The sequence below is a fragment of the Oryza glaberrima genome, chromosome 5 (genome assembly GCF_000147395.1).
Source record: "Oryza glaberrima chromosome 5, OglaRS2, whole genome shotgun sequence".
NCBI classification, from domain to species: Eukaryota; Viridiplantae; Streptophyta; class Magnoliopsida; order Poales; family Poaceae; genus Oryza; species Oryza glaberrima.
In genome coordinates this window covers 19,281,980-19,421,933 of record NC_068330.1, presented here as the reverse complement: position 1 = coordinate 19,421,933, position 139,954 = coordinate 19,281,980, and the positions used below count along the sequence as shown (strand labels likewise).

General features: G+C 45.2%; 12 protein-coding genes, 1 long non-coding RNA gene and 2 other non-coding genes across 22 annotated transcripts; 7 read left to right on the top strand and 8 right to left on the bottom strand.

Annotated features, from left to right (window-relative positions):
* Positions 1-2,587: 2,587 nt before the first annotated feature.
* LOC127774340 (uncharacterized) lies at positions 2,588-5,850 on the bottom strand. The gene is made up of 7 exons (XM_052300566.1): positions 5,558-5,850; positions 5,002-5,069; positions 4,687-4,800; positions 4,410-4,572; positions 4,187-4,333; positions 4,060-4,109; positions 2,588-3,768 (listed from the first exon to the last, which is right to left on the bottom strand). Exons 1-6 carry the CDS (start codon positions 5,630-5,632, stop codon positions 4,083-4,085), a joined length of 594 nt encoding a protein of 197 aa, XP_052156526.1. The 5' UTR covers positions 5,633-5,850; the 3' UTR covers positions 2,588-3,768; positions 4,060-4,082.
* Positions 5,851-8,609: 2,759 nt separating this feature from the next.
* LOC127772556 (universal stress protein PHOS32) lies at positions 8,610-11,317 on the bottom strand. 2 transcript variants are annotated; one of them, XM_052298492.1, is made up of 4 exons: positions 10,721-11,263; positions 10,514-10,623; positions 10,302-10,420; positions 8,610-8,887 (listed from the first exon to the last, which is right to left on the bottom strand). In XM_052298492.1, the coding sequence occupies exons 1-4, from the start codon at positions 10,911-10,913 to the stop codon at positions 8,812-8,814; spliced, it is 498 nt and encodes a 165-aa protein (XP_052154452.1). In that variant the 5' UTR covers positions 10,914-11,263; the 3' UTR covers positions 8,610-8,811. The 2 variants fall into 2 exon arrangements, with proteins under 2 accessions (XP_052154452.1, XP_052154451.1); XM_052298491.1 differs by lacking the exon at positions 8,610-8,887 and having other exon boundaries at positions 8,894-10,420; positions 10,721-11,317.
* A 2,598-nt stretch (positions 11,318-13,915) lies between these two features.
* On the top strand, positions 13,916-14,967 carry LOC127774241 (uncharacterized). Its single transcript, XM_052300494.1, has 2 exons — positions 13,916-14,266; positions 14,467-14,967. Exons 1-2 carry the CDS (start codon positions 13,916-13,918, stop codon positions 14,920-14,922), a joined length of 807 nt encoding a protein of 268 aa, XP_052156454.1. The 3' UTR covers positions 14,923-14,967.
* Positions 14,968-20,421: 5,454 nt separating this feature from the next.
* On the top strand, positions 20,422-24,321 carry LOC127775111 (guanylyl cyclase 1). Of its 3 annotated transcripts, none has more exons than XM_052301419.1 (9): positions 20,422-20,996; positions 21,222-21,349; positions 21,914-21,989; positions 22,068-22,142; positions 22,235-22,323; positions 22,860-22,921; positions 23,034-23,106; positions 23,492-23,567; positions 23,811-24,321. In XM_052301419.1, exons 1-9 carry the CDS (start codon positions 20,862-20,864, stop codon positions 23,871-23,873), a joined length of 777 nt encoding a protein of 258 aa, XP_052157379.1. In that variant the 5' UTR covers positions 20,422-20,861; the 3' UTR covers positions 23,874-24,321. The 3 variants fall into 3 exon arrangements, with proteins under 3 accessions (XP_052157379.1, XP_052157377.1, XP_052157376.1); XM_052301417.1 differs by having other exon boundaries at positions 20,423-20,996; positions 21,878-21,989; positions 23,492-23,583; XM_052301416.1 differs by having other exon boundaries at positions 20,430-20,996; positions 21,878-21,989.
* A 21,223-nt stretch (positions 24,322-45,544) lies between these two features.
* Positions 45,545-48,191, top strand: LOC127774467 (uncharacterized). Its single transcript, XM_052300724.1, has 5 exons — positions 45,545-46,090; positions 46,166-46,531; positions 46,616-46,940; positions 47,042-47,149; positions 47,239-48,191. The coding sequence occupies exons 1-5, from the start codon at positions 45,890-45,892 to the stop codon at positions 47,343-47,345; spliced, it is 1,107 nt and encodes a 368-aa protein (XP_052156684.1). The 5' UTR covers positions 45,545-45,889; the 3' UTR covers positions 47,346-48,191.
* A 20,499-nt stretch (positions 48,192-68,690) lies between these two features.
* Positions 68,691-73,618, top strand: LOC127774956 (phosphatidylinositol:ceramide inositolphosphotransferase-like). Its single transcript, XM_052301251.1, has 12 exons — positions 68,691-68,952; positions 69,065-69,154; positions 70,477-70,563; positions 70,639-70,707; positions 70,975-71,055; positions 71,134-71,205; positions 71,328-71,388; positions 71,463-71,565; positions 71,685-71,780; positions 71,860-71,906; positions 71,997-72,142; positions 73,149-73,618. Exons 1-12 carry the CDS (start codon positions 68,920-68,922, stop codon positions 73,239-73,241), a joined length of 978 nt encoding a protein of 325 aa, XP_052157211.1. The 5' UTR covers positions 68,691-68,919; the 3' UTR covers positions 73,242-73,618.
* A 2,307-nt stretch (positions 73,619-75,925) lies between these two features.
* On the bottom strand, positions 75,926-79,650 carry LOC127775131 (uncharacterized). Its single transcript, XM_052301444.1, has 3 exons — positions 79,126-79,650; positions 78,520-79,039; positions 75,926-76,644 (listed from the first exon to the last, which is right to left on the bottom strand). The coding sequence occupies exons 2-3, from the start codon at positions 79,032-79,034 to the stop codon at positions 76,422-76,424; spliced, it is 738 nt and encodes a 245-aa protein (XP_052157404.1). The 5' UTR covers positions 79,035-79,039; positions 79,126-79,650; the 3' UTR covers positions 75,926-76,421.
* A 9,677-nt stretch (positions 79,651-89,327) lies between these two features.
* On the bottom strand, positions 89,328-89,423 carry LOC127775228 (small nucleolar RNA snoR26). Its single transcript, XR_008017905.1, has one exon. It is a non-coding gene; the product is annotated as a small nucleolar RNA snoR26 (small nucleolar RNA).
* A 92-nt stretch (positions 89,424-89,515) lies between these two features.
* Positions 89,516-89,611, bottom strand: LOC127775227 (small nucleolar RNA snoR26). Its single transcript, XR_008017904.1, has one exon. It is a non-coding gene; the product is annotated as a small nucleolar RNA snoR26 (small nucleolar RNA).
* Positions 89,612-92,867: 3,256 nt separating this feature from the next.
* LOC127774813 (uncharacterized) lies at positions 92,868-95,204 on the top strand. Of its 3 annotated transcripts, none has more exons than XR_008017817.1 (3): positions 92,868-93,203; positions 94,741-94,951; positions 95,084-95,204. It is a non-coding gene; the product is annotated as an uncharacterized LOC127774813 (long non-coding RNA). The 3 variants fall into 3 exon arrangements; XR_008017816.1 differs by lacking the exon at positions 92,868-93,203 and having other exon boundaries at positions 94,612-94,753; positions 94,826-94,951; XR_008017818.1 differs by lacking the exon at positions 92,868-93,203 and having other exon boundaries at positions 94,616-94,748; positions 94,826-94,951.
* On the bottom strand, positions 93,260-98,148 carry LOC127774812 (O-fucosyltransferase 19-like). Of its 2 annotated transcripts, XM_052301106.1 has the most exons (9): positions 97,622-98,148; positions 96,893-97,541; positions 95,645-95,717; positions 95,487-95,557; positions 95,323-95,411; positions 95,108-95,240; positions 94,785-95,014; positions 94,203-94,679; positions 93,260-94,129 (listed from the first exon to the last, which is right to left on the bottom strand). In XM_052301106.1, the coding sequence occupies exons 2-9, from the start codon at positions 97,475-97,477 to the stop codon at positions 93,925-93,927; spliced, it is 1,863 nt and encodes a 620-aa protein (XP_052157066.1). In that variant the 5' UTR covers positions 97,478-97,541; positions 97,622-98,148; the 3' UTR covers positions 93,260-93,924. The 2 variants fall into 2 exon arrangements, with proteins under 2 accessions (XP_052157066.1, XP_052157065.1); XM_052301105.1 differs by having other exon boundaries at positions 96,893-98,148.
* A 14,391-nt stretch (positions 98,149-112,539) lies between these two features.
* Positions 112,540-114,691, top strand: LOC127773601 (uncharacterized). Of its 2 annotated transcripts, none has more exons than XM_052299728.1 (4): positions 112,540-112,902; positions 113,014-113,109; positions 114,104-114,257; positions 114,332-114,691. In XM_052299728.1, the coding sequence occupies exons 1-3, from the start codon at positions 112,678-112,680 to the stop codon at positions 114,251-114,253; spliced, it is 471 nt and encodes a 156-aa protein (XP_052155688.1). In that variant the 5' UTR covers positions 112,540-112,677; the 3' UTR covers positions 114,254-114,257; positions 114,332-114,691. The 2 variants fall into 2 exon arrangements, with proteins under 2 accessions (XP_052155688.1, XP_052155686.1); XM_052299726.1 differs by having other exon boundaries at positions 112,543-112,902; positions 114,104-114,241.
* A 488-nt stretch (positions 114,692-115,179) lies between these two features.
* LOC127773600 (probable anion transporter 2, chloroplastic) lies at positions 115,180-118,648 on the bottom strand. Its single transcript, XM_052299725.1, has 8 exons — positions 118,149-118,648; positions 116,919-117,145; positions 116,436-116,784; positions 116,305-116,349; positions 116,078-116,224; positions 115,825-115,962; positions 115,654-115,687; positions 115,180-115,555 (listed from the first exon to the last, which is right to left on the bottom strand). The coding sequence occupies exons 1-8, from the start codon at positions 118,641-118,643 to the stop codon at positions 115,383-115,385; spliced, it is 1,608 nt and encodes a 535-aa protein (XP_052155685.1). The 5' UTR covers positions 118,644-118,648; the 3' UTR covers positions 115,180-115,382.
* A 1,647-nt stretch (positions 118,649-120,295) lies between these two features.
* Positions 120,296-124,611, top strand: LOC127774240 (pathogenesis-related protein 1A1-like). The gene is made up of 3 exons (XM_052300493.1): positions 120,296-120,315; positions 121,540-121,731; positions 124,428-124,611. Exons 1-3 carry the CDS (start codon positions 120,296-120,298, stop codon positions 124,609-124,611), a joined length of 396 nt encoding a protein of 131 aa, XP_052156453.1.
* Positions 124,612-132,293: 7,682 nt separating this feature from the next.
* LOC127772641 (protein OCTOPUS-like) lies at positions 132,294-135,455 on the bottom strand. Its single transcript, XM_052298594.1, has one exon. The coding sequence runs from the start codon at positions 134,825-134,827 to the stop codon at positions 132,845-132,847; it is 1,983 nt and encodes a 660-aa protein (XP_052154554.1). The 5' UTR covers positions 134,828-135,455; the 3' UTR covers positions 132,294-132,844.
* Between the last annotated feature and the right edge of the window lie 4,499 nt (positions 135,456-139,954).

The following is a 139,954-nucleotide window of genomic DNA, read 5'->3' as shown; positions in this document are numbered from 1 at the left end:
CCTTTACCGGTCTTGAATGGGCTATGGGTCACTTCGAAAACTCCGTACATCTCACGGATGGGATGGATGGTCATCACTCATCAGGGTCAAAGCCTCTTTGCTTAATTAAACAAGACAATCAAGGAGTAGCTTTGGTTCAGTAAACGGGAGATGGTCCAAGCCTGCCTACTAACTCGGCAGCTAGATCCAAATGTATAGTTAAGTGAATAGGAGTTCCTGTCCTGTCAACTCGAAAGAGAGTTTTTTTTTTTTCGAGCAAGAAGAGTACTACTGTAGTGCACAATAACAAGTGCTGTCGCATGAGTGCTCACTACTCCTAGTAATAACGGTGCTCACCACCGCTCCTTTGTACCCTGTATTTTTGAACAGAATGTACTTCAAACAACAGTAAGTACTCCGTGGCAGTGACATGAAGCTCTCTGACACGCCGTGGTCCGGCGAAATGCCGTCCGTTTCCGCGGCGCTGGCGCATCGGTCATTAACGGCGCCTTCGAGGAATTACCAGCCGTAGTTAAAATTTAAATATTAACTTTAGAGTTGATTTTGATTTTTTTTTATCTTTTAGTTTACTGTCTCCTTCCAAAATCTGATAACTAAAATTTGAATTTCTAATATTACTTTACTGTCTCTTTTGATGTTTTTCTGGTTGTTTGCTTTACTGCCATTTTGAACTCTAGTAAATTTTGTTGTTATTAATTTTTATAGGATGACAAACTAAATATGTTGTTTCCATCTCTACCTGACCAAAATTTGGAAGTTCCGAAAATTCTCTTATAAAAACATCACCAAAATTTTAAAAAGGTTTAAAAACTAAACATATTTAACACCACTAAAATACAGTAACATCAAAATATGTACCAAAAATTAATATTGGTAAATATTGGTAAGTTGATTTTAGTAATACAGTGAATAAACTCTTAATTGTGGTTTATTTTTCAACATTGATTTTTAAGTTATATGCAAAAGTCAAAAGTTTTACCTATAAATTACTTTTTCATTGTTCATAAATATTAAGGTCTATAATAAATTGTAAGTTAAACGAAGAGACCGGTAACTAATTAGTGAAAAGATGGCTCTTGTCACCTAGGCATTTAACCTTTTTTTTTTGTCACTTTTAAGATATGACAATTAAGAACTTACCACTCATAATATATGACATATGAGTTCTTATGTGTCTATAATATTTGAATCCACCGGCAAATAGTTAAATATCTCCCGGTCACCAGGTCCTTCGGTTCACATGGCCGTGGCGTTGCACATGGGGCACTGCCGCCTGGGTGAAGTGGGTGACTGGGTGAGTACCACGGTGCAAATGCGGTAGTCCCTGCTTGCTTGCTCGAGGACGGTACGTACGTGCAAATGTGCAATACGAGGATTTGAGATGTCAGTAGATCTTCTGGGGTTAAAATTAAATGGAAGTCCGGAGTTATTTATTGTAGTGAAATGGTATACGTGAAGAAATTCTGCGAGAATATTCTACAGAACAGTATAGTGAAGTTCACTATGATTTCTTACATTGGATCTCATGTGATGTTAGTTGGGAGTAAATATTTCATAAGTACGTGCCATTGTATGTATGTGCCAGTAGTTTTAAAGAAACTAACTATATTTTTTACGCCATATTTTTCATAAAAACCACTTAAATATTTTAACATTGTAAATTACATATACTTGCACTATAATTTTTACATATCTTTGATTTTTCAAAAGAAGATAAAAGGGTAAAGTGCAAACTGACACACGAGTAGAAGCTTAGTAATATTTGTCTATAGAGCAGAGTAGATGGATACAACACAAGGAGATAGACTTGCCAAAAGATCCATTTGGTGGAAGACATCAATAAGCAATAGGATGACAAATCAACTGAGATCGATTAGAAAAACCGTGGACATCTTTTAGCAAATTCGTACACCGAAGGGCCAGAACAGGATTAATACGCGTAGCTACTCACCATAATTGGTTGTCTCACAAGGTCTCGATCTGTTGTCAAACAGGGTACTATAGCAGTTGAATTCGACATGATCCCACAATCACTATTCATCATCAATAGTGATTTAAAAAATAAAATCATAGCAGTTGAAAATTTCTTGATTTGGGTTTTTTGGGGAATTTTTCACAGGATCGGTTGCTATCCGTCGAAGCAATGGCTTGTCCCCAAAATATAAAGTTTTGAACTCAAGTAGTAGTAGTTGCCAAGATGCAATATGATTAATGTGATCTTTGGAAATAAGAGCTGATGATTACTGATTAGTTCTAGAAGTAAGATAACCAGGCTCTTTTTTTTTTCTGAGCGTGATATTTTTTAACGTACTGGTTTTCTAATGATTCAGGAGTCCGTGGACCTAACAAGGGTAGGAAAAGACATTCTTCACTTGGAAGTCTCGGATGCAGATTATATATAGGTTTAGCACCTAGGCTTTGTCATTGTTTGGCTAGTTTAGCACTACCGCAGTAGTGTCAAAACTATGTAGACATCATGTCATGTCTTTTGGTAGCCGGCGATCAACCTTAGGTTCGTCTACAACTGGGACAACAGATACATAAGTATCATGGCCCACAAGACCACAAGTTAGTTGTGCCCAAGAATACCAAAACAACAGAGAGAAAAGAACACGGAGTAAAGTTGATTGCTTGTTTGAGCGTATATGTAGGATTTTGGCGTTGGGGTACAGGGTACTTGGTTGGTGGATTTTCAAGGCTGAAATGAAGTAGTGATAATGTTCATGGACCACACAACTAGGGATTAGCTTCTCAAGTCACCAGCATTAATTTGTTAGTCGCCATAAAACCACTCGACAAAGTAACTGTACAAAGCATCATCCATGCGAAGATTAGATAAAGAGATAACAGTGAAACACGTTTGGGCATTTTCATTTTTAAGAAGAATTGGGTACCGGTTAGATTTGGAATGATTTATGGTCCTGTGAGGTAGTTAGCATTAACCATGCCCTCATGAATATAATGATTTCGAATCATAGAATGACACAACTAACATGAATATGTAATATGTTCAACAGGAGCTAGACAGCTAGCGGCTAGCGCTGCATTATAAACAAGTGAACCTTCAAGGTGTCATGCAGATATTATAGACGTAAAAGACTGCAACTTTTAGAGCTCAGTTAGTCTGATGAAAGTAATGCCAGTGTGCAAGTTAAGTTAGCAAGAAGAAGAGCATCTCAAGAAACTTGTAGTGAGTAAAAGAAGATACCAAACTTAACTAGGTGATGTATGGTGTACTACGCCTTTGCATGAAAGCAGGAACCGTGTTCACCATTCTTGCTTGGAATCAGCTTGGTTATGTTTTCTGACTAATTCCATATCCGAGATCCAGTACTGTAGTTTTAGCAAAACGAACACAGCAGTCAATCAAACTGCATTTATCAGAACGCATGAGGCTTCTCCAGGTCTTCATCACCAGTAAACACTAAAACAGAGCTTGTTACCTTCCTACTCCAGTAAATTTAGGAAGATTTTTGTACAGTGTACGAAGTTTCGATTTTATCACCAAATAATACAACATGCAAAGAATGGTCACAGTGTAGAACAAACTTAAATTCATTCATCTAAAGCTAGACATCACTGAAATGGATAAGTTAGGAGCACCCCGGTACACAATCCCCTCATATATGTTGCATCGTACCTTCACAGCTGAGACAGCATATGTTCTTTGATTTTCACATAGGCTCTGTCAGAATTTCAGTAGTGTTTAATCCATTGGATAGCAATGACGAATAAATGCTGTAGTAGAGTCATATCCTCAGTTACAATCTGCAGGCCAGAGATGTATGGTTTGAGAAATCAGATCAAAAACACAAACAGTGTTTCAGAATAGGTGTCTATTAGAACTGGTAAATTCAATATATGCATGTTGTGGTGATAGTTGAATTTTCTTTCTTAAAAAAATGTGATATTTAACTATTTATATGTGTAAAATGAAAAATATTCATCAGTAACCAATTGACCATCAAAGCCTTTTCTGATATAGGACATGCTAGCTCTGGTCATCTGTCAACTGTCATCATGAAACGTGTACATATATTGTAAGGTAGTGAGTAATACCTATTGTACACCATATGTGATCTCTACTCCAGAAACTCTTCCATAAGACCCTATTGTAAGTTTGATAGAACATTATTAGCAGATGGAATAAACACACTGAGAATATCACAAAAGTAAGATAGCAAACCTGTGATATAAATTGTTCAGTATCAGTGCGCCTTAGGAAATGAAGTGAGTTCTTTGTCAATGATATGGAATGTTCACCAAGAGATACTTCACCAATGTCCTCAAGCACCCGAACCTGGATGTAGGGATCCTTGGGAGGCACCATGTCCTATAGAAGTGGTACAGAAAATCTGCTAACTGTATTTCATCCAAAAGAAAGTAAATAAAACAGAAAAATGCTGTACCACTGTTAAATCTATATCCATCTCTGACATATATGATTTAATGGCTGCTGAGTGGTTCTTGAAGTACTCTTTCTCAGAAAAATGGAGCTTTTCTTGTATTTCATGAGGAAGCACTGGGCCGATTTTCCATCTAAAGCTCTGAATAACCTCTGCTCGGTTATACCTGATTGAACTCAGTGCTTTCAGTTCCATACTCAAAATTAGTGCGTGCATGTAAAATCAGCATAAAACATAGAAAGTAAAAAGTTTGTTCAGCTGTGAGATTTCAGTCTTGTACATGTAAGCCATGAGACATCTTTTGTTACGAAGCAGCGAAAGATGATGGACGGCTGCCCCATAGTGGTCGTCATTTCTGGTTGTTTCAATGTCTAAGTTCTGCTCCACCATTTTCCTGTCATAAACACAATGCAAATCAGGCAATCAAAATTAAGTAAACTGTAATGGTGAAGAAGTCAGGTAAGAGTTTTATTAGTTTGATATAGTTCTGTGCTGTTTTTCCTGTGAAATACATCCTAGAAATTGATTAATTGATCATAACTCTTATTGCAGAACTAGATGAAGATGATCAATTTTCTGATAGGAAGCAATTTACCTTATCAATGACTGAAACTGTGTATTGTGTTCATTGCACTCTCTAATAACCTGATCAAACACATCGCTCTGCACATCCATAAGAAAAAGAAGTTAGGGACCAAGCATAATAACTAACCGAACTAATTAAACTATGCTGCCACAGTCACATCACAGGAACGGTAATCTTAACTTACATTAACCCCCACCAGGCCACCAGCCCCAGACTTTATGTGCTTTCATGTGATTGCAATTTGCAAGCTCAGTATATTTCAGAACTAGATTTCATCATCAAGATAGACAAATGAAAGCTCACAAATTACATACAATTTTGCAAACCAGACCGAAAAGCCAAATCGTTTAAATTTAAACTGTCGCCTGATAGTTATACACCATGCAGATAACATTCCCCCCGTAGGATTGAAAATGCACATTTATGAACTCAATTTCAACTATGCAGCTAGACCAACCATAATTCCGCCCTAAAAATAGCCACAAACGAAACCTAATCACCGGCCACTCAGATCCCCAGAGCTAAGAAACGCGAGCGCTTAGGGGGGGGGGGGGTAGAAACTTACGTTGAACGGCACGAGCTGTCCGGCCTCGCAGGAGTCGACCTCCTTCAGCAGCTGCGACGCGCGCCGCCCGTACATCCTCCTCCAGCCTCCGACGCGCTCGAGGTGTTCGACGGAACTAAAGCGCAGGGCCGGATCTGCCACGGCGGGGAGAAGCACGAGAAGCGGGCGGCGGGCACGCGCGGCTAGCGGTGGACGGGGGGCGCCGCCGTGCTAGGGGGCGGTGCGGGGCGGAGTGGAAGGGGAATTTTTGGTGCGGCCGCGCGGGAAAAATTTTCGAGGAAATTTGGGAGGCGGGAGTGTACGGCTGAAGGGAGGGGAGGTGGAAGGTGGCGGGTTGGTAACGGGGCCCCGCCCGACACCCGGTCGGGCGTGACTGGCTCCGACGGGAAAAGTAGATAGGAGAAAAGATGAGAATGAGGATGACATGTAGGTCCCATATAGGCTCCCTCATTTCTAATACTCCCTCCGTTCTAAAATATAAGCATTTTTAGTTATAAATTTGAACAACTATGTAGCTAAAAGTTGTTTTATTTTGGGACGGATTTAGTAACAACCTAGGATGGGGTAAGACTATGTCCAGATTCGTTGTCCTGACCTCATCCCATCCTAGGTTGCTATATTCTGGGACGGAGGGAGTACTAGGCGTTTTGTTTTTTATTTTTTTTATCGAATTATCACGTTAGTGCCACATTAATGTCAACATGGGACGAATACCTAGTTAAAAGAGCCACATAGACCAATGAAAACCGGGGATTTTTCTCCCGAGGGATTTTTTTCACTGATTTTATAAGTTGACGGATGCATTATATCCAATTTTATGGTTCAAATAACAGTTTTGTAATTCGGTGAAAGATTTCCGTGTACTTTTTCCTAGCTACGACTAGCTGGGAGCGGTGGAGGACATAGTGCCGATGCTCGTGAAAGGGCCTGTTTAGTTCACGAAAAGAAAATTTTTGAATGTCACATCAGATGTTTAACCGAATGTTGGAAGGGGTTTTTAGACACGAAAAAAAACTAATTTCATAACTCGCCTAGAAAGCGCGAGACGAATCTCTTGAGCATAATTAATTCGTCATTAGCATATGTGAATTACTGTAGCACTTATGGCTAATCATGGACTAATTAGACTCAAAAGGTTTTTCTCGCGATTTCCCACCTAACTATATAATTAGTTTTTATAATCTATATATTTAATGTTCCATGCATGTATCAAAGATTCGATGTGAAGTTTTCGGAAAAAAAAAATTGGGGAACCATGCTCGATGGGCCAAAGTTGGTCGATGGGCCAGTGAGGTGGAGCCATGCTCGGGATGGGTTGGGTTAATTGGTAGGACCGTAGGAGGCGTTATATCTAGTAGGCCTTTTGGGCTGGTATGTCTAGTGATATTTTTTTTTGGAAAAAGTACACCGAAGGTCCCTCAACTTATCATCGAGTTACAAAATCGATCTTAAACCGCAAAACCGGATACAACGCATCCCCTAACTTATAAAACCAGTGCAAATAATATTTCTTAGTGGTTTCGACTCTGATTTTATCCTATGAGGCGGCTGAATTAGCGTGGGACCCACGTGGGCCCCACATGCTAGGGTGGCCACGTCATCATCCGCCCTCTTTCCTCTTTCTTCCTCCTACGCAGAGTATCAGAAGCGCGCGGCGGAGACGGCGAGGAGGTCGACGAGCGACGACCGGAAGTCGAAAACCCACGCCTGCGCGACGACGGCCTCCACGAACGACGCGTCCCTGGCGCGGAGAGGAGCACGAATGGGAGTGCGAGGTCAAGTATCACGACGAGCACCGATTTTTGATTTGGCTTGGATTGCTGGGTCGCGTTGAGGCCGACGGTTGAGAGGGACGACCGCCGCGGCCATCCGCGCGACGACAACCATCGGCGGCGCTGCCCGTCACATCGGCCCTCCTCTTCGCTGCGCTCCTCCCCCACCGCCGGCCACGCCGGCCCTCCTCCCCGCCGCATCGAAGACGCCGCCGCCCAGGGGAAAAAAATGAGAGAGGAAGGAGAGAAGAGGGGAAAGAGAGATAGAGAGGTGACGTGGACACCCTGACACATGGGTCCCACGCTGACTCAGCCACCACGTCAGATAAAATCGGGGTGAAAACCACCTAAGGACCTTAAGTGAACGGTTTTGTTGTCTCATGTCTTTCTATCATTATCAGAAATTTTGAACACCCCCCCCCCCCCCACACACACACACACATGCAAGACTAGTTTAAATTAGGTCATAACAGTATAAATGGTTGATTTCACTGACGTGACATCCTAGCTAGCAAGGAGTAAAAAAGTGGGACCCACACGCTTTCTTTTTATTTTAGTTTTGCTGACTAGGGTGGCACGCTGACAAAACTAACTATTGATACTATCATGAGATCTAATTTAACCCAGGTTTGTAAGTTGAGGGGTTAGAGTTTTCCGTTATTACGTTCGGGGATATGAGTTAAACTCGGCTAAAAGATGAGGGATGTATAGTGGACTTATTCATTTCCCCAATTCTTCTTTTCCAGGCCCAACGGATTGATTTGCCATAAGCAATGAATTATCCTTCCTTTTTTTTTTTTGCTAAATAGCTGGATGGTTTTGTACGGTGTGCCGCTAAATGGAACGGACCAATACTCCAATACTACGGCAAGTTCAGTAAATTTTCCCATAAAAAAAACCTCTCAATTTTGTTTCAGCACTCTCTCTGTGCACTTGTTGATCTTTTCTGTTTTTGTTCTGGAAAGTAGTTGGTTCTTTGTTGCAAACTTGCAGCCGTTGTGGTATGTGGGCTTTGCTCAGATTGATGTCATTTTAAATATTTCATTTTTTTTTAGAGTTATCAAATATGTGCACCCATTTAATTTTTTAAGTCAAACTTTAACAAACAGATAAGAAATCCTATCAAAATTTTAGCAATATTGCTAAATTGCCAAAAATTAGGCATTGCCAAAATTTGGTAAAGTTTATCTTGGCTACAATTTGAACATCCCTTGTTTATTTTTCTTTTACTTGTACAGAATTTGGACTTCACAGAGTTAGGTCCAACAAAACTAGGCATATGAAAGTAAAACCTCAAATTCGGTCTAGATATATAAAGTGATTCACATGGTTGAGCACACAAGCATGGACTGTTTGCAAAGTGAACTGTCTAGAAGAACCTGGGAAGGCTGCAACATTACAAACACAAAAGAAGTTCCATACACGCTTTATTCAGATCCAGTAGCAACAGTAATAGTATATCCACTCAAGTCGAATCATCGATCACTTCCCCTTGACGACTGTTACAGGGCATGATGCGTTTGACAGCACGTAGTTTGTCACACTCCCCAGAAGAATCCTGTAAAATGTTGGCAGACAGGAAAGTTGCAGATGAAATCATAACGAGCTAAAAAGTCGATGAGACTATTATATGGTGTGCTGGATTCAATTCAGAAGCTAGAGAATCACTAAGAGTTGGTTTGGTTTGTGGTCTAAATAGGCCTTACTAAATTTTATCAGTATCAAAATTTGGCAAGTTTTGGCATGACTAATTTGAGTAAGACAAAATTGTTTTTGGATTGAAGCCAAAATAGCCTAAGTTCACTATTGAAATGGTCTATTTTCTTAGGCATGACAAAATTTGGCTTCAAACCAAATAGACACTAAACACTATTGAAATTGCCAAATATTGATAAGACTAATTTAGGCATCGAACCAAATCAGCCCTAAACAAATACTGCCATATGCGCAAAGCCTATACTCCCAAACGTTCATTAGACATCGCATCTTCAAACTTCCCAATTTTCTGTTCTGAATCAAGATGACAATAGTAAGTTTCAAGCTAACAATGCATATCATCCACTCAATATGTTATAGACTAAATAGTTATAGTCTTTGGACGTGGACACTAACCTAAGAGGCTAAAACCAAGATAATCACGTTCCTGTATATAAACTTCTGTATTTGGATATTGAAATAGCACAAGCATTCTAGTTGTTGAACTAACTCTATATATATACATCATTCTTATGCTCAAACTGTACATGGGAAACATTTGAATATGAAAAGGAGTTTCACATGAGAACATAAACAACGCGCCGACCAAGAATCAGGATATACATGTCTCAAGGATGAACATGCGACTTTAGAGCAAGTTTAATAGTATAGCCAACTACTAGCTCCAATTCATCTATAGCCAATCTAATAGCTTATTTATACAATAGTTACATACTACACTATTAATATTTGGTCCCGCCTATCATACACACACTGCGTCTTGGAGTTCGTGCTATAGTTAGCTACAAATCTGTAGCCCACTACCCTTCTCTCTCCTCATTTATCTTCTTAAATTATGTTTACAGCTAGCTTATAACCTGCTATTCTACCTGCTCTTACAATTTATTAATCGTGAAGGCAACAAGTTGATGCCTTGGCGGTCCCACAGAAAAAACAAGTGCAACTGAAATGCTCGATAATCCAATCTCATTGGCTGTAATGATTCAAGTTGCAAGGCCAAGTCAGATACGCATTTGGCCCCCAAATTTCCAGTGCAATGCAATTATGTGTTGAGATTAAAAACTACCGTACCACGGAACTGGACACAGTATGTAGTTTAATTATCGATTTAAGCAGTGCATCGTTCTCGACAGAGCTTGTCTATCTGAACAGGAATATTAGCAACTGGCCCAAAGGCAAGTTCTACGGTCAATGCCTGCAATTTTGATTCTTGATTGATGAGGCAACAACATTGCAAACAGAAGTAGGAGTTATACCTCTGGATCGAGCCGAGGCCGCGGCTGCCCATGACGAGCGTGTCGATCTTCTGCTCCTCGACGGCGTCGCAGAGCTTCTCCCTGGCGTCGCCCCAGTACAGCTTCGCCACTACGGTAAGCTGATCAGAACAGCAACAAAACAGCGGTCATTTTCGTCTCCGATCCAGCCCAAAAACCGTGACGCTACTAGTACTACACGAGAGCGCACGTACCTCCAACTGGCGCGCCGCCGTGTCGAGCATGTCGAGCGCCTCGGCGTCGCAGTGCACGCCGTACTGCTGCATCGCCGTCGGATCCCGGAACTCGGAGAGAGGGATCAGCGCTGGAGGAATGGAATCAACTACATTAGTTTGAGCCGAGATCGATCGAGCAAAAGCAAGAAGCAGAAAGGGGGAGGAGATTTGGTTCGCGGATCTTACGGGATCCGGACTTGCCCCACAGGGCGTGCTTGGCCTCCTCCCCGCCGTGATGCAGGACGTGGAGGACGACGAGGTGGTCGCCCCGGCGGAGCAGGTTGGCGATGGCCCAGTCCAGCGCCCTCTTGCTGCTCGCCGAGTAGTCCATCGCCACCCCGATCCTTCGCTCGTCATCGGCCCTGCCGCCACCGGCCATCTCCGTCGTCTCGCGATCCCAAAGATCAAAAGTTCCAAATCCTCTCCTCTCCTCACCTCTCTCGCTAAGCCTCTCCTCTCTCCTCGCTTGCTCCCTTGCTCGTGTGACGCGCGCGGCGAATGTGGCGAGATGGAGACATTGGAGTAGACGATCAGCGTGGTATAAAAAGGGAAAGGGCGGGGCGCGGGGCACGAGACGCGGGGTGGCGTCACGACTCACGACTCATCAGGGAGGCGTGTCGCGCCCAAGCCGCTGCGCCTGCGCGCCGTGGGGGAGCAGCGTGCACAGCAGCGCGCGGCGAATCTTCGCACGCTGTGCGTGACGCCGCCGCACGGTGCGGCGCGGCGGATCGGTGGGTGGGGTTGGGTTTGTGGATGGGCGCGTTGGTTTGGACTTTGGATTTGCACCGCGGGAGTCGCAGCCGGTCGCGGTAGAGTCGCCACGACGACGACGTCGATATCCACGAGGTTTCCGCGTGAGGCGTGGGAAAAGGTTAGCTGTTTCGGGTTCGCGTGCGGGAGAACGTTCTCTTGCCCTGGCGGGTCTCCCGGATTTCTCTCGGTTTCCTTTCTGGTCATGTGATGTTGGCTCGATGGACATTGCTTGCTTGCTTTAGAGCAGAACGAGATAAGCGCACCTTCTCAGTGTGCTTATTCAATAGGCTGAGGTTGCTTACACTCAAACCACGTACGTTACTGTAGTGCTGGAACAGATGGACGAGTGCCATCTTTTCGTTTACTCGTAGCACCGAGTGCCATCGCTACTCCAGTCGCTACGCACCACGCAACAAGCACTGGACAAGTCGGCATTGTCAAAAGCTTTGCGATAACCTTTTTTTTTTTCTCAGCCACGTGCCTGCACGGGTAGGGTGTGTCAGCCGCAGCCTGCAGCGTTTCAGACAACTACAGGACCTGATCACCTGATCCATGGAGTGTAAAGCATGTGTCGAGGGCTTTCAACATCTCTGAAAGGCCAGGCCCATGCACTGCACACTGCTCTCCCATCGATTTGGCTGCTAAGTACGGAATAAGTTCAATTGAGGTCCCTTAACTTATCAACGAATCCGATTTTCGTCATTCAACTGGAAAACCAGATATAACGGGTCCCTCAACTATTAAAACCGGTGCAAAGCTCTTAACAACCAAATTTGGTAATTCAAGTATCGGAGGTTAAGGTAAAACTGAAGCGGAATCCAAGATGGAGATCGTTTCGGAAACAGAGCAAGAATCGGCTAAAGTCCGAATCGGCCGCGATCAGGATCGGCAAAGTGCGAGTCGGACAAGGTTAGCCGATTAAGCCGATTCCGACAATATGACTCGTTACACGACATCGGGTTAGGTTAAAGTGCTTCATATAGATTGCCATGCACAGATTGAGTTCTGAAAAGACAATTGTATCTATTAATTAAGATATTTTATGTAATTTCCTTAGAGATAAGTTTGAGTAAAAGTCTGCCGCAAAAACTTATGGTATCTTAGAGTTTGTTAGAGATAAGAGTCGTGTTCGACATTGACATATTTTGTAATCTCGGGTATAAATAGGCCCCGAGCCCCATGTAATCAATTTAACACACGTTCAATACAATCTTGGCGCATCGCCACCCTTTACTTTCGTTTTGTTTCGACGAGTTCTTTCTTTCGGGTTGAGCTGCATCGGTTTCGATCTTCAACTAGAGGTAAAACTTATTATGGCGGCTTGCGTTCTCGGGATTAGTGCTTTCATCTTTATGATACTCTAATCTTGTTTATGTAATTCGTCGAGTTATCATATATCCTATATAATCTCTGGCAATATTGTTATTTAACCCTTAGTCGGCTAACATTTATCGCTAGAAGGCAGCCGATCAGGTTAAATACCAACGTTGACTTAGATTATATAGGGTATCCACCACTCTATAAAACATCCAACGGCTTGATTGTCAAGATATTGTTCTTTTTTTCATACTTAATGCTGCATCAGTTGAGTTTGATCTATTAAGTCGTGCTTAGAATCTTAATCTCTAGCCTGCTTTTGGTTGCCGATTAGGGTAGTGTTGGGGTTTCAGCCGATCTTACCTGATTTAGCTTTAAATCTTACGTGCTTAATTGATATGCTAGATCTGCCCTTTATGTTAAGATCTTACTACAACAAAGTATATTAGGCTTCTGTTTGATATATATTTTACTTGCTTTAATATCTTAATATAGAGTAGTATCGGAGTATTAGCCGATACATGCTAGATTTATCTGATCGGCTATGCTATAAATGTTTATAATCTTTTTGTTAATATATATTTTGATCTAAGTGATTTATACGGTCTCGGCATGGCGACCGATCTATCCCAATCACTTGATTTAAGTATATATCGACAGAAGTATTATATACCATTGATATCTATAGCCGATCGAATAGATTTAATTCTTTTATGCTTATTTATGACTCCCGATCGATTCATATATGACATCGGCTCAAAGATAAATGAAACGTCATCGGCAGCTAATCGATCGGCTATCGTTTGTGGATTTAACTACTACTTTTCTGTTTTTATTTCTTGTTGATGGCATGATCAAATCAACTGGCACGCTCACGAACCTAAAGGCAAGATTTTTGGACCTGCACTGGAGTTAAGCAGATCTCTCAGGCCTCGTGTTTTTCGCATTAGCAAAAGCAGGTCCCTTAACGGTTTTGATGGTGATTTTGTCTGATGTGGCGCCTATGTGGCCGGTTTGACTTGGTCCTCGTCCTACGTGGTGGTAATGTGGCACTGGAAGAAAAATATAAAAATAAAAAATAAAAACAAAATGTGGGGCCCACATGTCAGTTAGACAAAAGGAAAAAATAGTGGGACCCACCATTCTCCCTATCCACGGACGACGGGAGAGGAGCGACCGGCGTGTCTCTCTCCCTCCCGGCCATCCTTCCTCGCCGGCGAGCGCGCACGGAGAGGGAAAAAGGCGGCGGATCCGTTGGTCGCCACCCTCCGTTGGTGTTCGGATTGGATCCGTGCGCCGTCTGAGTGCTTCATGGCTCCGGCTGCGGTGGCTGCGGCGGAGGCGGGGTCGAAGGTGGCAGGAGGGGGGGATGTTGTGGCGGCGTGGGAGCGTGACGCGGAGAAGCTGGAGTTCATCGAGGAGATGACGAGGGGGTTCTACGCGGTCCAGGAGCGGGTGCTGGCGGCGATCCTGGCGCGGAACAACGGCACCGAGTACCTCCGCCGCCACAGCATGGAAGGACGCACCGACCGGGAGGCGTTCAAAGGATGCACAGCATGGAAGGACGCACCGACGAGGACCTCCGCCCGGAGATCGAGCGCACCGCCAACGGCGACCGCTCGAACATCATCTCCTCCCACCCATCACCGAGTTCCTCACCAGGTGTGTAGTACTAGCTAACCCAAACAAAATTCCTTTTTCAATTAATCCTGCCTTTCATTTGCCGGCTCGGCTCCGCCATCTACTCCAACTAATTGTTTGATTAGTTTTGGTTGCTTGGTTGATCATTCTTGCTAACTAATTGGCGTGCGTGTGCATCCTTTGATTTATTTCCTTTTTCTTTCTTGTTTTGCTCCTTGCAGATCATGTTCTGCTGCTTTGAGAATCGCAAGTTGGGGGCGGAGGAAGAGGCGCGCAGCGGGCGGTGGACAGCGACCGTCTCTGCCCTCCTCGCCGGCTGCAACCTTTTTCTCTCTCCGTGTGCGCTCGTCGGCGAGGAAGGATCGCCGGGAGGGAGAGAGAGAAGAACGCGCCGATCGCTCCTCTCCCGTATAGATGGCCAAAAGGCCCAAGGCCCGACGGTCCGGACCATGTCACGATATTTTGGCCCGGCCCAAGCACGGCACGGCCCGACGGAGGTCGGGCCCGTGCCGGCCCGGCCCAACCACCAGGTTATGCCTGGGCCCTCCACCGGCACGTTGGGCCGGGCCAGCACGACCGGACCGGCACGGCACGATGGGCCAGCAGCCAGGCCCGATACACACAAAAAAAATAGGGGAGTAAAATACACATATTATATGCCATGGACGAAAGAATAGGGATGTAAAATATACTTATTTTATCTATACATATATCAGCCCAAAGAGGAGGGACGGAAAATAGACTTATTTTAGCTATACATATGTCAGCCCAAAGAGGAGAGGCGGAAAATAGACTTATTTTGATATACATATGTAACAGCCCAAAGAGGAGGGACGAAAAATAGACTTATTTAAAAAAAGACCCGATGGGGGCACCCGTGCCTTCGGGCCGGCACAGCACGGCCCGACAGCTAGTGGGCCGTGCCTGGGCGGGAGGTGCAGCCCATGGGTCGATACGGCCCGGCACGAAGTGCCGATACGGCCCGGCACGAAGTGCCGATCGGGCCATGCCAGCCCGATGGTTGGTGGGCCGTGCCTGGGCCAGGCCATGCCAGTCGGGCCTTTTGGCCATCTATACTCTCCCGTCGTCTGTGGATAGAGAGGATGGTGGGTCCCACTGTTTTTTCCTTTTGTCTGATTAACATGTGGGTCCCACATTTTTGTTTTTATTTTTTATTTTTATATTTTGCTTGCAGTGCCTCATCACCGCCACGTAGGACGAGGACCAAGTTAAACCGGCCATGTAGGCACCACATCAGCCAAAACCACCATCAAAACCGTTGAGGGATATACTTTGCACTGGTTTTGATAGTTGAGGGATTCGTTATATCTGTTTTTTCAGTTGAAGAATGAAAATCGGATTCGTTGACAAGTTAAGGGACCCTAAATGAACTTATTCCACTAAGTACAGAATCTAGTACGGCCCAACATGTTTGGGCCAGAATACCTAACTGCCTGGTGCCCACTTCAAGTCCATTGCTAACATCAAGAACATGCTAATTTTCCTTTTTTTTTTTCTTTGAACACAAGAAAAATGTATCTGCTCCTACCCAAAAAGCAAAGTATCTGCTGTGAAAATATCAAGAGCAAAATATCTGCCGGGTCGCTTTCAACTCTTCCACCCAGATCGAGCTCTTTGGACTGGGCCATGTTTGGGCCACTTTAGCCTGTCACATGGTGTGGTGGACGCACCTAAAGTGGGTCACACCGAACGCTGAAATGTGGCATCACGACAAAAATAAGAACTCCGGCCTTATCCATCACAGCTTCTACGTACGTCTCGAGTCGGACGTTTAGACCAACATGCACCACCAAACGACAACGGCAGAATGCAAAAGAGGATGCGTGTCTATGCATCGCTGTTAGAGTAAGAATAATAATAAAATCAAGTGGTATTATTATCTGAAACCTAAGTAACACCTAAAGATACGATGATACATGATACATTTATGATACCTTCATGATACTTAAAAGATAATCGTGATATGTCGATCCGGTATTCGGAAGATGTTCAAAGGGATATGGTGTGCATGTCTACGCTCGTAAGGATGAGTATACGTGTGTTCTGAGCACATATACTGTGTTCCTAAAAAAATAATGTCAGAAAGTATCATCAAATCATAATACATGAAGGAGTTGCGGTATCCGAAGATATCAACCTGATACCTTCATTAGGTATATATTACTCCATATCCCCTTTCTTATTTCACTTAACCTAGATAGTCAGATTGCAGCTTAGTAAAAGACATGGTGTGCCAGGATGATTCAATATAGATGGTGCGGCGCAAGAGAGGGATCACAGTTCAAGAAGGGTGCATGCCTTATGTGGGAGGTTAGTGTGCAGGAGGGGGTTTTTTTTTTTCCGGGAGGGGGAGTTGAATAGAAGGAATACATGTTATGTAGACAATGGGGACATAATCCTGACGTTGGCTCTCCCAACATGTCACTATGTTAATACCTAACTCATCTCATTCTCGTAAAGTTTGTTAAAAACAACCATGTGCATGTGGTTATAGATGTGGATACAACTTTTCTTCGCTCGTCCCCTCTCTCCTCTAACTCAACACTTAAGGTGGCAACCATTATAACCCATTTATATCACCTTATCATACACGCTCTTATGTGATTCTATTATCAGAAACTATATGTAACGTAGCAGTGAAGTGGGATACACATAGAAGAGCAAGGTCGCGTTGTGGTATTTATACATATAAGATGGTCCATCGATGCATCATATATGATACTACTTGTTCACGAGAATAAATTAACACAAGACTTTATCCTATTGGACCCGTCGTCTTGACATGTCAAGGTAACATTAGATGTATCTATACCTAATTAAAAATGCGCAAGGTAGCACTAGATGTTCAATCTTCATTTTTTTTTGCCTCCCACCGCCACTGGCCCAAACCCTAGTACCGCTGCCACATCGATATGTTTACCCATGTGTTTTCTCCTCCAATTAATAGCAAAAATCAATTATCACTCTTCCCTCATCATTTTCATCATGATTTACCTTTCATTTCAGTTTTAATTCGCTGGATTTAATCTCAGTCGCTGATGATGGCCAGCCGGCGAGCTTCCTTGGCTGTTTTTATCCGAGTTTTGCATATTCGCTCGGATTTTAGGAAAAACATAAAGAGGAGATCAAGTAGATCAAAAGCCTTCAATCAATTTTAGGAGATCGAGAAAGATTCGGCCAAATTTGATTGGGAGGGTCGCTTCAGCATGCGGTCACGAGACTATCTTCCGGAGGTTGAAGACGATAGTCTACTATACAAGTTGGGCATGTGGCTCAACTTGTGAGCTGGGCTGAAGAGATAGGCCGAGCAGGGGGAGATAGCGTCTGGGCTGAGGTTGAAAATGAAGAAAAAAAGGCTTTCAACTGAAAACCAAGGAATATTTTTCATTAATCTTTTCAAATTATAACGTATAGCTATTCGAATGTTTTAATTTACTGTTCAGCTCCTAATAGCTATTGCATCACTGGAAAAATATTTTTACCCGTTACAACACGCGGACATTTTTTTCTAGTTATTACACAAATCTACACGCCATATACATAGATGGTGGCTATTTTTTCCCTATTTTTTAATCTGACTTATAAACGGTTATACGTGTCATGAGCAACCAAAATAATACGTGTTCCATTCTAACACCACCAAGATTCAGTAAGGCTTGAGACCAAGCATGTCTCAACCATACCAATACTTTTCTTTTTAGAAAAAATACTAAATTTTGATAAAAACCAACAAACCAGATAAGGTTTAAATAAATGCCGGTGCATAGTAACGCCACCTTGTACAATACCTAAAGAAAAGGATACTCGTCCTAATGCCCTATCCAATTCGACAAACACACGATCCACATCTGAAGAGGTTGGGGGAGATTATGCACATCTGAAGAGGTTTTGGGGGATTAAGATTCTAAGAATCTATTGGTTGGTATTTAGTTTTTGAGATATGACTTTCCTAGCTTATTGCTTCGGGACTATCTACAAATTTATCCACAAATTTTCTCCTAAAAAATTGTAAATGTAAATATAATACAATAGTAGTGTAATTACATTGTAACTGGTACGTAACTTTCATGTAATTATGAAACCATTAAATTTGCTTTAAGATTCATTTAAGCGAGGAAGAAAACAACACAACGCACACAGAAGTGAGAGGATTTGATGTTGTAACCTCCGCTTCACGAAAAAAACATGTTATCACAAATTTTTTTAAGGTTACATACAAGTTAAGTTATATTTTAGTTACATGCAAATTACGAAGTAATTATACTATATTTACATCTGTCGATTTTTTTAGAAAATTTGTTGATAAATAGATAGCAAAATTTTATTGCTTATACAACTACATATTCAACCTGGGCCCCTTTGAATCAAAGGATTTATGAGGAATTTCATAGGATTAAAATCCTATAGGAAAATTTTCTATTTGGCCATTTGATTCAAAGGATTGAAGTTTTTCAATCCTATGATTCCTATGGAATGACACATTGCATGCGGATTTTGGAGGAAACTTAGAAAGACCTCCAACCTCTTGGAAAATTTCCTTTGAGTCTATCTCTCTCATCCACGTTTTTTCCTGCGGTCCAATCAAACGATCATTCCTGTACTTTTCCTGTGTATTGCAATCCTCTATTTTACACTTCAATTCCTATCGGAATCCTGTGTTTTCCTATTCCTTTATTTTTTCAACCCTGCGATTCAAAGGGCCCCTTAGAGTGCCAACCTAAATTTGAACTGTTTCGAGGAGTTGGAAATTATGTATGAAGATGCAGCTACTAGGCCCCCTTTGAATCAAAGGAAAAATCATAGGAATTTTAGAGGATTTTATTCTATGGGAAATAATCCTATAATCCTTTGAAACAAAGGATTGTTTCTTATGAGTTCATTTGAAATTCCTATGGAATGTATTTTACTGGTAAACCTAGCTTTTCCAGATTCTCAGAAGCCAGAAACTGGTAAACCCAACTTTTCCAGATTCTCAGAAGTTGGCTACCAACCAGCTGCTTCTTAGAATATTAAGCTCCCCAAACAGGATTCATGCAATTTTCCTGTGTGCTAATCAAACGATAGTTTGGAAACTTTCCTGTGTTTCAAAATCCCATAGTTCGGCCCCCTTTGAAATAAAGGAAACATCATAGGAATTCTAGAGGATTTTATCCTATGAAAAATAATCCTCTAGAGCCCTTTGAAACAAAAGATTGTTTCCTACCAATTCATTTGAAATTCCTATGGAATGGACCTTGCTTGAGCAATTTTGGAGGAAAATAAGCATGAGGTCTCTCACCTCATGTTTTCCTCTTCATGTGTCTCAAAATTTATGTGTTTTTTTTTTGCTAATCAAACGACAGTTTGGGGATTTTCCTGTATTTCAAAATCCTATAGGATTCTAATAAGTATGACATTCTGGGCATGTTCATATTATAGCTAAAATAAACCTTATCAAGTTTTGGCAATGCCAAAATTTTGGTAAGATGATACTATTGTCAAAATTTTGGCATGATTTCTTATGTATTGACTAAATTTGGCAACAGAATAACGTAGACATTTTTTAGCAACTTTACCAAAAAAAATAGTATGATTGAAAATGACACCAAAGTGAATAGGCCCTCTATTCCTATGTTTTTCTTTTTCCTGTGTTTTCTCAATCCTATGTTTCAAAGGGGCTCGTGTGGCATTCTATTCCTACGTTTTTCTCATTTATCTGTTTTCTCAATCCCGTGTTTTAAAAAGGATCTTAAGTATGCATTCTATATCATATGTTTTTTTCATTTCTCTGTTTTTTAATCCTGCGATTTAAATGTGGCCTAAAACTTGTGAAAACAGACTCTCGGTGTCGGTAGATAGCGAGTAGTTATGTCCTGCGTCATCCTTATCATCGAAAGAAAAAAGAGAACAGCACAACAAAAGGCAAGAATTATAGGACAAATCTCCTCCTGTTCCCTAACCAAATCGGTACCAGGTCCTGACCCCCCTGACCAATCCCGGCCCCTACGCGAGCCTCTCGGGTTATACTAGATCGACATCAATCCCCACCCCGCCCGGTGGCCGATGGATAGAGCAAAACCCCCCACCCCCCCCCCCCCCCCCCCCCCCCCCCCCCCCCCCCCCCCCCCCGCGGGCGTCTTCTCCGTCCCTCACTGCCAATCCCTATCCTCTCTTTTCCCCGACGCAAACACACGCTGGCTGCGCTGCTGCTCCTCCTCCCACCGGCAAAGGCCATACAGCCCAACGACACCTAAAAATTACGGCGGCTTCTGGAAGGCGAGGCGACGAGGGCCCCCCTTTTTTTTTTAAAGGCGCCGCGCTCCGGCGCTCCACATCCCTCCACCGATTCTTCTGGTGACGCGGACCCCCGTTTTTTTAATAATCCCACCACGCACCGGAGCGAGAAGAAGAAGAACCCAATCATTTCCCTCCCTCCCTCCCACCGTCGTCTCGTCGCGAACCCGCGAGAATCCCAACCTCCTCCTCCGCTTTCCCTCCTTTCTCCTTCCCACCCGCGCTACCGAGCAGAGCACTGCTTGGCTCGGCTGGCTCTTGCGGTTCGAGGTCGATCGCCTGGCGCCGCGCGCGGCGGGCGAGGGGGTCGGTTGATGGTGCCATGTGGCCCCTGGGGTTCTTCTCCGAGAGGCTGTTCAAGGTCGCGGGGGAAGGGGACGGCGGCGAGGGGGCGGACGACTCGCCGCCGGCCCCTGACGGCCGTGTCCCTCTAGCCCGCCGCTCGTACTACGTCGATGTCAGTTCCTCCCTCCTTCCCTCTCTCTCTCTCTCTCTCTCGCGCGCGCTCGCGCGCTCGCTCTATGGTTGCGGTCAATTATTGTCTCTCGGGGTGGTGTCGGTTGCTGATCCTGTGTTTCCGCCGCGGTGTCGTGTGGCTGTGTAATAATCGTCGTGTTTACTGCTGCTGTTAAATCTGACGAATTTTTTTGGGTTCGTGGCGCTGGTGATGGATGCTTGCTAGGTTCCGCATGTCCAGCAGGCCTTCACGTGGGACTGCGGCCTCGCTTGCGTGCTCATGGTGCTCAGGACACTCGGGATGGATTGCTGCGACGGCATTGCCGATCTCGAGAAGCTCTGCCGCACCACGAGGTTCCTCTCTTGGACTAGATTATTACTTCAAATTTGAGTTTACAACTAAACACGGGGGGCGCAATTCTCCTTAGTTAATGAAAAAAATTGATACCCCGAATCATTTGTTTATTCATGGATAATTATTCTTCTTTTCTTTATGAGATTGCGTGGATAACGAACAGTGATTACTCTGTCAGTTCATGAATGCTTGTTACTACTTTGACCACTTGATTGTTCCCACATTTTGCACTGCATAATCACTTTTATCCGGTGTAGTTAAAATGCTCTTTGCAAATAATTCCATCTTAGGTGAAAATTAATTTGGAAGAGAATAAAAAATTGTGCATTTCAATTGTAATATGACAATTATTTATGAGGACATAAAGTAGCTTAGACGTGAGAAATATTCGTGGATATATTATATTGCAATACAATCATTCCCTAGATGAGCTGGACATAATATTTAATTCTCTTTAATTTTGGCCTATTAAAAATTTTAATAGCACGTCTGGTGTATTAACAATCTGACATTTCTGGGTTGTGCAGCATATGGACAGTTGACTTGGCATATCTGTTAAACAGGTTTTCAGTTTGTTTTTCCTTCTTCACTGTGACTCTAGGAGCAAATCCGCAATATTCTGCTGAAACCTTTTATAGGGTATGAATTGTAATTTAATGTTACCGATTCCTCTGAAGTTCACTGTAGTAACAGTTTCAAAAATAACAATGTCGATAGGAGCAATTGCAAGAAGACATTGATCGAGTGGATGAGCTCTTTGGCAGAGCCCTTGAAGCTGGAATTAGTATTCAAGTAAGATCACAGCGCACATCATAAAAATTGTCTATTTGATGTACTTCTCACTTTCAATTTTTTTTAATTTTTCAATTTGTGGTTATTCTCAGTGCAGATCCATCAGTGCGTATGATATAGCTTTTCTACTGTTATCTGGGCACTGCATTGCTATCGCACTAGTGGACAAAACAAAATTGAAGTAAGGGATTTTTTTGGTCATAGCAAGTGAGATGAAGTATACTTTGTTCTGTACTTCTGTCAATACTTTTACTCCTTTAAGACAGTCTTACATTTGTCTTTGGCATTCAGACAACGCCTCATAAGCAAGTTGTCCAATGGTAAATGCAATGGGTGGACAATGTTACTTGCTGTACTTGTCTCATTTTAATATCTCAAATTCTTTTGATTTAACGATCATAAGGTGATTATTAGCTTAATATTTTGCAACCGTGCCAACATTATGTAGTAACAAACTGATAATGTTGATGAAGCAGTTGAGTAATATACAGTTGGCACTACCCTTTCTGTTCCCAAAGTTACTTGGTAATTGAGAGAATATCTCGGAGAAGATTACAGTTCTGAACAAAATGGTTCATGGATGTATCCATGGATTTTTATATGCATAATTTTTCTACAAACAATAACCATTGTTCCTTGATTTCATTTTTGAAGTGGCTGCATATCATTTGAAATGGGCAATAATAGTGTGTCAGTAACTTGATTTTTGGAATGCAGTTCCTCATGGAGCAATGATCTACAAGATATGCAACAGTTCAGTGAGGATTCAGATTACATGGGTGAGTGGCCAAGCTCGTTGATGGATTGGTTTTCCATGAATCCATTTGCTGTCTGCAAAAGTGCCCATAAAAAAGGATTCATTCTGATGGTTAATACTGTCTTCCATTGCAGGGCATTATGTTGTAATATGTGGGTATGATGCTGATGCTTGTGAATTTGAGATAAGGGACCCTGCCAGTTCGAGGTACCTTTTGTTAATGACATCTTTTAATAGCGGACACTTGAGTTTTCAGATGGATAAACTGTGCTTCTTTAATAGCGTCATGCTGATATGGGCATAACACTCACTAGAAGCAAGGATCATTTAGTTTCTTGTAACGACCAGTAACTGAGAACATTCACCTTCTGCTTTGAACATATTTATATGCTACATGTCAGGGTCCATTTATAGCTATATATGATTATCAAGTAATGGCGCCATATTTGACTGAGAAACCTATTGCTGTACGGTTTTCTGCTTAAATTCCTTCGCTAGAAGAAAAAAGTTTTCCGCTTAACTTTATGTGCATGACAGCATGCCCCTATTGACAAGATTTAACTTAGTTACAGTTGTTTGTTGATTCTTTCAGACAGCGTGAAAGGGTGTCAATGAAGAGCTTAGATCAGGCCCGCAAGTCCTTTGGAACTGATGAGGATATTATTTTGGTAGGAATAATACTAGGTGCCTGTTTCAATCTGCTATTGTTCATATTTAAATCTTGCATATACTTGTCACTCTTGAGTTTACATTAACTTCTAGTCTTACCATTGAGCATATTGCACGTTTCGCTATTTATGGATGCAGTTCACATAACATGTTAATGCAATCCCAGCCCACTTACTGAGTACTCGTTTGAGCATAGTTCACAAGCCAATAATTTAAGCATTGATTTGCATGGTGTTTTGCAGGTTTCTTTAACTGGAAAAATTGGAATGAAGCTCTCACGTAAACTCCTGGTGGGCTCCTTGTGAAAACCTCAACTCCCTGGTTCCATGTGTATATACGTTGTACATGCCACTGTAGTTATGATTGTCATCTGTTAAGTCATGTATGTAGTTCAAGATCATTCTTACAGCTATAGGAACTGTGAGCTAGTGAAGTACCCAGTTAGGTTTGTTAGCTCATGGCTCATCACACTGAAGCTGCAAAGGACGCAGCAGGCAGCAGCAACAATGCTGCGCAGGAACTACTCTTGTAAGCAAGAGCAGCTTCTGTAGCGAGCAAAGGTCATACCGTTATAGCCGGACAGAGATGTATCATATGTACATATATCCTTGCATCTGTGGCCATGTGTATCCTACTCCCTGAATCCTCTTCTGTAAATTCCAAACCATCTCGCGTGCTCGCCTGCCTTTCTCTGAATGATTCTTAATGCAATGTAAGAAGGGATGTTGCCCGCGTATGGGTGTGTTTAGTTCATGCCAAAATTGAAAGTTTGGTTGAAATTGGAACGATGTGACGGAAAAGTTGAAAGTTTGGGTGTGTAGAAAAGTTTTGATGTGATAGAAAAGTTGGAAGTTTGAAGAAAATTTTTGGAACTAAACTTGGCCTATATCTATTGAACTTGCATTAGAGAAACATGCACCAAGGCCGTGTTTAGTTTCCCCTATTCCTAATTTTCCATCACATCATATCACATCAAAAACTTTCCTACATATAAACTTCCAACTTTTTTTTTTCAAACTCCCAACTTTCTTCAAACTTACTATCTTTTTTCAGGAACTAAACACACCCCAAAACAGAAGAAAGGAGGACAAAACCCTCCAAAATTCATTCTGAACTACTGCGCGTGGAACCATATAGTCTGAACTCTGAAGGAAGTACACGCGAATCGGCACTCCGCACCTGTGTCCAAAAATTTAGACTTGTCGGTCATAGCTTTAGCTTGGAGAATCTGAACGCTGAAGCTAGTAGTACATGCTTTAAGTTGTGTCCAAAGTTCAGACTTGTCGGTCATCCACTGCCCTTATCCCTTCTCTATTAATAGATATCTGAACCACAAACTTCACAATGCGCAAGCAGTTGAGATCATATACGCCTTTGCTGAATAAACTCCATTATTATTCCAGATGTTTCCCACCCGTTCCTCGTATCGAATATCCAAATTCTCGCTAGTGATTTAACTTGCAAGTAATGATCTTTAACCAGCCATGACCCCTACAAAGATACTGGCAGATGGAACCAAGGATTGGTTTGGTTTGTGGCCTAAATAGGCCTTATCAAATTTTGACAATGCCAAATTTTGGCAAGTTTTGGCATGACTAATTTTGATAAGGCAAAGTTGTGTTTGGATTGAAGCCAAAATAGCCTAAGTTCACTATTGAAATGGCCTATTTTATTAGGTATGCCAAAATTTAGCTTCAAACCAAATAAACACTAAACACTATTGAAATTACCAAATATTGGTAAGCCTAATTTAGTCCTCAAACCAAACCAGCCCCAAATATCTTAAACTCTGAAGCCGCGCAACCGTGTTCACGATTTTTGACTTGTCGGCCATCGCCCGGGCAGTTTTGCTTTTAACCTGCAAATCTTCAGAACACTGAAGCAGTCCGAAAGATTCATATACCTGAACCACGAGCTTTATAGACCGCGCAGTTGGGACCTGGGAGTGTCAAGAAATATACTACGAATATTTCCGGCCGCCGTCGCTGCTGCCACCACCGTGTCGGCGGGGATCTGAATCTCCCGACGATTTGAGCTCGCGCTTGGCAGCAGCGTTAGGTCGCAGCGAGCGAGCTCTCACCAGCCACACCTGCCTGCCTGCCTGCCTACCTGCACGACTGGAACAGCTGATCCGGGAACAGCCGTCTCGCTGTCAGTGAACATTCGCACCCGCAGCCACGACACCTTTCCCCAACACGTAAACACGCCGCGAAAGCTTCACTACATACTAGTACACGTCCATGGCTGCGTAGCAATTATACCTGACAGTGATGCCCCCCTATGCATTCTTCAATCTTGATTTCTTGTACAGGCAAAGTTCAGATGATAGTGGCGTCGAGCACGCTGCAGCAACGGTTTCCCCTCTCTAGCAGCGGATGGACAAAGCCAAAGCCGATGGGAAAAATCAACGAACACGTTTCGGTTTTCCTGCCACCCCAGCTGATCCGGCAAGACGAGGTGCTTTATCGAATGATGAAACAGGTTTCGTTTCGTGGTCGAGCTGAGCAGTTCCCGTCTCGGATTCACTCACCTAACATGCAACCGCGGAGCAAACAACAGACGCAACGGGCCAAATTATTTATCGCTGCGGTGTGACGCGGGTGGAAAACGACGTCTCTGAGTTCATGCGACGGCGACCGATCGGGGCTCGTCGTTTTTCACCTTTTTTTGGGTTCGTTCGTGAGTGATAGCGCCGTCAGAACGAACGTGACAGCCGCGCAAGACTTGGAGTTGGATCGCACTTTGGGAAAATAGAGGTGACGGAAAAGCATTGCCGTCTTAACCGTCTCTCCTCCTTGATTAATCCTTCGTGGTTGCCGAACGTAATCCGGAAGTAACTGGCACGAATTTGTTCCTTTTCTAATCCGGCTTTCCGAAAGGGTCGCATCACATATTCACGTTCACATCAGAGCACTTGTTGCTACCGTGACCGTACTACTGTACTAGTAGCAACAGCCCAAGAAAGGGACCGACTTTGCGAACGAGGGTGTGCAGCCAGAGGCAATCACGAGTACGATCGACAGGTCAGGTAGGCTATTTCGGCTAGTGCCCACCCATGGTCCGAGTCACACAGCGTGATCCCAGCCTTACCTTGAGCTTGTGGTTACAATCGTTTCGAGCCCCCGGAAAAACCAACGCCGGAAAGGCAAAAACACCCCTCGGCTTCGTTCGCTCTCGTCCTCTAATGCAAAAGGAGATCGATAATGGAACGCATAGTGGGCTAGTAGCAGCAGTAATACCAAGCGAATCCCCTATTATCTCTCGTTGCGATCGATAGTTCGGTGCGCGTCCGGTCGATCGAACTTTCACCCGCCGACGCGACGCGACACGCACGCACGCACGCACGCACGGCGCCGTCCAGTTTGTGGTTGTGGTGTTGCGCCGCCCCCTCGCTGTCGCCATCCGTCGCGTGGTCGGTCGGGGGCCGGCTCGGCAGCAATATTTCACCGTGAATAAGCTAGCAATTGCACCATTCCGCCTCGTGCTGCGCAAGCGTGCGATGTTTTCGTCGAGCTCAAGGCTTTGAGAGGTTCGGAAACGAGAAACGGAGCGACTTTTTTTTCATAGCACATAAGAGTGCGATGTTGTGTATATGGATTGAACAGAAAAAAAAAAAGACTACAGCTCTAAAATGCTATAAGCAGGAAAAGAAAAGATAACCACACCACGTGTCTTAACCAGAAACTCGCTAAAAAAACAGAAACATGACATCCTGAAGAAAAAAAATCATCTAAACGACGCCTTCATTCGAGTGTGCCACCGCCGCCTGTCATAGGGTGCGGGACTTGGTTTTCACCTAGAGGAATCCATCAGGGGATAAGAGAGATCACTCAACAACACCCCAAGGAGAAAAATGGCGCAGACATGCGTCGCCATTGCTGGCCCAAAGAGACAAAGATGCTAGGCTTTTACTCATAATCTTCTTGTACTCTTGTGTCGAGGTCTCCTGCTGGACATAGAGATCACCACCAACCACACCCCTTTGATGCACAATCACCGCACCGGTGTCTCGTCGCCGGACGGCCATTAAGTAGGAGCTCGACATCCAATGCGCTCCAAATTAATCCATGCATATGGTTAGGTTGAAGAGGGAGAGGGTGAGAGAGAAGAATGCATCCCCTCTCCCCCACACTAGCATGCCAACGTAGTCATCTTGTGGAGGTAAGGTGCCATCAAAATAGGACAGGCGTTTGGATCAGGACCCCGTCATCGCTGCCTTGGCTAGACTACCATGTCGCCATAGGCTGCCCATCCGCATCGCCGCCACCTTGTCCTATTGTCTCCTGCTGCCGCTGAAACTTCAGCCAAAGCGCCAGCACCGCGCCAGCTGCGCTGTAGCCTATTGCTGCAGAGGAAGAAAGTTGCCATCACATGGCCTCTCTCCCCTTCTGCATAGACCACGGCACCGCCGCCATCGCCCGTTTGTCAAGAGCCACCTCACTAGGGGACGCCAAATGTAGGCGGTCACTGTATCCTCCCTGGCCGCATGCCATCGCCAGTCGTCACGCCGCCTTGACGCCGACCACCCCACCGCAGCTTCGGTCGGGAGCACGCTGGATCTAGACGCCATCCCCGCAACCGCCAGGCACCCACAGTGCAAATTTGGAAGGATCCGATCTTGGCAGCTATGGCTAGCCATGGTCTCCTTCGCCGCCTGTCGTCCAGCCGCTCCTATTGCCTCGCAACCTCCTATCATGGTTGGCGCAGCGCCTCCCAACTTCTCCTTGCTTGATCCGAATTTGAAACATCTTCATCTCGACACATAGGTACTCTAACCACGACGCCACTGGTGGAAGAAGCCCCGTCACTGCCGTCCTTGTAGGCAGCCGCTTGCCACGGGCTGGTCGGGTGGCAGCGAGGCGAAGGGGAGGAGGTGGAGGACGGCGGCGGCCAGGCCCCGCGTCGCCCCTGAGGCTGGAGTGACGCGGGGACATATGCTGTGCGGAGTGAATTTTTAGTCGAACCGGTGGCAGTAAATTGTAGCCACACACGCTCAATTGCTCATTCACTGCCCGACACTGGGTCGGTGGTGCAATTGTGCAAGCCAGTCGATGACAAGAGAAACAGAAGTAGTACTAGCTTCTCCGCGGACTGACGGCGAGTAGTTCCATCTCCTGTTCAAGCCGAGTACGAAGTAGAAACGAGCGAAACCGATCGCACAAAAGGGGTCGCACAAAAGTGGTCGAACAAAAGGGGGCCTTTGCACGGAGGAAAATCTGTGGAGGGAGACTGATCACCTTTACGACCCTCAAGAGATATGGCGCTGTGCGCGACTGGCCGACGGCGTGCCGTCCCTTCCGACCCATTACTCACTTGTCACTAGAGGGTCGCGCGTGCATATGCACGCAGGCGCAGGCGCGTGACAGTAACAGGCGTGCACGGGCGACGGGGTGACGTAGAGTTCATCCATCCGCAGTGGTTCCGACCCACCTTGAATGCAAGATCTTGTCCGTCCCGGCATGGCCATATCTCCGCGTATCTTTGCTTTAGATCCGCAGTAGCTAGCACAGTAACTGATGAAAAAAAAAAACCCTACTACTACTAGTGCTAGACCATGCAAATACATTCGGCGCACAAATATATACGGATTGGCTGCGGTTGGTGATTTTCTCGGCTGTGCACATTTGCCAGTAGCATGTTCCTACAGTAACACATATGTATGGATCATTCTTGGACCTGCGGTACACAAAAGGTTTATTGGGAACCATTTCAGAAAAAAAACTTATAAAATGTGTGTTATAAAAGTTAGTTAATATAGTGGAACGACGACTAGCCTTCCCGATTGTTTATGTCATTGATCACTCAAATACATGCCACATGACAACGTATGAGCACACGATCTTTGTTAATGAAATCCTAACCTAATTTTCGGGGCTTTGATTATGGACGCTCCTCCCCAATCAACATATATACAACCTAATTGCTATGAGTCAATGATCTTGTTGCCATTATCTTCCTGCGTATCTACGCTATATTGCAATCACCATAGTTACAATGTGTGGTGTGTCCCCTCTGTATTTAAAGGGTTACCAGGTGTTGCTATAAAATTTTTCTAACATACGAAGGCATGAGAGATCTATTTAACTCTAGTGCATATCCTTAATTTTGACGAGGTTCAGGCATGTTAATTAATTGGATCTTACAACTAACAAGATAAATTGGAAGAATTGAACTAATGAACCAATCGACCAATACTGATATAGTGTGGTAAATGTAGATCCGATGGTTTTAGCAGTCATCGGTTGAAGGCCTGGTGCAGGTACATTAAAATATATATCGACAAATTAACCGATACATCTGACAATTGATGTTTAGAATAATGATATCTCATTGGCTACAACTCCGATGAATGTTGTATAAAAACCTACCGACTTAGTAGAAATAAACTTATTAGCAGCAATCCAATCGATCAAATCAAACCGAGATAGTATAAGATCGAAAATAATAAGAAAAATCTATTTAACCAATAGATCTATACAAATATGATGGATATACTAGATCGAACTAGTCAAAGCCATATATTAAGATAAATCGACAACCATAAAAACTAGTTAGAATATCAAGCGGAACTCGAGAAAGTCTTAACTGTGCTTTGCTGGGTTTACAGGACTTACCACTTCGCCAAAAATTGAACTTAACCGATGCAACCCCGCTTAAGGGCAAGAACATGTCGAAACTACAAGGGTGATGATGCGCCAAAATATTATTGTATTGATATAAGGAGATGATTACAAAGATATCGGGTGTACATATTTATACCTTTAAATTTGTGCAAGTTCAAATCGAATACGAGATAAAAATTCATAACAAGAAAATAAAAATGACTAATCCTGCCTATTTAAAAGATATACTAAGAAAATATAAAAATGTCTTGTCGTGGTATTCATGATTCATCCTTGAACTTGGCCTTATCTAGATAAACTTTCATCTACTAATCGATTTCTTTCCTTAACCAAATCCACCAAAGAGACATACCAAATTTTGGTGTTAACACCGGGTTACAGTGGCCGAATCTAACTCTACCCCCTTCCACCTATTATACGACTATGGTTCACCAAATCATTTTGGGCGTGGTACCGCCACCCTGTGGTAAGTCGGTTATCGCGATAACCGCGTGGTTACCGTGGAAACCGTGCGGTTACTGCGAGGTTTATCGTGGTTTTAAAAACTAAGAAGGTTATGGCAAATGATAACCACATGATTTTGTAATTTACAACTCCAAATCTAACTATAATCAAGTAGAACTAGTATATTCGATACTTATTCTAACAATATGGAAATGCATAAAAAGAGTTGTGTGGCCGAAGAGTACCGGCAAAGAAGCAATAGTAGATATGTCAATATAATGGTCCCGTTCTCTCTTTTCCCGCAGGAAACTCTTCCATTAGGAGACGATGACGGTTGTAGGTGGTTCTTCACATGGAACTAAAATGGAGGGGGAAAGTGCCCATTGGCCATCGGGTCTAGCGGAGGCGGGTATGAGGGCAAGTACAAAGATAGAGACCGATATGGTCTCTACGTTAATTAGAGGCTATCACGTTACAATAGTTAAGACAATACGGTCTCTAATCATTAATGTACCAAAATACTTTCTTACTAGTCATCTTTCCTTTATTAGACTCAATGCAATAAAAAATTTCCTAATAAATGCTAAGAGTCGACTCTATGCTGTTATCATGAGTAGCAACCATCTTTCTCTTTTCTTCTTTCTCTCTCTTCCACATCACTAAATATGCTTGCATGACAATAAAGAGAGACCGCTAATAAAGACCATTGTACATGCCCTGATCCTCTGTCCATGTTCCTCGCAAAGATCCAGTTAACGGGCATAAGAGTATAAATCCAATGCAAATTAATGCGGAGGCTTAGCACTTTCACTTATTTATATACAGTATATATTTATTCTGGTGATGGATTCTTTGGTGCTACCATGCATGTATAACTTGCTTGGTGTTATTCTTATTTTTCTCCCACAATGGTTTTAATTTACATTTGTTACTACGTGCATTGCACGTGCACGGTTACTCGTTCATGTCTAAAGGTCGAATTATCCTATGACTAGTGAATGAGTGGCACTGTATTAATGTCACATATGAAATTTAACTATTACTAGAGAAATTTGCAATATAATACTCGCGCAATCTACACATGACTGTAGATTTTGTGATCTACTAACATGAGTGCTTAGCCTAAACATGATCATCATAATGCGGAATTTTTAAAGTTACTGACCGTTGTTTGAAGCCAATGATGTGGTTCTCCTTGTTCCCTCTGCAATGTCGTCAACCTGAGTGGAAGTAGAGGACGTCCTCGAACTGCTCCGGTGAGCGTCGGCGTAGGGGAAGTAGTCGTAGCAGTGAGGACGCCGATTTGATCCCGAAGGGGTTGCCAATGATCACTTGCAGGGTAGCGGTGGCTTTCCGGTCGCCACCTACACTCCTGGAACAGTCGGGTTTTGGTTTTCTCAGGGAGAAGATGATCGTGGAGAGATTGTCATCTTTCCACGACACCGGTCTCCGCTATTAATATGGCGCTGAGGGAGATGGGGGGCAATTGAAAACATGGAAATGTTTGGTGCTACCGACCGATGCGCATAGTCATGTAATTATGGAAATAATCACAAATTAAATCGTGTTAATCCTGTAGACAACGGGTGAAAAATTGCTGTGCGGGAATTCTCTAGATTTCCATGCCGAGAAATAAAATTTCCCAACAATGCCACCACGCCAGTTTCAGAGTTTCTCTAATTTCTCCATGGGTGCTCATGTTTTAGGTCAAGTTGATGGCTTGATGCTTATGTTCAGCTTGTTTAATTACACTTTAACAGATTTTGGTTCCCATTCCTCGTAAGTTGGCACCGTACATTGCACATGGTCGGGAAGCGCGAAGACATCCGTACTAGTAACTGCACACGTCTCCGAAGATGAACAATTAAATGTAGTGACCCATTCATCTCCAATCACCTCCATCCTAAAAACTCTTCGCTTCTACTCAACAATTAAAATCTAGCTGACCAGAGCATCTGCTCGTGCTTTTAGCACGTAAGACTTGTAATATCGGCATGCATCATGCATGTACCTACAATTATATATGTGATGATTTAATCAAGCACACTGGATTGCCGTTCCTGTAGCCCGATCACTTCAGTTGAGAGTAATCGAGGAACAATCCATGCCTCCATCATCTGCCCAATGGAATACGCAAAACACAATCATACGCATGCAGTAATTGCTAGCAATCGTCGTTACGTTATTAGCAAACAACGCTCGTACACGCACCTGGGGGCAAACTATGTAGCACGCATGGTCTATTGGCCTCTCTATACCTGCCACGTCCGTGTGGTCGCTTGCGAGCACGAGAGTTCGGCGTACGACGCCGACGGCGCGCGTCGATCATGCTTGCAAATTGAGGCCTTTGACACTCGAGAATTTCGCGGCCTCGCGAGGTTGTACAAGCTTCAAGGGACAATTCATGTGGTTGACGTCGTTGGTGGGCTCGTGGCTAGTGCCTACGGATTATTATTCGGACGGCCGGTGGTGGCGTTTGATTGGTAGTTTGACATGCCGCGAGAAAACCACAGTGCCTTTCGTAGGAGTGGTTGACTAGCAGAAGGCCTGAAGCGAACTAGCTAGGTACAGTGTACACAAAAGTGTACGAAGGATAATATTTTCTGTAGAATACTAGAGAAAATATCTTTTCTCGCCATAAAAACTGATTTTTTTTCATACGGTTGGACTACCCGTCTGTCCGGAGATATATGTAAAAATCAAATATTTTTACATGCCAGCAGCACAACTGTATAAAAAAGAAAAATCAATTTTTGTGGTTGGTTAGTTAAGCCCCACACATGCGAAAAGAAAAATCCCCAAAACCAAAACCTAACATCGTTGCCGCCGTAGTCCACCATCGTTGAAAGGCTTCCGCCGCTGGACCTACCGTCCTTCAGGTCACCATTCATCGTTGTCATCGTTGTGAAAACCCCTCCTCGCCGTCATCATTGTGGACACCCCACCCCTCCCATTGTCGTCATCATCGTTGTCGCCCCTCCACCACCACCGAATCCGCCAGTCGGGATGCCTCCACTTCCGTCATCATCGGATCTGTGAACGAGGGGAAGAGGCAAGGGGGGTTGACTTCTTTCGATGGCCGGCGCGCCAGATCCAGTGGCTCCATCGTTGCTCCTTTCCCACCACGTTGCTGCCAACACCAAATCCGCGCATCGAGGCACCTCCATCATCCTTGCCGCTGAATTCGCGCATGAGGGGGAGAGGCGCGGCCAACCGCTCCTGAGGCCGGCGCGCTAGATATGTCACATCTAACGCCGTCGCCACCTCTCCTTGTCATCGTCGTAGGAGGAAGGGGGAGAAAGGAATCCGAGGAGGAAGAGAGAGAGGAAGCCTATGAGGCTAAGCCGTTGTCACCGTCGATGCGTGCCTCCTCCGCTCGCCTCCTCGCCTGCCGCTATCGGAGTCGCAGTTCGCTGCCGCCTCCTGCCGTCGGCCTCGGGTGTGGAGGGGATAGGAGAGGGGCGCCGGGGGAGGAGAGGAGAGGGGAAATTAGATATTTTAGGATGATAGCAGGCAATGGTGGGTTGGTGGCAGGCGGGTCTTTTAGCAGGCCTGCCTGCGAAAATAGGTTTCTTTTTGCATGTGGTCTGTTAACAGGCTCACCTAACAAAAATGATTTTTGCATGCGGGTCTTGAATTGTCCTCGAGGGAGTGATTTCTGTATAGGGAGGCAATTATAGTTCGCCTGCAACCTAGAGGAGTGTTGTTCGAAAAATCGATTTTTGAGTAGTGTTAAAGGCTTCGAGAGTTACATTTTCAGGCAAAATAGAAAGAACCTTGCCCCTTCCTTATGTTTTTTCGTTTTTCCTGTTTGAGCTTGCTATCATGTAGGTGTCACTCATATTCTTTTGGTAAAATAAGGAGAACCTTCCCTTATCTTTTCCCATTTGAGCGATCTTATCCCTTCAATTCAACTGCGTTCTAAGTGTACATCGGCTGAAGTATTCGATGGCCCATAGAAGAAGACAAGAATTAGCGCATGCTTAATCTAGTACTAATTATCACAAGCTTGAAAAACATATTTATTTGACTTTTTAAAGAAATTTCTATATAGAAAACTTTTGCACGAAATGTGTCGTTTAGCATATCGGTTAGTGTGCTTATGGAAAACGACGAAATAGCCCAACCTAATTGCTAAAATGAACACAACCTACTTTTTATTCAACTTTTCAAACAAACTTTGATATATGTATTTTAAAAGAAAAACATGCCATTTAGCGGTTTGAAAAACGTGCTAATAGTAAAAGGGGAAAAAGCTTTTCTATGTAAGTTTGTAGGTTGGCACACTTTTGGTGAGAGAGGTTGTGGAGAGTGGATGCCACGTTCAACAGGTGAAAGGTTTTTGAATTTTAATTGAAATATTGATTTTTTTTAGTTGAACAGTTGAATATTTTCATATAAAACCCTGGTGAATTCCCACTTTGCTTCGACTAACCAATTAGGAGTAATTTCTACCAATTGATAACTTGTTAAATTGATTATACTACAAGTTTCTCTTCAAGGAAAAGTACACGAGACCTCCAATTTTTCACAAAGACGTCACTTACAAATTCCTCATGTTACCAAATATTTACATACTGTTTAGCACAATTCTAGATACCACATCCACGGTAAATTTAAAGTTTATATGCAAAACTGTAGCGGTTTAAAAAAATTAAATATCATCTAAAATAGGAACAAAATTATTTATTTGCATAGATTTGTGGAGGTGAAAATACCCAACTCTAAAAAAAAAAATCTTACATCACTAGCTAAACCAAAGTCCAAAGAGGGCCTTATAGTAGTTAATCTTCTTCTCTAGGATCCATTTTTCTACACTCTGCAGTTATTTACATGCTATCTTTTCTCTATATATGCAGTAGTTGACCTTTTATTTTTTATGTACACTTCATTCCATTGTATTGCAAGTCTATTTATTGGTCCTGTTTTCATTCACAACAGTGATGAAATTAGCTTTGGGGTTGGTCGGCCTACCTCCAATCATCATCTCTGGGATTTATACTACTATCTTCATCTTATGATATAAAAGATTCTGATGACCCTGTGATTATATTGACAAAATTCCTTATGTCTAATGTTGACAACGACAAACAAATACTCCATCTGTTTCAGGTTATAAGATGTTTTGACTTTGGTCAAAATCAAACTGCTTAAAGTTTAACTAAGTTTATAGACAAATATAGTAATATTTACATTACCAAATTAGTTTTATTAAATTAATAACTAAATATATTTTTATAATAAATTTATCTTGGGTCGAAAATATCGGTAGCGCTATTCCGAGCGCTAGAGCGCGGAATATTATTCCGAGCACCGCACATCGCGCCTAGAGTCCGCAAAAACTGGTGTTCGGTTGCCCACGTTCGATCTGTCTAGATTAGTTCTATTTGAATTCGGGGTAAATCAATTACAGATTCGTAAAATCGGTGGTCGGTTGAAAATAATCATTGTAATTGGTTTATCTCTGTTTCCAATCGAGGTAGTTACGATATGGTGTGCAACAAACTGAGACCAAATCTTGTAGTAATCAAATTACTGTCAATGTAAATGAAAATTGATGGTGCATGTGCCTGTAGTAATTGGATTAACGACAACCATGCTCGGTAAAATCTTGTAGTAATCGAGTTATTGTCGACCTAAATGAAAATAGATGGTGCATGTGCTTGTAGTAGTTGGATTATGAACAACATTGGTTGATCAAATCTTGTAGTATTCATATTACTATCGATGTAAATGAAAATTGATGGTGCATTAACTTGTAGTAATTGCATTATTGCCAGCCTTGGTTGATGATTTCTTATAGTGAGTACATCAAGCAAGAAAAAAGGGAAAAAAATAAATAAGGAGGGAATTACTGGGGTCTAATTAGTTTACCCCAAATAATACGTGATTTTTTTTTACTTATACATTGAATCACTCCATCCTAAATCACGGGACAAAAAATAAAGATTTTACATGCACATCATGGTAAAAGCACAAGAATAAAAATTTTACACACAAATACAACAATACACGCCATTGCCAGTTCCTCGTGACGGCTAAATGAAGTTTCTGTCCTGCTAGAGAGAGCAAGAAGACAAAGTGGTGGAGATGCAGGCTGGAGCCAATGCAGCACCAAGTCTGGCCGCTGCGACCTCAGTAGGAGCCGGATCCGGCGACGGAGCCAAAGATAGAGGTCGCCATCGCTGTTTTCACCGCCTCACTGTCATAAACTGGGCAACAACAGAGCTGATAAAACAAATCACAGTTTCTTGCCGATGTTACCAAATCGATTGACCATCACAAACAGGATCTCCGCCATGCAAGGGATAATAGAGAAGCACGCCAAGATGAGCGCTCAACCCAATCGAAGTTAGACTGCATAGAATCAAGAAAGATTAAGAATTTAATTAATCATAGATTGTATACAATTCTTGCAAGAAATCAAGAATCTCATTAGGAATTGCTGAGAGAACTAACCGTCCCCATGACGTCCACCTCGTTTGCCATGGGCCAGACGTCTCTTCAACATCGATCTGAAGCAGATGCTGCGGCGGCGAGTCCTGAAGCAATGCCTTCGCCTCAAGCGCCGCCGGCCACCGCTCGCCGGTCACCGCCATCAACCACCACGGTGTTGTCATCCTCCTCCATGGTGCGTCGCCGATCTGTGGGCTGGGATGGTGGATCGATTCAGATCCCAAAAAAAGGAAAAAATAAAGTAGGGGGCGAGAGTGGTTGGTTGGGTACGGGAAAAATAGAATATATACTTTGAAGTAGAGAAGTTGTTTTTATCGGAGTAAATCAAAAATGGTGGGAGCACGATGCGGGACGTGGGGTGGGATCGAAAGGGAAGTTGTTTTTATTATCGAAGTAAATCGTTTACTCCGATAACGGTAGGAGTGGGATGACAGGACGTGCGGTGGGATCGTAACCAGTAAGTTGTTTTTATCGAAGTAAATCGTTTACTCCGATAACGGTGGGAGCGGGATGATGGAACGTGGGGTGAGGTGGGCCTGGCTGATACACGTGCGCTTGGAATATGGGAGCGCGCAACGCTCCCAATAGTAGTTCTACGAAAATATTACTATTTTTTAAATAAACTTTATCAAACTTAAAGCAGTTTAACTTTAACAAAGCCAAAACATCTTGTAACATGAAATGGATGTAGTATTGTTTATACATGGGGATTGATGGCATCGCAGATCCGCACTGATTCGTAATGTTCATGAGAGTCTTCCGTACGAAATTAGGAGTTGTAGGTCAACAAATAGTTGGAGTAGATAAGAGCAGTACTCGTATTTTAGAAGGTGATATACGGCCCTTTGTTGGAAACAAGGATGATGCACATTTCAACCTGTTCTTACATTCAACTTCAATTTAGTCGCAAGTAGCGTGAGCTAGCTACCGTATGGCAGAACTATCGCTATAGTACAATACTACCTCAATACGAACACTCAGCGTATTTACAAGTCTACGACATTTGGAACAGCAAATTGCATATTGGCCAAATCTACTGCAAATAACTGCATTACGCAGCCCTTGTTTGTTGGTGAAAAGTATCATACACATCACCTTGGGTGTTATACCCATTTGATCAATACTGGGTTCATGTCTTTTTCTCAAAAAAGTTGTATTCCCTTTGTTTCTATTTAGTACTCGTCACCCTTGAACGTACAAGTTGAAAGTTCTCACCTCTCACAATTAATTATCTGGGCTATCCATTCGGAGTGGGACGGAGCTGGAACGAAATGGAGGGTGGTGCCACTTACTTAATTCACTCTATTGTAGATCAAATTTAAGCTGATGCGGGTGCCTAAATTGGTATTAAGGGGGTGCATATATGGTAAAAATAGACGAGGTATAGCTAAAAAATTTTCTTGACCGGTTCCTGGGCACCCTCTAATATACTCTATCTCCGCCCCTGATTCGGACTGGTGAACCATGAACCATAACAATAACGTAAGGGTATGTTTTTCTTTAGCTAAAACCAAATTATGGAATGAGAGAATAAAAAAACCGTAGTAAGTTTTTTTTTCAAAAACATTAAGATGTATCTACAGTATAATTGATTTATAATTATATTATAGCTGCATTGTAACTATATTGTAATTGTATTATAACTACTGACTACAATATAATTTATTAAAACTTGCATTCAACAATGCTTTGATTAGGTAGCACTAGGATCTTACGCCTGATGCGTGTGAAAAAAATTCTTTCTAGCAATGTTTTCTCTTCATGCACAAATCTTAAGGTGATCTGATGGTCACAGATCTGGAAGTTTTGGAGGCAAAAAACTTGCGAAAATTTTATAGGAAATCCGTTATGGAATATTGAGCTTATTTTTACATTTCAGCTTGTAAAAATATTAGTCCAAAAACTTACTTCGTCAGTATTGCTTATATATTTTTTCCAAAGCTATTGGGTAACTCTACATAAAACTAGGAACAAAACCCGCGCATCTATGCGAGCAATTTATTATTGTTTGTAAAAAGAAAACTAGTCATATCTCACCATATTTACTATAAGAACAATAGATTATCTTATAATCATACAAGAAAAAAAATTATATCATAAAATATACCATAGCTTTTGACACAAACAAAAATCACTTTTTTCTGGTTATATGTGAACTCGCCTATCACACCATCCTTCGCAAACATACGAGTTAATATGGGTTTTGATTTTCTTTTGTTTTATTGTAAATTTGATCCACCTATGTATGTATATGATGGAAAAAATATATATTTGTCGATGAGTGATGCTCGTAGACCGGATGAGTAGAGTATTGGGGTACGTTGGAACGAGGGTCTACGTAGTATGACATCAAGCAGACAAAAGACAAGGATTATACTGGTTCAGGCCCCTTATCAGGTAATAGCCCTAGTCCAGTTTATATGGGATTGATGATGATGAGAACAGATTACAAAGAGAGTACTCGAAACAGACGATACCGACGAGATCATAGTCGATGGACTCGACGAGATCTCCCGGCGACTTGGCTCCACGTACTCCGGCTTCGTAAACTTTGGTGGGTGTGTCGGAGAGGAATTCGATTCCTGGAACCCCTCCTAGGGGGTCCCTTTTATACCATGGATCTTCTTGACCCTCAAGAAAGGTTTGAGGGGATAGGACCTGGTACGGTATAACAGAAATTCTATCTCTTGCGAGTAGGACTTCGGAAATCACTTAACTCGTAGAGATATTTCGTTCCATCCGAAACGGTTTCCACGTGATATTTATGGGTACAATCCGTATATGTTAAGATATACCTTATCGAGATATTCCATAAGTTGTAGGATAGGAGGTATATCTTATCCGCAAACCTGACAATATTGTTAAAATTATTTATGCTAATTATAAACACTATTTAGATGATTATGACACAATTAAAAGATATAATGTGGTTTATGTGATATTTTTTTATTGTACACATGTATGTTTTTTTGGCAAATAGTAGTGTTCCGTACGTACATAATTTTACCTCTTCCTGGGACATACTTTTCTCTCATAGGGTAGGTGTGCATATGTGTACTTATATGACGAGTGTGCACGCGTTTATATGAGCACTTGTGATTGCCTTTTATATCACTAGTAAAAAAATACTTTCAACAGAATTGGCGGGATGGTTTGAAGCATTGTTGATGTGGCTTCTTTGACAACATCATCAGGAATAGTTGCTATATATGCACAATTCGAGAAAAAAAGCGTAGAGCTTTCAAAGAAAGAGAGAGAACTATTCGATGGGATTGATCGCGTACACACACTTCTTCTTCTTCTTCTTCTTCTTCTTCTTTTCTTTTTGACATATCTTTGTGTACTTACATACAAACGGAGGGATTAGCCGGTTTTTAACAATGAATGATTACTTGATAGATATAATCTAATAATTAAAATAATAGATCATCAGTTTAAGTGTAAATCAATGGTTAGGTGTTTTCTTTTTTTTTTCTTATAATTTTTCTTAGATTTTCTCTAATATATTACAACGTCATATGCCATCTTAGAAGAGTTTATAAGAGTGTAGGAACGATATTACTAATAGCCGCAATGGATAACGATAACTTGAATAGATCATCTAATGGTTGAAAATAATGTATCCACTGATTTAAGTGTAAATTAATGGCTATATATTTTTATTTTTTTTCTTATAAGTTTCGTTAGATTTTTCCTAATTTATTAGAACATCACGCGGTATCTTAAGAGCGTTTATAGGATGTTTAATAGACTTTTTAGTATATATAGTAGATAATATTAGTATACTCTTTTCAAACTTGCCAAAAGTCAAACAAAAACACGACAATACGCGCCATGTCCACGTTAGCCCGTGCCCCTGCAACCGGGAGCGGCGAGCAGGCGCCTCTATTTGCGCGGGAAAGCTCCGGCCTGTCCACAAATGGCGGGAAAGCCAGCTACAGAGGCGCCAAACTGGGTTTGACCGGGAACAGCTGGCCCTGCGACCGCAGCAAACGCGAGCCGCAGTGACACGAGTTGCAGACGCCACCCAGGCAGGCGCAGGCCCTGGCCATAAGAGCAGGTACGATAGCAGGCTATAAGCCAGCTATAAACATATTTTAAAGAGATAAAAAAAGAGAGAGAAGAGCAGCGGACTATAGATCTGTAGACAGCTGCAGCACGGACTTTAAGACGTAATGTGTGTATGACAGGTGGGACCAGGTATTAATAGTATAGTAAATAACTATTGTATAAATTAACTATTATATTGGCTATAGATGATTTAGAGCAATTAGTGGGTTGCACTATTGACCTTGCTCTAAATACAACTAATCGATCTTTCACTGACTGCTGCCTCGGTCAATTCGGTCACAAGCTCCAAGCCAAGAAATGCTCTCGGTTATCTTGAAAACCGTACGGTCTCCGTCTCCTCTGATCGTCCTATCACCAAACTTCGCCAGCTTTGGAGCTCTGTTTTCTTCGGTAAAACCCCTCTTAACAACGTCCATTTGGTACGACCACCGGCAGTCCGGCACTAATTATCCGTCTAATAAAAACACACTACTAGCAGGAGTACTGTACTTCATTACACTGTAGCTACGTGAAAATTATATCGATCCATGGACGCTAGCGGGCGCCGCTGCAGCTGCATTTTCTGACCTGTTCGCACGGCACGCGCATGCAGATGCAGTGTAGACGCAACAGCTACTACTACTCACGAGCCAGGCAGCCAGGCAGTAGCAGCAGCAGCAGAGGCAGAGTGCGTTTCTTTCACCGAAGCGGTGCGCTGTTGCGACGGGCGTGTCGCTGCGGCGGCGCAGGCGAGTGGCGAAAGGTTGGCCGGAGCGACTCCCAGAAAGGGGAGGAGCTACGGCTGCGCTGCGCTGCCGTGCCGCGTGCTGTGGGAGCGTGCAGGCCGGTCTGGAGACAAACGCCAAAACAAGAAGAGGAAAAAAAAACACTCTACTACTCGAGCTACTGATGTTCAAAATGCTCGTCAAACCGTCGAGTCTTTGTTTGCGCGTTCTTTATCGTTGTTTTTTCGCCTGTCTCCTGGTTGGTGTTCTTGCATGTCTTGGCAATGTAGAGACAGGGTTAGAGAGTACTCCCTCCGTCCTAAAAAAAGACAAACCTTAAATTTCCGTGCTAACGTTTGACTGTCCGTTTTATATTAAATTTTTTTATAATTAGTATTTTCATTGTTGTTGGATAATAAAACATGATTAATACTTTATGCGTGACTTATCTTTTTAATTTTTTTATAATTTTTTCAAATAAGACGGATGGTCAAATGTTGGACACGGAAACCAGATTTGTCGTTTTTTAAGACGGTCTTTTTTTTGAGACGGAGTGAGTAATGTATGGTTATAGTACTAGTACTACTACTAATGTCCATCTTTTATGAACTGTGCTCGCTTGAATCGGTCGGGAAGAACACTCGGGCCCCTCGCTGCTCTCTTCCTCCACTCGAACAAGATCGCTTTTGGAAAAAGTTGCGTCTCTCTCGCAGCAGAGAGCATCCAATGCACACACCAACATTTCGTTTTTCAAAAAAGAAGGCAACCGTGCATGACGCCCATCCGATACAAAAGGAAAAACAAAAAGCAAAGAACTTGTAGTTGTACCGATAAGAGCAAGTCTAATAGTATAAGCCAACTACTGACTCTAATTCATCTACAGCCAAATCTAATAGCTCATTTATATAATAGTTACAGTACATACTACACTATTAATACCTAGTCCCACATATCATACACACATTGCGTCTTAGAGTCCGTGCTATAGCTGGCTATAAATCTGTAGCTCGCTGCTCTTCTCTCTCTTCATTTATCTCCTTATAGCATCCTATTGTACATGCTATAAGTGCAAGTACTACTACCGCTACCGTAATCAGCAACTCATCGGCCGCTCTTGAATAAAAAGGAGCACGTCGCTCTCCGGGCACGTCACGAAATAGGGGGGCTCACCCAATCGGGATCCGACACAGGACACCCCGGGCTTGCATCACTGCAGGTTCATGTTTTCATTTCGCTCGTATAGAGTAGGGCATCCACGATATGCTAAAAAGTAGGTAGTAAGAAACTCTACTACCTGGTTTACTATTATGGGGCATGTAATAAAGTGGTCAATAGTATCATCTGGGTAGTAGCACTAGTACTAGGTAATAAGCAATAAACAAATATTAAAACTCTATTATCTACTTCACCCATCCACTCCTCTTAAATATGGGACCCAGCTTACCTATACATTGTGAGAATCAAAACAACTTCTATCCAATTTTATGGGTCTCATCTTACTACCCACTTAGTAAATATACATTGAGGTAATAATATCATCCGTTGTCATCGTCAGTAATCATCGCTAAAAGCAACATTAGCACCATGCAAACGGTGGAAATCATGTCACAACCGTATTCCCCTGTGTGCATGGGGCTCTCTTTTCCTATTCAACCATGCAATCAATCGTTCTGGTTATCTTTTCTTCTTTCGTTTTTTCTTTCTTTTTTATATACCAGATGAAACCAGTCATTTTCTGGTGGGTGAACACGTCCCCACGTCCACCGCCTCAACGCCTCACCCTCCTGATCCGAATAGCGTTTTTTTTTTCCAGAAAAAAACCCGAGAAAAAAATGCGTAAACACTTGAAAAAAGAGGGGCAAACGCTAGCGTAGTTTTTTTCGTGGCCTCCCGAATTTCATTGGACACGATAATAACAGCGGCCTACGCAACAAACACTTTTTCTAGTAAAGAGATTTTATGGGAAAAAGAACTACAGAAAAAGCTTTTTATTGAGAGGGAAACGTGAAAAACTTGAACGAAAGGACGCGAAAAAACTCTGGGTACGATGGTTTCGGCGAGTTCGCAGGACCAAAAGGGTCCCACCACGTCGGCCACAGCGGTTGCCGTGGACCCCACCGACCGCGACAACCGCGCCGCCGTTATAATTGACGGAGAGGGAGGGTGACGTGCGTGGCGCGGGGCCCGCCCGACAGCGACGTGGGCGCCAAGCCGTATCGGGAATCTCCGGCGTGGCGCGCGTCAGCCAGGCGCGCGGAGATTCACAGGAATCCGAGAGGCCGCTCTCCTCGGTGGGACCCACGCACTGGGGTGCGGCTCACTGACATGTGGGCCTATGGAGAGAGCGACAGGTGGGTTAAGCGAGGACTACATGGCAGCAGTTTGCCGTTTGCTTGCCTCGCCCTTATCCGCATTGCCACCACTTCCACGGAAGGGATTCTGACACGCCACTGGAAAACCTGCTGCAGTTTCGATCAGTACTTGATTTTAAAGGCAAGGCTTCAAATTCAAACCAAAAATGAGAAATTATTTTTTCGAAACGGTGCATGCGTAGGGGCAAAAAAAACGGTCTCCCCAGAAATCAAACTCCCCTCCCGCCACACGAAGCACCATCCCGATCACCAGAAGGGACGCCTCGGGTGGGTCCCGTGGTCAGTCACCGATGCAGCGGTTCGTCGCCGTCGGCGTCGTTTCATCTGGCTCGTCGCCGAACGGGCCACCCGGTCCCGGTTCAGTTTCACCGCTTTTCACTCGATTTATGGCGGGTTATCGGGCGATGTGAAAAATGCAATGACGCAGTGGTGCGTTACGGTGCGCAGCATTTGCCTACTACTGCTGCTACGTGACATGTGCCCGACACCACACACACATCATACCACTGCCTCTTTCTCTTTTCCACTCACCGTAGTACCAAAACTCCCCGCTTTAAAGCGCTCACGACTTTAATGCGCTGTAAAAAAAAATCGTCCTGAGAATATGCAATTCTCGTGACCGTATGGCGCTAACCCATCCCTTTACCCCCGCCGACGTGGCGTGCATTCAATGGAGCAATAACAATCTCACTAGGTACACGCACGAAACACGCCGTGAATACGCCGTGATTGGGCACTGTTCGGTGTGAGATTTTCACAACTGGGGATTGACGAGAGGTGGTGCGTACAGCGGCCAGGGTAGAGTGGGTGTTGTATCGCCGATGTAAAAGAAATTAAGCTTTTGCTTCTGCTCCATTTTGGGTCCATTTGGGTGGTGTGATCTTCTCTAAAATCGGTTGAACCACCATTTAGCAAACGGTGTAGTGGGTGAAATGCGCTTGACATGATCGCCCCACGCACACAAACATCCGGCAAAAATATAGGAGTAGATCCGAGATGAATTCGTACCACAACTACGTACTGACCCCATAATAACTCCCTCGGTCTTGCATTGCACGGCCCAAAAAATACGCGCAAGAGTACTCGAAATCCCCCTCGCTGACGCTGAACAGGGGAGAGGCATTTGGGGGCGCTACGGTTCACCGGCCGTCACTCAACTCCCACTTGCTCACCACTCCAAAAAAAAAAGAAAAGAAAAAAACATTTGATTTAAACCGCTTAATTTACGCAAAAAAAAAACACTGAGAGATGATAATCCGGCTTCCCTTTCTCTCTCCTCTCGCTCGCCTCTTTTATAGCCCCCGTCGCGGCGAGGCCGAGCAGCATTTTGACTCGCGGTGCCGCCGTCCAGCGACATTCTCGCGCCCCCCATCTCCTTCTCCGCCCGCTTCTTTTCGGCGACAAGAACCTCTCTACTCGCCGCCGCTTGCGTCGCGCTCGGCTTCGCGCCCTTCGTTCTCCGCCTCCTTTGTGTGTGGGGGGGACCGGCCGGATAGCTGGTTGTGGCCGCTGTCCGTACGGTTCGAAGCTGTCACTACTTGTTCTTCTCGTCGTCCTCGGGCGGGCAGAGGTTCTCGCCCACCAAACCGGCACGCCATAACTCTCGGGGGGGAAGGAGGTGAGGATTGTTGTGGTGGGGAATTGGAGGGAAATGGCGACGGAGTGGTCCGACGGTGGCGAGGAGTTCTTGCTGCCGGATGAGTTCCTCGACGACGACTTCTTCTCCGAGGAGGAGAAGGCCGCCGTGGCCGCGAGGAGCGATAGCAGCGACGAGGAGGATTGCTTGGCCGGCCTCTCCCGCCGCCTCGCTGGGCTTCTTGGTGACGACGGCGAGCGCGACGCGCCTCCCAAGGTGGTTTGATTTTTCTTGGTTCTTTCAAAGGGGGATGATGTGTGTCGTGGTTTCTGATTGGTTTTTCGTGTGCAGGCGGAGGTGACGGTTGGTTCGCCGCAGTCGACGCTGTGTGGGCTGCCCAAGTCCGGCCAGGAGAGCCCGAACGGCGGGGCGTCTCAGGTGAGCTCGCCGCCGTCGTCGCCGTTGGAGCAGAAGCCGGCGGACCCGTGGGACATGCTCTATGAGGCGGCAGGTCAGGTGGCGCGCATGCGGGTCACCAACAGCATCCCGGTGCCGAACAATCCCTACGGCTTCCCCGCCCACGGTGGCTTTGCCGCTCCGGCGCGCAAGGCCTCGCCGCCGCCTCCCGTTGCTCCACCGGCAACAAAGGTCGCTCCCGCCGGCTACTACCATCCGCTCGCCCAGTTGCTTACACAGCGCCAGATTCAAGCCGCACAGGTACTTGGTTCATGCTGAGATTCTTCAGTTGCACCGTCGTTTTCCGCGGTTTTTTCTCCCCCTGACATTTTTCTCCTGTTTCAGTTTCATCTCCTCAAGCAGCAGCAGCTGCTGAAGTTGCAGAGGGATCGGCATCTCGCCGCGGCCGCCGCGTGGGGCGCGAGGCAGACGGCAGCGGCGAAGACCGCCGGGTGCGGAGTCGCCGCGTCGCCTGTCGACATGAACCCTGCGGCGTGGCCTCCCTTGCAGAAGCAGCAGCACGCGCCGGCACCCGGAGTCGGGGGTGGCGGCGGCGGCGGCATGCGCGCCGTGTTCCTCACCCCGCCCGGCGCCAAGCGCGAGCGCAACGGCACCGGCGTCTTCCTCCCTCGCCCGGCCGGCGCACCGGCGGAGCCCAAGAGAAAGACAGGTGCAGTGTCCGCCATTTTTGGCCGTTTCCTTTTGCCGGCGTATTCCCCTGTTCTTTTGGCTCAATATTCTTCCCCTTTGGTGTTTTCCGCGACCCTGCAGGCTGCTCGACTGTTCTTGTCCCCGCCCGTGTCGTGCAAGCGCTCAATCTCAACCTCGACGACCTCGGCGCCCAGCCTCGCTACCCCGGCGGTTTCGTTCTCGATCACGGTAACCACCACATCACATGCCGCGAAATCCTCTTTTCTCGACGGAAATGGCAAGCAAAAGCTTATGTCGAGTTGTTTTTTTTTATGCAGACGCTTTGATTAACCGGAGCAACGCCATGCTGGCCAGCCAGAAGCGGCGCGCGTCTCCAGCCGTGCCGTCGCCGGCGCCGGCGCCTGCGCTCTGCCACAGTTCGTGAACTTTTTTGTGTCGGCCGGAGCAGACGAAGGATGATGCACCAAGATTCCGGCGGCCCCCTTCTTCTGGCTTTGCGTCAAGTTTAATCATATTAATTAAAGTTAGTAACAGTACTTCGTCTGTTAGGTGGTAGTATTAGCCAAAGAGGGTAGTAGGAGGCAGTAGTATCATCAGCGTTAGGTTTGTTCGTTTGATTGGTGATATATTGGTTTTTTGGTGTGGACGGAAAGCGGCGGAGACGGAGACGGAGACGACGTGCAGTAGAGGAAATCCATGTCTTCGGTTTGGTGGTTTGGCAGAGTGGTTTGGAAGGAATAATAATAAGTGGTTCTTTTGGAGGGCGAGAGAGAAATGTTAGCGGCTTGTGCAGCTTGCAAGCAAGAAGTGACAAGGTATCATCAAAGTGGTTTATGGATGGGTCATCTTGGGGGAGCCAAAAATAAACCCATTTCTACACCATCCATGGCTTTGCTTGCTTTGGGTGCTTGCCAAGAAGTGAAGTACCAGCGCACACCCAGCTAAGGTCTCTCTCCCTCCTCCCTCCTTTTTGCAGTCTTTTACTTGCAAAAGAAGCTTGCCGTGGGCTCCGTGAATAAGGGCGTTCCTTTCTTAAGGAAAAAAAAGAAAAGAAAACTATGGATTTAATTGCCATTTTTCTTGTACTAGCTTATAGGTGCCCTAATCTTCTGTTTTGGTTCGGCACAATAAGATTCTTATTTAGAGGTGTAGTAGTTCGGTGCTTAGCCGCAGCAGCAGCAAAGTTGGGCTGGGTGTTGTTAAACTACAGTTGTACTTGTACCATCAAAGCCTTAATATATGAATGATGGTGAGTATTTTTATTGCTTAATACGGTGTCTTACTAGTTGACAATAAATACATGATTATAGAGTGGATGGTGTAGTACACTTGCACAATGGAGGATGAACAGTTTGTCCGGCGACTAACCGCCTAGGAATCTGCCTGGCTGTGGGTCAGCATCTGACTACATCTCCGGTAGTCCCCTGCGTGCTCGCCGAGAAAACGACGCATCCCCAAAGAGAGTCCCAGGCTTGGCTCGGCTAGCTCGATCGCAGGATCCAGCGTGGGTCTAGCTGGAATGGGTGGCTCAGCCGCTGGAGCCATCACCATCCATCCGTCCGTCCGTTCCGTCATAGTAGCTCTCTGCCTCTGCCGATTTTAATGGCCTTGAAGAGTTTTGGCGGGAGAGCCTCTGCTTGCTCCGCTCCGCTCCGCTCCACTGCCCGCCATAAAAGCAATTTTGGATTGGATCATGTCATCATCCCCCGTCTTCCTCTTGGACTGGCCCTGGCATGCGTATTCATGGGCGCATGAGTTCGGCCGGTTTATATTCTGCTCTCTGTGTTTTGCATGCGTCCTCTCCTCTCTTGACCCGGTCAAAGGCCCAAAGCCCTCCTCTCTTTTTGCTCGATGTTTCCGTCCGTCCGTCCGTCTCTCACCATTGCGTTGCGTCGCATGGCGCACCAGGCGTGTTTCCAAGAGAAAGCGCCCTCGGGTTCCACCGACTCGACCCCCGAAAGTAGACCCCCTCTCTTCCTCGCCTCGGGCCGTGTTACGATGATCTTGTCCCTTTTTCCCGCTGGGGTAAACCGCACGGTATCCCATCCCAGTTTTTACCTCCTCCGCCTTGCGGGCTCGGGTGGCGCGCACGACGGCGTGGGTGTGGGTGCGCTGCGCCGAGCCGAGCAGACGGGGATGGGGGAGCGTCGTGATCGGTGGAAAGGTGGTTGCGCGCACCTGATGGGGGTGAGGAGTGAGCTGGTGGATTGATCGATCGATCGATCGGTGTGGGGGGCAACCGGCGCCCATGTGGCCGTCACGTTGGGGACGAGACGGCGGGGGGAGGGGAAAAAAGAGCCGAGGTGAGGCGCTGGTGAGGAGGGCCACCACCACCGGCCGGTCTCGGCTTGCTACTAGTACTAGCCAATGAACCAATGGCGATACTGGGTTGGCAACCTAAACTGGACTAGTGTTGTGGGGCCACCACCCTGTAATCCGTTTTAATCAGCTCCGACCAATCAGTTTAGAAATGCTTGCTGCCTGCCTAGCTTAAGATGTACTCCTACTCTATCGAGCGTATTACTAGCCTGTATGGTGCTAGTACTATTTGCATACTGGTCACTTGCACATATTCTACATCTCAAACCACAAGTTGAGTAATCACAGATTATTAGTATCCCTACGCCTTGTTGCACCTTCACTATGGACATCGGATGCGAACTACACACTCCTTGAACGAGTGGAAGTAAAAACTTTCGGAGACTCACGTAGGGGCCCAAATCCAATTGGCGAGCTTCCAGAGCGAATTGACATGAGAGGAGGATACATGTCGCTGCCGTCCGGTGCAATTTATCCTGCAATTTTCATGTACATGAACCGTGCTTTGTGCGGACGTAATCAAATGTTCCGGCTATAGGGGCACATAAATAAAGGAGTAGTTCTCCGTATCACGAATGTATAGTGCTGCTCCGTTGGTCAGGCTGATGGTGGGCGTTCATTATCTATCTGCTCTAAGCCTAGGTCGTCACATGGATGAATATAGCTGTGGCAACCATCGAATTGTTAAATCGAAGGTGAAGTTCCAGTAATCTGTATAATCGAATTGTTAAAAGGAGTAATCATCTACACAGAGCCTTGCCTCTGCTAGCAAATGGAGGGCAGAGTGCTCAGCCTGCACTCTTTTGGTCTCCGCTGTCTCTTACTAGATTCTATAATTAGGGCCTTAACAAATCATAGGACGGTAGTACGACTGGGACCCCCGTTTTGCAGCAAGCTTTGCCACTGATTGTGCTCAGTTGAATGAACTCGAATGTATGATTGATTGCCTCAGCACGCACTCGCAACCGGCCGACGTTTTCATTTTCTTTTGCAGAAAAAGAAAATGTATAGGGCCTATTTAAGTCCCTATCTTATTGAATGTTTGGATACTAATTTGAAGTATTAAACATACACTAATTACAAAACCTATTTTTATAATCTCGGACTAATTCGCCAGACGAATCTTTTGAGTCTAATTACGCTATAATTTTGATAATGTGATGCTACAGTAAACTTTTGATAATTATAGATTAATTAGGCTTAAAAAATTCGTCTCGTGGATTAGCTCTCATTTATGAAATTAGTTTTTTTATTAGTCTATGTTTAATACTCCAAGTTAGCGTCTAAACATCCGATGTAACATGGGCTAAAAAGTTTTAGCCTCATCTAAACACCCCCATAGTTTGGCGTTGTTCAGATACAGTGACTTGTTCAATGGTTTGTTGGAACGTAGAGCTCTCTTCTGCTCTGTGTTGTTCACCCACCAATCCCTCGATAACCAACATCTGCTGAAACTTGAAAGCATGTGTGAAATTCGGTTGCCGTTTGGCAACATTATGTATGAACATACATACGTCTGTATAACAACAAACACCGGAGAGATCACAACCACCCTGCAAAATTTCGCTCCGACGCGCATATATATATATATATATGATAAGTGGAGTATATGGTTGCACACACCGGTAAGAGCAAGTTTAATAGTATAGCCAACTACTAGCTCCAATTCATTTATAGTCAATCTAATAGCTTATTCATACAATAGTTACATACTACACTATTAATACATGGCCCCACCTGTCATACACACACTGCGTCTTGGAGTCCGTGCTACAGCTGGCTATAAATCTGTAGCCCGCTGCTTTTCTCTCTCCTCATTTATCTGCTTTAAATATGTTTGCAGCTGGCTTATAGCATGCTATTGTACCTCCCCTAAGAAGTCGTAACTAATCCTTAATAATTTTGTCGGCAACTAATTCTCCAGTGAGATCATACATTATTAGCTAGGCCGATACATTCAACTTGTTCAAAGGTATCCATCTTGGGAGAGGAGGAGGTTCTGTTAGACTTTGTTCAGCAACTAGATTAGTAGATGGCAGATGGCTCTGTTCATCGTATGAATGAAAATTTTCAGGTATCACGTTGGTGGCGGATGGCGGCAACCGAGACAAATGCGTATGAACAGGGTGTGGTAGATCGATGGAGTAGACGCCGACAAAGCGAAAAGAGAATGTCCCTGGATCTGGGCGTGATGACAGTTCACCGGCTTGCTGGGGCAGCGGTTAGCTGTTTCTAGCTGTTGGACCAGCAGGTGTGTAGTGGCTGGGTTATTTTTTTTGCCCTCCTCGTCAGGACTAAACCGAGGAAGGATGCAGAGGGGACCGAGATACACAAACACAACCACTGTCAGCAGAGGAACAGCTAGGATCTAGTAAGACAACCAGTTAATTAACTCTGGTGCCTTTCCCTTTGAGGACCCTGCAGGGGTCCACACTATTGTCTTTGGTGACCAAAAAATATCTACAGGAGGGGCATTGCATTATGGGGCTGAACTATGTTTTATATCTCCTCCCCATGGATTTGGTTTCTTTTGGATCGTCAAATTAGATTATTGGACGAGAATGTAAGGGGAATTGCATTGCTCTCCAATACGATTTTTGTCTAGTTGCAAAGCGCGTAAAAACGATTATAGATGATTACGAATCGGTGGATTCTACTTCATGTGTGGCTGAAAAACATGATAAAATTGGCTCTTCCCAACCGCCTACTCATTGGCGTCGAGGAACTGTTGATTCAAGTGAGCAGGTAGCTTGTTGATAGCTTAACCACCTAAGAAAGCATCAGATATGAGATAGAGTAACACATGTAACCAAACGGATTTATGTAGAGTGGTTGGATATATTACCGAACTTGCCGAAATGGGTTACTCTATGTTACGGACAAGTGTTCATGTTCTCTCTGTATTTTTGACACATAGTAGTACAGATATTGTCAAGAAAGACAGCTGTGCGTACTAGAAGGAGGGTGATTTCTTAAGCTAGGACAGTGATCACTAGTGCAGTAACAAAGTACTCTAATGATCTAATCTACTCACAGACTGTAGCTATGTGCCTATGTATGGTCTACTGTGCAAAAAGGGTTTGTTTTAAGCTTTCTTCGGGATGGGGTTTGACCGTTTGACACAATTGGCAGGCACTGCTGTCCAGAGCATAGCTGAGGAATGCAACTGAGAGGCCCACCTGTCGGCCAGTGTGATCTCGAGCACGCGGCAATCCATTTTCCGAACATGGGTTTCTTAACTTCTCATTTCGATCTGCTGTCGCAGAACATGGCGAGCCACCCCCGACATTAATAAGGCAACTCTACGTGCCAGCGCGCGCTAAGCTGCCGTCGACGGACGCTGCAAGCAACACAAGTCGGCTCGACCAGCAGCTAGCGCTAATCAACGCGACGCATGGACCATGGCACGGTGCACGGATGGGCTCCATCCAGCAATCTGCTTATTTAAAGATGGCTTCCATTTCGGTGCTGGATTGATCATCAGAGCAGGTACAATAGTAGGCTATAAGTCAGCTACAAATATATTTTAAGAAAATAAATAAGAAGAGAGAATAGCAGCTGTAGCACGGACTTCAAGACGCAATGTGTATATGACAGGTGAGACCAGATATTAATAGTGCAGTATGTAACTATTATATGAATGACCTATTGGATTGTCTATAGATGAATTGAAGCTAGTAACTGGCTATACTATTAAACTTGCTCTCATTGTTGCAGAAAGCAAGAAAACACACCATATATTGCCAAGACGCAACTGATAAATAGCCTCCTCTCGCGGCCATGCCGGCCGGCGGGGCCAACGGTGGCGCAAGAGTACAAGCCACGGATTGGCCCCGGTCGGCGGTCGCTGTCGTGCACCCGCCGACGGCATGTCGCCGGCTTTAAGAAATCGCGCGCGCGCACGGACGGGACGGGACGGGTGGCAGAGGACACGCGCCCCGCATGTCGCGCGCACGAGCACGAGGAATCGGCGCGCGGGGGCAGATGGATGGATGCGGCCCGGGTCGCGTCTGCTTCACGCCTCGGCTATCCTCGATTCCCTGCGAAGTTGTGATAGATCAAGTATGGCGTGCTGCATGGATTGGCTTGTCCCGTTGTTAATTTGCTGGAAGCGTCGTGCGTACATTACGATCGATAGAAGGCGACGTCGCTTTTCGCCGCGGTGTTGCTATAATTATATCGACACATTTTGTAAGTAATCACAGTAGATTTCTTGTTCAATTGATCTCCCTTAAGATTAGTGTACGATTGCAATAGCATGTTGTCACGCCCTGAACTAGTCTCGAACGGAACTAGCTCGTGACGTTCCAAATTAACCTGTTAATCGATAGCAGTCCCAGGAAACATTATTGGTATCACAGGAAGACAGAATATCACAACAACAGAGGTCTCTTTATTACAGAGTAGGAGTACAGTCATGTTAGGTTGCGGACAGATCCCGAGCTCATAACTGCATTACAAAAGGGAAAACGGAAGCCAAGACTTGGACCAATCATCACAGGCGCGACTTGGGAACTAGACCGAAACCCTAAAACTCATCGTAGCCGACTTGCTCCTGGAAGAACTCCTTGTCAGCGGGATCCACTTCATCTTCTTCAGCAACTGGGGGGATTATTTTTTATAGAGTAAGGGTGAGTACAGGAGTACTCAGCAAGCCATGGGAATTAAGTGTTTAATGCAGGCTTCAAAGAAAAGGCTGTTGTTTTTGCAATTGATTTTATTTAAACTCCTTTTTGAAACAATTAAGTGAGTGCTTCTCAAACGACACGGATGTGACAGTGTGTCTCGTCCGGTCGGAGTATGTGCAATGTATCAATCTTTGAATTGATTCAAGGTTGGCACCCGGCCAACAGCTTTCAAACAGCCACCCGGGCCTGGCTAACCCCATCAGCCGCAGATTTTCCAAACATCGAACCCATTCCACAACAACAATTTCACAAAGCAGTAGTCAAACAAAACTACGCTAGGAATCACCTCACATCCGCCCATGACCGTGGGCACGGCTGTTCGAACAGTTTAATAACCTCTGCAGAGGGGGTACACTTTACCCACACGACATTACTAACCCGGATCACCCAGCCCATGCAGAACGGCCATGTCTAGAGACCTTGAGGCTTTCATGACAAGGCATTTCGAAAGCCGACACAGGTTCACCATATGCCAACGAGAGGGGTCCCAGACCAACACCAGGTTAGGTCCCAGACCATACTGTGCCAGGAAATCCGGGGGTTCTCCCCGGCACCACCCCGTTGAATCCACATGTCTCTCGGGGTGTCCCATTACACCCATGTGGTCGCACTTGTCTTATGTTCAGATGAAATTCCAAGGAAACGGTCCTTAAGTGCAAGAGCGGGAAACCGTACTCCCGGTACGTTCCCCGGTCCGCGATTTTGAAAATTCATTTAGTTCGCAAGCACCGACCCAGGTGTCGGGTTTTCCAAGTCTTTTGTAAAACCCCAAGTTTTACCCATCGTTGGATATTTTAAATTTGAGGGGAGGTGTTCCGATGCGCGTGCCCGAAGGCCCGTGCATCGAAGCACAACAGTCGACAAAGGAGGTTTAAGTGTTCAATAATTCAAGGAGGATAATTGCAGCAATTAGGGTTGGGGCCGGCAGGCTATCTCGCAAGCCATGGCCGAAATACTTGTGTTAAACCTATTCATGCAATATTTGCGGAAAAGAAATACTTAGATTTAAATTATAGGTGCAAGATGATCAAAGGTGACTTGCCTTGCTCGAGATCTTGAGCTTGATCCTCGAAATCCTCGCACTGCGGGTCTTCGGGCTCCGAAACTACACATGAAACGGGAGAACTCAACAAACGATAAAAATAAAGCCCTATTATTGACCTCTATGTGTGCCATTGGATAGATCTCGAGAATTGAGGATTTTTGAAAGTTGAACGGAGTCAATCGGATGTACGGTTGAGAAGATATTGAATTTCTAAGATTATTGGATTTTTGATCTAAAGGAAAAAGGATTTATTTAAATCCTTTTGAAAAGAAAAGAAAGAGGGAGGACGAGTAGACTTCCCTCGGGCGGCTAGGGCGCGGCCCGAGAGAAGAGGCGCGGCTCGGCCGAGCTAATGGGCCGGCCGGCCCGAGAGGACTCGGCGCAGTAGGGCGCGCGGGAGGGGAGGAGAGAGGGAGCCGGTGGACCGGGCTCACCTCGCGTGGTCCCAAGTGGGACCCGCTTGTTGGTGACACGGTTCATCGCGCGGAGGGAGCACGCGGCGCGCGCTAGGGTTTAGGGGAGGGACGCGGTGCACGCGCGCGGCTCGCGGTGGGTGCGGATGCGGCGGGCCCACGTGCAGCCTCACGGATCACGGTGGACCGCGCGCGCGGGCGTGGCGGAGGGGAGCGGCGGACCGGGGTCAGCTTGACCTGGTCGCGGCCGAGGTGGCGCCGACGTGGCGCCTACGTGGCTGCCACGCGGGCCAGCGGGAGGTTGAAGAAGGCATCGGCCGGAACGGACGGCGGATGGCGGCTGCGAACGGCGGGGCGAACCACGGCGATACAGGCGAAAGCGAGCACACCGGGAGGTAGCACGGGACGAGGGGAGACGAGCCAACGGCTCAGATTCGCCGGGGGATGCTCGACGGCGGCGGATTGCGGCGGCGGCATCCGGCGGCGAGAAAAGGGGGAAAGGGCGACGGCGCGACGGGAGTTCGATTCCTCCAGACCAGAGGATCTACGCGGCCACCGGAGTCCGTTCCTTGCGCTGGATTAGGAGGGAAGGCACCGAGGGAGGCCGCCGACGAGAGGCGCTATCGAGGTCGGGCGGCGACGGCGGCGAGCACATAGCGGGCGGCGGCAAGGCTTGGGGCGACGCCAGCTAGCTACGGGGGTCTAGTCATGCTACTACCCGAGTCTAAGGGGAGGAGAGGGAACGAGGAGGGAGAACGGGGAGTGCACTACTGCGACGGGGTGAAGGGGCGCAGTGACGATGGCCGACGGCGCGAAACGTGATCGTTTCGGCCTCGGGCCGAGGAAGAGGAAGAAGACGAGCGCCCGGAGTCCACGTCACGCGTCCACGAACGCGCCGGCTCCTCCGGCACGCTTAGCAATGGACGGCGACGACGAAACAGGGAAAGAGAGCGGCAATGGCGAGGGTGAAAACGGGGGAGATTGGTTTGGGGAGGGGCTCGGGTTTATAGGCGGCAATGTCGGTTCGGAAACCGACCTTGGGCGACACTAGGGTGCGAGGGAGCTTCGAGGGGAAGAGATAGGCTTCACGGGCGCGGTCAAACGCGGGCAATGGCTTGGGCGGCTGCTCCTCTGCGTCCATGGTGCGGGAACCGAACGGAGGAAGCAGGGGCTGGGCCGAGAGGGGAAAGGGAGAAATGGAGGGGAGAAAGGAGGCGCGCGCCATGCCAATTTGGGAAGGGAGAGGGATGGGAGCGGGAGCTCCGTCTTCGGGTTTTGGACGGATGCGAGCGACGCGGCTCGGGCACGTGTGCTGGCTCGCGGGGCAGGGCGCGGCGCAGGCGCAGCGTGGCAGGGCGCGGGACCGGACGGCGCAGGCACGGGCAGCAGGCGGCTGACGACGGCGGCGAACGCGTGGGCACGCGCGCGCGTAGCAACAGCGCGCGGGTTCGAAATTCACGGGCGGGGGGTCGCCGGGGAGAGAGACGGGGAGAGGGAGAGCGAGAGAACGAGAGAGAGGAGATGGCGCTCGGCTCGGCTCGGCGTCAGCTCACGCGCACGCGCGTGCTGCGCATGGGCAGAGCGAGGGTAAAGCTGAGGGAGAGAGAGAGAGAGAGATGGGCCGAGAGGGAAATCGGCCCACTGAACCTGAGGGAGGCAAACTAGACTTTTTCAGAGGGGACGGAATTTGGGAGAGGTTTGGATTTGAAATTTGAATTCGACGATGGATCGGGGATTCGAGATCAGAGATTGGCACGCACACAGACAACAAGCAAAGAAACGACTTTCGCAAATAGGGTTTTTAGAATTTAATTTTCCCGCTAGGCGCCACGACGGAACGGGCGCTACACATGTGCATGGAACGTCTTTACGTGTTTCGTGTTGCATCGTGAAGCCAATCAATTCAAATTTCTCATCTCGTCAGCATGTGTTTTCATGAAAAAAACTACTACATATATAATTTCAGGACTTACATATGTAATTTTTGAACTTACATTGTAAATATACTAAAATTACATATGTAATTTAGAGACTTACATATGTAATTTTAGAATTTACATTGTAAATACACTAAAATTACATATGTAATTTAGGGACTTACAATGTAAATACATGCTGACTATTTGTTGGTGAAAAATATGGCGCTATAAATATAGTTACCCCCTTTCGCCGAAAAGTTTTTGGGAAGGGTGCATTTTCGGATCTGATGTTGAAGAGCCGGCGCATTGCACGTATAAGAGTTTTTCCGAGGTGACTACGAATCGGACGCCCGATTAATCGGGCTCTATTCCACCAAGTAGATCGGAATTATTTCACTAAGTAGATCGAAAATGTTCAATCGTTTAAAAAAAATGAAACACAACCAAATCACCTCATGGAACATTTTGCTACAACGTATGAAACAAACGGTTTTCAAAAAATCGGGTGTTGTTTTACCATATATAAAAAATGTTTAAGCAAATAGCGAGATGTTTTAATTCACTGCAACATTTGATCTATACGTAGTGAAACATCCTGAGTACAACAAAAATTGAAACGGATTCTCTTAATAGAGCGTTTCCATAATATGTGAGTAATTTGTTGCAAAAAAATATACCGTTTAGTAGTTTGAAAACGTGCACGTGGAAAAGGAAGGAGATGGGTTGGAAATATTAGGGGAATAACACACAGATCCGGAGCGCTCCTGCATATTGGATGCGTGGGACCGGCCTCTCTCCCACATGGCGGATGCGCGGGACTACCGCTCCCATACGCACGCCCTTTCCCAAATCGTGAATACATGTCCGCACGGAAAACGGAGCAGTACATTAGCACATGATTAATTAATTATTAGTTAATTTTTTTCAAAAATAGATTAATATGATTTTTCTGAGCAACTTTAGTATAGATACTTTTTGTAAAAATTGCACCGCTTAGCAGTTTGAAAAGCGTGCGCGCGGAAAATGAAGGAGATGAGTTGGAAAAAATTGGGGGATTAACACGGAATAACACACGGAGCCGGAGACTGGCTCGATACCGCGCGCTGGAACCGCGGGACCGCGCCAGTGCCGCGCCGCCGTTATGCAGTACCGCCACGCTCCCCCGATGCCATCGCTCCCTTGCTTCGGCGCCACGGTACTGACTTGATCCCGCAGTGTAGCCATGCGGGACCGGCTCAGTCGCGCATCCCGGTTCCGCTTGACTGGCTCGAGTCTGCGGTTCGCCCTCGCTCCCGCGCAACCATTCCACGCGGATTAGATATATTTTTGTAAAATAATCTTATACAGGTATATAAATGCAAAATATGATAAATAAAATTACATTTTCAAATTCTTTTCGTCTATCGTCTCTACGTGGGCACCATGCGAGCGAAAACCCAGAACGGTAAAACACCAAACGGCAGTAGTCGGTGTCATGGCTCATGGTGTGCGGGCCCACAGCACGTCTTCACTACAATAGCAGGCTATAAACCAGTTATAAACATATTTTAAAGAGATAAAAAAAAAAGAGAAAATAGTAGCGGGCTACATATCTATAGCCAGCTATAGGGATGAAAACGGAGCGGATAGTTTCCGTCCACTACGGACAAAAACGGATACGGATACCTTTCGGATCGGATAATTCTCGGATAGTTCGGATACGGATACGAATACGGATATTTTCTCCCGGATATGAATACGAATATGGTACCAGGGTTTCCGTCGGATGCGGATAATAATTCGGATATCCGGTGAACAGTGCTATTCGGATATCCGCAGGACCCATGAGACATACCCCATATCTTTCTAACTCTATAACCTTCAATATACCTTTATAGATTTTAATAGTAGTTTATCTCTTAACACTAGTACATACTATTAATATTATTTAAATTTTAAAAAATATTTATAAATTATACCTTATTTTATATAAAAATTATATATGTTGATATTTGTTTCTATTAGAAGTTGAGTTGGTTTTCGTGTTCCGAGAAAAAATTGTTTCCGTATTCGTGTTCGATCATATTCAATTCTTATTCGTATTCGAGATAATCCGTATTTGTTTCCGTATTCGAGCTATCCGTATTTGTTTTCGTATCCGGTAAAAAATATGAAAACGAATATGATATGAGCATTATCCGTCCGTATCCGCTCCGTTTTCATCCCTAGTCAGCTGTAGCACGAACTCTAAGACGTATTGTGTGTATGATATGTGGGACCATGTATTAATAGTGTAGTAAGCAAATATTGTATGAATTGACTATTATATTGACTCAGGGGCGAAGCCAGGATAAATAATCGCCAGGGTCTAATAACTAATAATACTAACAATAGACTATAGCTTGTAATAATCTAAGGTCCCGCTCTTTTCTCCAAGAAAAGTTGGATGAAGATTAAGATTTTCGTAGCACACTTTTCAAACTGCTAAACGGTGTGTTTCGTGTGAAAACTTTCTGTATGAAAGTTGCTCTAAAATACCATACTAATCCATTTTTCAAGTTTGTAATAATTAAAACTCAATCAATCATATGTTAATACCACCTTGTTTTGCGCAAAAAACTTAATCTTCATCTCATCTTCAGAAGAAAAGAACACCAGACTATACATAAGATGGTACAAAATCAACTATGGCATATTCTTTTTTTTAAAAAAAGTCTTGGTTCGGTAGCGGTTACTTACAAAATCTTGTCTACGCCTCCAAATTCATCACAATGGAGGAATACTGAATTTGTGGAGACGGCTGCCAGCCTTGTGGGCTCACATCCAAACGTTGTCTCATTATGTGGGCTGGGCTGGCATATAATGCATACGAGCTAGCTTAGCTATTTTCTGTTTTGTTGTGTCATTCTTTGTTGTTAATCACAATTGCCTTTAACTAATCAATCTATCGGGGTCTAATGGTATTCTATACCGGGGTCATGGCTGATAAGATAAACAGAATATACGATGGTTGTGGAAAATCGTCGGGGTCTACTGACCCCGACGCTTTGCTGTAGCTTCGCCCCTGTATTGACTATAAATGATTTGAAGCTATTAGTGGGTTGTACTATTACTGTCAGGTCATGCATTCCCCGTCGGGCACGGCACGGCATACTACTCCCGAACCCCTACTGCTCCGGTCCGGGAGTACACGGGACTACGAGAGTTCGTGGCAAAGCTCCGTATCGCACTACGACGCTGCCTGTCTGGCTGGCGTCTGGGCTCTGGCCCTCTGCTACGCATGGCCGCGACTTGGACGGCTGTCGTGTTGCTCTGATGTGTGAATGTACGGTAAGCTGGGCCTGTAAAGTGATTCTAGAACAGAATAAGTCCACCTTGACTCCCTCCAATATAGTTGCAATCTCATCCGTATTCTTGATCTGCAATACCGGATATCTTCATCCTTAGCCTATTAAAACCGAACTAATTTCACTTCCTCAGAGTCTGCTTGGAAGCTCTGTTTTTTGCCTAATACAGATGTAAAATACCAACCCAAATCTTTTTCGAGGGTAAATGTAGAAATGGTGAATGGATGGTCCGTAGGCCAAATATACCTCCGTTTTGGGCCCATTCCGCTGGTAAAACTAGTGTGGACTCAGGAGGCCACATTTTTTTAGACAGATGTTGGGGTCACTGTCGCTCGCAGCCCCCTGCCCTTCCTCCTTACCTCGAGGATGTCGACGCGACAATGCCTCCTTCCCAAGCCTTCCCAAGCCCTTTGTCAAACCCTTCCTCCTCCCCCTTCACGATGCCAGCATTAGCGGCTCTTCCACACGCCGTGTCTCCCCCCTCCCAGATACTAGTGCCATCATCAGTGACTCTTCCTCATGCTGTATCTCCGCTCCGTCGTCACCGATGCCGCCATTCATAGTAAAAAAAAATGAACTGGTGGGTGACCCGATTGACTGGTGGCCTAGGCGGTTGAACCGCGGTTCACATATATACATGTATGATATTATTCCCTTCTATTCACAAGTCCTGCGATAGCCTGATTAGGGCATGGCACTCTGAACTCGCTAGTCATGCACTCATGCATCGATTACTAAATACACACATTTCTTTCCATTTTTGCTAAAAAGAACACCAGCCACAACCAGACATTGATCAAACACCAGCCGATCCAACTAGTCCGGGATCGCTTGCTAACATATCACATTGACTTGGTCCATCTGTACTGACGCAATAGTCTAGATACAAACTATAAGTGTGGACCACATGTAAGTGACAAGAAAAAAAATTAAAAAACCACAGAACCCACTTATCAACGCTCTTCCCCCTCTCTATCTTTTCCCTAGTCAATCTAGTTTCTCCTTCATGCTCGGCGCAACTACACAACTCAGGTTTGGCCCCGATGGTCTTGTTATGGCATCGCCACCGCCGGAGGAGGGAGAGGGATCCGTTGCGGCGGTGGAAACGCGCTAGTCAGGCGTCGGTCCGTAGGGAGCGCTGCCTGTGGTATGAGGAAGAATTGGGCGGGCAGCCTCACCCTGACATCACCGCCAGCGGAGGAGAGGGAGGGATCTGCTGCAGCAGCGGTGGAGGATGTGGTCAGCGAGGAGCATTGCCCTGTGGTAGGAGGAAGAAGGGACGGCCTGTGCGGTGTCCACCGTTGGACAACACCACAGGACGTGGTGGCGAGGCTGGTGAGCACCGTGGCAGCCATTTGCTGCTCCCTCGTCTCCAATCGATTGGGCGAGAACCTTCCAAAAGCTTTGGGAAGCCCACCTGATCGAGCCATGGAGAAGCAGAAGCCAACCCTCGACGGCCCCTCCTTGCTCTAAGCTGCTCCAAGGTCGAGCTCTGCTTGCCCCACGCGCCGCCAGGAAGGAGCCGTCAACCTCACGGCTTGAGCTCTTGCTGGGGTGAGATCGAGGGAGAAGTCGATGCTCGCTACTGCTAGCTCCCTACTCCACCCACCATCGTGATGGTGGGACCTGCTCCGCGCGAGCTGCTGCTCCTTGCTGCTCGGGATGTTTCTGCTGCTACCACTCCTTGCCCGTGGTGGCTACTTCTGCTTCTCCTTGACATGCCAGATCAAGGGCGCCATCTGGAGCTCGAGAACTTCACCCAGAGAGTAACGCGAGGAGCGGACCGGGGAGATAACGGCGATGATCGGCGAGGGTGGAAAGAAAGAAAGAATGGAGGAGGAGGAAGAGAAATGGACATTGACATGTGGGGCTAGTATGCTGACTCTGTTGGTTGGACTAGTCTAACAAGCCACGTTAGCGTAAACCGCTGAGAGAGTTAAACACCAGTTCTAATAGTTAGGGTGTTATAATATCTGGTATTGCGGAAATACAAACAAGATTAAACCTATATGGAGGGAGGGGCTTATTCTTTTTAGAACTGCTACCCAAGCACAAGCCTACGGAAGATGAGGTTTTATGGATAAGAGAATTTTGTTCGGACCAATTACTGTCTCACGGACATAACTGGCCTGGTAATTTGTCTTAAAAAACTAAGGTTACGTTGTTTCCGAAACACAGGGCTGGTTTGGTTTAAAGCTTAAATTAGGCTTACCAATATTTAGTATTTTCAATAGTGTTTAGTGTGTATTTGGTTTGAAGCCAAATTTTGACATGCCTAAGAAAATATGTCATTTCAATAGTGAACTTAGGCTATTTTGGCTTCAATCCAAACACAACTTTATCTTATCAAAATTAAACATACCAAAACTTGCCAAAATTTGACATTGACAGAAATTGGTAAGGCCTATTTAGGCCACAAACCAAACCAACCCACAGTCTTTTTTGCATTTTGTAATGCATTAACCTGATTCTAAACTAACGTCAGTTTTCTTGTTCGTAAGATACAGATGCTTACACAAATACGGGTTTTGATTTTTGAACACATTCACACGTACTCAATCCGTTCTAAAATAAATAAAACTAGAACGAGATGTGATACATAGTGATACGAAAGAACAAGCTTAAATTTTTCTTTAACAACCCGCACGAGACGGTGCGATATTCTATTGATAGAGCAGGAAAAAAAATTACAAGATTACAACCCTGGAGGGTTGTAACCAGGAAAAAGAAAAAAAATATACCACCACCCACGCACCGGCAGCGCCAACACACACGACAGGAGAAGGTTAGCACTGGACCGACCGCTGCTAAGCGTGACCGGCCGCCGCTAGACCAACAAATGAACACATACGAGATCGCCCTACAGCAAGGGGGTGCCAAAACGGCGTCTTCAAGAAAAGAAGCGACGGAAAACCGCCGCCGCCGTCCGTCAACGCTCAAAGGAGCCAAGACTGGGCTTTCACCCGGCAACCACCCTTGAGGGGTGAGACAACACGACAACACCCTCAGGAGGGGGAATTAACCATCGTTGTCGGTCCGGCAAAGACCGGGCTGGGTTTTCACCCGCCGCTCCCCACCTGCGAATCCACGGCTGACGCACCAATGCTCCACCACCACTCAAACTCTGCCGACATGTGGGGCCCCTGCACCAATGCCCCCCCTCCCGCCGGCCAACCTTCGTACGCCGAAGACCATGCCACACCCACCAGCAGCTCCACCACGCACCGAGGTCGCCTCTTCCACCGCCGGCCGCGCTTCTCGCGCCAAGCCAGCCTCCTCCACCGGACGCGCCTCTCGCGCCAATCCGGCCTCCCTCCATCGGCCGGCCTCTCACGCCAAGCCGACCTCCATCTCCGCCGCTCGCGCCTCTCGCGTCGAGCCGGCCTCCACTGCCATCGGCTGCGCCACTCTGCGTCAAGCTGGTCTTCGACCCCTCCTCCAAACGATGCTGCGCCGATCCGATGTAGCCGTCTGCCACGCCCTCGGCAAGCCGTCCGAGGCCGCCATGCCTCCTCCCACCACTGTCATGGTCACCACCACCTCACTGTCGCCGCCGTCACCTCACACCCGACTCCTTCCCTGCCTCCACTGCCGCATCCGCCGATGTCGCCGCCGCCTCCTCAGTCATGGCCGCCGCAAGCCGGCCGCCGTTGCCGCTGCTGCTGTCATCAGCCACCGACGTCAGCAGCCGCCGATGCAAAACCGCCGCCACCTCCAACGCAGCCGAGGATATGTTGTTTGTTTATTTGGAGATGAAGTGAGCATATTTCAAGGCCAAACGTGAGGGTTAAACGTGAGCCATGGAGATTGGAGAGGACGGTATACCAGCGGCACCAACTCCTTTTTCTAAAGCAGTAATAAGGTTGTAACTTACGAAAGTATAAAAACAACAGAAATGTGGCGAGCGTACCGTCGTACCGGCCAGAAAAATTGAAAACTAAGACACCAGCAGCAAAATCTGGATCCGGTGAAATCGTCCCGTCAGCGTATACTTGTTCCACTTACAGTTACAGACAGGGCATGATAGGATTTGTGCTAGCAAAAACTCGGTTGTCCATTGGGCGTTAACCACCTTATCATGCGAGAGAACATGCCATTTGTTGGAACGTTGGCTTTTGCTATCTGTTACTCTTAGCTGACCGGGCAATGTTGGATGCTGATAAGGACTGTCAGAATTAGGCAGACAATTTCGTGAGCTGACCTTTTGTTTCTTTGTATTTTCCCATTTTTCCCCTCTATCCAATAACACTACTTTGTCATCGTGACATCAAGAACTATTTTGTTATACCTTTTCTCATGCTTCAATTTGTTACACATGTTATCAGCATATTACTAACCAATACACTAAAAAAACACATAAAAAAAACATGATACTTATTCTGTTTGAAGCAGTGTTGATGTTGGTTGGGTATTTTGCACTGTGTTTTCTCCTAGCATGTGTTCGATTTGGAGACGAAGTGAAACAGGTTAGAGTACTCATATATGTTTTTAATTGGATGTAACCATTTATCCTTTTCGTATGAGATAGTCTTGTTTTTAAGAGATGACCCATATGTCAGTGAGAGAAAACTAATTTGAATCGATCCATGAGTTTGTAAGAGACGAGACCAACCTAGATTAAAGGAGTATTCTCTTTTAGGTCTTGTTTGGTCAATTGGCAGTAAAAGGGAATGGAGTAGATTGAGGGTGAATAATCTTAGACTATAATAGGTTTAGAATAAATCTCTTTCATATCCTCTTGTAGAAAGGATTAACCAAACGTAACCTCAGATATAAACTCATTCAACCGGTCGCTGAACCAAACACCCTCAAAGGTAGAGCACGCCTCGTCTCACCCTGCCTCATCCATGACCCAAACGCATATGCTTATAGTCGGGAAACTATTTTGATTACCCGAGGGGAGGGGATATCCCCTCGTTATTTACATGTCACTCAAATGGTTATGAAAAAATAAAATAAAATAAATTGAGAAGATGTATTAAAATGTGATATATCACTCCACAAACATGCAAGTTCAAATTCAACTTCTACGTTCTTGCAACGAAAAAACAAATTAAACTATAGCTAGTTAACGTATATTCAGAGTCAAATTTGATTTTTTTTCGTTACGAGATGTGGAAGTTGAATTTAAACTTGCATGTTTGTGGAGTGATATATCACATGTTAATACATTTTTGATACTTATTTTTTTAAAAAAATTCATAACTATTTAAGTGACATGTAGATAACGATGGGACATCCCCTTAGAGATTGAAATCAACTCCGGCTTATAGTCCTGTGTCTTGTGATCTCACCCTTTACCAATGCTGAAACAAATACTGGGATTCTTGCACAAACAAGCTCAAGAAAATTCATAATGCAAATACACTGGACACAGTATCCTCTGATAGGTCAAAGCTAAAAACCTGTTGACTTCGATAGAAAAAAAAACATACTGGGATTCTTGCACAAACAAGCTCAAGAAAATTCATTATTGCAGTTTTGTCCTTGTAGTAGCAATTGGCATTGGCAACGTAGGAGATTGGGAGGGCCAGGCCACCAGGTTTTGTTGGCATGGCACCAGTCAAAGCTGACCTTTTGCCGTGGCATCAATATTTTCCTATTTCAACATCACATGGGTAACTCTGGCATTTAGAATTTTGACCAACCTACCTCTATCCTAACTGTCACAGCTAAATTCCCACTGGACGCTAACATGTCACAGAACAACCTAACATGTCACTTGTTCTTGCGAGAGATCCAAGATTCCTAGTGCTCTTTATACCCCAAGCCACGAAGTAATTAATCAATACACACCTCTCCATTTGCTGTATAATCCTTCATTAAACCGTCGAATACAAGCATCTCATCGTGGCGTGCAAATTGCCCATCACACCCGGCATAAGCCGTTGCAACCATCGAACATGTACTCTCACGCCACATAGCCCATAGCCTTGCATCTGCGTGTTGCGCAACTAGCAGATCATGCGCTCAAGTGAACCATTGCTTAAAGTCAACAAATGCACGTTTCATTTATATGTACTGCAAGCAACACATCACTTCCGTCCAGACTAAATAAGCCCTGTGCCTCCATAGCAAAAAAAAAAAAAACGACCAGTACCAAATCACCAATAATTTCAACTTTTCAAGACTTATTGGTAATCATTTTTCAATGTATAGTAATTCATCTATACGCAAGTTTAGAGCATACTTCCTCCATCCCAATATAATCATCGTCTAAAAAAAAGGTAGGGACTAAGGACAACAAGACCTTCATCATTCGAAAATTAATCATCATCAATCAAGGTGCTACATCGCTTTATGCCTTGTGAATTGCATTACATTTTAAATATTACATGAAGTTGCACCAACAAAAACTAATATTGGTTAATTCCATGCAACACATTTACTCGTTGCACAAATAATAAACGAAGAGACACTTGTTAGAGAGGACGATTATTTTGAAAAGACCTAAAAATGATCAAACTAAGATGAATGTAGTATTTTTTTTACTAGAACAAAGAAGAAATTAACTCATACTAGCGATACAACATGTAACAAAGACAAAAAGAAAAAAGAAATACATTCAAGCAGACAACCCATGAGTATTCCTATGAATTCCTATGAATCAAAAAAGGGGCCTAAGATTCCTTTCAATTCCAATAGGAATGAAATCCTCTAAAATTCATATGAATTTCCTTTGATTCGAAGTGGGTTTAAGATGTCTGTTCGGTTCCGATTAAAAATTCAATTGAGTAGTAATAAAAAGATAAAACCTTTTACTAAGTATTATATGTATGGAGATTACAATTATGTTTATTTTGTTTAGAAAAATAATAAAAAAGAGATAAAAATAGGTTTTTTTAGGGAGGAATCGGTAATTGAGGCATGACTGATCATTATTCAGTCTGCTACAGCTGCTAGGAGATACAGTATCGATGGCCTTTTTGCTCTGCATCACTGCATGTGGCAGATACTACTATACGGTAGTATTAAAATACGCAAGCACGAATCTGTCTCTTTGCGAGAAGGTTAGCACTGACTTGTCATGTAGCAGCATGATCCGGCCACCCGTCGCTCGGGTCGGTATCCGCAACTAGGACAGGGTATTTGATCTGGACCTCTATCAACAAAACGCCGTGGGGCCTCGTGCAACAGCCGACTCCACTAGACCAGGAGAGTTGCATCTGAATCTTCTACTACATTTCGAAAGGCCGGTCTAACGAAAAGCTTTTGTGGTTTGTGGCTTGTGTTTCGTCATAATTCAATCACGGTGTTTGTTACGTGGACTGAATAAGTTCTAGTAGCACCATTATAAATGCACAAAAATACGGTATACGGCATGAGAAGAGAATGGAAGTATAGAACGATTGCGTTTTTAGAGTAACAGTAGAAGAGAAGAGCAGAGCAGAGAAATTCAGTAAGGGCTGGTTCGGTTTAAGGCCTAAATTAGACTTACCAATATTTGGTATTTTCAATAGTGTTTAGTGTGTATTTGGTTTGAAGCTAAATTTTGGTATGCCTAAGAAAATAGGTCATTTCAATAGTGAACTTAAGCTATTTTGGCTTCAATCCAAATACAACTTTACTTTACCAAAATTAGACATGCCAAAACTTGCCAAAATTTGGCATTGATAAAAATTGGTAAGGCCTATTTAGGCCACAAAGCAAACCAACCCTAAATTAAGAATCTTAACGAGACAGATAAGGATGTCCGGATGGATTTGAGGGTAGTAAACTTTTAGAGCACGAAGTCATGTGTTTTGCTCCACTCCACGTCGTCCATCCAGATCAAACGGCCTCCTCCCAAAAGGTTCAGTTAAAACCCCCCACGACCTTCGTGCTCCATCCTCAACACCCCCCTTTTTTTCATAAAACCCCCTCATCTCTCCCATATTTCCACCATCCATCGCTCTCCTCTCTCGTTTTCTCGATCTCTCCACAACTCCCCCCCCCCCCCCCCCCCCTCCAGCTCTCTCCAAAGTCCAAGTCTCTCTCGGTGCTCACGCCGCCGCCGGCCACCGCCGCCCTCCGTCCGTACACCGCGTGGGCCGCCCCCGCGCAGGTGAGGGAGCTAGCGGCCTTCGTCTGCCGGCGCCGGAGGCGGAGCCAGATTGTTGGGAAACGAGTTTTCCGCCCGCTTCTCTGGTTTCTCGGCGGTGTCTTTTACTCCTGGGGCGGCGATCCCGACTTGGGGATGCGGCGGGCTGTGGCGTGATGTGTGGATCGGAGCATGGACTTGATCGCGTCGCACGGTAGGAGCTGCAGCGGTCGGGGTGGGAGCAGGGGTCGCGCGGCGGGGTGCGGCCATGACGATTTACATAGCGCGGGAGGCTTCCAAGGTTTTCTCTCTGTTTTTTTTTTCGATCTTGTGCTTTTTTTAGTGTGGATTTCTTTGTCGATCGCGTCGTGTGAATTTGCGATTTTTATTTTTTTTCACCTCTTGTTGTGTAGGTATGGAGGAAGGTGACCACGGAGACGTCGGTGGAGCTCTCGCTGCTGCGCGAGAAGTGGGGATTGCTCCTCGCCGGAATTGTGTTTCAGGTGAGCTCGTCAGTTTGTTACTAGTAGTACTAGTTTTCGGTCGTGTGCGTGGAATTACTGATTTCGCGCGTGATGTGGTTATTGCTAGTGGTGGAGTGCGTTACAGAATTTTTATGCCGAGTTGATGAGAGGTTGCCAAATTTGCCCCCCCCCCCCCTGTTGCAACGCGATTTGCACTTTGTTATCGTTGATAATGTTGCCGTTTTGGGGTTTTTTAGTAGCCATGTGATTAGCCTTTGGGGTTTTTTTGGTTGCTAGGCGAGACCTTAAATAGCTATACTAAATCTGTAGTCAGTAACATTTACAAGTGTTCTGTGTTGTATATTGGAGTGCATTCTTTGTAGTCTGTGTAGATTAGGGATTCAGTGCTGCTGTTTCAAGGAATGAATGAATGATGCCCTGGGCACAGATTGCCTTTTCGGTTTTGAAATTGCAATGGAATGTCATAATAAGGAACAGTCCTGCTGTATGCATGGCATGAAAAATTCATTGGCCGTGAGCAGTATAAGAAAATTGAGCGGGTAAACACTTTGTTCAAATGTTTGTCTAGCTAGTGCCGCGCTCTTACATGGTATATGCCATTGTAGAGGTGAATTGTCACCATCTGTGTCGATTGATACTCTTGTATTCATCTGTCTTCTGTTTTCCTTTCTGAGACATGTTAAATCTATCCTCATTGTCTTGTTTTAAAAATTAATATAGGTTTATGTTTCTTTTAACAGTATATCGCCTGAACTATCATGTCATGCATGGAAATAATAGTTACTATGCATGTTGTGAATTTTCCTAGATGTATTCTTGTAACTACTATTACTTTCTCATAAATCCACAATAAAAGTTCATGAGAACTATTTTTAAATGCTACTCAATCCAACTTATTTTGTCTGTGATACAGTCTTGCTGATAGTAGACAGTGTCTTCTGAGTTCTGACCCACCACTCACTGATCCAATCTCTGATTCCTATATTACTTTGACATTTGGGATATAAGTATGCTGTCTCTCTGAACACTAAACAGAATATTTCTGTGTGTGCACTCAAGTCATGTGACTTGCACATTCACAGCATAACGGTTGAAAATCTTGGTCAATAAGTTCATGCAGTTTTAGATCGCAATTCCTAACTTTCATTGGAAGACCATAGTTCTGACAGATCAATATTGTTTGTTGTTTCCTTTTCTTTTTGGTGTGATGGAAATTTTCTGTGTTCAGTTCTCTTTTTTTTTTTCTGCATTTAGTTATATAGGATTACTTATTCTTCTGTGTTTGTCAGTTGATTAATGGATTACTTTGGAGATTCATACAATATTTTGCCTATAATTAGTATATTCATGGGCTGGCTGCTCGAGGAGTGCATTACTTGCATCGACCTGGTCCACTTCTGCAGGACCTTGGATTTATGGCCCTTCCAGTAAGTAAATCACTTATCCTTTTTGCTATCGATTAATTTGCATATGTAACAGCCAATTATTACCGTTGTTTTTAGGAGCTTGGGCAAGACAAAGGTTATCTAAGTGAGAGCATATTTGCTTCCATCTTCGCTTCCTTTGTTTTAGTATGTATCCTTGTACTCTACTTATTTCTGTTTGTTTAATTGATAACTGATAATTTGTATAACCAAGAAAAACTAGATCATTCAGATATCAACACCTAAGCATAAATAAAAAAATAATAGGCGTGATCTATCATCATTCTCTGTTGAGAGATGGTCATATTCCTGGTCATGACATATTGAAGATTATAGTTCCTTTCATGCATTTATGTGATTCCTTTTTATACTGCAACTTATCAAGCTGGGTCTCACAAGTATATTTATGTGCAGTGGACTTTTCATCCTTTTATTTATCATAGCAAAAGATTCTACACTGTCCTAATCTGGCGCCGGGTGCTAGCCTTTTTAGTTGTGAGTGCATTCTTCCTATTTTTCCATTGATATAGTTTATGCATGCCACTGAAAAGTAACTGAATATTTCTTCTTCAGGCTTCGCAGGTTTTAAGAATCATTACGTTCTATTCCACCCAGCTTCCGGGCCCAAACTACCATTGTCGTGAGGTGCCTTTTTCATTTTAGCCAAGAATTTTACATGCACTCTTGCTCTGCTTTTGGACATGTGAAAACTTGTAAACCTGTCAATTACTCATTTTAGCACTCATCCGAAGCTTTTACCTTTATAGGGCTCAAAGTTGGCTACTCTTCCACCACCCAACAATGTATTTGAAGTGCTCCTGATTAACTGTAAGTTTCTATTGTGGTTTGACAGCTGCGCAAGGAATTTTTCCTGATCACACAAGTTCTTTTTTCTTTTTCAGTTCCTCATGGAGTACTTTTTGGCTGCGGTGATCTGATATTTTCATCTCACATGATTTTTACTCTTGTTTTTGTTCGAACATACCACAAATATGGTTCAAAAAGGTATGTTCTTACCAATGTTTTCTGGTTTGAACATTACCAAGTTCTGAGCCCCTGAATATTAACTTTGCCTGAGTGTATTCCTGAACACTAAAATTTAACTGGTGGACCTTTTGTTACAGGTTTGTTAAGCTTCTTGCTTGGTTCATGGCCATAGTTCAGAGTCTTCTTATAATTGCTTCTCGCAAACACTACTCTGTGGATGTTGTTGTTGCTTGGTATGATAAGTTTAGCTCCTTGCTTGTTATTGTCATAATGTGGCCACTACCTCTCTTTTCACATACTTTTCCCATGCAGGTATACCGTTAATTTAGTCGTATTCTTCGTGGACAACAAACTCCCAGGTTATATTTTTGTCACATTTGTTGCCTTACGCCTTTACAGGGATTTGTATGGCAAACACTTTGTAACAAGCTTTGTTGAGATATTTACAGAAATGCCGGATCGTACAAATGGAGTACCTTTGCTTCCATTGAGTACCAGGGAAAAGGATGGCAGGTTGAAGGAGGAGAAAGACAGCAGACTGAAGGAAGAGTTCCATAAGCTATTAAACGGAAACCATGGGGATCCTACTGATCGGGTATTGTAGAAGTCTTCTCCCTATATACTCCCTGAACAAGCCTAGCTTAGTACAGTCAGCCTGTCTATTAGATGAACTTGCCTATACTTTATACTATGCTGGATCCTACTTTCTCCGTCCCAAAATAAACAAACATATTATGAGATGCGATAACCTGCCCAGATCATTATACTAGAATACGTCACATCTCATGATTTGTTTATTGAGACGGAGCGAGTACTACTAAATTTGTTTACAACCCTTGCTAGTTTAATTACTCCCTCCATCCTAATAATATACTACCTCCGTCCCAAAATATAGCTATTTCTAGCACAGTACTTTATCCCAAAATGAAGCTATTTTTCTACCTACCTTCTCCTCTCAACCAATCACAACCATTTTTTTTCACCTACTTTCTCTTTTCAACTAATCACACACCTTATTCAATCATTCTCACCTACTTTCTTAATACCCGTGCCAACTTAAAAAATGCTTACATTTTGGGACGGAGGAAGTACTTCCTAGAATATACTTAGATAATCTGGATTTGACGTAACCTAGTAGCAGCTTACTCCATCCGTCCCAAAAAAGGCAAATCCTGAGTTTCCGTGTCCAACTTTGATTGTCCGTCTTATATGAAATTTTTTTATAATTCGTATTTTTATTGTTGTTAGATGATAAAATATGATTAATATTTTATGCATGACTTGTCTTTTTAATTTTTTTCATAATTTTTTCAAATAAGACGGACGGTAAAACGTTGGACACGGAAACCAGGGTTTGTCTTTTTTTGAGACGGAGGGAGTAGTTTAGTATCGGATTTGACGTATTCTAGTACTACGAGAATCTGGATATATACGTTCAATCTGGTTTTAGGTTAGTATTATATTTTGGGAGAGGGATTACAACAAAAACCTCGATCTTGATTGGAGGAGCCATCTACTAGGCATACTGGAACAAACTGTCCATGCTGCACCTGTCACATTGCACTTTTTTTTTTCTGACGTGTCTGTTTCTATCAATTCAGCGACAGCGCGCGCAGATGAACGGGAGGCACGACGAAGACATCAATCACGCCCACAGCACGCTCTCCGACGCTGCTGTCAATGGTGGTACATGAGCCGCGGCATCTGCTTTCCACCGGGAGTTTGTCTTCTCGCGTCGACCCCGAGGAGAATCCTCTGGGGGCGGATTGAGAACAACCGCCCGGTCCATCTGCATAGTGCATGCACATCCTGAACAAGATTCCAGCGGCAGAGGCAGCATTACACATGGTTTCCTTGTCGATTTCTGCTCATCCACCATCCTGGTACTATAGCATGATCGCAGATAAAACGAATGAAATGAATGGATGATTTGGTGCTCTAATCAATCGGGCGGTAGACGCTATTCAGGAATCAGGATCTTGGCCGCCGTAGTACGTTCTTCGGAGTCACTAGCTGTCGCTGTACATAGTGGCCAGCTTAATCTTTCTGATCAATTGTTTGTTCATTCGTATATTGGCACACTCACCGACGGTTTTGGTTGCCCACCCCACATGCTTTTCGCCTGGAGCGTGTCGCTCACGCGATGTGGCACGGACGCGCACGGCGACAGCGTGGGTGAGCGGAGCGGGAGACCACGTGGCAGCGCTGCCGCTGCGTCGCGCGAACGGCGACGTAGGGGGGCGCAGAGCGATGGTGTGCGCAGCTCGGCTATCCGCGTCGAGGTGGAGGCAACAATCGCACGGCAGAGAGCCTGTGTGCAGAGGCGGATGGAGGATAAAAATTGATCGGGTCACCTAGCGTAAGAAGGGATTACATCGAATCACAACTTAATAACTAAGGCCCTATTTAGTTCACACCAAACTCCCCCCACTCTTAACTTTTCATCACATCACATCTAAAACTTTTCTACACACATAAACTCCTAACTTTTTTTTTTCTAAACTACCAACTTTCCCCCAACTTCTCTCTAATTTCAAAAACTAAACACAGCGTAATGCGAAGGGTGGGTTTTAAGATTTAGGTACACTAAGAATTAGCAGACCAGGGCGTGGCGCAGAGATCGGCCACAACATGCGACGTCACCCGATGAATAGGAAAGTACATTGCTGTTAGACGGAGAGTAGTGGAAGGAAGTACCACAGGCCGCCAGCGTTCATGAGTGGCGACTCATCCGGCATCTAGGTGGCTACTTGTTGGACACATTGTGGGCTGTGGAAGCGCAAGAATTTTTCGGCGAGCGTAGAATGCATCAAATTTTGTTCCTCATCTTGATTTTCTGTTGATTGCCAATTAGATCGAGGGGATTGGGAGTGATTGGTTTGAGTCTTGGTAGTAACGCCTCGATGCTCAAACAGAGATTGCAAGAATAGTAACAAAAACTGAGAGTGGAGGCCTTCTTTCCAGATAATGTGGGGACTCAGGTCATACACATAAGAATATACTCCACATCTCATAGGTAAAGATTGACTAAAGTCCTAGACCCCATCAGCTATATGCTAAATCCGCCCCTGCGTGTGTGATTAGGCTTTGTTCACATCACCGGCTTGGATAGAGTGACACGGGTAGAGTGAGATCAGAGATGGATGGATGAACTTGGAAGTAACTGCAGGAGGGACCATCTGTTTTTTCGGTGTTTTAATCGAGTGGACGATACAGTCTACTGAAAAAAGTGAAATTTCTTCCCCGCCGCAGGGTGGCACAGCACGCGATCTCATCATACGCGTCCATACTTTCAACATGCATCAACAATTCAACATCAACCTGTAGCCGTGTCTTGGCACCGTGGCCTTCCAGCAACCAATTTGCATTTATATCTGGTCCTGGCTGCAGCACGGTGTAAGCCCAGTTTAGTTTCCAAAATAAAAATTTTTACGCTGTCACATCGAATGTTTATACACATGCATAGAGTATTAAATGTAGACATGCATAGAGTATTAAATGTAGGAAAAAAACTAATTATACAGATTGCGTGTAAATTGTGAGACGAATCTTTTAGGCCTAATTGCGCATGATTTGACAGTATGGTGCTACAGTAAACATTTGGTAATAACGGATTAATTAGGCTTAATAAATTTGTCTCATAGTTTTCTAGCGGAATCTGTAATTTGTTTTTGTTATTAGACTACGTTTAATACTTTAAATGTGTGTTAGTATATCCGATATGAGAATCAAACCCAAAAATTTTCCGTAACTAATCAAGGCCTAAGTGTGTAAACTAAAGGACGGTGGTGGTGGTAGTATGTACTCCAGTATTGTTGATGCCAGACACGCACTGAATCGAACACTCACAGGAGTTCCAATCTCTAGTCGCAAGATTGTACCACGTGTACTTTGTACTCCGTCCGTCCCAGATACAAGGGATTTTAGATGGATGTGATACATTCTAATACTACGAATCCGGATCCTTATATTTTGGGACGAAAAGAGCGCTTCGACATGGACCAAATGGGTTTCCCCTGCTACTCCCTCTGTCCCTCCCAAAAGAAATCAACCTTATATTAAAATGTGATATATTGTACGAGGCCGGCTTTTTTAAGGATTTTAAGGACAGAGAGAGTTGGGCCACAAGTCAGTAATTTCTTCAACTCAACAGTTCACTTCGTGGTCAAACATATCCACATTAGTACCACGAAAAAGACTGATGAAATGATATATTGTTTAGAATGAGCATGGATAAAAAAATTCTACTAGTACTATTCTGTAGTACTCCATCCAACAAAGAGTACTACCGTCCAACAAAGAGTGACATTTCATCATGTACTCCATCCAACAAACAACCAAACACGGAGTCACAAACGTCGAAAGGACCATTACAGGATTATTTCCACAAAATCGACAGTTTCATGTGCGGCGATATGCCCAGGAACTTCACAATATTGTTTATTCTTTCTGGCGACATGCTTCCGAACTCAGCACATTTTTCTCCTGGAAGATAACACTTACACTAAATCAGCAGAATAAATGATAAATTGCCTGAGAAGATAGGGAATGGATACAGCACAATCTCTTCCTGAAAACCATGACAGCACTATTGACGGAACAAACACATTCTCCATTCTTTGTTTTCATCTCCATCCAGACAAGGGAAACAGGAGGAAATTGTCCTTCCAGCTTCTTGTCTAATGGAATCTTGGTCGTTGTGAAAGGAGGCAATTGCCATTGACACAGTTAAGATCAACATGCCCCACCCAACATTTTTGTACCACTTCATAACTTTCCTTCACCTCAGCCTGTTCTTCAGATTTACTAAATCCAACCCACAGGTGTGTAGTAATGGCATTGGAGCTTTTATTGAGGACCATGTGTTTCAAAACTTAGCCCGGGACGTTGAAATGAAAGAGCCATGAGATAACAAAGGCGAAAACCATGCAAGCAAGAAGAAAGTTCAGGAACCGATGCCCTTGCCAAAATCTCTGAGTTTCAGCTGGTGGTGCTTGTGCAGGTGCTGTGCTGTTCGATTCATTCCATTGCTCAACGGATTCTGAATCACCAATGCCTACCACATTGCATGCGGTAGAGCTACAGATTTCACATATCCTGGCAAACAGAAGCATAGATCATTTAGTTTAAATGTACTCAAAACCTATCACCTTCGCACTTGAAGTAAGATTGAAATTATTGAGGGCCATTCAATTCTATTTTACTGAAATTTGATAAGGTGATTGACAGGTTATGTCATTAAATGAGTGTAAAATGTTGGGGATATCAACTTATCAAGTATGATTTAAGCAGTGTAAAAAAATGATTTAAGCAGTACAAGTATGATTGATGCAATCTTGATTGTTAAGAGTACAAAAGGTGTGGAGATAAGGAGGGATCTACAGAAAAGGAAGACTACGATATAAATCAATCGAACAACATTATTGCTCTAACCACCATATACTCTAACATTGATTATTGGGCGAGTAAGGATAAAAGCCTCAGTAAATATAGATATATTTGCAAGAATTACCGCAGTGTTTTCCTATAGCCTTGTACTGCAAACGGAAAAAAGGTAGGAGCTAAAACTTAAAAATTACTAATTGTCCAAAAAGATCCAAGTGCAGACAAACACAGTGATCAGAATTCAGTCTATTCTTCTCAGCATGGGAGCAGCATAGGAATTTCAGGGCTCACTATTACATCTCATAGTGTGAAAACAATAATCGGTGCAATGAATATTGCTGAAGCTGATGTCACATAAGTAAATCATTATTACCACCAAGGTTAATTTCAGACTCATTTGAGAAATTTGGCTCTAGAAATAGAATCGAAATAATTTTATAAAGTAAGAGTTGCCGTGGTTCACAGTTTCCAATTACAATATCTGTGGTTCAAACTTTAGTGTAATTATATTGTTGAACTAATCTCATTAGCCTAAACTGCATTAGTCAGCAAATGTTCTTGTTAGTAGTTTGAGCAAATCTTACAGTGATCAAGCTGTGGCAACAATATATAAGCAAAAATAAAGTAAAAAATAATATCAAGAACAAAACAGGTACTTGTGTGTCGGTTTGCGCTACCGATTTTTATGAGAAAGAAAACACCAACCACTAAAAAAATTAGACTTGCAGACTAGTTTGTATTGCCCAACACCTTTTTTACACTGACTAGCAACTAAGCCATGATTATTAAAATTTAAAACCAATTTTGTCTATAACCATCCCCTGTCTATAATAGGCCATTTTCCTACGCTGGAAGCGGTTATCACTTCAGAGTCTGAGACTATGTGGAGCACACTATGGTTGATTCTCTTAACAACAATTTTATTAAGTGGATCAAGGCTAAGTGGAGCACATTATGGTTGTGACTGAGACTCAGTGGATCACCTAACTACAATTGTGTTGAAACAAACACTTTCAGAATGGAAGATGACACAATCACACCTCCCTCGCACCATCAAATCGAAGGAAAAAAAAGGCATGTCACATAGACTGGCGCATCATAGTATCAGACCATGTCAATCTATCAACAAACAAACTTGGTCAACACAACACTCCAGAGGAACAATCAGATGCCACGGAGAATCTGTGAGAAAAGCAGATTGAAAGAACGAATCCTACCTTTATCCTCTCCAATGATCTCAACCTTCCCGATTCCTACAACACTACTAATTAATCCACTACTTTGCCTTTTCCTCCCCATCTGCTCCTTTACCTTTGTCCGCCCAAAGAAAGCAAAGGGAAAAAAAAACAGACACCTATCAAGATTCCTTAACCATGTGTTCATACACCCATATGCCCTAGTATATATATATCTGAAATAAATCTTGTGTTACTTCGCTCTTACGCTGATGCGTGATGCCTTATCCAATAATAATAAACTAATTGATTCATCGATTTATCCGAGCTAACATATGGAGTTCGACTTCGAACATTGCATCTAATCAAATAGTAATTGAGAGTGGATTAGATGAGTGAGTCTGGAGCTTACTTGTTGCCTCTAATCTTGAACCATGTCTCGGCGCACTGCTTGTGGGAGTAGGAGAGGTCGCCCTTGCAGGAGCAGCCGAGCGTGATGCCGGCGCCGGACTCCGCCGCCGCGGTCTCGAGGCCGAGGTGGCAAATGCGGCAGCACCTCTCCGCCTTCTCGGGGCTGCCCTTGATGACCTCGGCCAGCCCGGCCTCCAGGTCGACGTCGTCCAGCGAGCACTCCGACACGCACGACGACTTCCTGCGGTGGTGCTCAACGCCGCCGCCGCCGCCGCCGCCGGCATCCTCCTCCTCCTCCGCCTCGCCGTCGTAGGAGCTCGCGCGGACGGAGGCGCAGGTGGAGATGTAGTCCTCGTAGGCGGTGGAGTTGTGGCGCGAGTGCGACGCCCACGACTGGTGGTCCTCCGCGTCGGTGAAGTATTGGCTCCCCTCCTCCTCCTCCTCGTCGCGCTCCGCGCCGCGCTCGAGGTCGTCGTCCTCGGCGGCGATCGCCGACTGCCCGCCGCCGCCCGCCATTGCTCCTAATCCAGACAAAACAAACCGCAACTCAATCAAAACAAAACAAAATCCCAATTTCAGCCGGCCCAAAGATCAAATCCCAACTCACCAAGACGCGAAATTCCTCCTCCTCCAAGAAACAATCCGAACCAGTATCTACCAACAACAACAACAACAACAACAACAACAACAAACCGCCGCCACGACACGCCACTCCGAATCCACACCACCAAGAACCAACCTTTGACCGGACAAAAAAAAACCAAAAATCAAAGAACGCGGCCGCAATGCGATCGCGAGGAGCGATCTAAAGAGATGGCTAGCGCCGCGCCACCAGACGGCCGAAGCGTCGGGGTTCTCGTGAGGTTTCTTGATCCATAAAACCGCACAAGGCCACGGCCACGCAACGAGACAAGCAGGAGAGGGAGGAATAAAGAGAACGGATTGTACTGGAATGGCCAACACCCACAGTCCCACACAGGCTCGCACAGTGTGACTGTGTGTGAGTGAAGGGGAAAAGAGTGAGGGGAAGAAAGGAAAAGACGAGCCCTGTGCTTGTCGGGGAGAGGAGGAGAGAGAAGAGAGAAGAGAAGAGAGGAGAGGAGATGGTTGGAACTCTCTCTCTCTCTCAGCTCATCGTCTTATGGCCATGGTGATTGGGGTTCGGGAGAGGAGGGTGTAGCTGTGGAGAAAAATTTGATAATTTGACATTTTTTTGTTGTCCAATTATTTTAATTGACATTTGTGAGGATGACATATGAGACCATCTGAGTGAATAAAAGTGGGTGAGAATGTCAAATAATCGAAACTCATTGAAAAGAGTGTTAAATTATCAAATCTCCCAGCTGTGGATGATGGATGCTGTGGAGTAGGCAAACAACGACTCAACCAAACAAAAAAAAGATATTTTTTTTCGTGAAACAGAGAAAAAAAATCATATGTTCTGTCAATTTCTCATACCAGTTACTACCAAATACTGTGTGCAATTAGAAGGTTATACTCCTTTCATTCTAAAAAAATTCAAATCTTAGAAATGAATATGGAGTTCTGGACATTCTTAGCGTTTAATTCTTTTTGAGACGGATGGAACATATCTCATCGTGATTTCCTGTCCATGTTTTGGTTAAAGAAAATCTCTATTTTTCTTAAGACTGCTTCAGAAAGGTTCGATTAATAACAATTTTGTTTTAAGAAATTAAAGAAATGTTCATGGCTTCATATACCATGGGACCTGTTAATTACCTGTCAGGTGAAAATTAAGTGTTTGTTTCATAGCGTGTTTTTGTAAAAATCAAGCATAAATCATAAGCTGCTGGTAGCATGGTAGGGTAAAATTTCTGAGAAAGAACAGCAAGGAATGGGCAACAACAGAAAAAGGGGAGATGTTAAAGGAAGACACCTATCATGTCTTGGCCCTCCTAGATTATCAATGATTCACCAATTTTAGGAGCAAATGTTTGACCCATGGCCATTCCATTATAAGATCATTTACAATTGTGTTTGTCGAATTCTGGGACTCATTTGTAAGGAATACATCACAGAGCCATAGTTTATGAGACCCATACTGTTATCATGGAAAAGAAGCTCCGGTTGTGGATGAGTGAATGGCAAGCCTTCCATGATCTCATTTCGGGAAGAACCAGTTCATGATTTCAGTGAAGCATGCTCAATCCGTACTCAAACCAGCAAACAACGAAGCAGAATTGACAGCCTTATAATGAGGCTACCAGCCTTATGAATTTTTTTTTTAACAAAATGCATCCACTTTGATTGATTGTCTGCATGACTGCATCTTAATTTTGTAGGTTATTATACATCACAGATTTCACAGGGTGCAGCTTAACACATGCATTTAAACATGGGTAATTGTAGATTCCCCTGTACTTAGCAGGGTTGAAGGTAGTAACAAAAGATGCAGGTATTTTTTTGGAGGAAGGAGTACATATTGTCAAGTACTGGCCTGTCCATGGTTTTACTCGGTACATCAGTACATGATCGTATATCATTATGTGCCCCAAAGTTGCATACGTTGCTCGATGGATCGGCAGTTCGATCGCCACTAGAACGGAGTACTACTTAGTAGTACTCGATCCATCGCTCCAGCACGCAATGGCTAGCTTTGGAAGGGAGGCAGGCAGGAAGGAGTCCGCCATGATTCAGTTGCTACAGAGCTCTGCACTGCACACTAATAATGCAGCAGCTGGCTTCGATCGTTCGTCGGGAGAGGCTGGCTGGCCCCCTGGCTAAACTTGTCAGGTCTTGTTGCTATACTAGAGTAGCTTGTTGCTTAATTCCTAAAATCCAATTTGATGTTGCTATCTGGTGGTGTGTTGCTGTCAGGGGAATGGAGTTTCTGGTAGATCATTCGTAATCATAGAAGAAATCATTCAGGGAACAGTGTTTAGGTTAGGGCCCTTTGATTTAGAGGAAAAACATAGAAATTTTGGTGGATTTTAAACCTATAGGAAAATTTCCTATGAAGCCCTTTGACACAAATGATTGAATCCTATCCAATCCTTTAAAATTCATGTGGAATTGACAATCCTATATAAATTTTTGGAGGAAATTTATCCAGAGCTTTAGGGCTCCTTTGAATCAAAGAAATTACGAAGGAATTTCATAGGATTGAAATCTTATAGGAAATTTTCCTATGTAGCCCTTTGATTCAAAGGATTGAAGTTTTCCAAATACTATAAATTTCCTATGGAATGGCTTATTGCATATTGGTTTTGGAGGAAAATTAGCAAGAGGTCCAACCTCTTGGTAAGAATCATTTGAGTCTATTTCTCTCATCTGATTCCTATGGTTTTCCTGTAGTCTAATCAAACGATCATTATCGATGATATGGGCCCGGGGGTACCCATGCTAAGGGGAAAGGGTCCTTTCCCCTAGCCACGTGGCTGCGCGGCCTGGGCCCCATTGAGAGGGGGGGTCGGGCGCGCAGGTAGTAAGTAGCCGAAAGGCGCCCGTAACCGCCTAGGGGTCTCGGGGTATCCCGTTGCACCCCTCGGGCCCGAGGGGCTGCGTCGCCCCGGGGCCCACGCTCGGCTGCCACGTCGCAGCTGAGTGGGTGGAGGAAGGGGCGCTGCCAAGCGCATTGATGGGCGGCGTCCCAACCACCACCGCCACATTTAATACAGCGTGGCTGGTCGTGCGACGTCCAATCGATTGACGTGCGTCAATCGTCCTTGACCGGGCTAAGACCGGCCGCAGGTGGATGGGATGGGCGGCAGCGCACCCACGCCCCGCCTTGTGTCAGGCGGCGTGGGGGCAGGTATGCCCCGTCCCATCAACGCTCGGAGACCAACGTACAATTGGTGCCTCCCCTGTGCATGCATTCGCCAAAGTCTCCATGAATTTAAGAGGGAATGACGGGGGATGTCCCTCGTGTCAGACGAAGGATAGCGCTGGGACCCACCTGAGGACAAGCTGCCACCTTACTTCCGGCCTAAGGCATGGTTGGCTACTCAGCCTGGGTTGATGTGGGCCCCCCTCCAAGGACGATATGTGTAGAGGCGGTGCATGTGGTAACCCCTTGAACTATAAAAGGAGGACCTTGCCCACCGAGCAAAACAACGACTCTTGGAAGCTTGAACCTTTGGAGAAAGTTAGCCGACCATCTCCCTAGGGTTTGAGAACTCTTGCAACAGCATAAGCTTGAATCCACATACAGAAGTAGGGTGTTACGCTTCTCAGCGGCCCGAACCTGGATAAATCCTCTGTCTCCTTCTCGATCGCCATCCACCACGTTAGCGTAATCCCACGGCGAAGATACGCTCTTGATCATCGCGCCTTATTCCCCTGGCCGAACTCACAAAGGGGGTTCTCACGTCCTCCCGCTAGAGAGGTTCACTCCTCGGCAATTATTCTTGTGTTTTTTCTGTGTTTTGCAATCCTCTGTTTTACACTTACATTCCTGTCGCTAATCCTATGTTTTTCATATTCCTCCGTTTTTTCATTTCTACGATTCAAAGGGGCCCTCAACTTCTTGGTAACTTTCCTTTTGAGTCTTTCTGTCTCATTCAATTCATGTGCTTTTCCTGCGGTTCAATCAAACGGTCATTCCTGTGTTTTTTCTACGTTTTGCAATCCTCTGTTTTACACTTACATTTCTATTAAAATCCTATGTTTTCTCAATCCTAAGATTCAAAGGGGCCCTTAGCTTTCAGTAACTCTTTGATACTTCCTATAGTTAACTAGTGTAGAGTTTCTCGAAGGAAAAAAAAGAGAAGATAGTGTAGAGTTCTTGGTATCTTTTGGTACCTCTTGTTGCTAAGCAGTCATAACCCTTTTATATGTTTGGATCATGGATAACTTCACACGAATTTTGAAGAACAAATATCTCAAAATTCATTCAGAATTCTACTCTGCAAAAGTAAGGACCCTTTTTATTAGGAGGAAAAACATAGAAATTTTGGAGGATTTTCAATCCTATAGGAAAATTTCCTATGAAGCTCTTTGAAATATTCAATCCTTTGAAATTTCTATGGAATGGACAAACTTATAGAGATTTTGGAAAAATTTAGCAAGAACTTTAACCTCTTGGTAACTTTCCTTTGAGTCTATCTTTCTCATCCAATTCCTTTGTTTTTTCTGCGGTTCAATCAAACGGTCATTCCTATGTTTTTCCCGTGTTTTGCAATCCTCTGTTTTACACTTACATTTCTATCAAAATTCTATGTTTTTCTTATTCCTACGTTTTCTTAATCCTGCGATTTAAAGGGGTCCTAAATACGAAATTTGGCTAAAACCATCCCATAAAGGTTGCTTTCGGAACTTGAAGTAGTGGCATATTTTTCATTGTGTGCGTTATTGCCTCCTGTTCCACGTATCCAATATTATTTTAGAAACTAGTTAAGGGGATCGTGAACTACTATTGTATATTAAACCAACAAAATCTTGATGGTACTGTACTACTGTTCAAGTTCAAGGAGTTCGGAGCGCAGATCCCATCTAGCACCAACAAAGCATTTATAATTTTTTTCAGGAAAAAAAAAGACAGACAATCAAGCTTAAACTTTTTTTTGAAGATAAAACAAGCTTAAACTTAAACAATCAATTATTTAAGAACGTAAGACGTACCAGCTATCCAAGGCTATAATCTTGCTGGCTGCTGCTATCCAACGAACATAAGCTCATGTTTTCGTGTAAAAAGGGGAAAAAAAAGAAAGAAGTTCATCAAATTTAGACGATACTAACTAGTTCAGTAACATGCATGGAAGCACAACAGGAAACTGTTAAAAGCATGGCAAAACCGGCAAAGGCAAAGTAGAGGGAATCTAGCGAAATAATAGAAGCAGCAAAATGACCAGAACGTCATGCTAACTGCTTAACAACCAAAGACGCAAAGTATCACCAACCCTGCTACTATCCAAACGGCAAAGTTCAAAAAATATTTTATGTTTTCGTGCTGTTTCCATTCAGCCATCCATATCCCCATATATGGTCCATTCCCGTAGACACATATACAACACTCCTACTTCTAATAAATTCTCTAATTTCTCCATCCTTCTGAAGTACATAATGTCACCGAAAGTGGGGCCCAAAGATCATAGGACCCTCCGTCCAGTGACTATAAGCAGGGGCATGCGATTTGCTTGTATAGTTCGAAGGCATGGCATCTTTGATTGAGTTGATCTCAACTGAAAGCTAGAACAGTAGGGATGTGAGTGACTTTCTTCTGACTAAACCAAGCATGATGCTACCCTCTCTTTGAACTTTGAAGCCCTGAAAGAGAAAAGGGGATTAGCTAGCAGTGGTTAGGCGTCAACCGTCCCACAATGGCAATAATTAACAAAGGAACAATCCATACACTGTACTGCTAGCATACTAACAACATCAATTAAGTCCCAGATAGTCTTTGTAACCTCTAAGCAAGGTGTGATTAAGGCCCCGTTTAGTTCGCGAAATGAAAATTTTTGGGTGTCACATCGGACGTTTGACCGGATGTCGGAAGGGGTTTTCGGACACGAATAAAAAAAACTAATTTCATGACTCGCATGGAAACCGCGAGACGAATCTTTTGAGCATAATTAATCCGTCATTAGCACATGTGGATTACTGTAGTACTTATGGCTAATCATGGACTAATTAGGCTCAAAAGATTCGTCTCGCAATTTCGCCTCTAACTGTGCAATTAGTTTTTGTTTTTATCTATATTTAATGCTTTAAGCATTAAAAATTCGATGTGATGTTTTTGGAAAAAACTTTCTGGAAACTAAAAAGGGCCTAATTGTTAAGTCATTTCTAGCTAACAAGTGCCTTTGGAGCCAGGCTTGATACCTACTCTCTTGGTCCTAGGCTGTTAGCTGCATGCTCAGTCTTTCTACTCCCACTGAGTATTGAAACACTCCTGCTGCATGCACAGCAAACAAATAATCAGTCCAACAGAAGCATATATGTATAGTGAATGCTAGTAGTGATTTGGGTGCAGTAACTAAAGATGGTTTGGTTGGTGACCTCTACCACACTTTCCTCAGACATTTGTTGCATTTGATATGTATTGTAAAAGATAAGATAGCAGACAATTACTGGAGCTTTGCAACCAATTATTAATGGAAAGCAGCCAAGCAAGATGGCAAAAGGAAAACAATGACATGCATGTATGAACAATGGTGTCCATATATGTAATAGCAGTGTGCAGAGCAGAAGAATCTTCCGAATTATAAGAGGAAGTAGGAACTCTAGCTAGCTTGCGTCTCCATAAATTCAGACAGCAACCAATGGAAGGCTATAAATTAACGGAGAGAGGCGAGGTGTACTAGCAACCGATATTACAGTCTATAATGGCTAGAGATTTTCTAGCAAGTACGTACTTGCAGCACATTTAGTGGCGATGACAGTACTACATGTGTACAAGCACGTATTGATGCAAAGGCACACTGTGGATGTCGTAGCAGCAGCATTGTCATTACTAAAGCGTGAAAAGAATCAGGTCGAGTTAATGCCATGGCTGATATATAGGTAGGCTTTGCAGGATAGAGGATTCAATATAATCACGCAGAATAAATGTATGTAAATAGGGCCATATGTTGTGGCGTCATGGACGTCGATTGGCGAACACTCAAACCAAATGTTGTGGTAAGAAATTAATGCCTCAAAACATGATGATTAAGATGAGTAGGAGCAGATAAAAACAGGAGCAACATTTCGTGACAAAGAGACGAGGAGACACTAGAATCATGGCAAGGATTAGGTTGCAGGTTTAGCTCGATCGCGCCATGATTGCAACGCAGGATGGCAACGTACCGGAGGCAGACATGTCGAAGACGATCAAGCTAAGACCTACATTAAAACTGTACTGACGGCGCAGGGCTGCAAGCAAGATCATGGAATCCTCTAGATTTATTTCACTATACAGGGCTAGCTACCTATAGCTTTGTACTCCTTCCGTCCCAAAATATAGTAATTTTTTTATGGATGGAACATATCATAGTACTACAAATCTAAACAAGAGGCATATCCAGATTCATAGTACTAGGATATATCCCATCCAACCAAAAGTTGTTATATTTTGGGACAGAGGGAATAGTCGTCATGAAGTGGCATGTGCATATGGCAGCTACCCAATTTATCATCGTTCATCGTTGTTGTAGGCATCATTTTAAAAGGGGATTACCTGTAAGGATTTGAAGCGAAATTAGAAAACGCGTACTCTTTATAAACGGTGGATGGTGAAATGAAACTGAGTTTACTCGAGGGAATTGCATTTTGTAAAGTTCATAAGTTAATTTTGAAAAGTTCTCTAAGAAATACGAACGAAGAAAGGTTTTGCAAAAGGTGTACCGTTTAAAAGCTTGGGAAGTGCACCATGATAATCCATAATACATAAGCTACCGAAAACATGCGTGTGTTGCAATTGTCTCGGTGATAATTGCGTTGCATTTGTTAAAATGTAAGTAGATAATGCCGCAGCCTTTTAACAAGATATGATCATTTACTGATTGTGAACTGTAGTCTCTGTGGTCTCTTTCGTCTCGGTCTTTGTGGTCTTGGAGTCCATTCTTCAGGAAGGCTGGTTGTGGTCTGTTGTTGGCACCGTAGGTTTTGAAGACTTGTTGGGACATTAGGGTGGCTCCACCGTTTTTTCCTCCCTCTATATAGGAGCAGTTTTTTCGTTAGCAGTTCTTTTTTCGTTTCCTTTCCGTGTTCTTTTTTTTTCTTCCATTCCCCTGGCAAGTGTCTCCATGGCCTGTTACGTTGTATATTAAAATCTTGCTCTCTTCTAATATGATGACATGTAATTTTTTTACGCGTTTGCGAAAAAAAAAATGTAGTATTTCAGATGTCCAGGAACAAGATGAGCATTTCTTCAAAACAAAAACAAAACCAAGGTGAGCATTAGTTCTGCAAGTCTGCACCTGTGATACACAGCCTAGTCTTGTCGAGCTCCCACAGTTTAGTTGGATTAATACATTATACATGCTGAATATTTTTGAAACATCTAACCAGGGCCAACCAGGCAACCACCATTGGAGAAATTCACTAAAAGATGAGGAACTACTGTACTACCATATCAGATGTCAATCGAGCACTACGAGGACTAAAGACAACCTAGGGTACCCAAAAGAATTCTGTTATGTGCTATCCACTTTGCAGAAGTTTGTAGTTTCTTTTGGGTGAAATTGTAGCAGAGGTTCAAGTGTTTTCAGTCAGGCAAAGTGGTCCAGGTCACACGAGCGGTTGCTGTTGCAGAAGAAAGCATAAGCTAAGACCAAGCCCAATTACCAGGCTGTAACACGCCCGGCAAAAGGAAAGGCCCAAGTTTGGCCCTCCTTTGAAACTAGGAACCCGTCGCTAGAGCCAGATTCTGACATTCTGACGAGCGATTTGGTCCACCACTACGAATGCTTATTCTCCAGGAAATTCTTCTGTTTCTTTGTTACTGTCTAACTGATCGATTGAAATGTTTCATTTTGTTTGGAGTAACAAGGTTTTTGAGCTAAACAATTGCGAATTTGTGTTGTCCCACAAGCCCAAGACGATACAAGAAGCCTTCGGTACAGGAGCTTTAAAGCAAACGGCCCACACAAATTCTAGATGCGAACGGCTGTAATTTTTTTCGATAGAGCAGGAGAAAAATTACAAGATTACAATTCTGAAAGGTCGTAAGCACAAAAAGAAATGTAAATTTGCAACACTGAAACGATTTCAGCAACCATCGACGATAAAATCCATGATCAAAATGCAGCAATGAGCAAGCCAGGTCCAGTGATCCGTGTGATGAAGAGAAGCCCGGAGAAGTCCCAGTGTTGCTTAACAGCAGATATCGCCAGGTCAGGTAAAACTTGTGGAGCAGCTGAAGTCCTTTATCTTGAGTTCTTGTCAAACAAGTTCAGATTGTAGAGTCTAAACTACTTCTGTTACAACTTACAGTACAGGTTACAGCATATTCAAGAAGAATACCAGGTCCTGCCAATCTTACAAATCACACATGTTTAGGCTCCATTTGGATCGGAGAATTTTACAATGTTTCCAAAGGAATTTTGTAGTGTTTTCCAAACCAATGTTAAAAAAAAGAAGGTACACTGAATCATTTGTCTCAATGCAGATCATGGCCAAATTCAAGATAACTTCCAGGTATTGACAAACATGTTTAAAGGAATACATACAGTCAAATTCAGTATGGTGAATCCTATCTACAAGTTGCCATGATAGAATTTTGCTTTAACGGGGATATGGTAAAACAATCAAAGCATTCCTAGTTTGCAGGCTTACAGCCCATTCCAAAAAACAAAACCAACATGCATAACATCAGAATTCCAGTGCTAATCAAGATCAAACTCATACTTGTTGAAATTGTCTGCATAAAACGCTGGAACCAGAACAGGGTGATAAACTGATCATAGCATTCTTAACAGTAGACAGGTTCCTGAATCCTGACACGAGTTTTTTTTGCAGGTTATTCAGCTTTGCACATTGTGGAGAAGATTTGCCCAGCACCATCTCACTTCATCTTTGCTTCTGTAAAGAGAACATGCTTGTTAACTCGTGGATCATACTTCCTAAATTCAAGCTTCTCTGTGATCCGACGAGGATTCTTGCGCTTCACATAGAAAAACCCGGTTCCAGCTGCTGAAACAAGCCTGATAAAAATCGACGCACGCTTTGCCTTCCCCATATACCTGGTGGCTATCAAGCCACAGAAAGAAGCTGAAATCAGTATTCGCGAGAGGAACCCAAGAAGCATAAAGGCAAAGCCAAAAATCAACCACAAATCCACGAGAGGAATCAAGAAGCATAAAGGCAAAGCCAAAAAAAATCAACCACAAATCCACAAATTAAAGCAGAATCGCGAGAAAGGAAAAGCAGGAGCAACTCAGACTACATATTCCCCCAATGATTTCTTCACTGGTAATAACCTCATAGTGCAAGGATGAGTGTGGATGTAAACATCACTGGTGCTCTCAGGCTTCAGAAAACGAAAACAAACAGCAGCTGAAATCTCCAGCCGCGTCATCAGCTCAGTAGAAAAGAATGATCCAAGGAGAGGATCAACAGAGCATCTCAGACTACATATTCCCCCAATTTTTTCTTCACCGGTGACCTCATAGTGCAAGGATGAGTTTAGATGGATGTAACATCACCGATGCTCTCGGAGAAAAAAAAGGAACACTGAAGAGGAGGAGGAGGGGGCAGCGAACAAATACCTCGTCGGGCACGGAACTTACGTTGTCGCCGAACCGGTTCTTGTACAGCACAGCGGCTTGGCCGCGGCGGCGCGCCGACGAGGTTTTGGAGGAGGAGGCGGCGGCGGAAGCCCTAAACCTAACACTCCTACAGTAAAGGCGGAAGAACGCGGTGGGCCAGCAGTGTTTTATACTAATAATGGGCCTTTAGTTTAGTATCGGGCTTTATGTCATTTTAAGCTTTTTGAGTGGGAATAAGTCTATTTTATCTCCCTCATCTCTTGCCCTTCATCGAATAAACCAGGTATAACGACTACCTCATCTCCGAAAACCTTATAGCTTATTTGGCATCCACGTGGCACATTGACTGATTCTTCATCCCACGTGGCATCTAGATGGCATTCACAATAAAAAGAATAGGTGGGACCCACGTGGGGCCACCTATCACCCCTCCCATCTCTCTTTCATCTCCTCATATCTCACAGCCTCACGCGCCTTCCATCGGCTCGAGCGGCGGCGGCGGGTGTTGGGGAGGAGCTCGTCGGGAGGGCGCGGCGGGCCAGGCGCGGGGGAGGGGCTCGCCGGGATGCCGCAGCCGGCCGGACGCGGGAGAGGAGCTCGTCGGGAGGCCACGGCCGGCCAGCCGCCGGGGAGCTCATCGGGTGGTTGCGGCCCACCGAGCGCAGAGGAGGAGCTCGCTGGGATGAGAAGGGCGCCACTGCCGCCGGGCACGCTGCTCAAGAGCCTCGCCTAGTTCGTCTTCGCCGCCTTCGGGAAGGTTAGCATGAAGCCATCTCTTACACCCCCTCCCTGGTGACACGGGGGTAGGAGTAGATGAGTCACGTCTTCAAGCCCTCCGAGGCCACCCCCGACTAATGTTCGCCGCCATCGGCTGGCCGAATCAGCCTCCGCGCGTGCGGCTACGAGAAAGAGATAGAAGGGACATGGGAAGAAGAAGATAAGAAAAAATGGGGCTGACAAGTGGACTCCACCATTTTTTTATTTTAGCATTTGTCACTTACATGTGGGACCCACTTCTATTTTCAATCGCTTTGATGACCTGGCTGCCACATCAGCATAAACCACTTACAGAACCACCTGTGGAATTGATTTGCACCGGTTTTTAAAAAAATTATTTGGTTGAGGGATGTTATTGGACGAAGGGCAAGAGATGTGGGACTTATTCCTTTTGAGTGAAATTTATGGGCCCAAATAAGCTTATAGAGACATAATGGGCCAATCCAGATCCAGATGAAGGATGCAATCGGCATTTCGACGCCCGTATTTGTCATGCTCCGCTCTGGTCAGTGGCTCGTGTATGCTCAAACAAATTTCACCGAGGAAAAGACCAAAATTCGTAAAATACAGTCAAAATAACTTTGTGCAAAATGTTCCTCAGGATGGGCAATTAAGAGCAAGCACTTCGATAACGTTGGAAATAAGCCTCAAGAGTTCCATATGCATTGTACAGAACTAGGAATTGTAGTGTTCGGAAGGAGGGGTTGGCAACCCTTCTCCCCGGTATACAAAACGAAGCTCATATTATTACATGATTAATTAAGTATTAACTAATTTTTTTTTTAAAAAAAGGATCAAGCAAACAAAAGAACAAGAAATATGCCAATTTACAGAACAGAGACCAACTAAAGATATGGAATAAGTTCACCTTACGTCCCTCAATTTATTGCCGAGTCCAAAATTCGTCCCTTCAGTTCAAAATCGGGTACAATGCATCCTTTAACTTATAAAACCGTGCAAACGAGGTCCCTCGGACAATATTGTTCCCGGTTCTGGCTGACGTTGCGCTACGTGGCTCCTTTGACTAGATCTTCGTCCCACGTGGCATTGACATGGCGCTTACGTGGCAATTTGATTAAAAAATAAAAACCCGTGGGACCCACATATCAGTTTCACACACAAAATAATAAAAAATGGCGGGACCCACGTCGGCCCCACATGTCATCCTTACTCCTCTCTCTTCTCTCTATCCCCCCTCTATCTCTCCCTTGCTCTGCAGTCTGCAAGGAGCGGTGGCGAGCGGCGGCGCGTGACGACGACGGGGCGGCGGGCAGGCGGATAGCTCGCGGGAGTCGAGGTCGTCCGGGGAACCGGTGACGGCGACCTTGGATCCCGGCGGTGAGGACGCGCTCAGCCGTTGCGCACCTCTCCCTTCGCCTATCACCATCGAGCCCCCACCCACGGTGCCTGGCCATCCCCGGCGAGGAGCTCTATTTTCGGTGGGTGTCGGCCGGGTTGGAGCGGTGGAGGTCGTTCTCGGCAACGATGCCGCCATCTCCACCCCTCCACCACCGCTGCCGACCCCCCATCCTCCTAACTACCGACCCCTCCCCGGCATCTAGAAAATCCTCGCCCGACCTCGTCAACAAGAGCGATGAGCGGCGAGCAGCGGCGGGAGGAGATAACCCGCCACAGCTGTCGCGCTCGCCAGAAACCTCCTTCTTTGCCTCCTCCTCCTCCAGCCACCTCCGCCGCCCGCGGCCCGCGGCCTGCCGCTGCCGACCCCTCCCCGGCATCGAGAAAATCCTCGCCCGACCTCAGCAACAAGAGCGACGAGCGACCAACGGCGGTGGGAGGAGATAACCCGCCACAACTGCCGCGCTGGCCGGCGACCTTCTCTGCCTCTTCCTTCTTTGGGCACCTCTGCCGCCTGCGGCCTGCCGCCGGCATGCTTTGGCCGCTGTTGTCATCGGAGGCGGTGAGGACTTAGACAATGACTGTGAGGTGGCGCCGCGGCGCGATGAGGAAGAAGAGGGAAAGTTGAGTGAGGGGAGGATATGACATGTGGGGCCCACGTGAGCCTCACAATTTTTTAATTTTTTTTGTGTGTAGCTGACATGTGGGCCCATGGTTTTTGTTATTTTTCCGAGATATAATTGCCACATAAGCGCCATGTCAATGCCACGTGGAACGGAGACCTAGTCAAACCAACCACGAAGGCGCCACGTCAGACAAAACCGTCTTCCAAAATCCAAAATGCCGAGAGACCTCGTTTGCACCGGTTAGTTCAGGGACCGGTTGTATCTGGTTTTGAGATTCGGTGTAAAATGAAGGGACCCAAGATGAACTTATTCCAAAGAGTATTATGTTTGATGAGGCCCAATATTGGTTGGGCCGTAATGGGGCTGCGGATGACGTGCGGCCTGTGTTAAATCTGTTAATTGTGCTGGAACTGGACTTTGGCTGACGCGCGGCCCGTGTCTTTCGGAAGGAGAAGGGCCTCTCCGGCTGCCGGTCTCCGTGTGTGTCGGAGAAGCGCCCCGCGCCGCCGCCGGATCGCCGCCGGCTCTCCCGCTACTCTTCCGGGAGTGGCCGAGTGGGGTACCCGATTCCGGCAGGTTTGTATTCCTCGCCTCGTCCGAACCCCGCCGCCGCGTCGTGGCCGTGGTCAGTGCCGGATTCCGACTGCTCGCTGAGCTCGCTCAGGCCCGTCATGGCACACTCGCATCCCCCGACCACCTCCGCTCGTCCCGATTCCTCTGCGTCTGCGGCCTCCTCTCCGCCGTCTTCGACTTCCGCCTCGACACTGCCTCCTGCCTCGGTAAACGTCTCATGGGGTGAAGCCACCTTCCTTAGACGGTTTTCCTTTTGTTTTCATGCATTTCTTTGTTTCTAATTTGTTTCTGAAACTCACAATGATTCCTCCTAGAGGATAGTGCAGATGCAGATGCAGATGCCACTGCAACAAAGAACATACTTTTACAAGAAGCTAATCTGATGTGCATGACATTGGCACATTGCTAGATTACAAAGAATTATTGATCTGACCTAAGCTACTGAAATATTTGTCTGTCATTCTATACTGATAGTGTGGCTTGTTCCATTACTGTTATGAATCCATCCAGATGTAAGATGCCCACTACAACGAATCAGATAACGTCAAGAACAGGGGAAGTGTGTATGGACTAACTACAATCAGCCTCCATGAAGAGTTTTCCTTCTGGCTGTTCCTATAATCGATGATACATTTAATTCTTCAACTACTTCAGAATCTCATCTTCCTTCCTTGGATGAACATTTCTTTGAAAATGCAGCACTTCTTGGCCCCACGCCCTGAACTACGAGTGTTGTCAGTCTAGGATAAATAATCAAAATGACCGGTCTCTGTCAGTTTACTAGGACTTCCACTTTGATGCAATCTGTGACTTGTGAGGAAGTGTCATCTCCATCCTTAATGCAGCTGCGAAACTATTTTCCTTTGAAGACTGTACAATTCATGTCTTTTTGAAGACTGAATCATCTCCCTTTGAGATTAATCTATTTTATCTAGTCTTTTGTACCTTTCTGCAGAGGCACCCAGGGATAGGATTTGAATAGAAGTATTCCTCTTGCCTTGGACTTTCACCAGGTAATCTGTCATATGGACCTCCAAGTCTGTTTTCATGATGCTTCTTCACTTCACTTTGGAATTCATTCCAGTCCATGGAACCTTCATCCAGCTTATCAATGAGCTCTACAAACTTCAGCCTACAGATAAAAATATATATATTGTAAGTTGAAAACCAGAAAAAAAAAACTTGACCTGTATGAAGGTACATACCTATCAGGGTTTATAGTTTTCCGGAATCCTTCAAATCTTCTGTGACCCTGCACCGCTCTGGCCATATTTCCGTCATATGTATATACAAAAACATCACTCTGAAGAGCTACTATATAATCCACAGCAGCTAGCCTGTTCTGATACAACTCAAGAGGTTCTAATTCATCTGCTGTGGCTAGACTGTAGTGTGTGTAGATGTTCGGGTATTCAAGTTTTAATGCATCCATGCTATGTGCGCCGTATATTTCACCAGCCACAATGTATATCTTTGTGGTGGAAGGATACCCCATAGCTTTGAGGAAGACCGCAGCTTCACGAGGAGTCATGGGACAACCGCCTTGGAGTCGCTTCTCCTCACTGTTGATCTCCTTCTCCTTCCAGTGTCTCACTTTGAGTCGCATGTCCGTCAGTTCATCTGCCTCATGTACTGTCAAGTTGTGATTGCAACCAGTGAAGGACAGCATGTCTTTCTCATATCTGTAAATCAATCAACAAAGCAAAATGGAAGATTGCTGATCTGTAAACGGTTTCTTTGCAGGAAATGACGTAAGGTGGTCTCTGAATGTTTTGAATTTTCATTACCTTAAATGAAGTGCAATATAATGATCCATTCCATTTCTCAGTCTATCTACCAGGGTGCGACCGAGCTCCTCTATCTCCTTCCTATATTGAAGTGCTTTGTAATTTGCACGACAACGGACACGTTGGAGGGAAGGAGCAAGACCATTATTGACTATACGTGAATCTGTGTGAGTAAACCTCACTACTTTGTACTTCCTTAGTATCCTTGAAAAATCTCTGTAATAGGAAGCCTGCAAAATGGAGCTATCAATTCATTAGCTTGCTCATATTTCCTGAATTTCTAAGCTATGCAATTGCAGGAACAAATGTTTTTGAACACCTACCCTGGACCAGGAGGTAGGTGCTCTCATATAGGGTTTCACCCTTTTGTAAGTTGGTGGAAGGGAATCCACGATTACAATATCTTCCTTTAATATTTCCTTGAAGTGCTCAACATTGAATATATCTTTGAAATCACTATATTCAAGGACTTATGGTCAGTTTACTTGATGTTTTATAAGGGCATGAGGGATGATCCTTGAGTAGAAAAGGTACAGACCTTGGATCAGTCCAGAATGACTGATGATCTAGAGTGGGAATTACTAGTGATGCATTCATGATCTTTGCCACTGCAACCATATCACTTATCTGTAAGAATAATTTCGAAGGAGTATGGGTTAGCTGAAAAGCGTTGCATGTTAAACCGTTTAAATAGATACGTACACCCATTCTCATCTGATTTAGCCCCCCGTTTGCATCAACAATTAGATAACCGACAGTTGCATTGTTAGTCCCTGCAATAAGAGCACCCAACTAGAGAACATGAGCATGGAACTGGAGCTGGAACAGATTGAAGTGAAAGATATAGAGAGGGAAATTACTGCGCTGGTTCTTTGGGCGTTCAATGCATTGGCTATAACCCTCACTGTCTGGCTTCATCCATATCTCAGGTATCTGTCGATGTTATAAAGGAAACTCGAGTAAATTCAGGCCGCACAGCACGGCATTTGAATGGATGTCTTGCTTTCGTGAATGAAATTTCTTGTCTGAACATAAGCACAATATTGCTTTCGGACAGTCTCTGCCAGCTCTGTCCTAAACCTATACAGCCATAAATCTTGATGTCCCTACCACTACCAGGTAAGGAAGGGTTTCTCAATATATATTCTGACTCAAAACGATCGCCTAAGAGAACCGCCGATTGGGTAAATATGAATCTTACGAAGTCTATCAATCACAAACCCCAAAAGAAGAGCATTACAATATTAAGCTGTCTGATGGAAAATTACGTCCCTTTTTAGTCAATTAAACTCAGTTGTGCAATAAAACTTAACATTAGTTTAGAGAACAGAAATGTGATATTGATTAATATTTTACCAGCAAAACTCTTTCTGTTTATGCACTAAAACCTTTTTCACACCTTGAAATGCATCACTTGACAATTACAAGTGAAAGCAACCTCAACGGCACCAACCGCAGGTCACTCAGGTCCTAACATCTCATTACGAGTGACTACTAGCTTGCGAGGCCGCAATTGCCCAACAGCGACCAGAAAAAAAAGAACTAAAGCGATGCGTCTTATTTGCAGAGACAAATAAACAGCGGAAAGAACAAGGAAATCATTTGCACAAAAGCAGTCGAGAGATAAATGCCTTAAATGGGATGCTTTGTTTCTAGACTCTGAAACTAACGTCATAATGTCATATAGTCTCTGCCTCCCTTTTTTTTATGCCAATGAATCACGCTAGCAACAAATACAAGCAAATATCCTTGTCGTTATCATCCATCCTTTCTCTCATATACTCAATCCTCAGCTGGCCTAGATGCAAGCACACCTCTGTATCTTCTTTTTCTTCTTTTTTTTCCCTTTGGACCAATGTTTTGTAACCAAAAAAAATGGTTTTGATTAGACATTGACTAAAAAATGCTTTTAGATTAGAACATTAGTCCCATTTGATCAGAAAAGAAACACACTTCAGAGAGTTCATTGAATTCCCAGAGTAAAACCAAGAGCAGGTGTGATTATGTCGGAGTAGTTATTACCGACTAAATGATCTTGGTAATAAAAGAGTGTCGATCAAGTGAAGTAAGAGTTGATCGAGTGATTAACGGCGAGTGCACGTACGCACCGGCGGGTCGGGCGGGCGGCGCGTGAGAGCCGTCAGGTTCTCCTCCGTCCACCCCATCACGTCGGCGTCGGCCACCTCCACCTTCTTGACGAGCCTCCCGCCGTCGTCGCCGTCGCCGCCGCCGCCGCCGCCAACGGCGCCAGAGCCTGCGCCACCGCCACCGCCGCCGCTTCCGCCTCGCCGGTGCGATCCCAAGAACCCGACGACCGCGACGAGGCCGAGCAGGCACAGCACGACGCCCCTCATCCACGCCTGCCCGCCCGCCCCGACGACCCACGCGCGCTTCCTCCGCGCCAACAGCAGCGCCGCCCTCCCGCCGCCGCCGCAGGGCGTGACGGCCCCGACGACGGGGTGCCCGTGGCCGCACTCGTCGTCGTCCGCGAGGGCGGCGTCGGGCGCGACGCCGCCGCAGGCCGCGCAGTCGTCGGCCGCGGCGCCGTGCGCGTAGTCGACGCGCTCGATGTCGTTGAGGCGCCGCCGGTGCGGGACGGCCGGGTGGATGGGGCTGGTGGTCGACGACGGTGACGAGCAGGTGGTGGTGGTGGTGGTTGCCGTGGACGACGTCGTCGTCGCGGCCGTGGCCATAGCCTGCCTCCCGCGAACGTGCGGCCCTCGCTTAACCGCCCCGGTTAGGTCCGGCCGCGGGAGCCTAAGAATAGGATCCGCGTGGTGGCGCGTGGATGAATGGGAGAAAAGCCCGGGAACACAAAGAAAGAAACGGGAACTCACTCTGCTCTGCTCGCGAACCGCCGCTTCCCCCCAGCCAGCCAGCGCGCGATCCAGCGCCCGCGTGCGTGTTTCTTCCCCTCGCCGTGCGCGCGCGAGGCTGCGCTGCGCTGCAGCGTCTCGTCGCGTCCCGTGTGTACGTGCGCTGCAGCGTCGGTCTCCCTCGTACGCTCGTACGCAACGCGATCCACCGGGCGAGTCCCGCGCCTCGATCGAACGAATCGATCGATCTCACGCCGCGCGTGGCGTTGTTTCCGTGGGTTTTTAGTAGTGGGCGTCAGCTCGTATGCGCAGACGAATCGATCGTCTGCGCGCTGCGCGCATATACGTGACAGCCGCACCGGCGGCACCGCACCGCAACCTCTGCTTCGGCAACGTGAAGCTGTGCTACAATAGACTTGTACTAGTACTACATTGTAACTGAATTGTTACGAAAAGGTCGGTGACTACGCGCGCGGCCGCCCGATCGTGGCAATGGACGGCTATGATAAGACGGAGGGCGTTAGTTAGGTCGGGTTGATTGGGTTTGCCTTGGGACTACTTTGGTAGGATGACTCAGACATGGCACCTTTATATGGCAAGCATGCTCGAAGGTATATGGAATAATGGAAGGTTCTTTGTACTGTTTTTGTTTAAGAAATGCAGAAAGTGTACATGTGATCTGTATACGTTTGCGTTGTTGTGCGTCTTGTTTTTTTCTTTTCCTTATTATTTACCCCTTTTCTTTTGCTATCATGATCACTTGGAGTTGGAACTTGGGAGTGCTGAACAGTTACCCAAGAAACGGAAGCAGAGAGGCATCTACAATTTGACCCCGGGTGGACTGAAGACAGAAAGAGGTAAGGTGCAAGACTTTGCTTTCCAAAACACCAGAAAGGAGTCATGGAGATGATCGATTCAGAGCAGGGCTTGCAACGGTTTGGTCGTTTAGGTTGTACTCGGCACTCGGTACCCCTGCTAGACAAAGATGCCGGAAAGGGAATTCAGTTTGTGGGTAAGGCAAATTGGGCCAATGGGAATCTTACAACAATTTTGATCTAGAACATGCCATGTCTGTAATTTTAGCAACTTCGTGTGACGCACCAATTTTAATTTTTTTTTCATCTTTCTGATTGCAATATTCAATCTGCAGATTAAACAGTAAAAAAAACAATTTTCCTCTAACCGAAACAAGCTTTATATACATGACTTTGGATGGAAATAAGCTAGTGTCTTGTTGTATTTGTATAGTTTAATTTGTACCCATATCACAGTGTATCCCCCTATTTTATGAAAAATGTCACGTCTATGTATAATGTCTAAGACTACTTTCCTGATATGGTAGAGCATCAATAAGACAAATCCAAATCCAATTTACACCCACATGCATGTCGATGATCATCAAAGTATATCTTGGAACATGCAAACTAAGGGCTTGTTTGGATGGCACTAAAATTCTTAGTCCCTATCATATCGGATGTTTGACACTAATTACAAGTATTAAACGTAGACTATTGATAAAACTCATTTCATAACTCTGGCCTAATTTGCGAGACGAATCTATTGAACCTAATTAATTCATGATTAGCTTATGTGATGCTACAGTAAACATGTACTAATTATGAATTAATTAGGCTTAAAAATTTGTCTCACGAATTATCTTTCATTTATGCAATTAGTTTCGTAAGTAGTCTATGTTTAATACTTCAAATTAGTGTCAAACATCCGATGTGACAGGGACTGGTCCCTGAATCTAAACACCACCTAAACCTTCACAAATCAGCCTCATTCTACAAACATGCATGCATTTTCATCATCTCGAACTTGATGGGTCCACTTACCTTAGCTAGCTAGAGCCGCACATAAGAAATGTTTTGTCACTTTTTGAGGCACAGGAAAAGGACTAGCTAATTAATTAAGCTAATTATGTGCCCTTGCATGCATGTATGGACCATATACATACTATGGTGGATCATAGCTAATTAAAACAGGTGCAAGATTTTCCATTGTGAGCTTTATGGCCAGTGGAGGTGGTCCAGCTGATGCATATGTTAGGACAGCACTTGTGTGCAAGCCCAACTAATTTTCAGCTGGAGTTTCGATGATTTGCAGTAGCAGGGACGAGGAGTTCGTTAGACGAGCAAGACCATGCACCGATCGTACGTTATAAATTTATGAGATTATTTATCCGTTTGCGACTAAGTCAGGTTTGGTTGCTCCGTTGCTGCTCTTGGCCGAGAAAAACTGATCAAACTAACCGTCCAGATCTTCGTATACGGCCTTGATTAGACATTATTTTACGTACGTACAGTACTCAGTACACTACTTTTGCAAACTCACTATTACAAAAATTCTCATAAGGACCGGCCATATAGGTACCAACCGGTACCTATAGATTTTTTCCCACCTTCACACGATGAAAAATATACAGAACCGACACCTTCCTTTAAACACTATAGGTGTCAATTTTAGGAAAAAAAAACCTACACCTATAATATAAAAATAGGTGTCGGTTCTTTTAAAAAATATGCACCTATTAAAAAAACGAAAAAGTACGTTTTACCCCTGTACTATTGCGGTTGACCGAAAAACCCCCCCGAACTCAAAAACCGGTCATTTCGTACCCCGAACTATTAAAACCGGATAGTTAACCCCCTTAAGCACGCATTGGGGCGGTTTTGACCGGAGTCGTGCGCACGTGGCAGTCCAACGTGGCAAGGCGGGCTGAGTCAGCATAGTCGCGCCTGGTTTATATACTTGACCCAGAAAAATTTCCCCTCCCTCCCTTTCTCTCTCTCCCTCCCAAAAATTTCCCTTTCTCTCGAAAACCCTAGCTAGCACAGGCGATCTCGTCGGCGACTCCGGTGAGGGTGGGCGGCGCACTCCATGCCGGCGAGTGAGCCGCGCCCAAGGCAACGAGGGTGGGACGCTCAAAGGCGACGGGGAGGGATCTCTGCGGCACGGTCGTGGCGGTCACGCTCTCCACATCGGCCAGCACCAGCTGCTTGTCGAGGAGGATGAAGTAAGAGCGACGCAGCTAGGCTTTGCAGGTATGTGATGTAGATCCTAGAAAAGTGTAGGATTTTTTTACTAGGGCATATGGAATTAGTTGGATGTGTGAGAGTTTGTTTTCCTTTGATTTTTGTAATTGATTTAGGCAAAAGGATTGATTGTGTACTGCCATTGCTATGTTGTTTTTAGGTTAAGAATGGATCCTCTAGAGTATTTACCTGTTAGATTTCACTTTGGTGGGGATTTCATTAACAATGGGAGGGAAACCTTTTATATTGGTGGATCTGAGGGGATGTCCTACATCGAACGTGATAAGGTCTCTCTGCCTGAGATAGTTGGACATTTGAAAGATCATTGTGAAGTGATCCCTGGCATGCTTCTGCAATGGTTGTTTCCTAGCAAAGAACTTGCAGATGGGCTGAGGGTTTTGATTGATGCTGAGGTCTGCAATTATATGTCAAACTGTGTTGGGGAAGGTGGTGTTGCTGATATTTATGTGGAGACAGTAATGGCAGAGGAGTCCAGTGAGTCTGGCAGCAAGGATGATAGTGACTTTGAAGATGAACTGCAGGACATATCTCCTGCAGATGATGAATGGGATGATGAGGAAGATGAGGATTTGTTTGAGTTGAATACAGGGAAGGAAGTTCTTGTCATAGTGTCTACACCAGAGAAGACAAAGAGAGATCTGGAACAAGTGCGAGCATTTCGTACACCTGATAAAGAAAAAGCAATGGTAGTAGCTGAACCTAGTGATAAGGGGAAGGCAGTGGTAGTAGGTAAAGAGAGGCTGAAGAAACCTGTGATTTCTGACTCTGACAGTGATTATGTTGGTGGAGACTCATGTTCATCAGAAGAAGATGAAGAGGTTCAACAAATCAGGAAGGCTTACAAAGAGTTCAAGAAGAAACTAAAGGATGATGAGGTAGGGAATTTGGATGATGTTATATGTGAGGGGTCATCTAGGCAGACAAATAGTAGAGCTTTGGTTCAGATTGAGGGTGATGACGGTGCTAGCCCATATGACAATAGCAGTGCAGATGATGATTCCTATGAAGAGGATAGTGATGGACAGCTGGACAGAAAGAAGTCCAAATACCCCAGATTTAATGTGAATAGGCCAATTGCTAGGCTTGCACTAGGAATGAAATTTGATGGCAAGAAAGAATTCAAAGAGGCAGTGGTGCAGCTTGCACTGGACAGCAAGAGGTTCATAAGGTTTATAAAGGATGAAGGTTACAGAACAAGGGCCAAGTGTGATTGGGCAACTTGCCCATGGGCTTGTTTGCTATCAAAGAATAGCAGGACAGAAAGCTGGCAAATAGCTAGTCTAGTTGATGAACACACCTGCCCACCAAGGAAGGATAACCACCTAGTGACATACAAGAGGATTGCTCAGAAGTATGAGAAGATGATCACAGATAATCCAACTTGGAGTATACAGAGCATGCAGTCCACTGTTTCAGAGGAAATGTTTGCAAATGTTAGTGTTGGGCAGTGCAAGAGAGCCAAAGCATTTGTATTCAGGAAGATATATGAGTCCACCAGGGGTGAATACTCTAGAATCTTTGACTATCAGTTAGAGTTGCTGAGGAGTAATCCTGGGAGTACAGTTGTTGTCAAGTTAGATACTGACCAGCCTAGTCCTATATTCAAAAGGATATATATTTGCCTGGCTGCTTGCAAACAGGGATTCCTAGCAGGCTATACGAAAGTTGTTCAGCCAGATGCTCCACCAGCTGTAACTAGTGCTCTTATTTCTTTGTATTTCCATTTCACTATTCTATTTTGCACTGCAATATAGAAGCTTGTCCCAACTGTACCTGTTCTTCAAGGCTTCATTCCTGCTATCCTAGAGATGAGCCTTTAGCCCATTGATTTCTTCTCTTGCAGTCCACACAGCATTCCTCAAATCAAGCAGGAATTGCTTCCAATATGGATCTGACTCAGGGTCATGCCACTCCCAAAAATCGCAACCACCAGACTACACAAATAAATGTATAATCCAAGATCGAATGAGTTTGAAACCAAACAAATGAGCCAAATCAAAAATAAATACAAATTTACTCACACGCGCATTGTAGCATGTGAAATATCTTCTCCCGGGGTTACTGGGACTCCACGAAATCCACCTAGCCGCACTGGGGCTCATAATCGAGAGGCCCCTCCCTATATGGTACTGGTGGCTGCATCCTTCCTCGTTCACGACCTCCAGCCCAAGAAGACGACCTTGAGCCCCGGGACATACCTGAGCTCGTCATCATGCCAACGAGGTCGAGGTGGCCGTACTGCAGACCGTCGCCGCCGCGTCCGTGGTGGAGATCTCCGGCCCCGTCGCCTCTGACCACGACACCCACCTGCTTTGGAGCGCACCACCCTCACCGCCGTGCAGGAGTCGCCAACGAGATCGCCTGTGCTAGTTAGGGTTTTCGAGAGAAGGGGAAATTTTTGGGAGGGAGAGAGAGAAAGGGAGGGAGGGGAAATTTTTCTGGGTCAAGTCTATAAACCAGGCGCGACTATGCTGACTCAGCCCGCCTTGCCACGTTGGACTGCCACGTGCGCACGACTCCGGTCAAAACCGCCCCATTGTGTGCTTAAGGGGGGTTAACTATCCGGTTTTAATAGTTCGGGGTACGAAATGACTGGTTTTCGAGTTCGGGGGGGGGGGGTTCGGTCAACCGCAATAGTACGGGGGTAAAACGTACTTTTTCCTTAAAAAAACTGACACCCCTTAATCGAGCTGAGCCAAACTGCACACCCCTTAATCGAGTTGATGTTGTTGAAGTTCTTGGGTCAATGTTCTTGAATTCTTGATGCCAATTGATTGTATGAATTAAATGTTGGGTGAAATCGGGTGAAGGGGAGCTGCTCGATGCATCGGCTCGATTCGAGCCCATGCATTAAGCCGCTTTTTTCTTTTTTTTTTTACCTCAAAGGTGCTGGTTCTGTAACCGACACCTTTGATTTTTCTAATATGTTATGCTTTCTATGTGTCGGTTGAAAAATTTGTCCCCTATCTAGTTTTACCTATCTAGGTTTATGTAGTAGTGACTTGAAATAGGCAAAACGTAATGGTTCAAGAAACGTGCGATTAAATTGTTTAATTGCCGTTGATTCAACTCGTGCAAGTCGTTGACATTTGAAGCATACGGCAGAGCTGGAATTTTTAAATTCATGTTTGAAACTCGTGGTCTCGTGAAGGCCCCTTTTGTATAGCAGCGTACGCTTCTTCTTCTGGAATTTTTCGTGCTCTCTCTACTGGCATCTACGGTTGCCACGCGCCGTGTATATATACAAGCTGACTTTGCCGTTGTATGTACGTGCCAAAGCTACACTAGAAGCAGCTAGTAGTTGACTTGGCACCGCCTTGGCTTTCGTACCATCATTACCATGCCACAGCCCACAGTATGGCTCTACAGCTAATCACATCCACGGATGGGTCCCGTGTAACAAGTGAGAAAGCAACACCAGCTTAATTAACCAGCGCAATATATTAGATTATGAGAGTTATAATTAAGGCATGTTTGACAGGCTCCGGCCGCTAGCTCTAGATTCATCTCTTCTTAAAGTCCAATCAAATGATTTAAACTTCACCCAGAAAACGAAGGGCTAAAGTGATATGAAAGAGTGGAACCGATTCAACACGGTTAATTTAGGCTGCTTCATATATCTGCTCCATACTCCGTTTTTAGAGTTAGATTTAATGATTTAAAACCCTCCCGAACAGGTATATTTTTGCAATTTGGTTTTACTACTAGAAAAATCACTTTTCCTGACATGGGATCTTTTTTTCGCAGGCGGACATAACCCTTGTAGCTAAATAACCACCTACAAAAATATAAATTGGGGTGAAATTCGCTGCGGATCACTTAAGCGGCGCTTGCGAAAATGATTTTCGCAGACGGACCACTTAACTCTTATCTTCTCCTTCCACCCCTCCACCACTCATTTCCCTCTTAACTCTCTCTCTCTCCCTCAACACTTCTCCTCTCCCCACCGGGCCCCTCCCCCTCCCCTCCCCTCCCCTCCCCTCCCAGGTCTGGCCAGAGAGAGGCCGGGGGAGGGCAGCGGCGGCGAGGCGAGGCGCAGGGCGGCAACGACGACGCGCGGGACGGTGGCTCTCGGCGCGGCTCCCCTCCCCTCCCAAATCCGGCCGGAGGGAGGTCGGGGAAGGGTAGTGGTGGCGAGGCGAGGCGCGGGGCCGGCCACGACGCAGAGTGGTAGCGGCGGCGGCGGCGGCTCCGGTGCGGCTCCCCTCCCCTCCCCTCCTAGATCTGGCCGGAGGAGGGCGGTGGCGGCGAGGCGCGGGGCACGGGGTGGCGACGATGACGCGCGGGGCGGCGGCAGCGACGGCGGCTCCGGCGGGGCTCCCCTCCCCTCCCCTCCCAGATCCGGCCGGAGGGAGGCCCGGGGAGGGCAGCGTCGACGAGGCGCGGGGCAAAGACGATGCCGCGTGGGGCGGCGGCGGCGACGGTGGCTCCGGTGTGGCTCCCCTCCCCTCTCCTTACAAATCTGGCCGGAGGAAGGCCGGGGGAGAGCGGCGGCGGCGAGGCGCGGGGCTGGCTGGGCGCAATTTTTTTTTCGTCTAGAGGATTTTTACATACGGGCCATTGGGCCGCCTACAAAAATGAATGATTTTCGCAGTCGTTGATCTGCAGGCGGTCCTTTCTCTACCTGGAAAAATTACTTTTGGCCGTCTGTAAAAATGTTTTTTCTAAGTAGTGTTTGTCCGGTAAATTAACTAATAACAGATGGTTAACCTGGTCATCATCTGAGTGGTTAATGCGACGCGTGTAATTAATTAAGCCGAAAGGGATATATCGAACATTCGAGCGTGAGCTTGTGTACATGTTGTGTACAGATGGCAATATAGGTTCTACGGTGCAGGGTTCGGTTGGGGTTAATTGCTGGCCTTGATTGATGATTGATCGGGTTGGTGTAAGAGGCAATGTTCCACGGCGTGGGACCTGAAAGTCGCATTGATGCCTATCATCGACTCGTCGAGCGATCAAAACCGAAGTTGACACGCACCAATGACCATCGCACGGAGCAATATACTAACATGTATATATGCAGATCTCGTGATAATGGCTCACTTTCTTTTAGATGCATATATATATCACAAACAGATTGAACGTACGCATGCGTGATCTATGTAGGAACAATAATGTTGTGTTTGTGCGCTGTTAAGTGAGAGCACGAGACTATCATACATGTACACATACATAGTCATCGTAACTCTCGTATAAACACCAGAATGTGATGTAGCAATGGACTACACAAACTATATCTCATTGGTTGAGCAATAATCATGTTCACATTTTTATGAAAACTGACCGAAAATCGCGAAATTTTGATGTTTCGATACCCCAAGAAAGTATACTCCGGGTGAAATTCCGAATAGTTTTTGAGAACTCAAATATAAAACATTAAAATTGACCAAATTTTGATCGAAATATGTCAAATTTTGATAAACATTTATGAAAACCCGCATACTGCCGAGGGTAGTGATCCGGCGCTTAATCGAAAAGGTAAACACACACTACTGAAAAACTGATCTTTGCTAGGTGGTGCAAAATCCACAATAGTCCCGGTTCGAATAGGAACTGGGAAAAAAAAACATTTTTAGCCCCAGTTCAAAAGCGGCACGACACTTTATGTTACCAACCAGGACTAAAGATCATTTTTAGTCCCGGTTCAACATGTTGTCAAGTTGTGTCAGGCCCCTCACTATTTTTAGTCCCAAGTTGTTTATACTAACCGGGACCAAAGATTGAAAAAAAAACGCTGCCGCACGCGCCTCCTCTCCTCCTTCATCCTTATCTCCTCGCGCTCCCATCCTTAGTCTTTTATCTCTTCGTCCTCCTCCTCCCTCCTCTAGATCCCAGCCTCCTCCCCTTCCCAGCCCTCTCCGAGGCGACATCCCCCCTTCTCCTCAGATCCTTCCTCCCCTTACCAGCTCTCTCCGTCAGCGGGCGTCGGGCGGAGGCGCGTCGGCGGGAGGAGGCTGGCCACGGGCATCAGCGGCGGCTAGAGGAGGGCGGAGCCGCGTCGGCGGCGGTGGGTGGAGGCGCGGCTGGCGGGAGGAGGCAGGCCACGGGTGGCGGCGGGCGGAGGCTGGCCGCCAGCGTCGGCGGCGGCAGGTGGAGGTGTGGCGGCAGGTGGAGGTGTGGCGGCATGAGGAGGCAGGTCGGCGGCGTCGGCGGGAGGAGGCGCGTCGCGGGCGTCAGCGGGAGGAGGCGCGTCGCTGGCAGGCCGTAGGCAGCGAGCCGCACGCGATTCGGTGGTGGGTGGTGGCGATATGATCTATGAGGTTTTTGTGAATTTGTGAGGGGCTGCGAACCGGGAGTGAAGATGGTTTCTCCAGCAGTGACAACAATAGTTAACAAGAGGTGGAAAATAAACGAAACAACTAGAAATGATGATTTTATGGTACAACTTTTATATTTATATTCTTAATCTTTTAAAAATAAGACTAAAAATATTAATTTAAAATTTAAATTTCGCTTTGGTTTATAAGCCGACCATCGAACATCCACACAGAGAAAGAAATAGATAGTGGGTCGGGCATGGTCAAGTATGGGTCACTCTCCGTCGGGCCACAGGTCGGTTTCAGGGTATGGATGGTCGCATGCGCCGGGATAATGGAGCACACAACGCAGCTCGATCCGGCTCCCCCCCTCCATACACACACACTCACCCAACATCAGAAAGCAAAAGGACACCACTTAATCACCTAGAGCCTAGTGTGCACTGCACCACTAAGCTGTGGCGGCTCAGACAAGATTATCGTGTTGTTCTTGTAGTCTTTCTCCGCAACAAAATACTAATACTCGCTCTCTACTTTTTCCTTTCCAGAATATGTTTCACGCCATCTTGCTTGCAGGTTAATTTTATATCGGTTTGCCCGTACCAGCTTTGTGCTACAGTGGAGTGGCAAAATAAGTCTGTTGAGAGGTATACTGGCAGATTAGTGAAAAGTTAGTTCCGTTCTAGAGATAAAATTAAGAAATGCTACCCAGTCCGCTTCATATATTATAAGTCATTTTAATTTGTCCTGAATCAAACTTTTAAATTTTCTTAAAAGAAAATTACTGTAGAAGAGGCTCCTAACCTTATCAAATTTAACCAAGTTTATAAAAAATGTATTTACAATACCAAATTAGTTTTATTAAATCCAACATTAAATATATTTAGGCATTGTTTTCAAATTACTTATTGTTCTGTGTATATCTTAAGTCAAACATATTTTACTTTGATTATTACTTTTTAGAAATCTATGTAGTTTAATAACATGTGAAGTATATAATAAAAAAATGTAATTCTTATAAAATTAAATTATATGAGCTTACGAAGATTGATGGTCAAAGATTAAAATATTTAATTTAGAACAAACCTAGAACGACAAGTAATTTGTAACAAATGGAGTACTATATCTATTTTATATTGTAGACGTTATCACATTTTTTATAAATTTAACCAAAATAACTTATACTCTCCCGTCCCAAAATAAATTCAATTCTAAATACGAATCTTTAGGATTAGATTTATTTTGGGACTGAGGGAGTATATAATATGGGACAGGGAGGGAGTACATGTTTCTAATCCAAACTCCCCCATGTCCTAATCACAAATTTTATTACACAAAACAACAAGTGGCCTCTGCAACCGCCCTCTTACGTCCAGACTCATTAGGACCCCTTCTGAATAAAATGCAATCATAACTCGCGCGCGACCACGAAAAGGAAAAAAAAAAAAAGATGACTTTTGAGGCCACAGCATGAAGGAAAAAAAAAGAGCATACAAATTTGTGGACTAGTTTGGTGTCAACGGTGCTCTTGATCAATTCCAATAAGTGAGTGACGAGGAACGATTTGTCTCTCTTTTTATCAGTTTTGCATGACTAAATCAAAGAGTATGAATGAAGATGAGATCGGCCATCGTCAGATGTTGACATTTGCTCACATCACACTTAGCTCAGCCCAACTCATGGCCATGGACAAGCAAATTACCTGTCAGATCATCATCTAACTATCTAAAGCACTACTATACGCCAGTGAATTATTAATACAGTACAGTGATTCATACTTAGAGAGTGATACTAGCTTAACTCCCGTATAAGAAATACATCACCGGTCAAAGAGCTTGCTTCTTGATGTGTTCCTTGATCTTAGCCCCAACGGATCATGTGCACACATGCCTGCGTGTCAAATCCATAGAGTGGTTTATAGGCTATCTCCGACGCCCAATCTTGTATTATTCTGCACCTCATCAGTGCGTCGCCCATGATCGGTAGGAGGAATGAACTGATTTTAGCGTGATTCATCCCACTACACACCAATCAGGGATGCTATACCTGGCGCTTTTCCGCACCCCGAAACTGCACGCTGTGAGATCAATATGGATTGTTGAGCTGAAAGGTCTCATAAAGGTTTCTCCAAAGCTTGTGGCTGCTCTTTGTTATATGAGGTCGCAAAGGTTTCCAAACCAGCACGTAGCAGGGAGAGGGAAAGATGATGTGCAAAAGGCTCAAGAATCATTCATGGCTGCAGAAATCACCATCTGCAGAATTTTCAAGCTCGGTGAATCACCTGAGAAAATCTTAGGCTGGCTACTTGCAGAAACATGGAACATATGAACACTTGGCCCTGCTGGCTGGAGCTTTACAACTCTCTTTCAGCTTTTTTTTCAAACGACTCGCACGAGACGGTGCGAAGTTTTATGGATAAAACAGGAAAAAATCATAAGATTACAACTCTGAAGGGTCGTAGCTAGGAAAAAACGAAAAAAAATTACACCACCAATCAACTTGTATTTTCCAATGTGGTGTAATTTTACAACTCTCTTTCAGCGTTCAGTTCTCACTATATGTATTTACCAATCAACTTGTCTGATCTGTGCAGTTGGGATGGAGGGATCATGTCTTATAGAAATGACGCATACCTGCGTCCGTTCCACCGGGCACCTAACAGCATCTTTGATTCTTGATATGTTTCTGAATTCTGAGCGACTGACACCTAGTAGTAGAAGTATAATTCTCATTTACTCCAGAAAAAGCGTTCTGTGATGTCTGAACACTTGTGGAGGCAGCTATGTTCCTCCGTGCCACATCACGTAAGATGTAGATCGCACAGGTGAAGTGTCATCTTCAGCTAAAGCCTTCGGTGTGTATTGAGCGTGTCGCTGACAGCGATTCTAAAAATCACAAGCAGAGATTATGATGGGAATACACATTAAAAGATTGTACTTTGTAGTTTACACACCAATTGATGTAATCTATAAGGACTAAGACCGTCCCCCTCTACCAATTTGTAGCTTGTTAGGGGCAATAGTAATGCGTTTTGCATTTTGCTCGTCCTGAACTGACAAGTAGGATAAGGACCTTCAAAAGACACAAGAGTCACATAGCGAAATCCATGCAGAGCAAAGGCGAGGCAAAGCCCCACACACTGCAATTGCCTTGATATCATCGAAAACCGAGTGGCAGGTTTTGGTCACAGGTTCTCTTCATTTTGGTGGGCCATCAAGAAATGTGGCATAGAATCTTAAGTGCTGGCGGACGTGGAGGACTCAGGCTGAATGCCAGCTCCTTGCATTGTGAACGGCCTTACTTGTAAATTTGGGAGGAATGGAATTAGGGCCGTGTCTAGATCTAAAGTTTTTCTTCAAACTTCTAACTTTTCTATCACTTCAAAACTTTTCTACACACAAACTTCCAACTTTTCCGTCACATCGTTCCAATTTCAACCAAACTTCTAATTTTGACATTAACTAAACACAGCCTAGGAAATGTTGCGGAAGCTTTTGACGATGCGATGTGAGGACGGCGAGGGCGTACGGACGAAGGCGCGCATCACGTGGCCCTCGCCGGAGGCGGAAGCCCGGCCGCAGGAGGGGCGGCGCTGCGTCATCAGGGGGCTGATGGATGATGGGCTGTGTGGCGGGATTCGGCGGCGCAGCTCCGACGGCTAAAACCCACGCGGTGGTGGCTTGATCAAGGTAGGCCCATATCGCTAGCAGTAATCGCGATCCATGACAAATTGCATCGAGGAATATATTTTGGGCCCGGCTTTATTTTGGATCTGGAAACGAACGCATGATGGAAACCTAACAAATTTCTTAGCCTGGCTTTTCATGATGGAAAAGTCTATTTTAGCTCCCTCGAGTATACCTCCAATCTAATTCGTGCCCCTAAACACAATATCGTATATCTTGCGGTTTGAAGAGTGGTTTGGCAAACTATCGAAACCGTTGTGGTTTGACTCAGAGTGGTTTTCATTGACGTGACTTATTGACTAGGTCTAATTGATTGAGTCAGCATGTGAGGTCCACATGTTAGTGTCACCGGCTCTTTCTTCTCCTCTCATCCTTTTATGTTCCTTTGTCCTCTTTTTCTTTCCCCACATGGGCACATAGCGATGACGCCGACGAGCTCGATTGGGGAATGGTGGTTGACGGCTTTGGCGGGCCAGGAGCGAAGGAGAAGGCATGGTAGAAGGAAGGGGAGCGGCCCCTAGCATAGCCTTCCGACCACGTCGGGGTTCCGTCGCCGCCATCGCTCTCTCCCCACGAGCCTCTATGCTGCCTTCTCCTCCAGCATTGGTAGTATCATCTGTGGCTACAGCCGTGACCTGCTGGCTGCCACTCTATGCGACGATGATGCAGTCTCATGCTCGCGGGGGCCCATCCCTTCTCCAATGGATTTTGCGATCAAGCTCGCAGAAAAGCATCTTCCTCTTTGCGCTGCCCCACCGCTTTACCTCCCCTTCGACAATACCGGCCCTGTTGCAACCACTAGCCTCGGGTCCCTCCCTTGCTCGATCCATCTCCGACTCATGGGCCTTATTGCTTACCGTAGCAGAGAGAGGAAGAGGAGGAAGAAAGAGATGTGGGCGGCTTCTGAGAGGAGGCTGTTGGGCTACAGGCTAGTGACTGCAGTAGAAACCGACGTGAAGGGAGGTCAATCAGCCTCGGCCCCCATCGCCGGCCCCTCCTAGATATGGGATACGGTGGGCCCCTCCATCCTGCACACTTATGTTGGAAAGATGTTGCATGGGCTTGCCAAGCTCTGGATGCGTGACTGACCACAAATTTTATCACAGGTTTGTTAGTTACCGCTGCTTTTATGGAGTCCAGCTATCATAGTAGAGATGACGACATGCCAAAGTGGTGTGGGCGCATTAGGCGGGACTGGGCCATCACCGATTCCCCATCCACCTCTTTGCCATCAACAACTACCTTCGTAAAAGGAGAAGAGAGAGATGGGGGAGAGAGGAAGGAGGAAGACAGAGGAGAATAGTGAGGATGATATATGGGCTCCATATAGTATTCTCAATTTTCTTGTTGACTCGGTGTTTTTGACTATGGTCAATATGCCATGTCAACCAATATTATTCTCAATATTGTCGTAGGAGTAATTTTCTACTGGTTTTAATAGTTGAAAGAGCCGTTACACTTGATTTTACAATTGAGGATACATGAATTAGATTCGATCTTTATTTGAGAGAGTTAAAAGTGGACTTTTCCCTTTCACGATATCATGCGAAGGTATTCATTTGGTCGGTTGGAAATCCTTTGGGACGTAAACCAAACTAAAATTTAGAAAGGTATATCATGTTGTCAAGTAAGATTTCAGAAATAAAAGAACAAAAAGGAATACATGAATGCTCGTGAAAAACAGAGAACTTGGAAAATAAAGGAAAATTTCTTGTACTTTGAATAATGATAGAAACACATCACATCCTACAATTGGGAAGTCGCTAGCACGCGAGATTTGCACGGGCACATAAAGATTGTTACTGTTCTCGACTTCGCCGTCTCGCAAAATCCATCACGCCGCGTCGCGGTCACACGGCTCACGGAACAGTGGGCCACCTCGCCCGGCCCAACCCCAGCTAATCGCGATCAAACGTCCCCATCTCATCTCATCCACATTCACGGCATCGCCACCTTGCCCACGTACCAGGGCCCCACCTGTCAGCCGGACATCCTTGCGCTCGCAAAACCGCCCCCCGGAAACCGGCGACTCCACCGCCCGCCAACCCAGTCTTGGACCGAGCTGAGCCGCCATGGCGACGACGCGGCCGGCGCGCAGCGACCCGCACCTGCCGCCGGAGGAGGCGGCGCGGGTGGAGGCCGAGGTGCGGGGCTACTTCGACAGCATGGCCCCCAGGCGCCCTTCCAAGCCGCCGCGGAGCGACCCGTCGGACGCCGGGGAGGGTGGGGCGGAGGCCGACGCCGACGCCGACCTGCCGGAGCTTCGGAGGCTCCGCGACCTCGAGGCCAAACCCCAGGTTGGCGATCTGTTCGTCCTTGTGGAATTCTGGTTTTGTTAATTTGTTGCTGCTGAATCGATCGATGTGAGCGTGCTGTTTGGTACTAATTGGTACTGACTGTTGCTGTAGAAGTTGGTGCTGGACGGTGGGGATGTGAACGGGGAGGAGTATGTGGAGACGCAATACTACAACGGGCTCAATTGCATCGACAAGCAACACCACACGGTAAGCTTTGTAGTATTGTTGTGCCTAACTGCCTATGAAGCCTACCAAGCACCAAATTTATAGCACGTAGATGTGGGTATGTGGGCATATACTAGTTCTTTAGAGAAATTTGATATACCAGTAAAGAATTTGTTAGTAATATTTTCAGGACCTTTTTGTTTTATGAGATCAAATACCTGTCGATAAATAACATGTTACCTAGTCTTCAATTGAATGGCTAGAATTTTCCGAGAAGACGCATGTTAGTCATAAATTCGTTAGAGAAGAAAGTTTGTTTGCACGAGAACCTTAAAAAAGACTTGAGCACCATAGCATTTCCCTTGAAATACTATCAAATAATGTTATAACTGGCTGCAAGCCTGCAACGAACCGTCATTGCAACCAAAGTGCTCAAATAAGCTGTATATCTGTCGATTCTGGTTCCCAGTGCGATTCCGGAACACTGGCCTTCTTGCACAAGCATTTCTCTTAATAGACTCTGCTGTCTAGCCGAATGCATACACAAATCTGGAGTCTTTAGTCTGTCATGAAAATTAAGTATAGTGTAGTCTTCCCCTCTCAAAACAACTTACATGCTAACCATTACATACCTAAACTCATTGCCGTGCATTTTGTTGCCACTTGCCAGTAATATCTTGTGCATTTCCGAAGCCTCTTGTATCTAGCTAGCAGTTCATTGCTCACTCCAGTACTGGCATGGAAAACATAAATATAGTTTAGGCCCTGCAAAGAGAACTAATGGTTGATGATTGTTAGGAATTCCAAAGTTCTGATGTGGAGTTCTTGTGTCACATGTGATGGTTCATATCATTCAGATCAGGGGCACTAACATGTGTACCTTATATCCTCGCAAAAAAAAAAAAAGCATGTGTACCTTATATAGAATACATTTCCATGAACAACAGATTATCGATTCTAATTTCACCACCATGCGCATTCTGTAACAAAACGACAATACTCTATGAAATGGTTGAGTTAATTGTTATCTTTACAGACTGGTACAGGGTTTATCAAAGTGGAAAGACCCAATGGTAGCTCCTTCAACGTGACAACCATTGCCTACTCATCTGACAGCATTGTCCGCTGCACGAGCAACCCTGCAACAAATGATTGGATACCATCCTCAGAGACGGTATGGCAGTAAAAATGTATGTGGACTAGCCAATACCGAGTTGCATATGGTCATCTGGTGACTTACTAATCTACTGTGTTCCTTTTCCAGGTTATTCCAGTTTCAAACAAGCCTAGCAGGAGTGACTCCTGAGTCCTGACCGGGTTCCCTTCTGCTGTATGAATCTTTTTATAAATCATCTGAAGAGAATAAAGAGCACATAGAGCAGCCACTTCTGTATATCGGAGGAACTCAGAGAAAGGTAGAGAAATGAAAGCGCTGCAACTGCAAGGTTTGTAAGGCATGAATCTGTCCTGCTCTTCATCGTGTTTTATGTGAACTTGTCGTATGCAACTTCACTGTTCATACTCAAAACTCAGTATCATGAATGATTGGTGTAACCGTGTAAGTGGATAGAGTACCAGTTCTGTCAGTTTTTTCTCTTTGCTGTAAGGATATTTTCCGTGTGTCTATGGAAAATGGGTCATTGCCAGATAAAAAGTTCTGTCAGCTTATGGTCATTCTGATTTCGAGCTAGGAAATACCAAGAGGATATGGGATGATCCGGTGAATAGCCAAACGTGTACAGGCCAAATTTTAGCTGGGCCGGACGAAGGATTGGCCTACATAACCCAAAGCGAAGAATCCCACTCAATCCACCGGCCCACGTTTCTCACCCGAGAGCAACGGACGCACGCGCCCCCCACCACACATACCACATCCACGGCCGAAACGTTGCATTCGCAGCCATGGATTTGCGCGACGCCGCCGACGCCGCGCAGTCGGCCGCTCGCCTCTTCGGGTCTTCCATCGCGGCGCCACCGGCGGCGAGCCAGCATCCCCCCCGCGCGCGCGCGCGCGCCATGGGGGTACCGCCGCTCCACGCCCCTCCCCGGCGCTTCCTTCCGCGCGCGTGGCTCGGTAATTTCGTCGAACACCTGAACCGCGTATGAGCGGCTCCACCCCTTTTTCCTGTATTAACGATTTGCTTCCTCAAAAGTAACCGCGGTTGCACTCAATTTTACACCAAAAATGGCAGTCAATCAATCAATTTCAATCAACATCTGTTTATTGGTTTCCTGGCTCAGCCATAGGACTAGGAGAGAAACAATGGTGGAAGTACTACACTTCGAGATTTTACACGAGGGGTAATGTCATCATCTCAGTCAAAAATTAGGTCGCCTGTGGCGTAGGTGTTGTAGAAGACGGTGGCGCTGAAGTAAAGCACCGCCGTGAGGGTGAGGAAGGCCTGGAAGGATCCTAGCCACTGCACGAAGTAGCCTGTTCCTATGGTGCTAACTATGGCGGCCACTGTCCCGATGCCGTTCGTCAGTCCTGTTCAAGCAGAAGAAGATATGTCAGATTTCAGGATCCAAGGAGTGCGTTCATTTGGTGTGGGTCTTGTGTACAGCTGATCGAGTTTGTGGACTCACCGTGCAGAGATCCAGCGTATTTGGGAGCAATGTCCTGCTCGAACAATCAAGAAGAACACATTCCGTCAGATAGGGTACAATTGCAATTGAGATGGTGAACAAGAAGAAAAAAAAAGGTTGTTCGAGTTAAGGCGGAATCTGGTATGAGCAGGGTAATGCAGGAAACACTACCTGTACATTACAGAAGTATCCAGCTTGACTGAAGGAACTCAAGCTCAGGGCGATGGTCATGAGGACTGCTGCAACTGATGGCGTCTGGGCAAATCTTAAGCAAAGCAGTGAAACGCCTGGCCCGATAAAACCGATGGACTGTACCAAGCATGAATAGAGAACAAAATTGTGGTAAGTTGTATGTTTCTGGCTGTGCTAAGCTATCAGTAACTTCCAAGTGCTGCACAAGTCTAATTTCAGGTGTTGCTGTTACCTGCATAATCTTCCGAACTAATGCAACAGAGAAACCAGATTTGATCAGGAAATCTGCAGAAGCTCCTGCGACGTAACCAGACAGAGCCATGACTGCCCAAGGTATGGCACTGAACCATGCTGCTTGTTTTAAGTTGACATTATAAACCTGTTGTAGGATAGCAGTCAGGAATTAGCTTAATAGCAGCGTTGTCACAGTGACCAATTTGAACACCTTAGACAACATACCGTTTTAAAGTAGACAGGCATCCATGATAGTAGTACAAAATAGCCCTGCATAGTATTTCGAACTCACGGAAGTTAAAATTTAGATAGATATGTCAACACCAATTTGTAGATCACTGATTTATCAATCTTACCCAGTTGTTGACCACATTAGCTACAATGATGGCCCACATTTCGATCTTCGACAGAATTTCTCGTAAGGATGGGAATTTGCTACCCTGAATTTTTGATGCACTTCTTCCGGCTAGGATTAATTGCAGCTCAGATTTGCTTATTGTACGACTGTCAAGAGGGTCACTTTCAACATTGAACAACCATACAGAAAGCCACAAGTAACCAAGTGATGCAAAGAAGGCAAATGTCCCGGCGAGGCCTATATGTGACATGATGATCGGTGTTGCTAAGAAACTTATGACATTTCCAAGATGGAATCCTCCCATAGAAATGCCAACAGCAGTAGCACGTTCATGTGTTGGGAACCACCTGTTTTGTGTTCAAAGTGAGATTGAAAGCCCGAAATGAGATTGTGTTTGATTGCATCAATAAATTCTTGTCCAGAATCTCTAATCTCTAACAACTAGAATTGGCATCACAGAAAATAATATAGAGCAACTTACTTTGGTAAGAAAGTGCTCATTGTTGGAAATGCAACACCTTCCGCAAGGCCAAAGAGAGCACGTATGGCAAGCAACATAATTGTGGATTGAGAAGCAGCCCATGGAGTGAGGAAAGTGGCCAAGGACCAGAGGGCAGCAGCACCTGCCATCACCTTCTTCCCTCCATATCGGTCTGCCAAAGCTCCCCCAACCATGGATGAGAAAACATATCCCCAAAGAAAAGATGACTGTACAGGTGATGAGAAGATTAACCTCAAGTCAATCCATCTGGAAATCATTAATCACGCATGACATAATAATAAAAGAGCAAGCTGTGTTTGTTCTGGCCTAGTTAGTTATGCACATTGACAATTTCATATAGAACCGGTAGTGTTACAGCATATTGGTTTTTACGATGACTTCTTTATGTGAACCTCCATCTAGTCAAGACATTGTTGCCCAAGTGTATATACAATAAGCATGCACAAATTCTTTTGCCGTTCTTTATTTGAGGGAAACAATTTTTTGTTATCGAATGACTTCAAATGTTGCAATGGTATTTAAGGTAGCTGGTAATTTGTTATGAAACATTCATGTTCTGTCACCAAGTAAATCTGAAGTGCTGAACTCCATCACCAAAAAAGAGGGGCAATGCTTAACTCAGTTGGGTTGCATGTTTTAGTATTCCAGTTATCAAATTCCAATATTGCCACTATGAGGAGATATTGGTATTCGATACCACCTCAAGTTGCTCCCTGACCTTTATGCCTGCACAGATTGGTTTCTTCCAAATTGGTACCCTACACTATCTATGTGGAAGCCACTAAAGCTAAGCATATATCTTATAAATAGAAAACTGCATCACGATTCATGTGTGAAGCACATAGCAAATTTCATTTCAGGTTCCACTCTCAAAACAATCGTATTAAGATAACTTGGTTGCTACACGGTTGCACTGGACCTGCACACAGAAAGGAGCTAATACCCTGGACTGCCATAATTGTCTGTTTGTGCTACTAATTGTAATGTTCCGGTCATTCTCTTGTCGCGATTGTGACGTTGATGCTTCGTTGACTTTGTTGCTATATGATGAACTAATTATGGTTTTGGACATTTTGTTGCTAGTGACAGAGCAGAGATTCTTGCCTAAGGTTCGATGAATTGGAACCTGTGCGATGTGCTACTAATGGTGAAGTGAAGTGAAAGAGATGGCATGAACTGGGAAGGTAAAGAAGACCCCGAACCGAGTACCTGGACGATGCCCAAGAAGGAGCTGGACCAGCCGTACTGCGCGGCGAACGGGACGACGGCGACGGACATGACGACCCGGTCGGCGTTGCAGAGCAGCATCACGGCCGCCACCAGCGCCACCACCTTGGCCCGCTCCGGCAACGCCGACGCCGACGCCGCCGGCACGCTGGCCACGGCGGCGGCGCCGTGCCGGACCCCCTCCATGCCGGCGCTGCACATGGCGGCGACGGCCCGCTCCCGCTGCCCGCCCCTCCTCCCCCACCAACCATCGCCAACCGAACCAACGACACCGCTGCCCCTGCCGCTGCTACTGGCGCACCCGGCATCCCTGCACCCATCACCACCACCTGCGGCCAAGGACGAGGAAGACGAAGAGCAAGATATCCTCAGGCCTCTCGGCTCCAACCCGGCCGCCCCGACCCTCGCGGATCTGTACTTGACCGGGCTCACCGCCGCCGCCGGCTTCACCGACACGCACGACCTGATCGACGCCATGCCCCCCCCCCCCCCCCCCCCCCCCCCCGGCGAGACAAACCCGATCCACCAACCAACCAATGGCCAGCAACTCGGTAGCGAGAGGCGCGGGGGATCAGAGGCGGCGGCCCATGGCAATGGGAAAGAGAGCTAACCGATCGACCATGTGCGTGCGTGCGTGTGATCGCCCGGTGGATGGGTTGGTATAAATTAGGACTCGGCGAGGACGAACGACGACGGTGAGGAGCTGGACCGTGGGGGGAAGGTGGTGGCGGTAGGTGGCGGATGAGAGAGCAGCGAGCCACAGCCCAGCCAGCTACGGGGAGAAAGTGAGGTTGGTTCGTCAAGTGTAAGCAAGTAAGCGTAGCACGAGTAGATTTAAAACGAGGGCTCGTGTTGGTGGGATTTGGAAAGGGTCAAGGATTGCGGGGACGAGCGATCGGTAGCCGAGCCGCGCCGAGTCGCGCCACCTACCTCGCGCGGCCGAGGCCGAACGAAGAGCGAGCGAGCGAGCGAGACCGCCGTCTCGTTCGTTCGGCGTGACCGTGGTGAGAAACTGAGAATGTAAGACCGGCCAGGTGGTGGACTGGTCTTTGTTAGTCTTACCTACGTTTCTGAGTGGGGAGGTCAGGAGGAGGTGGCGGACTGGCCGAGTGCAGCCGGTGATACACGCGCGCGCACCCTTGTCGTGTGCGACCAGCAGCGCGCCGGGGGGCTGCTTGGTGTGGACTCTGGAGTTGTGACCGCCGTCCAGTCCTCCTTCATTCAGGGTGTGTTCGCAGACGCTGGTTTCCAACCGGCTACGGTACATACGGAAAATAGAGCGATTCATTAATTAGTGCGTGATTAATTAAGTATTAGCTATTTTTTAAAAAAATAAATTAATTTATTTTTTTAAAGCAACTTTTGTATATAAACTTTTTTAAAAAATACACTGTTTAGTAGTTTAAAAAGCGTGCGCGCGAAAAACAAGGGAGGGAGGGTTGGAAAAAGAGACATCCGAACACAGCCAATTTGCTTGGAATCCTATACCCTTTAGACAAGACAGGGTACTTCCTTCGTCTCATAGAAAAATCAATATCCAGCCATAAATTTTTAGATGTAACCAAAGACAAAGACAGGTACTTCCTCTGTCTCATACAAAAAATCAATATCTAGCCATAAATTTTTAGATGTAACCAAGACCAGACATGTACTTCCCCGTGTTATAAAAAATCAACATCGGAATTTACTTTTTTTATGAGACTAAGAAAATATATAAAAAGATAAATATTCCCTCTATCCTAAAACGTATGATGGTGTTGATTTTACCCTTCGTTTTATTAAAAGTTACATAAATATTATTTATTATGCTGTGACTTGATTTATTATTGAAGAAACTATTATCTTAAGTCATACTTTATACTAAATTTTTAAATATGATATATGATGATTAAACGTTATAGAAACAAAAATCAACGATTATAAGGACGGAGAGAATATAGATTGGCATCTTGTTGGTCTGCCACCGCGATCATGTCGCAGTGCAAAGTTGCAAACAGATCTTGCTACCTCCGATGCCGGTCTAAAGCGTTTGTTCTTTTCGGCATTTTCTGTTTCTGGCGTACTACTCTAATTCTGTGGAGTCTGTACACGTCTCACATGAATCTATTTCATAAGGATATTGGGAGTACATGGCAAATTTCACGCTCAGGTAAGATCACGTTTTATATTATAATGCAAAAAGAAGTTCAACGATTAGGGCATGAATTTCAAGTATGTTCGTATTTCGTAACCTCGGGGTTTCTCATATACTCCTATATTGTTTTAGATACTCTCTCTATGTATAAATATAAGCACTTTTAGAATAATAATAATACAAATATTTTTAACTTTACCTATTGAAAGAAAAAAAAATCATAACAACCAATGACATAGAAATGATGTTGATAGATTTATCGTTAAACAAACTATCATAATATGCTGATATTATTTTATTTGAAATAATTCAATTTTCTATCATAATATGCTGATATTATTTTAAGTCATGGTCAAAGGAGTGTATTGAAGACCATATTAGTAGCGTATCTAAAATAGTGAAAACAACGAGCTTTCTTATAAATTAGGCAAATTTTGCTACAGAATATCACAATTTTGTGGTTTAAGCTCAGGGACACCGTGAAAGTGAAGTTTTGAGGGAAGACATCCCATAATCGTGGATATTTACTGATGGACACTGCGTCGTCTAAAGGATACTTGCTGTGCTGACGTGGCGGACGGAAGTCCAGTTTTTTACGTGGTCGGACGTAAATACCCCTATGCCACGTCAGCAAAAAAAAAAGTCCTCCCGTCAGGCCACTCCCCACCGCCGCCAGCTACCTCTTTCACCTCTCCGCCGCCGCACCAAGCCGTCGCCACGCTTGGCCGCTGCCGCCACGCGCGGCCACATCTCCCGCGCGAGCACCACCCGCGCGCCACTGCTGCTTTGCCACCACGATTGTCAGCACCTCCGACCTCCATCTCCGCCCGGACGAATCGCCACCGCGACCGCCGCCATCTTCGTCTTGCTTGGGGCCACCACCACGCTGCGAGCGCCGCCCCCGCGTGCGGCCAAGCCGGCCCGCACGACGCCTGTCGGCGGAAGTGGAGCTGCTGCCTCGGGCGGTAGCCGAGTGGTGGAGCGAAGACGGCGGCTGCATCTGGCTCGCGCCGCCGCCGCCACCTGCCATTGCTCTTGCTCCCGCCATCGAGGTAACCGCACGCACAAAAGTGTTTGATCTAGTACAAACAATGATGAGTGATATACAATAATCTGCGAGTTGATTAATTAACCAAGCCTAGCTTGATTGATGCAGGAAACCAAAGAGAGAGCCTAATGTGCCTATGCCGCATGTGCAATTAACATGGGATGTTGAGCCTAATATGCAATTAACACCAGCAGCGGCTCGCTCTGGTATGAGCTTGCCTACGCCGAGGCCAAGGGGCGCGTCCATCGCGGCCACCGTGTCTGGCAGACCGGCTTCGGCTCAGGCTTCAAGTGCAACAGTGCCGACTGGTGCACACTCCGCGACGTGCCGCCTGTGTCCGCCTTCGTCACGGCGGCGTCGCCCATGGCCTTGCTCGGCGGCTTGTTCGCCACCGGCGTCACCCGATGCTGTCGCCGTCCGCCACGCTGCCTCCCCATCCACCCGACGCTGTCAGGCCGCCGCCGTCGCCTCGGCCCGCGCCGCTACGGCCGGTCGCTTGCCTCGCGCGCCTGCCATCCCGCTCAGGCGCGCACGCGCGTGGGGAAAAAGGGAAACGAGAGGGAGAGAGATGAGGAGGAGAGATCGAGAGGAGAAGAAACCGAGAGAGAAGAAAAAGAAGAGGAGGGGGACACTATCAAGTGGGCCCCACATGACCTTATTATCTCTTGCGCAGGGGTATTTACGTCCGACCACGTCAAAAAAGGGCCTCCCGTCCGCCACGTCAGCACGACAGACGGCACAGTGTCCATGGGCAAATGTCCACGATTATGGGATGTCTTCCCTCAAAACTTTACTTTCAGGACCCTGAGCTAAGACCATATAATTGTGATGTCCTATAGCAAAATTTGCCTATAAATTACTACGTATTACGCCATGTCATCAAACAAAACCGTACCATCTGATTTTTTTTTTCCCCTAGAGGTCTCTAGCAGGCTTCCGGTCTATAATCTTTTTCTGAACTTGTGCTATTTCCAATAAACTACTGTACTATCTAGCGACAGGCCATAGCATGTGCTCAGAGCATATTGTGCAACATTTTGAACATATATAACGGAGTATTAAATATTGACAAAAAAATAATTATACAGTTTGAGTGTAAATTGCGAGAAGAATCATTTAAGCCTTAATGCGCCATGATCTAAAAAATATAGTGCTATAGTAAACATTTGCTAATGACAGATTAATTAGGGTTAATATATTTGTCTCGCAGTTTACATGCGGATTATATAATTTGTTTTGTTATTAGTCTACGTTTAATACTTTAAATATGTGTCCGTATATCTGATGTGACCTGTCAATTTTTTTTACCGGTGGAGCTAAACACAGCCATACTACTACTCCCTCCGTCCTAAAATAAGTGCAGTTTTGCACTATTCACGTTCAAAGTTTGACCGTTCATTTTATTTGAAAATTTTTTATGATTAGTATTTTTATTGCTATGAGATGATAAAACATGAATAGTAATTTATGTGTGACTAAATATTTTTAAATTTTTCATATAAGACAGACAGTCAAACGTTGTGCACAGATATCTACGGCTATACTTATTTTGGGACGGAGGTAGTACTTGATTTGATTTGGGGATTTTGTGTCATAGCTGCCCCACATATGATGAGCTGGCGTGGGACAACAATACATCCTTTCTAGAGCGCACATCGGCAAGGTCTGGTCTAATTCCCATCTATTGAAACCACTTGTTGCACTGCATACAGGTGAAGAGAACCACAAGCTCTTCTCGATGGCCCGCTAATCATACAAACAGGTTATGTCAGTGCTTATAGTCGCGCAAAGCGTGTCTGAGTGGCTAGTTAGGCGGTGGAAGAAAAAAACCTAGCCCAAGACCCATGCATGTAAAGAAAAAAGAAAAAAAACCTGTGAAGAGAAGTATGCGAAAAAGGAAAGAAGCCCATGATCAATTATGTACTTAAGTTGTTTTAAGTATTTCTTTAATGTTAGTTGGATTACACACATCCAAAATCCTAGATATGCCACTAGACCATATTAGTTGAGACAAGAGTGCTTATATTTGTAGATAGAGAGAGCTATTTCTTTTTCCTGTGGTTCGTATTGAGCGACTTGGCACTCTAATATCCAAAAGCACGTACATGATCATGGATAATTTAGTATTTGCATGATTAAAAGCACGTCACCAGCCGACGCAGATGTGATGGATAATTCAAGATAACGAGTTAACGACGCAATAAAGGTACCATAACCCAGAGCATCGCATTATACACCATTCGTTCTAAAATAAACCAATTTAGAATTAAAATATAAAGTTAGATAGTATCTCATCCAACTCTAAATTGATTTATTTCAGAACGGAAGGAATAGTCCATTGCAAAAATTTTCGAATGCATTCGTCGGAGGTTTGAGAAAGATAGTGGTGCTACTGTGCTAGTATTCTTCACTGAATCATAGTACAAGTGTACAACACAAGATAAGGTTTTAATATGCCAATGGCCAAGTTTTTTTTTGTTTAGAGAGAGTACCAATGGCAAACTGGTCAGACTTGCCATAGCCAAGTCCATATTACAACACAAGAAAACACCATATTGGGCATTGCCCATTGGGCCATTTTTGCTTGAAGAGCCCAGAGAGGAGTTTTTCATATATATATATGGAAAAAGTAAGAATTACCCCCTGAACAATTGCGACAGTATGAATTACCCCCCCAAACCACAAAACCAGACATATTACACCCTCAACTATTCATACCAGACATATAACCCCCCTCACACTGCTTTTGACCGGTTTTGACTTCAACTTGTACACGTGGCGCCAACGTGGCAATCCAGTCAGAAAAAAAGTATCCGTTGGGACCCACCTGTCATAACCCTTCATCAATCCAATCCCCTCTCTCTCTCTCTCTCTCTGTCTCGCACACGCGCTCGGACAGCTGGTAGCGGAGGAGGCGCACACTCTCAGACGACCGGCGGCGGAGGCGGAGCTCGTCGAAGGCGGAGATCGCCCGCGTGGCCGGCGGCGGAGGCGGAGCTTGCCTCAGTTGCCTGGGAGTCCGGCGGCGGAGGCAGAGATTGCCCAAGCAGCACTTGTACGAGGAGCACTTGTACGATAGGGACACTGGCAACTGCACTGCCGGCGTTGACTTCCACAAGTGCAGCCACTTCGTCTTCATAGTTAGGCTCAACTTCACCAGGATCGGCTGCGCCCTCGCCGAGTGCTTCAACGGCGGCGTCTTCATCACCTGCAACTACTACAAAGACGAGGACCAGCCGGCTGCCCGTCCTACCTACTCCTAGTTGCATGATATGCTCTTCTTCTCTCTCTCATCAACACCTTACTTGCTACCTGCCTGCCTGCCTCATGTACATACAGCTGCCCGAACCACCGCCGACGCCGCCGCCTTCTTCGCCCGGACCGCTGTCGCCGCCTTCTCAGCCCGACCACCGTCGCTGCACTGGAAAGGATAGGGAATCAGAAGAGAAGGAGAGGGGAAAGGGATGAGCGGCGGCCGCGGCCCTCCTGTGCAGCTCCATCTCGTGCGTCGCCGTCGTGGACGCGGCCACCGACATCGTCCTCCGCTCCCGCCAGGACGCCCTCCGCCTCGAGTGCGACTCCCTCTGCCGCGACGCCGCGCTCTTGCCACACCCGCCCCCGCCGCGCCCGTCGCCCGCTCTCCGCCATGCCTGCCACCCGCCTCACCCATCGCTGGCCACCTAGTCGCCACTCCCGGCGACATCTGAGAGAGAGAGATTGAGAGGAATGGAAAGGGGAAAGAGAGAGGTGGGTCCCACCATGTTTTATTTGTTTTTGGCTAACAAGCGGGTCCCATATCTTTTTTATTTGTTTTGCTGACTTGAGTGCCATGTATGCATCCACGTAGGATCAAAACTGCCCTGGATCGACATAAGGGGGTAATTCATCCGGTTTGTAAAGTTTAGGGTTAAAAATAACTGGTATTAGAGTTGAGAGGGGTAACTCGAACGACCGCGATTGTTATTTTTTCTATATATATATCTTGTTGAAAGCCCACTCAAGGTAACAAGCTCTAGCGCTCACATATGCTGATCAATTCTCTCATCGAAATAGTTGACGACCCGGTTTGGAATGATGAATTTTGTCACGATTCACTTCAGAACAGGTGTAAGGGGTCTGAACACCTGTATTCATTTACGTCTGATCAACTCCTACCAAAATTTAATACTCTAGTAGTACTAAATTTTTAGTATTTGACACCTGTTAAGGGCATACTATTAATTGTTGTACATTTATCAGACATACTGTTATCCATAATCGTTAGAGTATGTCTATTTTAAAATGCATTCCGTCTTTACTCATCCGCAACTACACCAACCAAGGCGAAGCACTCGTTGCGACGTTGCGTTACACCGGAGGAAATGTGATTCTGTGAAGGCATGAACAAAAACCCCAAGTCACTGGCACTCTCGCTGTGATGAAAACGTGAAGTCTGAAATGATTTGAAGAACTGTCTCACTGCGATCACTCATACATGGGATCAGCCTTACGTAGCTTCGAAGAAAATCCTTACAGGTGTTCTAACATGGCAGCATGGCCTGAAGAACAGTTTCCCATGGCTAACTCAACTATGCTATGATCAATCTGACTTGTCATTTTTACGTCAATACTACATTTTTGGCACGAAAGAGACAGCATTTTCAGACAAAGCAAGAAAACCACTTGGAGAAGAGTTTTGCTCCCATCCAGCAGGTACCATCGGGACTGTCCGGTACCAAATCCCAGCCATTCAATCAGCGAAATCGGACGGTGGAAAATAAGTGGTACCTCTAGGTACAAATTTGCCCATGAGGAGATATCAAAAAATTTCGAGTGGTGGAAGGGTAAATTTGTCTTTTCGCGTAGGAGTGTTCAAGGGAGGCAGCGGCGAGTTGCTTCGTGCTTCGTCGGCGGCGGCAACTTGCTTTGTGGGAGGAGGCAGCGTGGCAGCGGCAAGTTGCTTCGTCGCCGGCAACTTGCTTCGTGCGAGGAGGCAGCGTGGCGGCGGCTGATCCATTTGAGGCGGCGGCGTCTGATCCGTTTGAGGCGGAGGTGGCGGCGGCGGCAAGTGGTTCGTTGCGGCGAGGTTGTGTTGGGCGCAGTGGTGGCGGGCGCGGCAGTGACCTGGTGCTGCTGGTGGTGGGCGCGGCGGTGGCCTGGTGGTGGCCGCGGTCACGAGGTAGCGGCGGCGGCTGGTGTGTGGCAGCCTTGGCTGTGAGGTGGCGACGGGCGCGATGGTGCCGGCCATGGTGACGAGGTGGTCGTCGGAGCCGGCGTTGTGGTGGCTGCAGCGGCGAGGTGGTCATGGAGTCGTCTTAGCAGACGATGTGGCAGTGTATGCATCGATTTCTTTTCATCCGATCTAAATCATTAGCTTCGGTTGGTTGCAGCAGTAGATACTTTCATTTTCTGGGCTGTATATGCTCTTCTTCTTTATTGCTTATAGGATTTGTATTGTACGATTTATTGGATGTTTTGATGAGCTCAATCGTTGCTTGTTCTCTGTGAATGTTCAAATGGCCAATACCCTCCCATATCATTTACTGATCACTGCAATTCAAGTAAGGGCGTGAATGAAGCCGCTGGTGAAGGAGCTCGCTGGTTCTGCCGCCGCGGGCGGCGGATGCGGGGCGAGCAAGCGAGCGCACAGGCGGGGGCATGGATGCGGGGCGAGCATGCGCGCGGCTCAGGCGGGCTTCACGCGGGTGGGGCTGCGCTTGGAGGGAGGGAAAAAAAGGAGATTAGATGAGAAAGCAGCGCCGCACGGAGGGAGGAAACAGAGAAAGAACGAAAAGGAGAAAGCGAGGGTGCGACTCCTTTCTCTGTTTACCGATCGTACCCTTCTAACATGGACAGATGAATTTATCTCTGTACCTGCCGGTACAAGTTGCTGGATGGGAGCAACGCTCCTTGGAGAACGATTTTGTGCTCCCCTGGGGATTGTTCCGCAGTCAACTCTAACCAGGCCAATGCTGACCCTGCAGATAGTTCATGCTACTTGTTCTGCTTCAATGTTCCCTCTTCTGCTCCAAGATCTACATGGTTCATCGCGACAGTGCATGGCGGCCGGTGATCTTGGTAGAGAGATCAGCAGAGAGCATGCCCCCGACATGTCCGACGGCCATGGCACGGCACGCAATAGGGGAGAGGTCGGCGCGGTCGTCGTCAACAACGCCGACGACGTCGAACACGGCCTCTACCGCAAGGAGATGAACAAATATTCAGTCTTGGGTAGGCAACAGTAAAAATTCAGACGAGCATGTTTTTCAGACGAATCTGTGCGTTCTTCTTCCCGCTCCCCAGCACTGAGACAGGTACTACTAGTAGTACTACTGTTACTACCATCTGGCAGTTGATTACTGCGTCTGAACCATGGATCCAAGTACTCGCCGGACGGAAAAGACCGAAACAGTTCGCCGTAATGGAAACGGGTTGGAACTCGGAGGTGACAAACTGTACAGTACAGCGCCTTCCGTGCACCGTGCACTTGTTCCGTGGATCTCTGTTCTTGTTCACCGCACCACAGTGGAGTATATCCACAGCCGAGAGAGTAGTACTACGTGTGACTGACTGCACGGCCCACGTAGAACAGCCGAAACCCAACATGTTGTACGTTATGCCACGCGAGTCTCACTACTTCACGTATACTAACAGTCGGGTCAGTTCGGTTGCCTACTAACTGTTAACAGGAGAAGTCCATGGAATGGAATGGATGTAGATGGCTCTCTCCATGAGAAGATGAGATGAGACAACGAGCGAAGAGTCACGCAAAGGAACGTCGATGCGATAAGCCAGCATCACCATATATTCGCTCGTATGTGTTCGCCTTCACTGCGGCAGCCAGAGCAATGAATGCGAGAGTTAACAGCGGGGGTATCAGAGGCGCTAGCTGGCCCGCCTGCGCTGCGCTGCCACTTCACTCGCCATCACGTACACATCTGAATGCCCAATCAAGTCTCATCGTATTCATTCCGCCGTGGTATAACCCTGTCGATGGACTCTCGCTTCGCTCTCGGAAAGAATCGCCCTGTGTCCAACTCCAACTGTCCATGACTGATGACCATGTAGGAATGTTTAGGGGTGTTTGGGTGATAGTACCTCTCACCCAAACACCCCCTTAACGAATCAAGATTAGGCTCATTTGGGTTTAACTTAGCTCATTGACCTTAACGATTAAAAATTTAGCCCGACTCGCGAGTAGACTACTCTCTTCGTTCAAAAAAACTAAACCTACGAGGGGATGTGACCCCTCCTAGTACAATAAATCTGGGTATCTCTTCGTCTACATTCATTTTACTAGAAGGTTGAGTTTTTGTGGGACAAAGAAAGTAGTTAACAACCTTCATCTTGTTCCCGGCAAAAAAAAAATCATCTTGTTTATACCACTTCTATAATTTTAAATTTATACGTATGTGAACATAAAATTGATTTGATGTCGCTAAAGATTAAGCACTGGCTAAACGGCACAAAGTATAATTAGATATTGTGATCTTTATGCTAACAACCTAAATGAGCAGCTCGCGAACTGACTTGATAAACTCATGAGCTAAAAGCCCGTTCGGTTCGACTAATTATGACTACAAGATTAAGTCGATCCGAATCACGAGCTTCAAGTTTTTCCACCGCTAATTACATTTTAAAGTCAAATGTAAAGAGAACAACATATCATTAATTTAAAAGTTTAGGTGTCGTAAAATGCTCCCTACATACCAAAATATAGCTACATCTATCGTTTAAAATTTATTCCAAAATATAAGAAGTACCATAGTACGGTAACACGAGAAATAGTGAGGCATGAATTCAAAATGGGAGAAGAGGACAACGAGATGAGATAGAGATAGGGGGGAAGGAGACTAACCTAAGGGTTGATGAGTTGATCCACCGTATATATATCTCAGATCTAGACAACGGTGAGCAACACAAACTTAGCCAGATCTACACCTTAGTCTAAATCCAGACTCTACGATAGGGTTATTAGGTGGAGCTGCTTTACCGCCCTGGGTTGCGGCTGCGCAGGCCAACCGTTAGATTGCAGCAGGTCAGCAGCGGACGGATTCGAGGAAACAATGTATCTTGCTAATGTCTTGGCTGGTTGCAACATATGTATCTTCTGCTGGCTGGTTGCAGCAATGTAGCTGCTGTTGGCTGGCTGCCGCACGGCAAGCTCCTCCGGATAACCCCGATAGCGACAAGTGGTTTGGTGCAACAAAGAGGTTCCAAACAACCTCAAATCATGACGGATCCTTAATGATCTTCGTCTCCAGCTCTCCCTCGTGCATAGGTGCTTGTTGAAGAAGCATGATAACGAAGTGAGGGACGACCAAGAATGGCTCGGTGACTCGCAAGCTCAAGGGATACTGCTTGGTCGAGATACTACCTCTTCATCTCCTCTTTTTGGCTAGATTTGGCTACGAGCTGTGGAAGACAACTAGGGTGACGGGCTTAGCTACGAGACCAGGTTTTGCTAGATTTGGACTCCCTGATGACGGAGATGAGCTGCTGCCTCTATTCCACAGTTGATAACTCTAACCCATTTCGCCTCTCTTTCTCCTCCACAACTCCCTCTCCAGACCGGATGTTTTTTTTTTTGAACTAACCAACTTCTAAATTTGTAGTTTAATTTGTGTCAGGGTTACGGATAAAACATGCCTCCTATCCTACGACTTATGGAATATACCGATAAGGTATACTTTCACGTATATGGATTGTTTCCGTATACGTCATTGGAATCTGTTGCAAATTACGGAAATATCTCTACGAGATAAGTGATTTCCAAAATCCTACTCGGAAGGGATAGAGATTCTGTTATACCGTACCAGATCAAATATCTCCAGGCCTTACTTGAGGGTCAAGATGATCCGCGGTATAAAAGGGACCCCTAGGGAGGGGTGCAAGGCATCGAATTTCATTGCATACACACCCACCATAGTTCACGAAGCCAGAGTACGCGGAGCCAAGTCGCCGAGAGATCTCGTCGAATTCATCGACTACGATCTTGTCGGTATCATCTGTTTTGTTTACTTCCTTTGTAATCTGTGGTTCCTCATCATCAATCTCATATAAACTGGACTATGGCTATTACCTGACAAGGGGCCTGAACCAGTATAAACCTTGTATTTTGTCTGCTTGATATCGTATTATGTAGATCCTCGTTCCAACGTACCTCAATACCCAACTCATCCGGTCCACAAGTACCACTCGTCGACAATTTGATAATAGTTTTTTTTAAAAAAATATTACTTAGCTTTGGCTTTTGGATGGCTAAAACTTGAGAGAGAAAAACTATGTAAATCTTATCCTAAAATTATTTTTCTCGCTTCAGACATATCTTTACCTTATAAGCAGCAGCCGACAAAAAGTCTTCAAAAAATACACCTTTTACCTCACCTCCGACACATTCTCTTTCTAACCATCTGGTTGTAAGAACGCAAGTAGGGTGGGCAACCTTTTTTTCCTTGCATAACACATCCTAGTCAAAAAAAATTCAAACTTTGTACTAAATAAATTATTAAGCGAGTTTTTATGGATAATGTGTTGGGTTGAAAATGAGGCGTGTATTTCTCAGCCACTCACCCGATCTGAGACTTGCGAGAAAAATATGGGAGAAAAAGAGATACTCGATAATATCCATCCGTGAAAAATATGGGTTAGAATACGAAAGACTTGTAGCCGTGTCCGTATGTCCTATATTATAAAACATATATAAAAGTCTATTATAAATCCACCTACAAACATGATAAAATATTGGTTAATCACTATTTTACGAGCTCACATGTAATATTGTATATTTTTTCCCTTATTGTATATCTTCTAACACTATAATTGCCTCTTATATTTATATATATAAACTAGAGATACAAATAGATAATTGTCCTGAATCCGATTCGAAGGAAATAATACTGAACAGAATACGGGATGAGTGATATGTTATCTAGTACTATTCGTATCTGGCTCTGGCTCTGATTTTAAAGGAAAATATATGTTAAGATATGAGAATATCATAATATGATTGTACCTGTCTGTTTTCACTCTAATAGTGCGATTGTTCACTTGCATCCCCATTTAGTTGATCACTAGCTAATTGGTTCGCCTCTTAGGTCCTTGGTTAAATATAACTCCCACGCCGGTAGAGAAATATTGAAGAGTTCAGCGACAAAGGCCAGATATTTGTTGCTGATCTTCTCGTTTTAACCATGTATTAACAGGCATACTAGTGAATGTGTGTATACATCTTTTTGTTTTTTTGCGAGGAATGTGTGCATAGATGTTTCGTGTAAATAAACTATTTGTTTTGATAAAACACTGGAAAGGAGAGTTTTCCCACCTGAACTTTTCATTGATAGATAAAAAAAAAAGGTTACAGAGTCTTAGAGACGACAGCGTCGTTATAACATTGATTAAGGGTTTGTGGGGGGCGAGAGAAAGCTTGCTTCCAAGCGGATCGTGTAAATAAACTGAAAAAGAAATGACATGGTACAAGTTATGGCAACCATTCAACGCTTACAATGCAAACTCCGGTTTCCCTTCCTAACAATCTCAAAAAAAAAAAAAAAAAAAACTGCGTTCCAGTACCAGTTCGATGAGTCCTTCGCCAAACATGTGGTTTCTCGTGCACATGTCCGGCGACGCATAAGATAATCATAATCCCCACACATCGACCTTAGATCCGGCACACCGCCGATTACTTGAGCCTCCCCCCCTCATGGCCTCATGGCCACGTACGTCCTCTCCTCCCTCCAAATCAGAATCCCCCCTCCCCACAGATCCCACAGATGCCGGACCCCAACAAACCCCGTGCGCACGCACGCACGCGCCCGCCGCGGCGCACGGCCCGCACCCCGCAGCGTCGTGAAGCCAACCGACCAAATCCAAACGCTAGTAGAACGGTAGAACAAACACACCCGCGCCGCGAGCTGCAACGCAACACGCGACGCGACGACGCCGACGCCGCGCGCCCGCGCGCACAGCACTTGGGGCTTGGGGGTGTGGCACGGCGGGACCAGCGGAATACGAGCGCGACTTTAACGGTTTCCGAGGCAGCGGCAGCTACAGTTCGCGAAGGGATCGGTCGGTCAGGTGCAGCCTAGCGGCCGGGGCCGAGCCTAGTAGTAGCGCTCAGCTGCCGCTTGGCAAGGCAGCGCCATGTCAAACGAATTCAGAATTCGGCACTGTCTAGTAGGACCCCTCTTCACCATGACTTGGACACCAGTTTAGAATTTGCAGGATAGCTGTAGCTGCAGCTTCTATCCTCCGATCCCGATCATCGGTCGATCTGCCATTCTGGCCTGCAGCATTACTACAGCTACTACTACACGTTATCGATAGTTAGTACGTTGTCAAGATACTACGGCACAAGACAAGATATTAAGAGGTGATTATGAGATAAACCTCCATTCTATCCAATCCAACCCCCCAAATGAACGGAATTAACACTGCGCTACACAAGGATGTAAAAAAAGATTTATGGTTATACCATTGCCATTGAGCCTCCACTACTGCTGCAACGAAAAACACAACTCAGTACAGCCGGAGCATGCTACGCGCGAACGATTGCGACCTCAGTTGCCGGCCGCCTTTGGCCGGTAGCCCCGGGGCGCGCCGGCCGCTGGCGCTCCGCATCGGCGTGAGGTAGAACCGCAGCATGCCGTTGTCAGCGTGCCCCGGCGAGTAGCGCGCGCTGCGGTTGCGCTCCAGGGCGCACTCCTCCCGCCGCCGCTTGACGACGTTGCCGTTGCCGTCGACGTAGCTGCGCCTCGAGCTGCCGAGGCCGCCGCTGTTGCTGCTGAACGAGCTCCGCGCGCTGGCGTTGCTGTTGCACCGCTGCATCCTGGCGTTGCACCCGCGGACGCGCAGCTCCGGCCACGGCTCCGAGAAGGCCCTGTCCGCGACGTCGGACGCGCCGCCCCTGCGGCCGGCGGCGCGGCGGTGTATCAGGCCCCAGAGGCTCCACGCCTTGCGCCACCTCCGGGGCTTCTTGTCGGGGCCCGGGAACGCGGCGTCCAGGCTCATGGGGAAGTCTTCGATGAGGGAGCTGGTGCTGAACCGGTGGTGTTCGAGCAGGTCCTCGGCATGCTGGAAGTGGTAGAACTCTGAGCTCCCAATTAGCGGCGAATCTTTGACGCTTGTTATGGCGGCCGCCGCCGGCAGCACTGGCTTTGCGTCGGTGACTTCGAATGACGGCCTCCGCACCGAGCTGGTCCGCTCCAGGCTCCGCCGCCTCCGGCTTGACGACGACGTGTCGTAATAGTCTCGGGTCTGCACCGAGCCGCCCGGGGTGTCGGCGTCGGGATCGGGCTCCGGCTGGGAGTCGTCCTCCACCGGGATTTGGCCGTCGGAACGCTCGACGATGCCGGCTGGGGAGTCCTCCATCGCGGAGAGAATGGGCGGCAGGCGGGAGAGCGGCGGGGGCGCGCGGCCGAGGCCAATGCCGGTGCCGGCGCCGAACAGGTAGCCGTCCCACGACGCGCGGGGCTCGTCCCAGGAGAAGCCTACATCGTCGACGGACATTCGGCCGGCATCGAGGGAGAACCTTGGGTCAGTGTCGCACGAACGCCGACCTCCGGCGAACTCCGAGCAGGCTTCTCCACGGAGGCGACTCCGCCGGAGGAACGAGGGCTTGGAGGGCTTCTCCGGCGGCGGCATTGCTGCGGCTGCTGCCTTGCTGCCAGCGGCGTCCTGCTTCTTGAGCTTCTGCTTTCGTCTCCACTTCTGCCACTTCTTGCTGAACACCGAGGCGGCGAGCCAGAAGCTCCCGGCGATTTCCTTCAGGTCCTTGGGCTGCGGCTTCTTGGCCTGCGAACACTCTAGATCTATGTGGTCCTTCATGGCCTTGGCCTCCCGTCCACCATTGGCTTCCGTTTCCATCTCCCCGGAGGTGTCCACCACCAAGATTGGCTCCACCACTGGAGTAATCTCGTCAGACTCCTCAGCCATAGCTATCTCCTCCTCCAGGAACACCTCAGGAACGCACGGCGGCGGCGGCGGCGGCGGCTGAGGTTGTACTTCAGAGGCGAGCGCCGCTGCCGCGGCTGAGGACGAGGCCGGGAACGCCCCGAACGCCGTGCCGTCGCGGACGCGCTCGCGGTCGTCCTGGTGGAACAGCGCCCAGAGCGTGCTCCTCCCGCGCACGTCGCACGACCGCCGCTGCGGCTCGTCCCCGCAGCCACCGGCGAGCACGTCGCCGCCGCGGCCGCAGGAGAACGACTTGCATCGTCGGAGGTCCGGGACCACGGCGCCGGAGCCCGACGGGACCGCGCCGCCGCCGCCGCCGCCGCCACCGCCGGCGGCGACGAATGGCCTGGAGAAGAGCGAGCGGATGGCGGAGGTGGACCTGCGGCCCGGCGCGGCGGCCGCGGCGGCGGTGGACGCCTCGAGCCCCGCGAGGCGCTCGCGGAGGCACGCGGCGCAGAAGCCCGTGAACGTCTCCCCCGGGTGCAGGTCGCAGCTCGTCGACACCGACCGCCTCGGCGGCGGCGGCGGCGGCTCCATCTGCAGTGTCATCTCGCCCTCGCCTCGCCTCGCCTCCTCCCCCTCCTCGGCTAACCTAACCAGTCGCCTCACCGGAGCGCGCCATCACATTTCTTGGACATTGACACGGCTCGCCTCGCCTCGCCTCCCCTTCACTCTGGCTGCTGGCCCTGAGCCCGTACCAGTAGTAAGTAGCTGCAGCTGTGAGCCTGTGAGCTGCGTGAGTGAGCGTGACGGATTCAAGTTTGGGTTTTGAGAGCGTACTACTACTACCACTTCAGCGTCGTGACTGCGTGAGGCAGCAGTAGTGGTAAAATGGTGAAAAAAAAGAGATGGGGAAAGTGAAAGGTGAAGAGGGGGGGAATCACGGGGCCCCTCTCTGTGCTGCTAGCCTCTGCTACTGCTGCTGCTGCCTTGTTTCTCTCTCTCTCTCTCTCTCTCTCTGCTTTTGCTTGCTTTCTTCCTCTCTGGCCGTCTTGGGCTTTGGGAGTGTTTTGCTTTTCCCCGTTTCCGAGGGAGGGAGAGGGGGATCAAACGCAGCACAGCTGCACAGGCGCACAGCACAGCCACAGCACACGCTCTCTCTTCCTTGCACACTCTGCTTCGTTGTGCATCTCGCCATGTTCTGGCTATTTATCGCACTGTGATTTGGACAAGGTTGTCCTTTCGTGATTTGCTTGATCCAAAGGTGATTATCACGGCATAATCTGCTCTCGTGCGAAGCATCAGTGTCAAGTGGACGGGAAATGGACGGGGCAGCAGAAGGGCCAGGGGCATAATCTATTGGCCATTCTCGGTTCTGAAGGTCGAGCTCGGCTGAGTTTGAATTACTAGCTCGTTAAAGTGAGCTATTTTCTCCTTTTTCATATATGCACCCTCCCAAACCGCTAAACATATATTTTTTAATAAATAAATAATTTTATTTTAAGTTTATAATAGTTAATACTTAATTAATCACTAGCTAAAAACATGTTTTGTTTAAATGTAGCCTTAAGCGGATAAGCAGTTAGCCGTAAAATAATTTGTTGGCAATATAAAAATAATTTATGGATGAAACGTTGATACTTACTCACGTCGTTCAATAAAAAAAATCAACTTTTATCTACTAACCTAGATCTATCTATTCTATTATATTATTAAGATAGCTTTAAAAGGAGGCACCACGTTCGCTGTGGAGGCTATAAATTCTCATATTAATCGGAGAAAAAGAAAAGAAGAGTCCAAGTAGAAGTACAATCTAAAACTAGCTGAAATTCGAAATTAAAAATATGTAATATGGAGAGAGGAGTCCATATAGGAAACCAATACGTGATTAATTAATATTGGAATAATAATAAAATAAATTTAAAAATTAGAAAAATAAAAAAAGAAGAGTTCGAGTAGGAATACAATTTATAAATAACTGAAATTCGGAATTAAAAATAAGAAATATTGAAAGAAGAGTCCATACAAGAATCCAATACGAGATTAATTAAAATTCTGAATAAAAAAATAAAAAATCAAAATTAGAAAAAAGAAAAGAAAATAAGAGTTCAACTAGAAATACAATTTAAAATTAACTTAAATTCGGAATTAAATATAAACAATATTGAAAAATAGTACATATAAGAACCCAATAGTAGATTAATTAAAATTCGGAATAAAAATACAATAAAATTCGAAATTAGGCAGATTAAAAAGAGAGTTAAAGTAGGAATACAATTTTGAAACAACTAAAATTGAAAATAAAAAAATAAAAATATCAAAAGAACATAATAATAAATAAATTCTGAAATTAGAAAAAGAAAAAAAAGATTTCAACTAGGAATACAATTTATAAATAACTAAAATTGGTGATAAAAAAAGACTATTGAAAGAAAAGACTATCTAAAGCACATGACGAGATTAATTAAGTAACAGGCATATAGAGGAGCATAGTGGTAGCGGTTGATGAGACATCTAAAAACTATTAATAAAACACCAAATAGAATCCTAATGACGATTAAAAAGAAGGATGGCGGGCAGGTCATGAAGCAATCAGTCAAGGCGGTTGGCGGTGACTTATAGAAAGTAAAAAAATAAACCCCAATGATAATCATATTTGATTTTTAAAATCTTAATTACAATAAAAATGAGACGCAGCGGGCGGGTCGTACAGGAGTACAATGGTAGAGCCGCCGATGGTTGGTGGGTCTTCTAGAATGTGAAAAATGAATTCCAATGATAGTTGTGTTCAATTTTTACAATCCCAATGATAATAAAGATTATGCAGCGGACAGGTCGTAGAGAAGTATAGTGGCAGTGTTTGACGGGATATCTAAAAATTATAAAAAACATGAAACCCACCGAGACAATAAAACTCTAAAAACAGAAGTTTCACTTTTTAAAGGTTCGGGCTTCTAAAAAGTAAAAAAAAAAATAAACCCCAATGATAATCATTTTTTATTTTAAAATCTCAATGATAATAAAGAACGGCGGCAGCGGGCGAGCTGTAGAGGAGTACAGTGACAAAGTCACTAATGTTTTGGCGGAACTTCTAGAAAGTAAAAAATAATGAACCTAACGATAATTATGTTCGATTTTTAAAATAGCAGTGATAATAAAGAGAAGATGCAGTGGACGGTTGTAGAGGAGTATAATGTCAGTGTTTGACGGGACTTCTATAAATTATAAAAAAGAAGCCCAACAGGACAATAAACTCTAAAAACTATAAGCTTTTAGATTCAATTTTTAAATATTCCAAGGAGAATGAATAGAAACAATGGTAGATCGAGCGAGCTAATAAAACATAATATGACAGAAGTAAGAGGTAGCAACTGATGTGTCTTTTAAAAATTATAAAATTAGAAACACGAGGATGATAAGGTTTGGTCTTTCAAAATCTTAAGACAACGAGATAACTATTTAATAAATTTTAAGTAAAATTATATTTAAAAAATATAATTTAATATGGGTGCTAGCCGTGCAATTGTGCGGGCCACCCAGCTAGTTATATTATTAAAACAGCTTTAAAAGGAGGCACCACGTTCACTGTAGGGGCTAGAAATTCCCACATTAATCGGAGAAAAGAAGAAAAAATAGACTGTTAAATTATAGTAGATTCAGATTGTAGTGGTGTAGATTGATCGATAGAGTTGTATATAAAATACAATCATTTATATGGAAATTGAATTCCTGATAGATTTATGGGAAAGCAATACGAGTAGAACCAAGATAGTGGGCACCGAAACAAATACTACTGTGAATCAAATCAGGCGCATGCATGAGCAGAAGTCCCATTAGGACTCTACTATGCAGTAATTTCCTCTCTTACTCCCTCATTATAATAAATAATAAAAAATAAAAGATGAATCTATATATAGAAATATAATTTAAAAATAACTGAAATTCGTAATTAAAAATAAGCAATATTGAAAGAAGAGTCAATATAAAAATCTAATATGGAATAAATTAAATTTGAAATAAAAAAATAAAATAAATTCTGATCGAAATTATAAAATCAAACATAGAAATATATACGATCTGGCTTGGATCGGACTCCTAACCAAGGCAGCTTAAGCTTAATTTGAATAGGACTTATTGTCCGATTGAGGCAACTCAGAAGCACTTCCTTTTATGTACCCTAGCAGCATTTCCATTTGACGTAAGACATGTATATATATCAATTTATGTACAGTGATTATTGCCACCATTACTACCGCCAAGTACATACCGTACAGATGAAAAACAAATGAAACACAATGCGGGATTAAATTAAATTTAAAATACGAATCAATAAGAATTCTAAAGAAAATAAATTTCATAATAAAAATAAATTAATAATAGCTTAGATACGTTCAGGAGTGTACTAATCTTTATACAAAGGCAAATTTTGCTACAGGACACTTCGACTTCGTGGTTTTAGCCATGGCCCATGGGACACCGTTCAAACTCACTCCATAAATGTGATAATTTGCCAATGAACACCGCACCGATTAGATAATTCTTTATGGGTGCTAGCTGCGCAATTGTGTGGGCCACATAGAGTTAGAAAAAAAAATCCAAAATTAGAAAAGGAAAACGAAGAGTTCAACTAGGAATACAATATATAAATAACTAAAATTCGCAATAAAAAATAAATACTATTGAAATAAAAGACCATCTATGAACATAACTAAAATTCGCAATAAAAAATAAAGACTATTAAAATAGACCATCTAAGAATATATGACCAAATACTAATATTTGGAATAACAAATAAAATAAATTCCAAAAACAAAAAAATAATTAAAAGAGTTCAGGTAGGAATATAGTTTATAAATAAAAACCATCGGAATGAAAAATATGGAATTTTCAAAAAAAAAAGAAAAGAAAAGAAGTCCATCTCTAGAACACCGATGACAAATAACAATAAAAAGGGAAGACAATATGCGCGTAAAGAAGTAGAATGGTAGTGATTGATGGGACATCTAAGAAAAATAAACAAAACTTTAAATAGAATCCCAATAATGATTAAGGTGAGGAACGATGAGCATGCCGTTAAGCAGCATAGTCACGACGATTGATGGGACTTTTAGAAAGTAGAAAAATAAACACTAAAGACAATCAGTTCAGTTTTTAAAATCTCAAAAAAAATAAAGAGGGGAGGAAGTAGGTGGGCCTTAGAGGAGTATAGTAACGAAGCCGTTGACAGTTTGATGAGACATGTAAAGCAATTGAGTGTTGACGGTTGATGATACATCTAAAAATATTAACAAAACCCTAAATAGAATCTCGATGATGATTAAAAGGATAGACGTTGGACATGCCATTAAGCAACATGTTCACGGTGGTTGGCAGGACTTTAAAAAGTAAAAAAATAAACCCCAATGATCATCATGTTTGATATTAAAATCTCAATGACAATAATGAGGAGAGGTAATGGGCGAGCCGTATAGAGTACAATGGCACAACTGCTGATGGTTTGGCATGACTTCTAGAAAGTAAAAAATGAACTCAAAAGATAATTTTGTTCGATTTTTAAAACCTCAAAGACAATAAAAAGATGAGACAATGGACTGGCCATAGAGGAGTATACTAGCAACGTTTGATGGGACTTCTAAAATTTATAAAAATGTAACCCAACAAGAAATGAACTTTAAAAACTATAAGGTCCGATTTTTAAAGGTTCTAAAAAGAAAGAATAAATAGAAACAATGGTGG

Bases quoted from the DNA above. Each gene is read 5' to 3' on its own strand.
- LOC127774812 (XM_052301105.1), bottom strand. From the start codon at position 97,477: ATGGCCACGGCCGCGACGACGACGTCGTCCACGGCAACCACCACCACC. The intron at 94,680-94,784 runs GTAATGAAAATT...ATTGATTTACAG, and splicing joins TATATTGCACTTCATTTAAG to ATATGAGAAAGACATGCTGT. The intron at 94,130-94,202 runs GTATGTACCTTC...TTTTATCTGTAG, and splicing joins AAAACTATAAACCCTGATAG to GCTGAAGTTTGTAGAGCTCA.
- LOC127774241 (XM_052300494.1), top strand. From the start codon at position 13,916: ATGGCTCCGGCTGCGGTGGCTGCGGCGGAGGCGGGGTCGAAGGTGGCA. The intron at 14,267-14,466 runs GTGTGTAGTACT...TGCTCCTTGCAG, and splicing joins ATCACCGAGTTCCTCACCAG to ATCATGTTCTGCTGCTTTGA.
- LOC127775111 (XM_052301416.1), top strand. From the start codon at position 20,862: ATGTGGCCCCTGGGGTTCTTCTCCGAGAGGCTGTTCAAGGTCGCGGGG. The intron at 21,350-21,877 runs GTTCCTCTCTTG...TGGGTTGTGCAG, and splicing joins AAGCTCTGCCGCACCACGAG to CATATGGACAGTTGACTTGG. The intron at 22,922-23,033 runs GTGAGTGGCCAA...CTTCCATTGCAG, and splicing joins TGAGGATTCAGATTACATGG to GGCATTATGTTGTAATATGT.
- LOC127775131 (XM_052301444.1), bottom strand. From the start codon at position 79,034: ATGGCGGGCGGCGGCGGGCAGTCGGCGATCGCCGCCGAGGACGACGAC. The intron at 76,645-78,519 runs GTAAGCTCCAGA...TCTGTTTGCCAG, and splicing joins TTCAAGATTAGAGGCAACAA to GATATGTGAAATCTGTAGCT.
- LOC127774340 (XM_052300566.1), bottom strand. From the start codon at position 5,632: ATGTACGGGCGGCGCGCGTCGCAGCTGCTGAAGGAGGTCGACTCCTGC. The intron at 4,334-4,409 runs GTACAGCATTTT...CCACTTCTATAG, and splicing joins TGGATATAGATTTAACAGTG to GACATGGTGCCTCCCAAGGA. The intron at 4,110-4,186 runs GTTTGCTATCTT...AACTTACAATAG, and splicing joins CTGAACAATTTATATCACAG to GGTCTTATGGAAGAGTTTCT.
- LOC127773600 (XM_052299725.1), bottom strand. From the start codon at position 118,643: ATGGCGTCGATCAGGTCGTGCGTGTCGGTGAAGCCGGCGGCGGCGGTG. The intron at 116,785-116,918 runs GTAAGTTGCTCT...AACACAAAACAG, and splicing joins ATGAGCACTTTCTTACCAAA to GTGGTTCCCAACACATGAAC. The intron at 116,225-116,304 runs GTATGTTGTCTA...ATCCTACAACAG, and splicing joins TGCCTGTCTACTTTAAAACG to GTTTATAATGTCAACTTAAA.
- LOC127772556 (XM_052298491.1), bottom strand. From the start codon at position 10,913: ATGGCCGGTGGCGGCAGGGCCGATGACGAGCGAAGGATCGGGGTGGCG. The intron at 10,624-10,720 runs GTAAGATCCGCG...CCATTCCTCCAG, and splicing joins GTGGGGCAAGTCCGGATCCC to CGCTGATCCCTCTCTCCGAG. The intron at 10,421-10,513 runs GTACGTGCGCTC...TGTTCTGATCAG, and splicing joins CGGCGGCGCGCCAGTTGGAG to CTTACCGTAGTGGCGAAGCT.
- LOC127773601 (XM_052299726.1), top strand. From the start codon at position 112,678: ATGGCGACGACGCGGCCGGCGCGCAGCGACCCGCACCTGCCGCCGGAG. The intron at 112,903-113,013 runs GTTGGCGATCTG...CTGTTGCTGTAG, and splicing joins ACCTCGAGGCCAAACCCCAG to AAGTTGGTGCTGGACGGTGG. The intron at 113,110-114,103 runs GTAAGCTTTGTA...TTATCTTTACAG, and splicing joins TCGACAAGCAACACCACACG to ACTGGTACAGGGTTTATCAA.
- LOC127774467 (XM_052300724.1), top strand. From the start codon at position 45,890: ATGGCGACGGAGTGGTCCGACGGTGGCGAGGAGTTCTTGCTGCCGGAT. The intron at 46,091-46,165 runs GTGGTTTGATTT...TTTCGTGTGCAG, and splicing joins AGCGCGACGCGCCTCCCAAG to GCGGAGGTGACGGTTGGTTC. The intron at 46,941-47,041 runs GTGCAGTGTCCG...GCGACCCTGCAG, and splicing joins GGAGCCCAAGAGAAAGACAG to GCTGCTCGACTGTTCTTGTC.
- LOC127772641 (XM_052298594.1), bottom strand. From the start codon at position 134,827: ATGACACTGCAGATGGAGCCGCCGCCGCCGCCGCCGAGGCGGTCGGTG.
- LOC127774956 (XM_052301251.1), top strand. From the start codon at position 68,920: ATGACGATTTACATAGCGCGGGAGGCTTCCAAG. The intron at 71,206-71,327 runs GTGCCTTTTTCA...TTACCTTTATAG, and splicing joins CAAACTACCATTGTCGTGAG to GGCTCAAAGTTGGCTACTCT. The intron at 71,907-71,996 runs GTTATATTTTTG...AGATATTTACAG, and splicing joins CGTGGACAACAAACTCCCAG to AAATGCCGGATCGTACAAAT.
- LOC127774240 (XM_052300493.1), top strand. From the start codon at position 120,296: ATGGCAAATTTCACGCTCAG. The intron at 120,316-121,539 runs GTAAGATCACGT...AATTAACACCAG, and splicing joins ATGGCAAATTTCACGCTCAG to CAGCGGCTCGCTCTGGTATG. The intron at 121,732-124,427 runs GTTCGCCACCGG...CTTGTACGATAG, and splicing joins ATGGCCTTGCTCGGCGGCTT to GGACACTGGCAACTGCACTG.